The 138,322-nt window shown below is 53.2% G+C and overlaps 5 protein-coding genes across 16 annotated transcripts in view; 3 read left to right on the top strand and 2 right to left on the bottom strand.

Annotated features, from left to right (window-relative positions):
- The first annotated feature begins 18,859 nt into the window (after positions 1-18,859).
- Positions 18,860-89,633, top strand: Myh14 (myosin heavy chain 14). 4 transcript variants are annotated; one of them, XM_047527987.1, is made up of 42 exons: positions 18,860-18,890; positions 23,742-24,149; positions 28,307-28,463; positions 30,319-30,346; positions 30,470-30,572; positions 31,141-31,164; positions 32,313-32,405; positions 32,977-33,040; positions 34,882-34,980; positions 35,757-35,897; positions 45,071-45,166; positions 47,520-47,638; positions 48,111-48,263; positions 48,371-48,544; positions 48,829-49,002; positions 49,888-50,002; positions 53,545-53,732; positions 53,972-54,093; positions 54,742-54,811; positions 54,970-55,130; positions 55,993-56,101; positions 56,835-56,966; positions 57,962-58,168; positions 59,458-59,595; positions 61,163-61,286; positions 61,738-61,909; positions 63,449-63,661; positions 64,064-64,208; positions 64,631-64,837; positions 66,121-66,225; positions 66,318-66,470; positions 67,444-67,692; positions 71,342-71,554; positions 73,833-74,045; positions 75,458-75,619; positions 77,033-77,161; positions 77,795-77,883; positions 77,968-78,091; positions 83,147-83,355; positions 86,519-86,627; positions 88,191-88,363; positions 88,837-89,633. In XM_047527987.1, the coding sequence occupies exons 2-42, from the start codon at positions 23,745-23,747 to the stop codon at positions 88,991-88,993; spliced, it is 6,018 nt and encodes a 2,005-aa protein (XP_047383943.1). In that variant the 5' UTR covers positions 18,860-18,890; positions 23,742-23,744; the 3' UTR covers positions 88,994-89,633. The 4 variants fall into 4 exon arrangements, with proteins under 4 accessions (XP_047383943.1, XP_047383942.1, XP_047383944.1 ...); XM_047527986.1 differs by lacking the exon at positions 18,860-18,890 and adding an exon at positions 20,205-20,346; XM_047527988.1 differs by lacking the exons at positions 18,860-18,890; positions 31,141-31,164 and adding an exon at positions 20,205-20,346.
- Positions 89,634-90,211: 578 nt separating this feature from the next.
- On the bottom strand, positions 90,212-109,079 carry Kcnc3 (potassium voltage-gated channel subfamily C member 3). 7 transcript variants are annotated; one of them, XR_007105374.1, is made up of 6 exons: positions 104,069-109,079; positions 99,039-100,146; positions 97,529-97,720; positions 97,155-97,282; positions 94,240-94,299; positions 93,019-94,145 (listed from the first exon to the last, which is right to left on the bottom strand). XR_007105374.1 is itself a non-coding variant. In XM_047528033.1 (5 exons), the coding sequence occupies exons 2-5, from the start codon at positions 104,954-104,956 to the stop codon at positions 93,020-93,022; spliced, it is 2,325 nt and encodes a 774-aa protein (XP_047383989.1). In that variant the 5' UTR covers positions 104,957-106,501; positions 108,600-109,079; the 3' UTR covers positions 90,212-93,019. The 7 variants fall into 7 exon arrangements, 5 of the variants coding, with proteins under 5 accessions (XP_047383989.1, XP_047383991.1, XP_047383993.1 ...); XR_007105375.1 differs by having other exon boundaries at positions 93,019-94,164; XM_047528033.1 differs by lacking the exons at positions 94,240-94,299; positions 97,155-97,282 and having other exon boundaries at positions 90,212-93,156; positions 104,069-106,501; positions 108,600-109,079.
- A 140-nt stretch (positions 109,080-109,219) lies between these two features.
- On the bottom strand, positions 109,220-116,998 carry Napsa (napsin A aspartic peptidase). 2 transcript variants are annotated; one of them, XM_047528040.1, is made up of 9 exons: positions 116,874-116,998; positions 112,755-112,896; positions 112,546-112,669; positions 112,103-112,221; positions 111,631-111,830; positions 110,479-110,601; positions 110,238-110,382; positions 109,741-109,799; positions 109,220-109,524 (listed from the first exon to the last, which is right to left on the bottom strand). In XM_047528040.1, the coding sequence occupies exons 1-9, from the start codon at positions 116,945-116,947 to the stop codon at positions 109,389-109,391; spliced, it is 1,122 nt and encodes a 373-aa protein (XP_047383996.1). In that variant the 5' UTR covers positions 116,948-116,998; the 3' UTR covers positions 109,220-109,388. The 2 variants fall into 2 exon arrangements, with proteins under 2 accessions (XP_047383996.1, XP_047383995.1); XM_047528039.1 differs by having other exon boundaries at positions 109,741-109,839.
- Positions 116,999-128,186: 11,188 nt separating this feature from the next.
- Nr1h2 (nuclear receptor subfamily 1 group H member 2) lies at positions 128,187-133,299 on the top strand (the record flags this gene model as incomplete). Its single annotated transcript, XM_047529962.1, has 8 exons — positions 128,187-128,220; positions 128,306-128,437; positions 128,761-129,051; positions 129,130-129,407; positions 129,575-129,754; positions 130,349-130,448; positions 132,253-132,461; positions 132,789-133,299. Coding segments are annotated over 8 exons (1,371 nt in total), but the record flags the coding sequence as incomplete, so codon positions are not given.
- A 1,328-nt stretch (positions 133,300-134,627) lies between these two features.
- The window catches only part of Pold1 (DNA polymerase delta 1, catalytic subunit), an 18,485-nt gene continuing 14,790 nt past the window's right edge, over positions 134,628-138,322 (top strand). For both annotated transcript variants that reach the window (XM_047529603.1, XM_047529604.1), the window contains exon 1: positions 134,628-134,784. The gene's annotated coding sequence lies outside the window, so the exon portion shown is untranslated. The remainder of the gene's footprint in view (positions 134,785-138,322) is intronic.

The following is a 138,322-nucleotide window of genomic DNA, read 5'->3' on the forward strand; positions in this document are numbered from 1 at the left end:
TTGAACTTTTAAAATTATGTGTAAAGATGAAGTTACATTCTCCACAAATCTCATTTCAGCAGAGTTAAGGGGAATGACTAAACATTTGGTTATAAAAAGAGGACGTTGGGGGCTGGGGTTGTAGCTCAATGGAAGAACACTTGCCTAGCATGTGTGAGGCACTGGGTTCGATTCTCAGCACCACATATAAATAAGTTAATAAAATAAAGGTTCATCAACAACTAATAAAAACATTAAAAAAAAAAAAAAAAACAAAACAGGACACTGGCATACCCAGGAAAAGAATGTGTGTGTGTGTGTGCGTGTGTGTGTTCACCAAAACTCATGCACTAATGCAGAGACTGGCAAACTGCAGCTTGAGGGCCAAAACCATCTTGCAGCCTGTTCTTATATTGCCCAGAGACAAGAACAGCTTTCATGCTTTTGAAGGGTTGTTAAAAAAGGAAAAGAAAAAGAAAGAAAAGAACATGTAAGAGAGATTGTATGTGACTCCAGAATTTTTAAAAAATGTACTACCTGGTTCTTTACAGAAAAAAAATGAGACGACCATATATATACTAGAACATTCTCAGGGGTTGTATGATAACCATGCCAAACTGGAAACTAGGAAAACACCCACCCTCCATTAAATGGATAGACTGTGTTTTTATTTGCACAATGGAACGCCACACAGCAGGCATGAGCAAACTTCTTCTGGCCAGATAGTAACTATTTTCAGCTTTCTGGCACACGGCTTCTTGGCTTCTTCTGCGGCCACTGTAGTGCTTAGCGTGCTGAAGGCAGCCGCGAAGGGAGGGCGTGGCTCGTCCTAGTAAAGCTTCACTTGCACAAGTAGGGAAGGGGCCAGGTCTGGCTCCCAGGCTGCAGTCTGCTGACCCCCGCGTGACAAAGAGAGTGCACGACAGGGTGGAAACTAGTCAAGTGAAGACAGGCAGACTCAAGAGCGCAGACCGCACGGTCCTCCCGCAGAGATTCCAGAGCGGGAAGACTGCGGTGCTGGAGGCGGGAGGTGGTGACCGTGGGGGAGGGGCGGCACCAGCAGGCCTGGGGGCTGGAGCGGCTCTGCTTTCCGGGTATGGGTGCTGGTCTCCCCGGAGTGTTTGTGCGTGGCAACCCCCCGATCTGGGCATTTAGGACGTGTCCTCTCTTTGGTGTGCGTGTTGTTCTAAATGAAGGCGGCAGGGGCGGTGGCCGTGACAGCGTGAGACCTGGTGGAGCAGCTGGTGCGCAGCAGGGGCCTCAAACTCTCCCTGGAATCGGGATCTGATGGCGTCTCGCCTCGCAGCTGTCAGGGCTGCTCAGAGCGGCTGATTTAGTGAATCTGACACGGCGGAAACATTCCCCGGTTCTTAGAGGACCCCGCCTCAGTGACTCTCCTCCTGATGAATCTCACCAGGAAATGAGCGGGGACAAAAAACACAAAAACAATTTAAATACCTCTGAGACGCCAAGGGAAATGTCCTAAATGCCTGGCAATGAAATCCACACTCTTCACTCCCTAGGAAAGCATCTTTACCATCCGTGTCTCCCTTGGGCCTGTGACTCATGTGTCCCTCGCACCCAGAGGTCTCTCCAAGCCACCCAATCTAGGGGAGCAGCCCTTCACCCCACCACTTCCTGGCCTTCTTTTCCGCTTCTTATTTTACATTCATGTGTGTTAGTGGTTGAATTGTGTGTCTTCCAAAACAAAACAATACAACGCAAACATCCTAACCTGCAGGACCTCTCAGAATGTGACCTGTTAACTGGAAAGAAATGAGATTACCACACAGGTAAAAGGAAATAGCCTTTATTTTGGAAACAAAGAATTGCAATGAAGGCCCCCCAGGATCAGGGCAGACCTGAAGAGAGTCCAGAAGGCAAGCTCAGGACAGGGTTTCTACAGGGGATTTCCACAGAAAAGTTATCTTTGAAAAATCTGTTTTGATTTAGTAGGGTACTCCCAGCTGAGAGATGAGGAAGGCCATGGACACTGATTTCTGTTGTTTATCCATCTATTGGAATATTCTGGGATTGCCTTTAGCAGCAGGAGTGAAATCCCTCTCATCTCGAGGCTCTTTAGAAAGCACAGGCTTTGTCACTTCTTTTTCTTATACACCTTATTCAGAAATAGTCACTGAAGATGTCATGAGTTAAGATGAGGCCATGCCAGAGGAGGGTGGGCCCCAAATTCAATACAATTGGAGCCCATTAAAAAAAAAAAAAAAAAAAAAAAAAAAAACTACATAAAGACAGATGCATAGGAAGGAGACCATGCAACGAGAAAAGTGGAGATAGGGGTGACATGGTCACAAGACAAAGAGGGACAATGGTTCCCAGCAATCACAGAAGCTGAAAGAGGCCACAACGTTTTCAGAGGGAGTATGACCATAATGACACCTGGATTTTCAGACTTCAGTCTCTAGAATTATGAGACAATAAATTTCTGTTCTAAATCAGATGGTTCATGGTATTTTTTTTTTTTTTTTTTGATGTGTAGCCCTAGGAAATCAATATAGTGTGTGTCACCATCTGACTTACTTATCTTGCTTATTCTCTTTTGCTCCTGGCTGGGGTATAAAATCTGTCTTGATCACTGCTGTGCCCCTGAGAAGTAGCACAGGGCTTGGTCTTAGTAGGTGTTCAATAAATACCGAATCAATTCACTGTTCATTCCGAAACTGTAGACTGAGCACTTTCTACCAATGCACTGTGGGGACAGAGGTTGTCTAAGACATCAGGAGCTGTCTTCAGCAAGCTCATATTCTACGAAAACAATTGCAAATCACAGATGAAAATATCTAGACAAGTCTGCATTTAATCCAGACTGGAAAAGGAAGCTTTGGAGATTCTCCAAGCAGATAAGTGAATGCTGGGTGATTAGAGAATATTTTAAGGAGGAATCAGGAGCTGAGCCTTTACAGCTGGTATTATAGGCCAAATGATGTTCCCCTCTCAAAAAAAAAAAAAAGGAAAGAAAAAAAAGATGTTGAAGATGTTGAAGTCCTAATCCTTAGTACCTGTCAATGTAATCTTATTCGGAAATAGAGACTTTTCAGATGATCAAGTTAAGATGAAGTAGTTAGAGGGGCCCAAATCCAACACGACCAGTGTCCTTATAACAAAGGGAAACTTGGACACAGACACATCCAGAAGGAAGATGATAAAATGCAGGGAGAAATCATATCCGATTCAAGAAATGCCTGAGATCATAAGGAGATAAGAGAGAGGCCTGGAACTGGCCCATCTCATAGCCCTAGATGGGCACCAGCCCAAATGACATTTTTATTTCAAATATCTAGCCTCCAGACTGTGAGACGAGTGATTTCTCTTGTTTAAGGCACCCAGATTGTGGTATTTGGTTATGTCAATCCTAGAAAACTAAAACCAATGGGTAAAATTCAGATGTGTTGGGAGGTGGGCATGGGTGTTCAAAGTGAAGGTACAACCTGTACAGTGGCACATAGTTGGGAAACCCTGGGGGCTTCTACAAAGAATGCACAGTTTAGTTTCACGGGGTTTCAAGCAGTGCCATGGGGGGCTGCATCCTGAGGGCTCACCCTGTGCCCACTCACACCTTCTCAGTTCCGATTCATCTCCATTTGGATTTGGCTAAGTGACCTGAAACCATGCTAAGGCCTCATAGTAGGAGGTTATTGAATGTAGGGGATTGATCACCTCGGGGAGCCAAGCTCTGCACAGGGAGGCTTCCAAGAGAGGTGGAGAGTGCAACACAGCACTCTATAGTTTTGTCAAGTTCTCCTAGGTGATTTCCAGGTCTGCTCAGGTTCAAGCCCTGGTCTTGCTGTTCAAAATATGGTCTGTGGAGAGGCAGCAACCCTACCCCAGACCTGCCGAATTGGAATCTGCTGATTGGTGAGGGACCGAAGGTTTCACCACATGTGACTCATTTTCTTTTTAAACTATGAAAAAGTTGCAAAAATAGTGCAAAGAATTCCCATGTATCCTTCATCCAAGATTCCTTGAATGTCCACACCTTAAAAACGAGCAAAACTTTGAAACTAACATTGTAACATCTGTATGAACTAATCTGTAGACCTTTGTAAAATTCCACAGAGATTCCCTCTCATGTCCTTTCTCTCGTCTGTGGTCTCACCATGCCTTTCGGAGTCAGGTCTTCTTAATCTGCTCCAATGTGTGGCATCTCAGCCTTGGTCTTTCTTTGACAGTCATGATCTTGACACTTTTGAAGCACACTGGCCATCTCGTTTGTAGACTGTCCCTCTGCTCGGGTTTGCCTGGTGTTTTCTTTATGATTGGATTCAGGCCATGTGCTTTGGGCAGTAATGCCATGGAAGTGATGCTGTGTCCTTCTCCGTGCATGACATCAGAGCCCCAACACTGGAAGGTCACATCACTGGTGATACCAATGATCACTTGTTTATGATGCTGTCTTCCTCATTTTCCCCCTGGAGAGTTATCCTTCTGTACACAGGTTTCACTTGATGTCAACAGTCATCGACTTCCCCCATCCCAAACATACTGAGTACCTGTTACATGCTAGGCCCCATCTAAGATGTGGTGGCCAAGAAGAGTAAGAGTTTCCCGATCTGGGAGGTCAACTCTCCAAATGAAGGTGTATGAGAGGTAGTCAGAGACTTGTAACAGACCAGGTCTGACAGTGCAGAGGCTCAGAGAGGTGTTAACTGTCCTGTCCGAAGGAATCAGGAAAGGCTTCTGGGAAGAGGGGATGTTGAAGGTTGAGTCAGAGTTCAACAGAGATGGAGAAAAGAGAGTTCCCGGTAAAGGGAAATGTGCTTTTGCAGAGATGGAACAGAACATTTCCAATGCCAAACTCAAAGACTGGGATATTGTCCTGCAAATACTGGGGAGCAAATACTGGGGAATGGACTCTGGGGATAGAAAGACTCTCCAGAATGTGTGAGTGTCCTGGGATGAGGTGGGCGGGGGGGGAGCCTGGAGGCCTGGGAGGAGGCTGGGACAAGGGACCAGGAGGGAGAGACTTGACCTGAGGCTGTGGCCAGTGAGGATAAAGACAGGGAGCAGGATGGCCACCTGCAGGGGGTGGGCAAGGGATGCGGCAGTGAGGAAGTGCCTGTATCTAACACCGTCTCAGCTCACCGGGAGAGACCATTGGTTATGAGGCGAAGGAAGCCTTGAGCAGGTTTGGCAGGGGAGATGAGGAGCCTGTTCCAGCATTCCAGAGAGATCCCCTTCCCAGGTGGCTGGCGGCGTGCTGGGTGGAGCTTAGACAGTCCAGCCCTCTGCTATTAGGAAAAGAAGGGGCCTGGGTGGGTGTCCTCTCTCTTGCTGGTTCTAATTCCCTGGGCATAAACACATGCCAGATAACACCATCAAGAAAGTACCTGGCACTCAGTAAGCACTCATTAGATGGTAGTTGTGTATTTTTAAAAATGTAATGAGTACTTACAAAGTGCCAGACAATTATTATTATTATTATGGTTGGATGATTTTTTTCTCATTTTCTCCTCTCCTTGATGTCTTCCTTTCCTTACCCCCAGTGGGAAAGGCGGTTGTTTAGCCTAATGATGCACCTGTGCTGTCTTAGAAAAGGCACTTGCTGTGAGGGACGGGTTGTTCCTCCTCCCCCAACCCCACCAACTCCAGAGACTTCGAGAACTTTTGATGAGGATGGGGATGTGGAGCATCTGTGCTGCCAACATGGTAGCTATGGCCTCGTGTGCCGGTGGATTGTGTAGAATAGGGCCAGTGAGGCTGAGGAACCAAATTATTCATCTACTTAATTTTAATCCGTTTAAATTTCAGTAGCCTCGTGGGACCAATGGTTACCATGATGGGCAGTAGGATTCTAGAGCTAAGCTTCCTTCCCAGGAAGTTGTCCTATTGATCCCATTGTCCCCAAACCTAGAAAGACTACTGAGGAAGCAGGGGAGGGAGCTGGCAGAGAAAGAGGGTGAGGAGGATGGGAGGAGGGGCGGGTGGGGGACTGTCTGTGTGGGAAGCCGGCCTGAGGGGCAGTTGTGGATGGAGAGGCCACTGGCAGTTACTGTTCAAAAAAGAAAAAAAGTTCCGTCCTGGAACTCAGAAGGCAAACATCCGAGCACCACATGAGCAAGGGATCTGAACAGACGCATCCCAGAGGAGGAAGAAGCATGTGAAAATAAAATGCCAACATCGTTAGTCACCAGGGAAATGCAAACTGAAATCATGGGGGATGCAGCCACCTTCTAGAACCACAGGATGGGTGCAAGAGGTCCTGAGGAAGATGTTAGGGTCCCCGGGAAAAACACAAGCAGAACAGCCCCAGCGTGGTTCCTCCCCGCCCCCAGCACCTCTGACCAGGCTGCCTTGTGTGGGAAAATGGACTTTGCAGGTGTGACTGAGTTAAGGCTCCTGAGACGGGATCCCGGGTTACCCAGGGGACCCAGTGGAACCACATGGTTCCTTGCAGGAGACAGGCAGGTGGGTCAGAGTCAGGGAAGGAGGCGTGATGACAGAAACAGAGGTCAGAGGGGCGAGGCCGTGAGTTGAGGGGGAAAGGCGGCTTCTTACTACAAAAAAACTGAAAAACAATTCTTCAGAGCTTCCAGAAGAAGCAGCCCCCATGATACCTTGATGTCCACTCTGTAATGGCCACACCAGACATCTGAGCTCTAGAATTACAGGATGATAAATCTGTGCTTTTCTAAGCCACCAAATTTGTGGCAATTTGTTACAGCAGCCATATGAAGCTCATATAGACACCTTGGGAAAAGTTCTGGCATTTTCTTGTAAATTAAAACTCTACTTACTCTATCACAAAGAAATCCCACTCTTAGGTATTTCCCCCAAGAGAAATGGATACGAATATCTATAGACTTGAATATTCCAGGTGTCCATCAATAAGATAGTGAATAAACACAGCAGTATATCCATGTCATGGACTACTACACACCAATGAAAAAAATGACTGAAGAAACATTCCTACAACAAGATGAATAAATAACAAAAGTGTTATGTTGAATTAAAAAGACAGACACATGCAAGCACAAGGCCCTGAGTTTGATCCCCAGTACCACAAAAAAAAAAAAAAAAAAAAAAAAAGAACAGACACAAAATCATCTACTGTGGAATCCTATTCATAAAAATGTCTAGAACAGAGTAATTTACAGTGATTAAAACCAAAACAGTTACTGCTGAGGCAGATTTGGGGTCAAATTTGGGGGTTGGTGGGGGCTGATGGGAGAGGAACATGAGGTAACTTTCTCAGGTACAGAAATGTTCTATATTTTTGATGATTGGATGTAAGCATTTGTCAAAACTCATTGCCTGGTATATGTAGGAGTTGTGCATTTTATTGTATGTAAATTTTACCTCAAAAGAAAACTGTAAACAACTACCAAACTTGAATTAATAATGTGCCCAATGGTGTGTTTAGAACTGAAGCACACTTTTGTTTCGGGTCATTCTAAGAAGCAGGTAGACTGCAGAGTCCCTCAGCGTTGGCACTGTTGACATTTGGGGCCAGAGAATTCTTCGTTGTACAATGTTGTCCTGTGAATTATAGGAAGTCGGTGGCATTTTGGACTCTACCAACCAAATGCCAATAACTCTCTCCCTTGCACAGATTGTGACAATAATAAGTGTTTCCAGACATTGCCAAATATCCCCAGGAAGGTAAATTTATCTCTGGTTCAGAACCATCAAGATTAGAGAGACAGGTGGATATATATGTAATAAAGTAATTGCATCAGTAGGTTCACAAGTGTGGAATCTAGCCAGGGCCTACTCAGGAGATATTCATATGCTTTTTTCCTTCAAATTTTCTATATGCACCACAGTAAAATGTGTAGGGGAAAATGCATAGAGATCCAGCAGTACTACTTACTAACTTCCATCCCAGGGGAAATAACTGGCCCAGGTTTATGAAGAGGCACGGGGAACACTTCTTTCACTTCCTTGTTTATAATAGCAAAACACTGGGAGCAATTTAAGCATCCATCAACCCATCAGCTGTGGGTTGTTTAAAACAAACTATGGAACATCCATGGTAAGGACTTCTGTGCAGTAGATTTTGTTTTTAATGCAAAAGACGAGCATGTACCACCCAGAATCCCAGTGCTGCCTGGAGACCAGGGAATCCTGTGCTGGGAGCTGTGTGCGGAGGGAGCCCTCGCCCAGCATGAACACACACAGCCCTTTGACTCCAGGACACATGGCCCCTTCTCCACTCAGGATCCAGTGTTCAGTGCTGACACAGTGTGACCCAAATCCCCAAATATTCACTCAGGTGACCGTCACTGTTCAGGACCCAGGGTGACACAGCTGTATAGCTTTTGAAATATGTCTTTGAAATAAAAAGTCTGCACTCAAATGCTAAGACAGTTTTGGGGTTGTGCTGGTGTCAAGATGGATACCACTTTGGGATGAAGAGAATTTTGTACATGGCGGTCCTCAGGTCAAAGGAAAGTTAAGGTAACACACTTGTCAACTTGTCAAATTTCTTCCTCGCAGGTAACATGGGTAGAACGGTCTTTATTGCACAGCAACATATTGTTGACTGGTAGGGATGACTATCTAATTATTATTATTTTTTAATTTGGTACAGGGAATTGAACTCAGGGGCACTCAATTACTGAGCCACATCCCGAGCCCATTTTTGTATTTTATTTAGAGACAGGGTCTCATTGAGTTGCTTAGGGCCTCGCTAATTTGCTGAGGCTGACTTTGAACTCTCCATCCTCCTGCCTCAGCCTCCCAAGCCGCTGGGATTACAGGCGTGTGCCACTGTGCCAAGCCGTCTGATTGTTTTTGCTCTCTGTGTTCCCACCGGTGGTTCTGTGGGCATGCGCAGTGTTGGCTGAGCGGCAGGGGAGCGCCTTGTGCCCAGCTGTTTATCGTGTGCCTTTTCCATTTGGGCGCTTGGCACTTCTTTATTCTCCTGCTCATCCTGTCGTTGTCCATCTGTCATCAGAGTGCCTGGACGTGCAGTGATAAACTCAGCCACCCTTTTTTGCAGTAACCAAAATCTCAGACAGCAAAACCACAGATAAGGGAGACTACTGTTTAGATACACAAAAATTATTAATTCATACATAAATTAAATCTCAATAAGCCTGACTTTAAAAAGTTAGGCTTGGGAAGGGTCCATATGCTTTATCTGAGGCCAAGGGACCCAGCACACATGCACAAGAGTAAGAGTCCCTTGTTTTCCAGCGTGGCACATCCACAACACCTGTTAACACTGGTAGAAGGGGAAGGGAAGGCGTCCCTCCAGGCTCAGACGGAGGCTCAGAGCTGGCTCCTGGGCCGGGTGTGCTCACAGGGAGTCTGGAATGCAGGGGAGGAGGCAGGTAGGTTGAAACCAGATGGGGACTCAGAACACTTGGTCTCTATCCTCGCAGGCTGTTATCACACACAGCCCGCTATATATTCGTTAATTATACACCGGCCTTATCTGCCCTCCTTGCCTGCATTCCATTCAGATGGACAGATGATTCTGGAGGCCAAGGGACTCCAGCCACTGTGCCCGGCTCTGAGGAATCCAAGGTAAACCCCTCCTGATCCCGGCCCTCCAGGAGCTCTTGATCCAGTGTGGGAGGCCAACAGGTGACCAGGCAGTGTCCACGCCTGGGGGAGATGCGATGACAGAGGGGCCCCAGGGGCTCGCAGGGCTCCCTGGGGAACAATCAGGAAGTTTCTGGAAGAAGGGGGCATTGGAAAGGGGATTATGGGCCAATCCCCATAATCATAGCGATGATGATGATGATGAGAGCCACTGACACCCACTGAGCGCCTGGCATGTGGCTATGCAGAGCGCAGGACCTGCACTGACTAGCTCGCTGCCCGACCGCTCTGTGGGGGAGGGGCTTCCGTCCCGACACACAGGGAGCCCAGTGGGGAGCGGACGGATGTCCTGCCTGCAAGGCGCCCCCTCTGGTTGGAGACGCAGCCGCGGACAGCCTCCATTTAGTGAGATTGTGCCGCTGTGGTTGGCGGAAGGCTTTGGCATGATCTGAGAGGAGACGGTGGCTGATTCTGGCTGAGGAAGGGTTGGAGCCTGGGGACAGCTTGGGGACGGTTCCTGCGAAGAGTCAACCCTCCAAGATTGCCCCTCTGGCAGCCGGGTGGAGTCAGGTGCCTAGAGTTGTGTCATGTGCACATCTCTGTCTGTCCTTGGTCTGTGTCCCTATTTGCTCTCTTGTTTATTTTTATCTTTCATTATCCATTTCCTCTTGTCCTCCCGCCCCAACTCCATGGGCAAACCCCAAAACCTTCAGCAGTCATTCAGTCTTCAGATGCACAGGCACCTGAGCCAGAGAGTGTGGCTTTGGGTACTGATGTCTTCTAAGAGGACACTGGAGAGGGTAGCTTTCACATTGTGCTATGGACGCAGTTTTGTTTTAGGATCTCTCTGTGTTGCCCTGTGAACTCTTGATTTATTGCTTCTAGAACACTGGAGGGGAATCGACCCCCTTCTACTTATCAGTTCTTCAAGGAACAGAACCCAGGTGTCTCCACATCCCCATCCCCACCACAGGGCTGCCCTGGGCATCCTCAGGCACATGCTTGTGCCCTCTGCATGTGCCTCCCTGTGGGCGTCCACTTGGGACAGGGATGGCTGGGTCCCAGGGTAAATGCACAGTTAAGGTCACAAATCCTGCCCTGCCATTCACGATGGCTTTTGAGCCTTAGTGACAACTCAGCAGACAGAGAAGGGCGGAGGAAGGAACAGCCAGCACCAAGGCTGAGAGTCTGAGGTGTGTCCTGAGGTCAGGGAAACCTCCCAAGGGGTGGGACCTCTCACAGAATAGCCTGTAATAAATACTTTGACCAGACTGGTTTCTTTTTCATTAGTTTTTTCCTTAGAAGGAAAATAGTACTGTTATGGGTGGCAGCTTGGCAACACCTATTAAAAGCCTAACTGCACATACACTTTGACCCGGCGTCCTCCCTGCACACACAGAAGGAAGCAGGAAGAAGGGTGTTCACTGTAGTGCCATTAGTAAAGGTGAGAAAACAGAAAGCCACTTACAGCTCCACCAAAAGGAGAGGTGCCAACGGGACTGTGCACAGTGGCCAGGGAATATTATGCACATGTGACAAAGATCAAGGTGAATTCAAATGTAGGAAATAAAAATTTGCCAAGACATATTGCCAACTAAGAAGAACAAGTCAGAATTCCCTAGCCAAGTATCCTCCTATTTCTCTAAACATGAGAAATCAATAAGGATATTTCTCAGCTACTTGTCCACGACTCTGCCCTGGTAGCCTGGAAGTGGCCTTAGACAACACTGAAACCAAAAAGCATGGTCGTGTTCCAATAAAACTTTATTGACAAACAGGCAGAAGGACAGATGTGACTTGTGGACTGTCATTTGCTGACTCCTGGTGTAAATAAATAATGGAAGTTTCTGGAAGAATTCACACTAAAATATCATCAGGGGACTACATCTGAAAGGTGAGGTGGGAAGGAAGGAGCTGGGTCAGGGGAACTGTTACCTTCTTCTTTGAATTTTTCCACCTTGTGTGTTGTTTTAATTAAAAAAGAAGAAGTTTAAGAAGTGTCTTTGGAGGCCCTTTCCCTGCTCCTGAACTTGAGGTAACAATGGTCCCATCAGACAATGCCAATGGCACAGAAGAGTAAGAGGAATTTGAAGCTCCCTGGCACTCTACTGGCTACAGCAGAATTTCTCAAGAGTTAATGTATTCTGTTCATTTGACAGTTACTCAGCACTCACCTTGTGTGGGAGGAACTGTCCTAGGTGCTGGGGACAGAACAGTGAGTGAAACAGTCCCTGCCCTTCACTGGCTGATATTCCTCAGTTAAGAGAGACAATCAATAACAGACCAGTAAATACATCAATCATGCAACAGACCATTAAAATGCTGTGGGGAAACAGAGACAGGAGAGATGAAGGGCATTGAGGGACCTGGGGTGTGGTTAAGGTGTTCAGCAGGGTGGCCAAAGGAAAAAAACATCCTTGTGAAGGTGACATTTAAGCAGAGACTGGAATGACTCAGGGGAAGGTCATGTCTGGGAGGATGCGGGAAAGGAAAAGCTTTCCAGGCAGAGGGAAGCTCCGTGCAAAGGCCCTGAGGTGGGAGTGTTTGTTGTATTTGGAGTGCAGTAAGAAGCCAGTGTGCACGTAGTGGAGAGACAGAAGGGAAGTTAAAGGTGAAGAAAAGACAAAGGGGACCATATTCCACAGGACTTTGTGGTCCATGGTGAGATCTTTTATCTGGGTGAGCCAGTAACCAGAGGAGGCTCAGAGTCAAGGAGGGATGTGAGCTGTCTTGGGTTCTAACTCCCCTCTGACTGTTGTGTGGGGGAGAAACCACACGCAAAGAGAAGCAGATGCACCAGAGTTGTGCTGCTGCAATGGTCCAGGCAGGAGACGTGGGGTCAGAGTGCAGCACTGGGGTTGGCACGGTGGGGTCGGATTCTGGCTCTCTGCTACAGGTCAAGTTGATAATATTTGCTGTCGGACGGATGTAGGAGATGAGAGAAAAAAGGAATGCAGGAGGGCACCAAGCGCTGTGGTTCCAGTAGGCCAGGAGTCATCTGCCACCATCAGATCACCCTGCACCTTAATCCATTTTCTGCTGCTATAGCAGATCATGGACTGGGTGATTCATAAAGAAAAGTTTATTTTTCACAACTCTGGAGGCTGGAGAGTCCAATATGCGGGATCGTGGGGTCCCTCCTTGTCCCACACCGCTTCTCTGAAGACACCAGGTGGCGAGTCAGAGGGCCGGAGCCCGCTTTTGTAGCAAACCAGTTCTCGCGATAACTAAGCTGCTCCCACGTTAAGGTCATTAATTCCATTCACGAGGGTGACGTAATCATCTCTTAAAGGTCTGGTCTCATATGGTCACAATGGTTATTAAATTTCAGCGTTTTGGAGGGGACATTCGAATGCTAGCACCTGGGAATTCATGGAAATGCAGACCCGTGGGCCTGGCCCAGATCTGCTCAACTGTCACTCTGGTGGTGGGCAGGGACCTGCCACCATCGGCTCCTCTGGGGTCCTCCCTTCTAATGGGTAGAACGTTAGAGTAGGGGCAGGACTCCCCGGGTTCAAATCCCAGCCCTGCCACTCTACCTTCTTGAGCTGGGGGACATCTTGAATTCTGCCAGCCACGATTTTCTTCACCTTTAGTAGGAAGCTCTGAACTGTGCCTGCCTCCCAGGGCCGCTGAATGATCTGAATGAGTTCATGTGTATAAAATATTTAAACGGTGCCAGCACACACCCTCTCCCAGTACAGGGTGACTATAATTAGCACCTTCTTCCAAAGATGTTAAATACTTAATAATAAATCCTCACCAAAATACTAGCAAAGGTATGTCAGGTTGAAGTGCACCCCATGAATGATGTTGGTCAAAAGGCAGCCCTGGTGCTTGTTTTCCCACCTGGCCTAATTAAAATTGTTTTAGTTTAAGAAGAAATGAATAAAATAACTGTGGTGGTCCTCTGCTTCAGGGTCTCACAAGGCTGAGATCAGTGGGCCAGGGCTGTGGTTTCTCTCAGGGCTCAAGTGGGGAAGGACCAGATTTTGTGCTGACTCACCTGGTTCTGGACAGGCTTCAGTTTTTTCTGGGCTGTTGGTCAGTGGGCACCCTCAGTTTCCTGCCACATGGGTCCCTCCAATAGGGCAGCTCGCTTTATCAAACTATCAGAAAAGAAAGTCACCCAGTAACCTGTGGAGTCACAGTGTTTTCTAACCAAATCCTGGAACCAACATCCACTGCTTTTGCCTTTTTCTATTCATTACAAATTTCTCCCATTCATAAAAGAGAAATAATACCTCACCCCAAAAGCTTGTTGTGAGTGTTATTTGGCCAGCCAGGGGGAGTCAGAGATGTATTCTTGGAAGAGGAAACTTTTGATTCGGGTTTTGAAGTGTGAGTAGGAGCTCATTGGTGACGAGAGTCCTAATTCCATTTCCCGAGTCGACAGCTTCCCTGAGGTATGCTGTGCTCCACATCCTGTGCTGGGGTTCTAGGCACCTAATAAGCGTCTGGCCTTTTTGGAACTACCAGATGCAAGGAGGGGTCAGACCCCAGCCCTGTCCTCTAGGGCCTCCAAGCTGGTGGGGGAGGCAAAGAGGGATACAATTCAAGGTGAGCATGGCAGGGGGAGGCAGGAACAGAGAGGGCGAGGGACTCCGTGAAGGTCAACTTTGAACTAGGTCTTGCCAGAGACGCAAACTGCCCTCTCACACACCTCTCTACCCAGAAATTCATGAGGTCCCGGGGGGCCGGCAACACACCCCAAGCCCCATGCCCGGCCCTGCAGATTCCCACGGACAGCGATGCTGACAGACTCCTGTCCCCCAGCCCTCAGGCCGGGAGACACACTCCAGCCCCTGCTCAAGCACGGCACGTGGCTCTGAGAGCCCTTCCTGTCCGTGCGCCGTGCCTGGGCTGGGTCAGGCCGTGGGTACCCACGGGACTCTGGACTAGGCCCAGCCCTGCAAGGGCTGCTGGTGTGTGAAGGTGCTGGCAGATGTCACTGGAACCCACGTGAGCAGTGTTGGAGTGGACAGCATGCTGAGCCCAGGGAGCCCTCCACACCTGCTGAGCACAGAGGGGCCCTTGGGAAGCTGACCATGGGTAGACAGGTGGGAGAGGACACGACAGGTCGGACAGCACAGCAGACACAGAGGCAGGGAGGTGCGAAAGACCATCCGCCATCCCTGCGCCTGCCACCCCTCCATCCACCATCCACCTATCTGTCCCTCTGTCTGTCCCTCCTCCACCTGCCCATCCACCTCTCTGTCCCTCTTTCTGCCTGTCCACCTGTCTGTCTGTGCATCCCTCCATCCATGTGCTCACCTGCTCCTCCATCTTGCGCTGGCCCCGCTGGCCCCGCGTGGGCCTCCCGCTTCACTGCCTTCCCCTTCGGTGCCTCGGTGCTGCTTCCTGCCATGTTGATTCACACGTCCAGTCAGTCCTTGATTCCAGCAGCCACCCGTCTGTCCAGTCATTTATTTATCCACGTATCAACCGGCAGTACTCCTTCTCCAGGGTCCCCTGTCATATGGATCCACCCAATGTCACCTCTTCAGAGGGCCTTCCCTGTTCTCCTTCAAAAACAATGCCCCTGTGCCCTGCTCCTCTCACCACCTGTGTCTTTTCTCCTCAGCATGGACCCTGAACCACCATGCATTCACTTGGCCGGCATGTGTCCACCCCTAGAGTGCAATCATGCCATGGGTCAGGGCTTGTCAAGTATCAGCTGTGTGCCAGGCTCTGTGTGGGTACTGGGAACACAGCAGGGGACAACCTGGACAAAATCCCCACCCACACAGAGTGGCCATTCTAGTGGGGGTGTCAGAGAATAGACAATAAAGGTAATAAGCACAGGACTGGCGGGTGGGAGGCTCAGGATGCGGAGCGCGGTGGCAAAATGAAGACAGCAGGGTGAGGGGTGTTGGGGGCCTAGGGGGATAAGTGGGTGCTCAGGGAGGCCTCCCTGAAACTGCAAGGAATGGCGGGGAGAGAGGCAGGTGCCAAGGCCCTGAGGCAGGATGGTGCCTGGTGTATCTGAGGAGCAACAAAGAGGCCAGTGTGTCTGGAGTGGAGTAAGGGAGTGAGAAGACGGGAAGGAGAACAGAGAGTGGGCAAAGGGACCAGATGACACAAGCGACTCCGTGGGCCATGGTGAGGACTCTGTTTTCACTCTGCATGTGATTGGGCAAAATTCTGAGCGGGGGTGGGCCGGGTGGAGGCACAGGATCTGACTTAGGGGTGGATGCATTTGCACTGCCTGCTGTGCAGGTGGATTACCTCTGAGTGTTGTGAGAGCAGGACTGTGACTGTCTAAAACAGGGACAACAGCCTAGAGCCCAAGCGTCAAATCCTTCCTGTTTGTGTGAACAGTTCTGGTGGAATGTGGCCCCTCTCACCCCTCTACACCTTGTCTCTGGCTGCTCTGGAGCTGCAGGGCTGGAGTGGAGCAGTCACAGCCTGGGCCATCTGGCCCACAAAGCTAAGGACCTTCGCTGTCTGCCCTTTCACAGACAAGGTTTGCTGACACCTAGCCCAGAACAATGCATGGCACACAGTAGGCGCTCAATAAATATTTGTTGTTGTAGAACTGAGCCTGTCATTCATCCATGACCCACATGTGGCTGCCAGCTTGCTCTTGTCTCCCAGCCAGTACCAGCTCTGGGTCACATGCACCAAAACAACAGCCCAGCAACCAAAAATAAAATACTGGAGCCCTTCAAGACTGCCACAGAGAGTGTCCAGACAGAGCTGAGGCGAGGACCCGGGGCGAAGCGCACGGCCTCGCTCTCCCTGCTTTCTCTGTTGAGACCAGGTCCCCTTCATCCCATCAGGCAAGGAAGCTGCTCCTCTGATTTTTTTTCCTCCTCAAAAAAGCCCCCAAGCCCTCTTCCATCCCCAGACAGTCCTGTCCCTGGCCCTCCCGTCTTCTCCCCTTCCAGCTCCGATTTTCATGGGCTCTTGTGGACCTCCCCACTCGGGTTGGCCCATCACTCAGGTTCTGCACACCAAGGTCTTGCTGTGGGCGGTGCCAGCTGGCAGGAATCCATCTGCCCTGGAGACTCTGGATGCTCCCACTTTCCATGTCCTCGGCCATCCACCTCTCTGTCCCTCTTTCTGCCTGTCCACCTGTCTGTCTGTGCATCCCTCCATCCATGTGCTCACCTGCTCCTCCATCTTGCGCTGGCCCCCGCTGGCCCCGCGTGGGCCTCCCCGCTTCACTGCCTTCCCCTTAGGTGCCTCAGACCCTTGTGTCTGAGTTCCCTCTGCTGCAGCTTATACTGTCCCCTCAGAACCCACAGAGGCATCAGCGCAGTCCCTGAGAGCCAGGGGCTCATGACTTAATAAGGACTGTGTCCCAGCTGGTTGGTGGGGAGGTCTCGAGGCCAAAGGGGATGAGTTTGGGACTTTATCCTGAGGATGTTGTCTTGCAAACTTAGATGGGGGACAGAAGGTAATGCCCCCTTTGGACCCGGTTCTCAGGGGTTCCCCTCTGTTTCTCTCTGGCGATTTTGTGTAGTGCTCCAGTGACAGGTTACATGAGTTCCATCTCAGGCTTTGTCACTTTAGAAATGTGCAAATGTGGGCAACTGTGTCTGGGTGTTCTCACCTGTAAAATGGGCATGCTGTCAGTGCTCACCGCTGAGAGTAGTGGAAGGATTATGGGATTTAATACTTACAAAGGGCTTAGAAGTACTTAAGTGCTCAATAAATATTGTCAACTATTTTTTGAGGTAATTGGGATTGAACCGAGGGACGCCCTACCACTGAGCTACATCCCCAGCCCTTTTATTTTTATTTTGAGAGAGAGTCTCACTAAGTTGCTGAGGCTGGCCTTGATCTTGCAATTCTCCTGCCTCAGCCTCCTAAGTTGCTGGGATTACAGTGTACCACTGTGCCTGGCTGACAGACATTTATTGAGCACCTATTGTGTGCCAGGTCCTGGGGATTCAGCATTGAATAAAACAAAGACCTTTCCCTCCTGGGACTGAAATTCTAGTGCAGAGACATGATACACACATAAACAAACACTACCAGTGTTGTGAGGAAAAACAAAGCAGGGTCCAGTGGGGAGAGAGAGTGAAGAGGGACAGTCGTAAACAGACTCTCAGAAGAGAGACCTTGGAGAAAAATATTGGCAGCTATGCAAACCTGGAAGAAGAGCATTCCTGATGGAAAGAACAGGACATGCAAAGGCACTGAGGCAGGACCAGTCTGAGGAGTGTTTAAGGAACTGAAGAACAACCAGGAGTCCCGTGTGGCTGGAGCAAAATGAAAGAAGTAGAAGTGGAGGGAGGGGGTGAGATCAGAGGGACAGGTGCCTGCGTGGTGCAGGGCCTTGTGGGCCATGGCGAGGGTTTTGACTTTAAGTGAAATGGGAGCCACGAACGTTCTGAACAGAAGAGGGGCGAGTCCTGAACAGAGATTCCACTGGGCACCCTTGACCTTAGACTGTTGTGGGGGTGGGGGAGAGGATAGGGGTAGAGAGATTATCAGCCCAGTTTTACAGATGCTGAACAGAGCTTCTGAGCGGCACTAAGCCACCTGCGGTTCCGAGCAGCCCTTGCTTTGTGACCTTGGGATGTCTCTTAACTCTTCTGGAAGAGCTTCGAATTACCTGTCTGTGAGTTGGGAATCATTTCCCACGTTTGTACAGAGCGCGGTGACTGAAAGCACACGTTCTGGAGTCAGATTCGGAGTTCTCTGCTCTGCCATTTGTCAGCTCTGACTTTGAGCATTTAACACTCTTTCTCAGCTTGGGTTTACCTCATCTGGAAGATGGCGATCTTAATAGCACCAATTTCACGGGTTCGTTGTAAGATCAAATGAAATCAGGCAGGTAACACGCTTTGCAGAGCTCCTGGCATACATCGGGCGCTCAATAAATGATTATTCTTTCTGAGGGTATCACCGCCCACACCTCCCCTGAGGGTGAGGGCCTGGGATAATGCCGGATACGCGGCCGGCGTTCGACAAAAGCGAATTCTTTCTCCTGTCTGTCCTGCCCGCCGGTTCCCTGGGGACCCAGGCATTCCGGCCTCCAGTCGCACCCCCCACGCCGTCTCTCACAAAGGCCCCCATTCAAACCGTGCGCACAAAGCGGCCCATTCACTCTGTCGGCTTGTGCCTCCTGCCCCCGGCCGCCCCCCGCTCCTCTCCATTGGTCACGCCCGCTGCCCGTCAGGCCTGGGGTCCCACCCACGACCGCGCTGCCTGCCTCCGCTCTCCGGCCAAGATCTTTTCCCACGGCTGGCACCCTTCGGCAACTTCTGATTGGCCCTAGCAGCCAGCCGCTCTTCTTGATTGGCGGTCGCTGCCCCCCATGGGCGGGGCCGTAGCTTGCCGCAGCAGGCGCCGATTGGTCCCTGCTGTGCTCGTGGGGGCGGGGCTGCCTTGGCAGACCCTCCTCTCTTTCTCCCCAGGCCGAAGCCTCTGGACGGCCCTGCAAGCCGGTGAGTGTCCTGGGCCGGCAACGCGCTGGGGGCCGCAGAGCGGGGCTGGGCCCGGGGAGGCTGTAGGCTGGGGGCTGCGCTCGGGCCCCGGAGGCCGGTGCGGGCAACCGGAGAGGGGCGGTGACGCGGACACTCACCTTGGGCGCGCAGCGGGACGGCGGCGGCGGGGGAGGGGGGACAGGAGAGCTACACTCCCCCGACCTGAGTTCCTACTGTGTTCGAGGTCGGGTCGGGAGTCCTCGCCGGCGTCACCCGGCCTATTCCACAAAAGGGAAAACTGTGACTTTCTTTGGGACCATGGACGGTTTAATACCTGAGTCATTGCCTTCAATCCCCCGCCCCCAGATGACAGTGTCTTTCTTTTCACGTGTAAAAACTGCGGGTCAGAGAGGAGTGGGGAAAAACCTTTTGAACCCCTACGATGTACTTCACCACTTTTATTTTTATAACTAAAACTATTTCCTTTCATTATTATATTAACTTGTAGTGGTCATATTGTACCCATTTCACAGAAAGGAAAAATCAGATGGAAGCAGGGACTGCAGAGAAACCAGGTGGAGAATAACACTTTGAAGATAAAGTGTGTGCTGAGCCTTTTAACCTTTTTAATCCCACGGTAGCCCCCTAGGGACGGCGGTGGCCCCTTTGAGGATCTACCGCATGTTTGCCCCAACCCCCCTCCTTTAGAATGGCAGCTGACAGTCCGGACTTGAATCCCAGATGTCCCTCTTACTGTGTGACCTAAGCACGTTTCTTCCTCTCTCCGTGCCTCAGTTTCACCATCAGAGAAACGGAGATGCTGATCGTTCCTATCTCATTGGTTAAGATCATTCTAGGAATCAAAACTCCAAGGGCTGTTCTAGGTGAGCAGAAAGACACCCGGCACTCTTACCGGCCTTTCCCCCTCCATTCGCTGGTGAGGGGCCCGAAGCTCCGCAGGCCATGATTGCCTTTTGTCCTCTTTTTAGCTTCCTTCACTCTGTGGACTGTGTTCTCCACTTCCAGGGCGGGGGAAACTGGGATTCAGAGAGAATAAATGGTGAAACGCTGGCCTGGGCCCTTTCTCCACGTGGTTTTATTAATTTCATGGATCGCAATCCCCAGTCAGGAATGCTGGGAGCGGGATTCGAATACCCGCAGTCCTAAGCCCTCTCCGCCGCGGACCTTGACCTTTGCCCACAGAGGAGGAGGAGCCCCTGGCGCCGCCGCCCACCTGGCAATAGGATCACTCTGCCCTCCCCGCCCGTCTCCCTGTCAAAGGCCTGCAGCTCCAGGACCCGCCCCCTTCCCCAGCCAGGCAGGTGCTGGGTGACATCAGACCCGGGCTCCCACCCCGTGACGCGACGTGGCCCCGCCCCGCGCTGGACCGCGGAGGTAGACGCACCTGAGTGCTTTGAAGAGGTCCCGGGATTCCTGTGCCCCCTCCCCGTCTCCCTGCTCCAGCTGGCGCCCCCAGGTAGTCCAAGGATCCGCGGGTTGGGGGCGGGGGGCGACACAGGCACTTGGGACGGGTCGGTGTGGAGGAGATGAGGTTTTGGCGCCCCGACTCCTGGATCCAGAGACGGGGCTTTGGGGTTGGAGAACGGGCTGGAGGCGGATACCCCAGGTCTGAGTGAAGTCAGCAACGCTGCAAGCCGGGATTTCTGGGTCTTGAGGGAGGAAAGGATTGGGGCCAGGATTCAGAGTCTGAGGGCCTGGATTTCTCATCTGAGGAAGGAAGTTAGGGCCCCAACTCCTGGGTCTGAGGGAGGAGGGCTGGGGACTGGATCCCCAGGTCTGAGGGAGAAGGGCTGGGGTCTGAATCCCCAGACTGAGGGAGAGGCTGGGCCTGGATCCCTGGGTCTGAGGGAGGAGGGCTGGGCTGGAGCCCTGGTTCCGAGGGAGGAGGCTGGGCTTGGACCCCTGGGTCTGAGGGAGGAGGCTGGGCCTGGACCCCTGGGTCTGAGGGAGGAGGCTGGGTCTGGGCCCCTGGGTCTGAGGGAGGAGGCTGGGCTGGAGCCCTGGGTCTGAGGGAGGAGGCTGGGCTGGAGCCCTGGGTCTGAGGGAGGAGGCTGGGCTGGAGCCCTGGGTCTGAGGGAGGAGGCTGGGCCTGGACCCCTGGCCCTGAGGGAGGAGGCTGGGCCTGGACCCCTGGCCCTGAGGGAGGAGGGAGGGGGTCTGGACCCCTGGGTCTGAGGGAGGAGGGGTGGTCTGGTGTTCTGGGTCTGAGTGAGGAGAGACTTGCGTCTGGACTCTTGGGTCCTAACAAGACGCTCAGGTTGGAGGTTGGATGCAGTGCCCCAACCCCTGCCCCAGGGCGGCTCCCTGGCTCCTTTCATTCAAGCCCAGTAATGTCTGCCCCTCCCAGGGCAGGTGCTCTCACCTGCCTAGGTGACACTAATGAGCCCTGGCAAAGCATTCCTGCTGGCTGAGGGAGGGCGGGGGAGCAGGAGGGGCGCAGCTGTTTGGGCCAGGTCTGCTGGCTGGATCCTCTGGGGCCATTGTCAGTCCTTAGAACCCAGCATCCTCCCCTCCAAGGGGTCACAGTGAGGTGAGAGAGGGCTGATGATTCAGACTCCTGAGTCCTGAGGGGTTCAGGGGGCTGGGCCCTGGACCCCTGGCTCCAGGGAGGGAGGCTTAGGGCTGAGTGATTGCAAAAACTCCCAAACCCTTCCTGGTCAAAGGCCATAGGGCTGGAGAGGAAGTGGGTGGGGTGGGGTGGGGTGGGGGGTAAAGTCCCAGGGATGGAGCTTGGCTCTGGGTGTATCAAGGCCACACAAGAGGCTGGAGTGAGCCTTGGCTATTTGGGGCTCCAGGGTGGAGAAACACCTCTCTGTTTTCAGAGTGCAGGGGTTCAGGGATAGAAGCCCAAGAGTCACTGGTGCCAGGACTTTGGTGCTGGGAGGTGAGGGATGGCAGGGGCCTCGGCCTGGTGGGTAGAGGTGGAAGCTCTGAGTGGAGGAGGCAGAAATGACCAGAAGTCCTGTGGGGGTGGGGATGCCGTGATGGAGTGTCTGGGGCAGGGGAAAGACAGGCAGCCTTCTACAGGAAGACCCGACGCAGGGCACTTCCTGGCCATCTTGGACTGCCTTGGAATTGCTGTCTACCTCGCAGGCTCCCTGAGGGCAGGAGGGGCCTAGCACGCTGTCTGTGCAGTGCCCTGGGTGCTCCAGAATCACTCACAGGCCTCCATAGGATGTCTGAGGCTGGAGCTGGGCCCATCCCTAGGAGCTCCAAGAGACAGGGGCCCCCATCTGATGCTTCTCCCCTCCTCCCCACCCCCAGACCCATATGGGCACAGCCTGGTACTTGACAGAGTGAAGGAATGGGGCCCGTCTCTGTTTTACAGAGAAGGAAGTGTTGTTGAGGGAGTGAGAGTTTAGCCCACAGGGTGGTGTGAACACAGGTGATCAGGGAACTAGATGACAAAAGCCAGATCCAGACCCTCTGGGGCTCACGTGTCAGAGTAAAAAACCAGGTTGTATCCTTTGTCCCCTCCCTTACCTCACTTCCTATCCTCTTTCTCTCCATCTCCTGGCTCCAGTCACCCTGCTCACTTCACAGTACCAGAGACATATGGGCATATTCTTGCCTCAGGGCCTTTGCACTGACTGTCTGGAAAGCTTTTCCTCCCAACATCCCTGTGACCTGCTCCCTTCATCTCACTCAGGTCTTTATTTTAAAGTGCCACATCAGAGAGGCCTTTCCTAGCCACTCCAATTAAAACTTCAATACCCCCAACCTTAACACCCTGTCCCCAGCTCTCTCACTGGCATTCATTACCATTTAACATACTATATAATTTACTTATTTATCTTTTTATCTGTCTCCTGGGATTAGAACAGCACTGCCAATAAAAATAGACTGCAAGTCCAAAGTGGAATTTAAAATTTAAAAATTTCTAGTAGCCACACTAAAGAAAACTAAAACAGAACAGGTGACATGAGTGAGTAATGCATTTTACTTAACCTAAGACATCCAAAATAGTATCATTTCACATGTCACCAAATATAAAAAATACTAATGGACTAGCTTTCTGTCACACTAAATCTCTGAAATCTGGTGTATATCTTACACTGGGAGCCCCACTGGGTTTGGATACTTCATTGCAAGTGCCAGATAGTTACACGGTGCTATCTATATTTAAGTTGAATTAAATAGAAGAAAATAAAAATTCCCATTCTTCAGTTCTACTTGTCATATTTCAAGTGTCCAGTAGCCCCAGATGGCCGTGGCTCCAGTGCTGGACAGCCTGGGACTAGAATGCACACTGCGTCTGAAAGCAGGGACCTGTTGGCTTGGCAGTTGCTATCTTTTTTATTTTTTTTAAATTAACTCATTTTTAGTTGTTGATGAGTCTTTATTTTATTCATTTATTTATATGTGGTGCTGAGAATGGAACCCAGTGCCTCACACATGCTACACAGGTGCTCAAACACTGAGCCACAACCCCAGCCCTGCAGTTGCTATCTTGAGAATGCATAGACTATGCCTAGTTCCCCAAAGCTGGGCCAATTACATAATTACTGAATGGGTGGACGCATGGATGGATGGGTGGATGGATGGGTGGATGGATGGGTGGATGGATGGATGGGTGGATGATGGATGTGTGGGTGGATGAATGCGTGGGTGGATGGATGGATGAATGGATGGATGGATGGATGGATGAATGGGTGGGTGGATGAATGGATGGATGGGTAGAGGTGGTGAATGGAAGCCACCTCTATTGAACTATTTTGCAGAAATGCAAAAAGAGGTAAAAGTTTGAAGGAATGCGAGGGGCCTGCCCCCTGGGGATTTGGAGTGAGGATGGGGGCACCAGGGATGGAGTCCCATGGATGGGGTGTCACCCTCTCTCTCTCTTCCCTGCAGACCATGGCAGCAGTGACCCTGTCGGTGCCCGGGCGGAAGGCGCCCCCTAGGCCAGGCCCGGTGCCCGAGGCGGCCCAGCCCTTCCTCTTTGCGCCCCGCGGGCCAGGCGCGGGCAGTGGGCCCGGCACAGGCAGCGCCCCGCAGGTGGAATGGACGGCGCGGCGCCTGGTGTGGGTGCCCTCGGAGCTGCACGGATTCGAGGCGGCCGCGCTGCGGGATGAGGGCGAGGAGGAGGCCGAGGTGGAGCTGGCCGAGAGCGGGCGAAGGCTGCGGCTGCCACGGGATCAGATCCAGCGCATGAACCCGCCCAAGTTCAGCAAGGCTGAGGACATGGCCGAGCTGACCTGCCTCAACGAGGCCTCGGTCCTGCACAACCTCCGCGAGCGCTACTACTCGGGCCTCATCTACGTGAGTGGCTGCGCGCCAGGGCCGTGTCCTGGCTGGGTTTCTGGGTGTCAAGGTCCCCACCCAAATTAACATCGTACCCCAGGTCCTGCAACTGTGTCTTCACCTAGGCCAAACACTAGCAGGACCCCTGAGACCCCACCAGGGTGTCTTGATGGTAGATACCCTGTGTTATTTTTGTAATAATAATGATGAGAAGCATAGAAAACAAGGAAGTCACAGTTTATCTCCCTTAGACAAAAACCAGTGTATTATTATCCTAATGTTATATAAGAGGCAACCATGAGTCAACCCAGAGAGTTAATAACACTAACATCTATTAACTAAACACTCTTCTAAACTTTCTAAAATACATTGTCTCAATAACACTTAATAATCATAAAGCATTTAGTCCGCATTTTACAGATAAAGAAACTGAGGCACAGAGAGCTCAAGTTCCTTGACCAAGGGCATCCAGTTGGACTGGAATGGTCTTTGTCCAGGCTTAAGAGTGAGATGGGATTGACCATAGTGAGGTTGATTATGGTGGTCTGTCCACTTCTGCTCATCATTTAATGTCTGTCTCAGTATTTAACCTTTACAGCAAACAGATGGGGTAGGGCAGTGGTACTTAGTCCCGCTTCATGTTGGAGTCATCTAGGGAACCCTCATCTAGAAAAATATCATCTAGAAAATACCCTCATCCTACTTCAGACTGAATCGGGTGTGTTCCATGTCATTGTTGTTTTTAAATAAGCTTCCAAGGCAGTTCTAATGGGGTGATTAGTTCATTTAACATAGGCACAAAGAGGATTAGAGAGATTGATAAGGAATGTCGACAATTATAATAAGAAATTAAAATAATGGGTGGCTAGCAAATATTTATCAAGCACTTACGATGTGCCAGGCACGGTTCTGAGTGCTCTGTGTGAGTTATCAACTCTCCTCTAGGTCAGGGACCGTTGACACCACCTGATGTTCAGGAATGTTAAGTGACCTGGGCCCGGATCACAGGGCCATGGAGGAAACACTCCTGAATTTGAACCCAGAGCCACACTCTGAACACCAGCCAAGAGTGCTGGGGTATCACAGCCTGGCCCCAACACCTTCCCTGTCGAGGGCCACTAAGCACAAGATGAGGATATTTTGAGGATGTCTGATTCCTATTTGGATATTGAGGCTCCGAGAGGAGCTGTAGCTGGCATGGGGGTGGATCTGGGCTTGGATCAAGGGCTATCTGGCCCTGGGTGGAACTGGCACCCTCTCTTGGCTGCTCTGATCCTTCTGATTCCTCACAGCCTTTACAAGCCCCCGGGGGTAGGGAGAGGACTCTGCCCAAGGCCCCGCTGGGGTCCAGGGAGATCAGAGTGGCACCCCAAACAATTGGCCACTATTTTCATTTGAATAAACACTCTGAACCCTCACAGCCACCTCGTGGGGTCTTTGCTGTCATCTGCGTTCTGCAGGTGAGACAGCGAAGCCTCAGGAGACAGGCCTTGGACACAGCCCCACAGCTAGGAACTGGTGCAGCTGGATCTGAACCCAGGTCAGTCTGACTCCAGACCCAGGTCCGAGCCTCTGTGCTAGGAAGATTATCGGAAAGTACAGTGGAAAAACCGTAGGGCTTGAGCCGAGGCTGTGGCCAGAGAGCCAGAACCTCGGGTCTGTGAAAGAGAGACACAGGGAAGGAAAGGTGGTTCCCCAAGTCCAAACCAGAAGCAGATGGGCTCTGGTGATGTTCATCGGTGCTGAGTGAGCACCGCTGCCTGGGGTGGGTGGGGTCTAAATGTCTTCCCCATACAATCTTGTTGTCTCCCTTACAAGGCCTTGAGGCCGGGATTGTCACCTCCCTGTCCTCATAGTCTGGAGGGGGAGGCCACACACCCAGGAAGGACTGGTAATGTGTTGGGCAGGCTGTGTTCCTGGGTCCACCTGGGGTCTGTGCATGCCACACAAGCTTGCATATGGCTCCCCCAGTGTGGGCAGTGCCTTCCCCGTCCCCGGTGGATGAGGACGGTGACACCCAGCAAGTGCTTGCTCTGGCCACTCAGCTCAGCAGTGTTAGCAGCGACACTCAGGCACCACCCTTCTTGTCTCAGGACCGTGCTTAAAACACGTTTGGGTCCAGCTGGTGGTGGGAGAGGGTGGCCCATTTGGCCTGAGTTGCTGAGGGACTTTTGAGGCAGGGGCGCGGGGAAACCGTTTAAGGAGCTCCCTGAGTCTCGGGAATACACCTCCTGCCGTTTCACCCTCAGAGGCCGGTGAGGTGACAGGGGTTAAAAGCCCCATTTCCCAGGGCTGCAGACTAAGGCTTAATGAAGGTGGATTTGGGCCGGGGTGTGACTCAGGGGTAGAGCGCTTGCCTAGCACGTGGAAGGCTCTGGGGTTAATCCCCAGCACTGCAAAAAAGAAAAACACAATCTGTCAAAGTCACCCACAGCTAGAAAACCCCACCTCTGGTTTCCCACCCAGGATGGTGTGGCTTCGCAGCGAGCCAGCCCCTGGCTCCCAGGAGGGACGGGTACTGGGAGTCTCAGAATCCACATTTGGAGTGCATTAAGGGCCCTGCCTTGGCCTGGCTGGTTTTTATTCATTATCTCTAATCCCTGCGGCCTTTGTAATGAGGCGATTGTCTCCTTGGTTTCTCTGGGAGGAAACTGAGACTGTGGGGAGAGTTGCTGGGCTGAGGAGGGGCAGCAGGCTGCCTCCAGGGCCTCAGGAGCCGGGGTGGCCCTTCCAGATCCTTCCAGCTGGGCTCCCCCCTCCGTGCCCTGGCAATTTGGATGTCCCCAACCCTCTTTGGGGGCGGCAGCCTCTACCCCTGGTCCCCTGGTCTTGTTGGTCAACTCAGGTTTCCATCCTGGGTGTCGCCCTGGGAACCAGGTGTGGCTGGTGGGCGGGTTGGTGTGGGGGGTGGGTTCCCCTGCCAGCCAGGAGCGGGGGCCTGGGCGCCGGCAGCCATGAGATACCCGCCCAGGGAATGTGGTCTGGCCGCCCCACCCTGGAGAGCCAGCCGGGAGCTCCTGGAGGGCCTTCCAGGCGCTCAGAGCAGACACCAAGCCAACCGGTTGTGCTGCTCCCCGCTGCTCCCCGCCCGCCCTCCCTCCGTTAGAAGGTTGGCACCTGGGAGCCGGGCAGCCTGCAGTGGCCACACCCTTCCCTGCTTGAGAAGCCCCAGTCTGGGAGCTCCAAGCAGCCCTGTTGCTGACCAGCTAAGTAACAGCCAGTCAGTTAACTAGCTAAGTACATGACTAACTGACTGAGCAGCCAACTGATTCAATAGTTAGCTAGTTAAGATGATAGGCAGCAATTCCTGCTTGCCTGACACCCATTTGTTTGACTGGTCCTTAGATCATGACAAAGTCCCAAATCCAGGCTGAGCAGTGCATAGATAGAGCTCAGGGAACCAAGCTGGATGCAGAGGGGCATGCCTGTCTTCCCAGCGACTCGGAAGGCTGAGGCAGGAGGATCGTAAGTTTGAGGCCAGCCTCAGCAACTTAGTGAGACCCTAAGCAACTCAGCAAGACTGTTAAAAAGCAAACCTGCAGTTCCATCACGGTCCTCTAAGCATCTACCTGCATCTGACGGCAGCAGGAAGCACAGATATGCTCCTGTTGTTTCCCTGGGCAGTGCCACGAGCGCCTTTCCCGAGATGCTGTGGTGTTGGGAATGATAAGACATCCTGCCTCCTGCCCCAGTGCCAGCAGCAGCTTACCCAGCAGCCCCCACCCTCTGCTTCCCTGGGAACACCTCAGGGACCGCCCCACTTGGGCACTGAGAGCTTCGTGGGAATCCATTGTTGAGTGTGCACTCAGGTCGCTTGTTGTCATCTGCTGCTGCAAAAATGCTTTGGGGGGACCTTGCACACGGTCCCTCCATGCATGTCACTTGAGGCAGTCACAGGCTGTGGCCCAAGTCTGACTGACTGCAAAACCCACTTTCCCTCCCATGATGACTCTTGATCCATGTGGCACCTTGGTGTAATTTGGGAAGATTCTTTCATGTCATTCACCTGAAAATGTTCACAACAGACGATGAGATCTACATTGTCCTGGTATAGACAGACCTTGTCCCGACGCCTGGTGCAGTGCCCAACCTGCCCAGCTGTACTCGGTGGTCCTGTGTGGCTCTCAGGGTTGCAAGCAGGCAGCTGAGGCCCTCTTCCTTCTTGCCTGCTATAGACATACTCCGGCCTTTTCTGTGTGGTCATCAACCCATACAAGCAGCTTCCCATCTACACGGAAGCCATTGTGGAGATGTATCGGGGCAAGAAGCGGCACGAGGTGCCACCCCATGTGTATGCAGTGACAGAGGGGGCCTACCGAAGCATGCTCCAAGGTGAGTGTGGGGCCGGGGCTGCAGGCCAGGGCGAGATCTCGTTGTTGGGTGCTGCGGGCACCGGGTACCGTCAGGAGCTGGGCTGGACATTTCCGATTCTCGGAAGTTTCTGGGGAACTGGAGGGAACGTGAATGGAGGCCGGGGTGGGCCAGGTGCTGGGTCCTGCCAGCCAGGCCCTCTGGTCCCTTCTTCCAGCAACGCTATTTAGAAACCAACTTGTGTCAGCTTCTGCAGAATCTAGATGATGGTTCCTAGAGTGTCCGTTCATTCAGCGCCGCCGGGCTGCTGCCGGCTGAGGTCTGGGCCCGGAGCAGGTGCTGCAGGGCCCTCGTGCGTGTGGGAGTGTCCCTCCAGCCAGGGGTCAGGCTCACGTGCCTGGTGGTGGTGGCGGCCAGCTGCATCTGGCCGCGTCACGTAACTGGTTCCTTATTTGCTATTCTCAAAATCCTGAGCCATTGTCACCTGCCAGATAGCATGGGCGTATCAGGCAGCCCTGCACGGCCCACACTGTTCCCGGATCCGCTTCTCCGGGGTTTCTGCCTTGACCCCTGGAGCTGGATCTCCGCACGGGCTGGGTCTTCCAGTTGTCTTTCTGACACTAGTTTCTAGTTCAGTTCCACTGTGGCCTGAGGGCAGGGCTTGACGTGGACTCTTGTCAGCCTGTGCAGGTGTCTTGGTGCAGAAGTGGTCCGTCCTGAGACTGGCGGGCGAGTTGCGTGAGGCAGGCTGGCTGCCCCTGCGTCCAGCCGCTCCCTGGGGCTCTCAGTTCCACTCTGCCCTCCTGCTCTTCTTCCTGCTGGTCTGTTGGTGTCCCTAACTGGAATAGTGGCTTCAGCTATTTCTCCTGGCAGTTCCATGAGGTTTTGGGCTGCGTTCCATCATTAACCTCACAGCACCCAGCACCTCTCATTTCCAGATGGGGAAACTGAGGCACAGAGTGGTGTGGCTACTCTCCATGGTCACCCCGTGGGTGGGCAGCTGGGGGGATTTGAAGGCAGTGCCCAGTTGCCGCCTCTGTGTCATTCCGTGCTGGGTGTGTTGACAGCATTCTTCCTGAGCTTGACGGCGTCCCTGAGGGACAGCGGCTATTTCGAGCCCCCTTTTTCAGATGGAAAAACAGGCACAGAGCAGCCCAGAGGCTGGCCCAAGGCCACACAGAGAAGCAACCAGGTCATACTGCCACCGTGTCCCTGTGGCACCCAGCCAGGCTGCTCGCTCTGAGGTCCCACTGAGTGCGGCTCATTCTCTGGCTTAACCCCCACCCGTTCTTCAAACCACCCAGTGCCCCCTTGCCACTTCCTCAGACCCCAGAGTCGGGCCTGACTCTATGACGGGAGGAGCCGAATGTGTCTTTGGTGTTAGTTTCCGTTTTGTCCGTGTCCCCACTGGAGTTGAAGCTCTGTGACAGCAGACCCTGTGCCAGTCTCTGACTCCTGGGCGGCTGGGGTTCAGCAGGTCGTCAGGTGCAGGGATGACCTTGCAGGCCAACGGTGGGCAGATCGGGGCTGACCCCGGGGTTCAGGACTTCATGTCTGTGTCTTTGAGTCTCTGAAGCCCAGATGAGGTGGCACACAGTAGGGACTCACACTGTGATTATAATCTGTCCAGGTGGGCTTTGTTGTCTCCATTTTCCAGGTGAGAAAACCAAGGCACAGAGAGGGACAGCTGCTTTCCCAGGATAACACAGCAAGCAAGAGGTTTAGTCAGGGAGGGATATTAGAATCCAGGAGTGTCATGCAACAAAACCCAGTCATTTCCTTACCCCTTGGAAATGATTTTGAAATGCATAAAGGACAAGAGGGTCCTGTGGGGGAGCTTCTCCTGCGTGACATACCCACCTTCTTTCCCCTACAGATCGTGAGGATCAGTCCATTCTCTGCACGTGAGTAATCGGGAAGGACTTCCTGGAGGAAGAGGAAGAGGGTCCTGGATGGGCATGGTTCTCCTGCAGCAGGCAGGGCGGGCGTGACCTGGCCTCCTTACCCAGCCTCTGCTTCCCCCACAGCGGGGAGTCTGGAGCTGGGAAGACAGAAAATACCAAGAAGGTCATCCAGTACCTGGCCCACGTGGCATCGTCCCCGAAGGGCAGGAAGGAGCCTGGCGTCCCTGTAAGCCGTCCAGCCTTGGGACACCCTGGGCCCTGCCACCAGTGACATCTCCCCCATCTTGGGCTCTGCTCCCCCGATACTACCTGCCTCCCTCACAGAGTGGCCGTCTCCTGGCCACCCGTGTCACCTGAGCACCTACTGCATGCCTGAACACCTACTGTGTGCCTGCAGTGATGCTGGGAGTGAGGCGGGGCCATGCAGAGATGCGGGGCGGACTCTCTGCCCTGCTGGTCCCGAGTGGCACCTGGCGCTCTGAGCCGACAGGCTGTCCACGGGCCAGTGGGCTGGGGTCTGTGTGACCGCCTTTCCCCATGAACTCGCCCAGCCCTGCAGTAAGGGCCTCCGAGAACCCAGGCAGGGGGTGAGTCCTGCACGCACCCTGGAGCGGATGCCGTGGGACTCAGACCCGGCCACGGGCCCTCAGGCCCCCCGCTCCACACTCCTGGTTCCTGCAGCCCCTCTGCCCCTCAGCCCTGCCACTGCCCATGGCTACCTGTTCACCTGTGTGTCTGTCCACGTTCCATGTGCTGTGTCCTGGTCCATGTCTCGTGTCCCGTGACTTCCTCAGGCCTCCGCCAGCACCGTGTCTTATGTGAGTAGCAGGGAACCGCTCCCGGTCTTGCTGCCCCTAATGCCGCCCTGGCCGCCTAGCCCGCGGTCATCTGGTAGAGAGGTCCAAGAGTGGTTGCACCAGTCAGGGACTGCGCACAGTAAGACTTCTGCTTATTTTGGTCCTACTGTGCACACATCAAGGCTGTCATTCGGTGCAACCCTACTGTGTACATGCTGTCTTCTGCTGCTGTTTACAGCAGCCCTACTGTGTGCGTGTCCAGGCCCCATGCTAACATGGAGTGGCCCAGATACCGACTTAGCACTTATTGCTGACCCACCGTATGTCTAGAGGGGGCCGGTGACACTGCCTCCATGCACCCAGAGCCGAGGGCCAGGCAGGGAGCAGACTCCCGTACCGATCGCTCACATGCCAAGCCACATGCCCTTCACTTTGCCTGTATTTTTTCACTCATCAAAACTTCCACCAGCTGAGACCATTTCATCCAACTCAAGCAAGATGTAGACCGAAAAGACACACTGGGCTTCTGTTTACCGAGCACCTACTATGTGCCAGGTTCTAACAGGAGGAAAGTCCAGAGTAAGGGTCTTACCACAGAGCAGGCTTGTTGGGAAGGAAACCACCACTTCCTCAATGCTTACTATGTGCCAATGGTTTGAAGAGCTCCACGTAGATGGTGGAGACTTTTTCTTTACTTAAAAATTCTTTCAGTGACGTGGGTGCATATGCATGGCCACAACATAATCAGGCAGGGTGGCCGGCCCTTTCCTGCTCAGGCCACTTTCCTGGAGTGGCTCACACTGTTGGCAGTCTGGTGTGTGTCCTGGTGGACTTTCTCCATATGTTTACCAACCTGTATCTGTAGAAATGCGTCTTGTTTCATGGTGTGTCCGCCCTCAGCTTATTTTTGTTTATTGGGATCACCTCGTAGGTAGTCTTCTCCGACTTGCTTTTTGTGGTTTGGTTCTGTTTCCCCTTGGAAACAGTGTCTTGGAGATGCTTCCCTGTTCCCTCTGGGTGGAAGGAGCAGCAGGACCCGGGTGGGGGCTGGGGTGTGTGACCACCAGGGCCCCTCCCACCCAGACACACCGCCCTCAACTGGCTGGACACACCACCTCAGCTGGCCGCCGGGTCCCCTCTTCCTGACACACGTCTCCCACGCCTGGCAGGGGGAGCTGGAGCGGCAGCTTCTTCAGGCCAACCCCATCCTGGAAGCCTTTGGCAACGCAAAGACGGTGAAGAACGACAACTCCTCTCGTTTTGTGAGTATTGGGGACCTGCAGCTGGCATCAGGGATATGGCACTGGGCACCTAGGGTGGGCAAGACAGGTGGGCTTGTAGAAGGAAATGGGCTGGGCCTGGACCCTGGGTCTGAGGGAGGAGGCTGGGCCTGGACCCTGGGTCTGAGGGAGGAGGCTGGGCCTGGACCCCTGGGTCTGAGGGAGGAGGCTGGGCCTGGACCCCTGGGTCTGAGGGAGGAGGCTGGGCCTGGACCCCTGGGACTGAGGGAGGAGGGCTGGGCCTGGACCCCTGGGTCTGAGGGAGGAGGGCTGGGCCTGGACCCCTGGGTCTGAGGGAGGAGGGCTGGGCCTAGACCCCTGGCTCTGAGGGAGGAGGGCTGGGCCTGGACCCCTGGGTCTGAGGGAGGAGTCTGGGCCTGGACCTTCATTCTCCAGGGAATTCTTCCCTAGGAACACACAATTGGGGTGGGATTCAGGTATCAGTAGAAAGGAAGTCCGAGGCACTCCTGTTCTGGGTGGGTGTGGGGTTGGGGTCCCTTCGGTCTGAGGGGTAAAAGACCCTCTCTGAATCTCCCCATGTTGTTCCCCCCAGGGCAAGTTCATCCGCATCAACTTTGACGTTGCTGGGTACATCGTGGGCGCCAACATCGAGACCTGTATCCTCTCACAGCCTGAGGGGTCCCATGGGGACCTGGGGTGGCTGAGGAAGGTGGCCCTTTGAACATGGACAGGCACGGGAGGCAGAGCCCAGGCAGGGCCCCGCCCACACTTGCAGCACTCAGCAGGGTGCAGGTGGCTGCTGGTTCATAGGCCAGCCCACCTTGCTCCAGGGTGCTGGGTCAGGGATCCTCACACCCACCCGTTTCCAGGGATTTACTGGGGAGATCCTGGGACTCGGCTGCAGAACCCTACCGTGGTGAACCACAGTGAAGCACAATCAGGAGGGGAGACGCCTCCCGGGGCCAAGTCCAGGGAAGCCGGCAGAGCTTCCAGAATCCTCTCAGTGGAGAAGCTTGGGGTGCATTGACTCCCCAGCCTGAGGCGTGATAACCCCATGGGGTGTTGTCCAGCCTCAGAGACTTGGGGTGCAGGGTGGTTATGGGGGCTGGTCACATGGTTCTCTGCTTAGCATGAGCCAAAATCCCAGACTCCCAGTAGTTTAGTTCAAACCCCAGTGATGCACAAGATGTTTCGTCCCCCTCATCAGTTAGGAATGCCGGGGACCCTCCCCAATCCAGGTTCCCAGACACCAGCCCAGGGCCCACTTTGCAGTGGGCCTTGCTAGGAGAGGCCTCGGGCCGCCCTGTCCCGCTGCCCTGCATGGCTGGCATGCAGCCCTCAATGGAATTTCCAGGATGAGACCCCAGCCCTCCGGCAGGGCCGCCATGAAGGGAGGGGGAGCCACAGCCTTCTGGGCTCACAGCCCTGCTCTATGGCCTTGCGGCCACACCTTGGCCACACTATTTGAACATCTTCCACCTCCATTTCTCCTTCTGAAGAAGGAAAAGGAGCACAGAGCCCACCTTCGAGGGGCGTGGAGGCCTGTGAGTCAGGGCTTAGCTTGGGAGCCCACCGCATGGCGAGCACTCGAGAAAAACCCATGGTTGCCAGCCCTGAATGACTGACGAAAGTTTGCCACGTCCTCATCGACGGTAATTGGTTGACTGATAACCATGAAGCACGACTGCTAGCAACTGTTAATAACGAACCACAGCCCCCTGGGGCGGGCTCCCACCAGCTGGGGAAAGGGTTTCTGGTCAGGCCACTCAGGGCGTCAGGAACGGGGGGTCTCAGCTCCTGGGCCTGGCTGCCGCTGAGATCAGTGACAGGCATGTGGGGGCATGCTCACAGGCCTAGCACCCACTGGAGCCAGTCAGAGGGGTGCCAGGGTGGGGGCCTGTGTCACCCTAGTGTCTGCAACTGCAGCTGAACACTGGGAGGAAACTGAGGCTAGGGGTGATGGTGACCCGGGTCCCCCTTCCTCGAGGGGCCCCTGCCCATCTAACCCAAGCAGGTCAGCTCCCATCTTCAGCCACTTTTGGAAACGAGGCCTCGCGGCTTGTAGGTGATCTTGGACCAAATCTGGGCTCCATGGGCCTATGCTTTATTCTAAGGTGGCCTGCCCTTTTTAATGCCTAAACATGCCACATGACTTAGGGAGGGGCAGAGTCTAGTGGGCAGAGGGAGCTGATGGTTCCATTGTCCAGGTGGGAATACTGAGGCCAGGAGAGAGCTCTTGGCGGCAGACCTGCTCACCTGTGGCCAGTGGTGAGCCGGGCACTGTTCCTGTGCTTCCCGCCTGGCTGCTCATTTTCTCTGACAGTGGTTCATCCAGGGGTGGTGTTTTTAATCTCCTTGAGCAGATGAGGAAACTGAGGCGTGAGTGCTTAAGTGACATGCCCAAGGCCACTCACCCAGTTAGTGGCACAGTCACCGGCTGGGCCCCAGCCTCGCCTGGGCTCCCTCCTCTGCTCTGGCTCCTTGACTCCTCTCCAAGACCTGCTGGAGAAGTCGCGGGCCATCCGCCAGGCCAAGGACGAGTGCAGCTTCCACATCTTCTACCAGCTGCTCGGGGGCGCTGGGGAGCAGCTCAAGGGTCAGTGCCACCGCTGCCCTGCCCTGCCCTGCCTTGCCCAGGGAGGGTGGGAGCCACTCTGGGCGGGAGGAAGGGACAGGAGACACCCGCGAGTCTGAGCGGCCTTGGGCGGGGCCTGCGGTGCGTTCCGCTGCCTCTGTCCAGCGCTCTCCTCCTCTCGCTCCGCTCGCTGTCCCGGCACGTGGCGCCGCTGCCCAAGGCCCTGCTCCTCCGGCTGCGTGACCCGCGGCTCCTGCTCACGCTTCCGACGCCGCGGGCCAGCTGGCTGTGGCTCCTCTGCCTCTGCTCGCCCAGCCAGGGCTACCGGTGACTCCGGCTCCGCTGCCTCTTGCCTCCTGCGGGCCCTGGTGTGTGCCCTCCCTGCTCCTGCGCCCCGCCCCGGCGGCACGTGTCTCCCGCCGCCCCTTCTGCCCCTCTGGCTGCTGCTCCTGCCTCTTCTGGCGCCTCACACCCCGTAACTTGTGCTTCTTGCTCCTGCTTCCGTGTGGCCCCTCCTCACTCAGGGCCACTTTCTGTGGCTTCTGAAACCACCTGTCCTCTGGTGCTGGTCTCCACCCTCCCGTGGCCTCTGCTAACTCTCCTCCGCAGCCCCACTACACCTGCCAGGGATAGCTCCTGCCCACAAACAGGAGGCGTCTAATGTGTGCTAACACCAGCTCCTTGCCCAGGGCTTTCCAGCAAACCAGGAGGGGCAGAGGGGCGGGGCTGGTCCCAGTTGACCACACTGGACCTGAGGTGGCTGACCCTTGACCTCGTCCCCCTCCTCCTCCCTGCAGCCGACCTCCTCCTGGAGCCCTGCTCCCACTACCGCTTCCTGACCAATGGGCCGTCGTCCTCTCCCGGCCAGGAGCGGGAGCTGTTCCAGGAGACGCTGGAGTCCCTGAGGGTCCTGGGATTTGCCCCGGAGGAGATCACCTGTGAGTGAGCCCTGAACCCTGGCAAAGGCCGGGTGGCACAGGGCAACCAGGACAGGCCATTCAAGCCTTGGCTTATCTGCTGAAGCACTTATCAAGTAGGGGCACTGGGGCCACTGGGAGACCGAGGAGCAGATAAATAGGGATTTCTGTGGTCCACTAGAAGGTGATGAGTGCATGGAAAAAAACAGACCAGGGGATGGTGAGGAGGCTCAGGGAAGGTGCATGGAGATAGTGTTTGAGCAATGGCTGAGGGAGGCGAGGGGGTGACCACAGAGGAGGCTGGGGAAGAGCAGAGGAAGCAGCCTGTGCAAAGGCCCTGAGGCAGGAAAAGTGACACATTGGAGGCACTGGAACTCTTGGAGTGGATTCAGTCTAGTGAATCACAGGCAGGTGAGGATGGAGCTGCAGATGCAGGCAGGGCTTCAAATGCTGGCCTCAGGGTTGGGGCTTGTCCTGGGGCTGCTGGGGAGCCCCCGGGGGGGTTTGGGAGCAGGAACAGGATGAGGTCAGTTCTGGGAGAAGAGAGCTGCCTCAGGGGCACGTGAGGACACAAGTGGAGAAGTGGGGGCAACCCAGGACGCTGACTGGGGGTCTGCTCCAGATGGTCTGGGCCGGGGGGTGCTGGCAAAGCCCCCAGCTTTTCCTGCGAGCAGTTTGTCCTGACCGTGGCTCTTTGTGGTCATGGATTCATTTACTCCAGCTGCCGTAACATAGAAATCGAGGACCCTGTGGGGGTCTGCAGGGCAGGTTCATTTGGCTCCCTACCTCTGCCCTGGCTTCTGGTGGTCGCCAGTGATCTCAGGTGTCCCTTGGCTTGGTCTCGTCCATCTCTGCTGTTGTGTTCATGCGGGGTTCTCCAGGTGTACGTGTGTCCGTGATCCCCTTTTAAAAGGATGAGGGTCACCCCACGACCTCCTCTTAACTTAGTACATCTACAATGACCTTATTTCCAAGAAGGTCGGTTCTGGGGACCTGGGGGTTGTGTATGGGGGAGTGGACCCCGTGGACCCTGGTGTTTCCGAGGTCATGTTTGGCTGACACTGAGTCTTTCAATGGAGCCCAGGAGGAAGACCCTGAGGAGTTTTGGGGCTGAACTTGGTCTGATTCTCCTCTGGTCCCTGGCGCTGTAGGAGGGAGCTATTGTTGGGGGGAGTGGGAGTGCTGGGAATGGAGTGCCCGCTTGGCTTGGCCATCCACCCAGGCGGAACAGCCGGCCTCTTTGGGCATATTGACACAGCCCTGCCCTGCCCCGCCAGATTTTCCAGCCGGGTTGTGTAACGTCCCAGCACGCCTGTGCCCGCAGCTGGGCAGCTGGCAGACACATCCAACCTGAGCCCCATGGCAGGGGGCCTCCCAGCCCCTTCCCGCAGCTACTCCTGCCACCCCACTGTGGTGCAATGGGCACAGACAGCAGCTCTGATTTCTGTATTTCAGAAGAAAAAATTTTGGAGTACCGTGTGCCTTCCAGAGACAGCCCGAAAGGGCCAAAGGTTATCTGGGAATTCCAAGTCTCCTCCCCACCCTGGCCCTAGTTTCCCTCTGTTCTCCTTCAGAAGCACTTCAGACACATAAAAAATGACACTACAGCTGTTCCCCGGTGTCCACAGGGTCCTGGCTCCCCACTGGACGCCTGGGACTCCCCTGTAAAGTGGCACTGTGTTTGTTTGCCATCTCCAGTGCCTGGCCATGGGCTTTGAATCATCTCTAGATGCCTAGCAAAACCTAAACCTAAGGAAGTGTGCTATGCAAATAGTTGTCACATTGTGGCACTTAGGGGTGAAGGACAGGGAGAGTCTGTATGTGTTCAGTACAGGTGCGACATTTTCTCATGTTTGATCACAGATGCACAGATGTGGAGCCCAGCGACACAAGGGCCACTGGCCTGTCTTTCTGTGGGGGAGGCGATTTCTGCCCCAGGCTAATGTTAGCAGTGCGGGTAATGAAAACAGGATGCTGCTGCTCTTCTGGTTTTAAAGTTGGTTGTTCTAGGAGGGCGCCTGGCTCCCTGGCCTCCCACCGGTCCCCAGGACTTTCAGATGCGGTGACTACAGGTTAGTCTCTGCCGTGGGCTGGCCCAGCTCGGTCGGGGCCATGGCACCCGGTGGCAGGGGCTCCTCCCTGTGTGTTTGGGGCTGGGTTCTGCTTCCGTGCATGAAGGTGGACCTCAGACCTTTTCGTAGCCTTGTGACATCTCATGGTAGATGAATGATGATTCTTTCAGCCAGTCCGTGGTAGGCAGAACCCGGGGCATTTCCCTTCCGTTGCTATTGGAGTAACAGGTGAAGTCGGAAATCGGCCGTGCAGTCTTGTGGAGTAGGTCTTTTGTCCCGTGCGAGATCTGTAAGATCAGTTCTTAGAGGTGAAGTGTGAGGTCCAAGAGGACAGGGGAGGTCTTGTTTTTATCTGGCTTAATTTTTCTTTTTGGCAGTATTGGGGATTGAACCCAGGGGTGCTTTGCCCCTGAATCCTTATCTGCTTTTTATTTTGAGACAACCTCTGGCTAAGTTGCTGAGGCTGGCCTTGAACTTGTGATCCCCCCAAGTTGCTGGGATCCTAGGTGTGCACCACTTCATCTGGCTTTATTTGAGATACAGCTTATCTCTCTAAAGGGTACAACTTAGTGGCTTTAGCAGTCACAGCCTTGTGTGTCTATCACTGATCATCCTGGAACATTTTCAGCAGCCTGAGAAGACATTTCGTCCCCTTGCCGACTCCCCAGGTTCCTGCCCTGCCCCCATCAGCCACAGACCCACTTCCTGTCTCTGGATTTGCCTGCGTTGAGCATCCGTGTAAATGAAACGGTGCCACTAGTGGCCCTTGTCTGGCTTCTTTCACGCAGTGTGGTGTGTTCGAGGCTCTGGTGCCTTCGCCTGTGTCCTGCCTCGATTCCTCCTTTTTGCTGATTAATTTAGACTTTTATCTTTTTATTATGGAAAATGTCAGGCAGGTACGCAGGCAGAGAGCAGGGAATGAACCTGTCACCTGCCCAGGGTTGTAACTCGTGGCCTCTCGTGTTCCATCCCGGCCCTGCCCCGCTCCCAGCTCAGTGAGTGTTTTGCTTTCACTGTAGGGAAGCTACTTTGTCGCCATCCATACCAAGGTGCTAGTTTTTGGTTACGCCAAGAGTGCCTCTTGCCCCACATCCGTGCCAGCAACCACGGTGGTGAGCCATTTTGCTTTTGCCCGTGTGGCTGACAGATGGAATCGTATTACAGCTTTATTTTGTGCTTCACTTGTGAGGAGTGCAGCCAGTCACCTTTTGATAGACTTTGCTTCTGATAGAGAAAAAAGACAGAGGGTCAGCGAAGTGGGCTCACCTTAATTCAAGAGGAGGCAGAGCTGTGGTGGAATCCAAAGTCAGGCCATGATCCATTTGCAGAGAAGATGGATACCTCAGTGTCATCCATGGGTGCAAAGTACTTGGGGTCAATCAAGCAGGGTCCCCTTTGCCCTGCATCACATCCTGTCTTTACCTGCCAGTCCTCAGCACCATGTACGCCAGGCCCCGAGGTTGACCTTGGGACCTAGGGAGCCATGGCAGCCTCTCACATGAGCCAGGCTCATTGTCACCAGCCCCTGGCATCCCCAGCCAGGGCTTGTGTGTGCTCAGCAGCTCTGAAGTCCTCGCCACGTCCTCAGGGCATCACCCTGGCCAAGCCGTTGACAAAAACGCAGGTTCCTGAAGGGACCTCACAGGTCATTTTCAAGGCCACGGGGAAGCAAGTCAGGACGGGAGTGAGCATCTTGTTCCTCAGGCCAGATGTTCCGGGTCTGGAGGGCACGTCCTTATTTCCCTTTCGAGATGCATTCTGAGAAGAGGTATTACTGGGGTGGAGCGATACCGGGTCTGGGGCGTGCTTTAAAATATTCCTGCAAAAATAATCACAGAGACCCAGAAAGAGGAATTGGGGGCGGGGATGGCAGAGTGAGAAAACCAGGATTCGAGTCCCGAGGCAGAATCAGAGGATCTTCCTGGATGTTCCCATGGAGAGAAGTTAAATGAACAGGCACACATGGGGCTGGTTCCTGGAGCTGCCCCCCAAGAGCATCCAGGGAGAGTGGAGTGTGGCTGTGCGTCTTCCTTCAGGTGACTTTGTCCAGTGCCTGAGCGATGTTGCCCTAATACTTATAGAATCACCCCAGATGGGTGATTCCCAAGTTAGCTCCTGGGGAAGTTGACAGGCCTGGCTCTAGGGCCACAAACAGGTTTTCTGGCTCACTTAAATTTTGGGATGTGCCAGGTTCAACAGCTTCCCCAGGAGCTTTTTGAACCTTTACTGTGCTACCCCAGGAGGTGACAGAAAGCTGGACTATTCTGCAGTTATGACTGTGGAACCCTTTCTCAAGGTTGGGGTTCCGTGGGACCACTTTGAGAAACACACCCCCGGCTCAGACCTTGGCGATGCTGGGCGGGCATGCGAGTCCCAGGCAGGCCTTGCCTCAGAGGAGCATCCAGTCTGGGAGGGGACAGAGGTGGAAAGTGGGAGCCGCCGTCCAGGGGGCCCGAGTGCTGTGATGGGGGTGGCCCAGGCTCTGGGAGGCACCCACGCGTGACAGAGGGCACATGCTGGCCCAGGGCAGTGTCTGTCTCCTTGCCAACCTGCCGATCTGCGTCATGCTCTCGTCCATTCTCGCATTGGCTGATTTGTGATTGACTCACGCTGCCGGAGCCTCCCGGGAGCTGGGGCCTGTGCTGGGCCTGCTGGGGGAGCAGGGGCATCTGACCAGCCCCGTGCCCGACCCTCTAACTCCCAGGAGCACAGAGGTGGTGTCGCGTCACTCAGGGGCTCCTGCCCGGGCCCTTCTTAGGCGTGGTGGCTGATGCTCATGGTCTTTCCTGGGGGTGCCGGTTCACCCCCATTCTGCACCCAGGAGGATCAAGGCCCAGGGGAGGGAAGAGGGGTCCAGGGCTTGGACTCTCAGCCCCAGCGCCCCGCCCCCCGTGAGCTTGAACAAGCGACGATTGTCAGTCATCTTTCCTGGCCTCAGTTTCCTCATCTGAGAAGCGGGACTGTGACTTCTTTCTCTCCTGAGTCATTTGGATTTGGGGATGCCGATTGTTCCAGACATCCCCACACACCTAATTTTGCTGGGCGAGATTGCAGGCACTGGGAGCTCACCTGCTGTCACACCTGCATCAGGTCTTCAGGTGGAACAGTGTGGAGCTGGAGGATGACTCCGTCCTTGCTGCCTGTGCCCCTGCCCCAGGGGTGTCCCCTTGGAGGACTCCATTTTCCCATCCATAAAGTGGAAATGGTGACAGACCCCAGATCACGGGGCCGGCCACTGGCCGTGTGTCGTGTGGGAACTGTGCTATAAACTGTGTTTAATTTCACATAATTTGAATTTAGTTTCGATTTAAATGTGGCCAGTGCTGCCAGCCTGGAGGGTGCAGGTCTGAAGGAGCCACCTCTGTGCCCGTTGCACACAGGAGGACACAGGCCTTGTGTCTGTCCTTCCTGCAGACCTGGGTCTCTGCCCCCAGGCTGGCTGAGACCAGAGCCCACGCTCGGCCCCTGCCTGGCCCCAGTGTCCCCCTCGGCCCCCTTGCAGGCTGGTTCCCTCAGAAGTGGCCCTGGGAGTCCCTCCAAGGAGGCAGGGCTGTCTCATCCTGTCCCTCTTCCTGTGCAGTCAGGAGCCTGCTGGCCTGTCGCTGCCGCAGGAGCCACTGGATATGCCAGCCCTGGGTTCTTAAACGCCTCCACCCAGGAGAGACCTGGGGCTGGGACTGGACGGGAGGCGGCCTGGCCCTCTAAAACCTCTTCGCATTCCTGGGCCCCATCTCCGAGTGGGCAGCTGGAGACCACTGAGCCCAGCCCCTCCCACAGCCCGGGAGGCCACCCAGCAGACTGCATGGTCATCGTCATCCCCATTTAGTGAGCTCTCTGCGGTGTCATTGATCTGTTGATTCATTAGGCTCAGGGTGGACTTGGCCAGAAATCTGCAGACAGACGGAGCCCTGCCCTGTGGGGCGTTCAGATCAGCAGGGGGGCCCAGCATGGAAGCACCCAGATGAGTTGAAACTGGGCCGGTGGGAGGGTGGAGGGTGCCGGCATCTGGCCCACCAGGGGCAGCGCTTGGCGGGGTCCTGTGCTTGGGCAGAAAAAACCAGGTGCAGAGGGTGCAGGGATGGCGTCTAGCTGGCGGCAGCTGCCTGGGCAAAGGCCCAGGGGCAGGAGTGAGTGTGTCGGGGGAGCCGGGAGGAGGCTGCCTGGCTGGTAGAGCTGGAACAGGGACAGTGGGCCCGAGGGGCCAGGAGGGCTGGGAACAGGGTGCCACAGACCCTGGCACTGGTGCAGACGGGACCCCAGAAACAATGGGGGCCGCGGAAAGAACTGTCCCCCCACTTGTGAAAACGCTTATAGAGTGCTTACTGAATACAGAGGGCAGTTGGAGCGTAGATAGTAAGCAGGGAAGGACGTTCCCACAAGGAGTCAGGGCTAAGTGGCAACGCAGAAGAAAAGCTTCGTGTGTTTCGCACCCTTGGACGTGTGCCCCGCAGACTTCACCAGGACCTCCTGCCGTTCACAAAGTGCACCAGGAGAGGTTCGGTGGTCCTCGGGGTGCTCGAGAGGTTGCGGCCGTTGCTACTCTCCAGCTGGCTCCCTCCGGAAGCCCAGCCCTTTTTTAGCAGCGACTTCTTTCTTGTGTTTGGACACGCCCTGCATTTCACAAGGTGCAGATTCACTGAAGTGCGGGCGAGGTGCCCCTCGGCCCTGTGTTAGCTTCACAAGTGCCAACACAGTGGCTGGAGCCACACACACGGCGCCAGACGGTCCAGGCGGCCAGAGGTCCACAGTCTCAGGGGCCTGAAGTCAGGGGTGGCAGGGCTGGTCCTCCGGCAGGCTCCAGGAGGGGACCCTGCACTTTCCAGCTTCCAGAAGCCCCGCTCTTCTGCTTGTGGCCCCATCCTCAGTCTTCAAAGCCTGTGTGGCTCCACCCCTGCTCACATGCCTCCCCCTTGCCAGGACCCTGCTGATGGCACTTAGGGCCACCAGGTAACTCGAGGTCACCTCCCCATCTCAAGAGCCCTTGTTTAACCCCATGTGCAAAGTCCCGTTTGACATGTGAAGCCCTGGGGATCAGGACATGGACCCCGATGGGGCTGTCATCGGGCCATCCGAGGATGTCAGTCAGGGTGCGTTCTGTCCCTCGGCCAGGCTGCAGGAGCAGCATCAGGAAATCAGTGCTGGCCAGGGCTGATATCTGTCCTCAGACCTGAGGCCGGGGTCCCAGTCCAGATCACCTTCAGGATCCTATCTCTGAGCAGAGCCTTCAGCCTGGACCTGTCCCTTATCACGCGTGACCCTGGCACTTCTGAAGAGGAGACTGGTTGCTTGATCTCACTGTGGGTCCGTTTCCACAGGGTTAGATGCCAGTTTTGCGGTTTTGGCAGGAGTGTTCCAGAAGGCACGCCAGCCCCCTCCCCTCTGCCCACGGGCTCCTCTTCCAAGCCAGCTTCGTGCTGGGCGCAACCCACGAAAAAGCACGAGGTCCCCAGCGTCCAGCCCTGGGGGCTTTCACAAGGGCGTGCCGCTGTGGAAGCCCTCCTCCAAGCCCCCCTGGAGTCCCTTCCCAGCCCAGCACCCTTAGTGCACCGCTCCTCCTGCTGCCAGCAGTGTGGGGCTGCGCCCCTGTTCTTGGACTTGGTGCAAATGAAACCAGTGCCTCTGCGCGTCTCCGTCAGAATAAACCGATGAGGTAGCTTCTCGCCTGCGTTGATCCGTAGCCTTTCCACGAACGCAACAAGTGCAGACACAGCCTGCATGGCACGTCACCGCCTCAGTACCCAGCCCTGTTGTTGAAGGATGTAAGAATGTTCTGGAAGGACGACCAGATCTTGATAAAGTTCTCAGCCAAGCACAGGCTTCCCTGGGATTGCAAAAGTGGCTGCCTCCCGGAAAGTCCACTGTTGGTTTAAAACCAAGCCCAGAACGCTTTTGTGTTTATATGCAAAACAGTTGCAAATTATAGTCTCAGGAAATCACAAACCTTTATATCGTGACCTCAGATGTCCCATGGGACATTTAGAAGTCATCCAGGGTGGGGACAGTTCTTTGTCATGCAGGATGCCTGCATCTGGACATCAATCCCGACACCAGGACACCCTCCCACTGCAGGCCCCCCCACCTACTCTAGGAGACAGCAGGGCCCCCAGCCAAAGGGCCCCTAGAACTGCAGGAGGAGCCAGTACAACCCCTCCTCCTCACTTGCCGCTTCCTCTGCAAACCCACCTGCTCACCAGATTCACTCATAACACCCAAATCCACACTCCTGCTGTTTTGTGGGCATTTGCTGTCGGGTGGCAACAGGACAGAGTTTGTGTCAAAGCACAGTCAACTCCAGAGATGTGCGGCGCCGCCGCGGTCTTGCTTGTCGGTAAACCATTGCCCTTTCAAGGTATATTTAGTAGCACGTCTTCACGTGTTTCTGCTTTTTTGTTGGTGATTTCACTGTCTAAAAATGTCCCTCGAGCACGGTGCTGAAGTGCCATCTAGCGTTCTAAGAGCCGGGAGGCTGCGATGAGCCTCGCCGTGAATGCCAAGTCTGATGAACTTCATCCGCGTGTGCATCACAGCTCTGTGCGCCAGGAGCTCAGGGTGCCCAGGTCTGCAAGGTACTATATTAAATAAGGTGTCTTTAAGAGAAACGCACGAAACGTGAGGTGATTTATTGATCGATTGAGGAAAACGTTGTGAACAGAGAGGCCCAAAAGAAAGACCCGGTATTTCACCAGAAGTTTCAGCTCATGTCCTCATATTCACGAATTCGGTGCTCGCGGTGACTACAGACCGTAACTAGTGCGAGTCTTAAAATTTGACGGTACTTTGTTTTCTCCCGTTTCTCCATCGATACCTTGTTCTGCACCTGGTATTTTTCTCCCAGTGTTTTGGAAACCTCTCCCTAGCCCTGTAGACCATGCCATTCATTTCTGTGGGACGGACCACAGGGCTAAGAGAACAGACCCTGAATGCTGATAAAACAAACCAGGGACATAAACTCAGCCGGCATGCTTGATCCCTTCGCGTTTTTAAAGTCCTGTCCAGGGTCACAGACGGGTCTTTAGTTGAGGGGTGGTGGTATGATTCGCCTTAGGGTTTCCAAATTCAGTTTTCAAGGGGCCGATTCATGCGGCACTTGGGGTTGGGTGACTTCTGGTTTCCCGCCCACAGCTATGCTGCGGATGGTCTCCGCCGTCCTCCAGTTTGGCAACATCGTTCTCAAGTCGGAGCGGAACACCGACCAGGCCACCATGCCCGACAACACAGGTACTGCCACCGCGAGCTCTGCCCACCAGGGTGCCTTCCCCAGCCTTCCCCCAGGGACCGCTGGGTTTGGGCCCCTGGGGGTCTTTGCCAAAGTTCCATCTAGCTCCTGTTCTCACTGGAAAAAGCTTGATCTCTGCTGAACCTTTCAGCAGCCCCAGCAGGACAAGGATGGATCAGCAGGGCGCCCTGCCCACCAGCCCCTCTGAGAGAACCACCCATAGCATTTGGCAGATCTCCTCCAGGCCTCTGTCCTCTGCTTATATGTCCTTTTTTCCTTTTTTTTTTTTTTTTTTTCCTTTTCAAAAGCAGAATTATAGTCAATATGTCTTTTGTTCACCAAACTGAAAATATCTGTGCTTCTTTATTATTAGATACTAATACAAGCTGAAAGGAGAAACACCTGAGGAGAGAGAGGAAGAGAGAAAATTGCCTACAATCATCTCTCTCTCTCTTTGAGCTTTGCTGTATATCTGTACCAGTGTGACTGTAGATTGTCACAGAAATACAGTCATACTTCTGCCCTGGTTATAAAGTCCTATGGGCTCATTTTCAAAAGCCGCACAGCCCAGAGCTTCTGAGGAGGCAGGGTGGCCCCCACCATGCTGTGGACACAACAGTACCAGTGTTGCTTGGGTTCTGTTCACGAGCCCAGCAGGGGTGCCATGCACATGCAGATTTTTGCTTTTTAAAATTGGAGTCAGACCTCACAAACTATCTTGAAACCTGCTTTTTCCTATTAGTGCATTGGGACAACTTTTGAGGTTGCTAACTAGGCAGAGAATTCTTAATCTGGGGTCTGCGGGTGGGGCTGTACCTCTGTCACTGGTCCCCTTTGAAATCTGTGAATTTTGCTTTCTACATTTGCAAACAAATCAGAGAAGCACTCTTAAGGCTTGGGCAGATGCAGGGCCCACAAGGCTGGGGACCCATGGCTGCGTAGTACTCCACGGCCTACTACTTTAGCTCTGAAATGCCTTGCGTGGAATGCAAAGAGACCCAGCAGAATCAAGGCTCAGCGAAGAGCTCAGGCTTAGTACGTGAGGCACTGAGTTCTATCCCCAGCATGTTAAAAAAAAAAAAAAAAAAAAAAAAAAAAAAAAAAGAATTAGAAACTGCAGTCGCATGCCCACACAGGAGAGATTTAAATCCTCCTATTCTCACCTCTCAGACGTAATTGCCATTGACATTTTGATGCCATTTCCTTCCGGGCGTTTTTCTTTAATTCTGGAGCTGAGCCTGTGTAGTGACTGTTCCCCATCATGGAAATGACAGAGGCCTGAAGACATTTCTGCATCACAGGTTTAACTCGGAAGGAGAAACTCCTCTCCCACGCTGCCTCACCCTTCTCCTGCTGGACACTGCTGTTCAGGCATTTATCCATGCTGTTTTTTACCTATAAAAACAAGACGGACATTGCATGATACTTTTAATGTATTTTAGGTAAATTTAGAATTAATTGAAAATTTCAACATATTACACATTTTGTTCTAGTTCATAAACCATCTCCCAACATAACCCCCCCATTCTTTTCTTTCTTTTTCTTTTTTTAAAATATCTTTTGTTGTAGGTGGACACGATACCTTTATTTTATTTATTTATTTTTATGTGGTGCTGAGAATCGAACCCAGTGCCTCACACGTGCTAGGCAAGCGCTCTACCACTGAGCCACAACCCCAGCCCCCATTATTTTCTTGGTAAAACACATTTGAAAATGAAAAGGACTTATTATTTTTTTGGCAGTTCTGGGGATTGAACCCAGGGGTGTACTGCCACTGAGCCACATCCTCAGCTCTTTTTACTTTGAGACAGGGTTTACTTTTTACTTTGAGACAGGGTTTCCCTAAGTTGCTGAGGCTGGCCTCAAACTTGCGGTCCTCCTGCCTCAGCCTCCTGAGACGCTGTAATCACAGGCGTGCACCCCTGCACCTGGCTTAAAAAGGAATTATTTATAAATGTAGTGTTTCTGCTGACATCAAAGGGTTCCACTCCCTGCTCCTCCTTTCCAACCCCAGTCTTTGGGTTGTTCACTGGTTCTCCGTTATGAACAAGGGCGTGATGAGCAGCGGAGTCTTTTTTTTTTTTTTTAACTTTGTTATAACTTCATTTCATTTATTAATTTATGTGTGTTGCTGAGGGCCTCACACGTGCTAGGCAAGCGCTCTGCCACTGAGCCCCAGCCCCAGCCCCAGCCTCACGTCCAGGGTCTTTTTGCCGGGTTGTTAATTTTCTGGCTCCTCCAGTGATTGGACACACTTAGCACCGAGCCCGCCCCGAAGGAGGCCCCGCCCTCCGCCCCGCCCCTCGCCTCCCCGAGGCCGGGCGGGGCCGACGGGTCTCCCTTCTCTCTCCTCAGCTGCACAGAAGCTCTGCCGCCTCCTGGGGCTGGGAGTGACGGACTTCTCCCGCGCCCTGCTCACACCCCGCATCAAAGTGGGCCGAGATTATGTGCAGAAGGCCCAGAGCAAGGAACAGGTAGGCGGGCTGGCCTGAGGGCCCCAGCGGGGCAGGACCAGGAGCTGGGAAGTGCTACCGACCCGCTCCACTGTTGGCTGGGGCCCTTCCATCAGCCCCCGCTTCAGATGAAGGAACTGAGGCACAGAGAGGTTTATTTTCATGTCTGAAGTCACACAGCCTTTAAGTGGCGGAGCTGGGATTGCAGCCTGCTGTAGGCTCCCGAGTTCGGGCTCAACCCCGCTGTAGAAACCGGCTTGAGGCGACTGGAGGCGCGGCAGGACTGGGAGCTGGGCTGCTGGGCGACTTGGCGCCGCCTCACACCAGCAGGGCTTCTTTCATGGGGGGCTTTCTGGGGGTGTCCTAACCTGGGAGCTACCAGGTGCAGCTCGCGGGTCAGGACTCAGGCCCTCCCCCGCCTCAGCCCAACCACGGTCTCCTCGCCCGGGGGTGCGGGGGCTCACGGTGCGGCGGGCTGTCGGTCTGTCCGCAGGCCGACTTCGCGCTGGAGGCCCTGGCCAAGGCCACCTACGAGCGCCTCTTCCGCTGGCTGGTGCTGCGCCTCAACCGCGCGTTGGACCGCAGCCCCCGCCAGGGCGCCTCGTTCCTGGGCATCCTGGACATCGCCGGCTTCGAGATCTTCCAGGTCTGTGGTTCGCGCTGGCTGCGCTCCGCCCCTCCTCTCCGGGCCCCTGCCCACCCCGTGCCCTCTCTCTCGGCGCGTCCGTCCCGCTCATGGGTCCCTCCCCGCAGCTCAACTCCTTCGAGCAGCTGTGCATCAACTACACCAACGAGAAGCTGCAGCAGCTGTTCAACCACACCATGTTCGTGCTGGAGCAGGAGGAGTACCAGCGCGAGGGCATCCCCTGGACCTTCCTCGACTTCGGCCTCGACCTCCAACCCTGCATCGACCTCATCGAGCGCCCGGTGAGCCGCGGCCAGCTGCGCCTTCCGCATCCGCGGGCCCTGGCCCCGCTCCTGGGCCCGCAGCGACCCCTTCTGCTCAATGGGGACGTGTCCACGTCTGCTTCTTAGTACCTGCGACCAGGAGGCTCTAGGGACCTGGAATGCCCTGCCACAGGGCCTTGGCACTGCGTTAATGAATGGCTGACCATTGTCCTCACATCTGGTTGTAGGACTAAAAATCAGCAGCAACCTAAGTGGCCAATATTTGGGGCTCTATCTTACTCTCCCCTCCTGTCCATGGTCAGGCCAACCCCCCTGGACTCCTGGCCCTGCTGGACGAGGAGTGCTGGTTCCCCAAGGCCACGGACAAGTCATTTGTGGAGAAGGTAGCCCAGGAGCAGGGTGGCCACCCCAAGTTCCAGCGTCCCAGGCACCTGCGGGATCAGGCCGACTTCAGTGTCCTGCACTATGCAGGCAAGGTAAAGGACTGGGGACAACCTTGGGACCAGTGGGCAGGAGTGGGGACCAGGCCATCTCCACTTGGCTACAGATGTGAAAAGGATGCAGAGACCACCTGATTTCTAGTCACAAACAAGATAGGGGCCAAGAAGCCTAAGAAGAAGCCAGGACTCCAGTGAAGTCAGCAAAACACTTCCTCCAGGAGGGGTGTTTGCAGGGCTTTGAGGGGTGGGTAGGAGTTCACCAGAAGAACTGTGTGCATTTTTTCAGTCATTCAGCAAACCCATGCAAAGGCCTTGTGTGTGCACAGCTCTGTACTGAGCAAAGCCGGGGACATAAGTTGAGTGTGCTTTCTGTCCTCATGAACTTCCTTATCAGGAGAGGTGAATACAGGCTACCAGGATGTAAGGGGGCAGCTGCTGCTTGGAAGCCCAGGAGAGGAAGGCCTGGAAAGCTTCTGCCAGAATGCACCCCACCTGAATTGAACTCCAGCGTCAGCGATGTTTTCTGTAAAGGGCTACATAGCAATAGTGTCAGCTTTGTGGGCTGATGACCTGTGTCGCAACAACAGTTTTGTTGTAGCATGAAAGAAGCCACCACTGATACAAAAGAACGCTGTATTCCAATAAAACTTCCATACAAAGAGGTCGCAGGCTGGACGCGGCCTGTGGGCTTGTAGGAGAGTCACAGGCAGCCAATGGAGGAACGCAGGAGGGTGGAACGGGCCCTACAGCCCCAGGGCACAGGCAGGCGGGGCAGGGAGGTGTGAGGGGTGGTGCAGGGGGTGCTGTTCCCACTGTGGACACCAGGCGGCGCCCATGCTCTGGTCCTTGTGGGCGACTTGGGGCCCAACTTCTGGGGAGCTGCTGAGCCACGAGCCACCCGCCTCTGTCTGGCTTCACCAGGTGGACTACAAGGCCAACGAGTGGCTGATGAAGAACATGGACCCGCTGAACGACAATGTCGCAGCCTTGCTTCACCAGAGCACTGACCGGCTCACGGCCGAGATCTGGAAAGACGGTGAGGACTGCCTTCCCAGGGCCTGTCCCTGGGCGCCTGCACATCCTTCTCCCAGCCCACAGGGTGGCCACCTTGATGAGGAAGCAGTGTCTGAACCAGAGCTCTCTGCTCAGACCCAGAACCCACGGCTCAGATAGGGTTTCCAGTTAGTGACAGATGGATGTGTGGATTGGGCGATATCTTCAACCAGCATCCATTCAAGGGTAAAATACTCCCCTTCATCAGAAGCTAACACAGGGATGTCTACTATTGATTGATCTGATGTCAGTCACTGATTTTAGCACACTAGCCTATGTGATCAGATCAGAAAAAGAAATAGGCACAGCCATCCCTCAGCATTCACTAGGACTTGGTTCCAGCAGCCCCCTCCAGAACCAAAGTGACTGTTCAAGTCCTTTACACACAATGGGTTATTATTTGCAAATAACCTGCACACATCTTCCCATGTACTTAAATCATCTCTAGATTACTTATAATACCTAAGACACTGTAAATGATGTACAAATGGCTACTACACTGTATTCTTTAGAGAATAATGACACCCCCCCCAAAAAAAGAACAAGTTGTAAATATTGAGTAGAGATGCGGGAGGCTTTTCTGAATATTTTCAATCCATGGATTGTTGAGTCCATGAAGGCCGAACCTGCAGATATGGAGAGCAAGCTGTTTATAGATATCCTAACCAGAGAGAGGAGCGTATTTGTAGATAAATTTGTAAGCATATGTAGGAATACTTTAGACATATGTTTCCTAAAATACTTAAAGAGATTCTACTAAAAAGGAATTAATAACAACAAGAGAACCCAGGTCTTTGCTCTTTGCTTGATTACAAAGTCCCCCGCCATCCCCCAAGGAGGAGCAGAGGAACCCCAGGCTGAGACATGGTTTGCGAGGGCTTTCCTGCACCAACAAGGAAAGCGCTTGGCCATCCGTGTGCTTGTGGTCATCATCAGCAACATCTGGTGCCTTCATGGCAGGATCCTGACCTTCACTAAGTCTTTTGTCTGCTGTCCTTATCCTGAGGACAGGTTTGAGAAATGATTTTATAAAATGGCAGAAGCAGCATTTTGATTTTTCCTGGTTTCAGGTTTCCAGCATTTGTCAGTTTGCCTTAACCTTTTATTGATCTGAAAGTGTAGCTGTAGAAATACCAGCCTGTGTGATTAGGCAAGAAAACAAAATGCACAAGATAAGTTGCTTCTGGAGCTAAAGAGTATGCGATGCCTTGACCTTGTGAGCTGATGTCACCCAGAGGAATCTGATTTTTGTGCCTCACTTTGTTCACACCAGAGATTGAAAAGCAGTGTTTGATATCAGTAACAGAACACAGTCTGCTATGGAAACCCTGCTCCTCTTTAAAATGGGTGTCCCCCTCATGGACACACAAATCCCCCCCGGGGATCCCACATTTTCCACATCCTGTGTGTGCCTGGCTCATGACAGAAAGCGGAGGCTGCAAAGCTTCCTGAACCCAGGCTGGGACCTGGCATGGTCTCACTTCCTCCAGGTTCTAAAAGACTACCTAGGAGGCCAGTCCAGACTTGAAGTGCTGCAAGGCACAGGCAAGGGAATGAACGTGAGGGAGGGAGGGACCTGGGGACACGGGCATTCATCTCTACTATAGCCGCCTTGCGCACAGAATTGGGCGCCCTGCATCCTGGCCACCCAGGGGCGAGGCAGATGAGGTAGCTGTCCTCTGAACTGATATGTGTGCTGGGAGCATCAGGTGAGTTCTGGAGTTTCCCGGAGGCCCAGGGAAAAGGGAGACTATTAAGAGCAGATAGGGACTTGGCCTCGGGAGGAAGGGGTCTTCACTTGGGCTCAATTCCCACGGAGGACATTCATCCCGTCGGCCAACACCGATGCCCTCAGTGGGTAGATACAAAGATGAACAGGACTCGACAAGCTCATGGCCAGCACCAGGTGCCCACTTGCCCGACTCTGTGCTGCTGACTAACGAGCCTCTCCTCTCTTTCTTCATGCCACCTCTCCCTCCATGCATCTCTCCACCCTCTCTGCCATCTCCCCTACCCTCGCATCTGCTCTCACTCCCCAGAACACGGGGGCCTCCAGCAGTTCTCCTTCCTTGGCTCCTTCCCCCCACCACCCCCAGGACCTGCAGGGAGGCGCAGCTCTGACACTTCTCCGCCAGGGGGTGGGTGTCCCTGCGCATCGACGGGTGAGGCTGCTGGACAAGGAGGGTGGACTGTTGGGCTGGGAACCTGGCTTTGAGCCTCCATCCGCTCTCCTGTCTACTGGAGGTGTCTCTCCGCCCTGGCCCTCTATGCCGGCCCGCTCAGCTGTGTCCAGTGCTGACAGTGGCAGAGCCTTCGAACTAACCCTTGTGGGCAAGTGTGGTAACAATAGCTGTTTCTTTTTTCCTTTAATTTTTAATTTTTTGTTCTTTTAGCTGTTTCTTGAGCACTTACTATGTGCTGTTCATGATATGAAGCCCTCTTATAATCAGCCCCTATAATCCTCCCAGTGAGGTAGATATTAGTACTATTATCCCCATTATGCAGATGAGGAAACTGAAGCACAGCGAGGTTAAGAAACTTGCCCGAAGTCACACAGCCACTTAGTGGCAGGACTGGGTCGAACACAGAACCTTGTTCTTCCCTATGCTCTAAGCATTTAATAAATGATAGTTACCATTTTGGAAATGACTGAAGGTGCGAGAGTCGGGCAAGAGAGTTGAACTCCGGGAGGAACGGGTCATATTCGAGGCCTTACTACACGCCAGGCCCAGCCACGGCTGGATTATCCAGTTGACCACTGATGGCTTTTAGGTGGGCTGAGTTTCTCAGGACATCAGATTCTGCCCAGCTGCAGGTTCTAAGAACCCCACGTGAGTCAGTACACGGAACTTGAGACGACAAGGAAGGAAGGGGGGGGGGTTGTTACTAGCTGAAGTGGCCCCACCAAGTGGCAATAGAGAGCACATAGTCATGTGAAATCGAGCCTTTCTAGAAAAACGGATTAAAGGGGAACATTGCACCCTGACGCAGGGGTCCCGCATGAGAACAAGGCCTTATCACATTTTCAAGGTGGCGCTGTTCCCGGCTCCTAAGATGCAACTGCACTGGGGTTGCTATCGCCATTTCCCTCTCTGGGCCTCAATTTCCTTTTCTGTAAAATGGGAATGACCCAGGCTTACATGCAGCTGTATGTGCACCACTCTGAGCACAGCCAGGCAGAGTAGAGGCCCTACAAGTCTAAAGTCTAGGTGAGCAGCCGCTGCCATCACCGTCAGCCGTGACTGGCCAAGGAAGCAGCCTCATCCTTGAGAAAAGGATCAGAGATCTGGCTGAGAGGGTGGACGCTGCATGATTTGGATCTTCTGAGCCGTGTGGCCTTGGGCACAGTCTCCCCTCTCTCCGAGCCTCAACTGCCCACCTGTCCAATGGGCTGTGAGCCCTGGGCTTTTCTGATGATAGAGAAAGTTCCAGGTCCCACAAAGAGTAAGACCACCTGGCCTTGGCCAGCCCAGCTCCCTGGAGCTGACCTGTGACTCCCCCTCCCTGTGTTTCCTCCACCCACAGTGGAGGGCATCGTGGGGCTGGAACAGGTGAGCAGCCTTGGGGACGGCCCACCAGGTGGCCGCCCCCGCCGCGGAATGTTCCGGACGGTGGGACAGCTGTACAAGGAGTCCCTGAGCCGCCTCATGGCGACGCTCAGCAACACCAACCCCAGCTTTGTTCGCTGCATCGTCCCCAACCACGAGAAGAGGGTGAGTGAGCCCGCCCAGGAAGGGCAGAATGGCCCAGTGGGGTAAAGGCCCGGGCACTGTACTTGGCCATACTCACATGGGGCCCGGGCCACTCCGACTGCCTGTGCGACTTTGAACTGGCGGCTTCCACTCCCTGGATCAGTGCCCTGGTTTTCCACCCGCCACCCAATGGTTCCGCCCGGGCATCGCGCCCCCTTGTGGCCGCCGCCGACCCCGCGGGTCTGGCTCCCTCTCCGCAGGCCGGGAAGCTGGAGCCAAGGCTGGTGCTGGACCAGCTGCGCTGCAACGGCGTCCTGGAGGGCATCCGCATCTGTCGCCAGGGCTTCCCCAACCGCATCCTCTTCCAGGAGTTCCGGCAGCGGTGAGCGGGGCTGGGTCCGGCAGTGGGGAGAGTGGCGCGCGGGTCTGGAAGCCACCACGGCTACAGTCCCCTCCCCTCATCGCTACTTCTGAAGCGGGGCAGTTGGGGCCGGGGACACACTTTGAGCCTCAGTGTCTTCCTCTGTGAAATAGGAGAACAGTACCCGTCTCAGTTGCTCCCGATGCAAAACACATGGAGTGCTAAGGGACCTGGGCATGTCCCGCTGATGCTTGGGACCACTGACCCTGAAGCATGACCATGAACTCACTCCATTGTGTTGCAGCCTGCGCTTTAAAAGTGAAGCGGAATAGGCTTCAGCGAACATCCTCAAAGTCTAATAAGCAAGGGTAACAAAACAGTGTGCACCCGCAAGCCACAGAGAGCAGTGTCTCTCTTTAAATCCATGTGAGCTGCGTGGAACACTGAAAACTTTCTAGTGGCCACATTTTTTAAAAGTAAACGAAACAAGCAAGATTAATTTTAACAAGCTCTCTTATTTAGCCCAGTGCATCCAAATATTTTAACACGTGATCAATATGAAAAAGAGTTAGCAATGGGCTACCTTGCACAACTGCTTTCCTATCCAGTGTTGGAAATCTGGTCCAAATGCCTAGAACTCTGCTCCTCTGCCCTCCCTGCCCACCGCAGGTATGAGATCCTGACGCCCAACGCCATCCCCAAGGGCTTCATGGATGGGAAGCAGGCCTGTGAGAAAATGGTGAGCGAGGGGCAGGCTGGGAGCTGTGCCCACCCACTTGCCCAAATGCAGCGGCCCAGGTGGCAGGAGGGGGGACTGGGACCTCCCGCTCGCCCACTGCCTGACCCTCCTCCTCCTCTCCCCCTCCCCCCTTGTTGACCCCCCCCAACCCCTCACAGATCCAGGCCCTAGAACTGGACCCCAACCTCTACCGCGTAGGACAGAGCAAGATCTTCTTCCGGGCCGGGGTCCTGGCCCAGCTGGAAGAGGAGCGGGACCTGAAGGTCACCGACATCATCGTGTCCTTCCAGGCAGCTGCCCGGGGATACCTGGCCCGCAGGTGGGCCATGCTGTTTCTCTAGGACCTGTTGCTGAGGCTGGGTCAGGGGGAGGTTGACCAGATGACCCCAAGCGTCAGGGCCCCATGATGGTGGCAGGGCTCAGGGGAGCGGCAGGGTTCCCAGGCTTCTCGGGTCTGTGGACCCAGCCCTGTGCCAGGTGCTGCTGAAGACAGAGTGGTGGCCCACCATCCTGGTCTACCAGGGCCAGTTTCCCAGGGTGCAGGACTCTCAGGACTGAGCTGGGGACGCCTGGGGCAAACCAGGCCAGTCCCTCAGGGACCCATCTGGGCAGGAGACATAGACAGGCACAGGGCCCCAGTCTGTGGCATGATGTGCCCTGACAGGGCATTGTCAGCATGCAGCAAGAGGATCTGGTGAGGCAGACTTCCCCAGGTCACACGGGATGACCAGACAGATGAAGGACAGAGGGCAAGGTGGCCCCAGCAGGAGAGAGCCTGTGCAAAGGCCCCGTGATGGGGGAGCCTGGCATGGGTCAGGATGCAGGACGTTCAGGGGAACCTCCTACCCCCTCAAAGGTGACTCAGAGAATATCAGAGGAGGACATCCCAAACACCAGGCTGGGGGTGCTGGGGAGCCAGGGAGGGCTGAGATCAGGGAGGAGAGAGTCGGGGGTGGGAGGGTGGGGAGGAGACAGGTGAGGGGCTAGGTCAGGGAGGACAGCACCCGAATTACAGGGGCTCTGGGGCGGGGCAGAGAGCAGAGGACAGGAGGACTAACAGGCTGAACACAAGAGCTACCTACAGTAGAACGGGGCCGCACACCAAAGGCGTTTAATAATGGGCGAGTGGGAGCTGGGGCCCCTTGCTAAAGGGCCTCTGCCACTCACCCGTCTCCCCACAGGGCCTTCCAGAGGCGCCAGCAGCAGCAGAGTGCCCTGAGGGTGATGCAGAGGAACTGCGCAGCCTACCTGAAGCTGAGACACTGGCAGTGGTGGCGGCTTTTTATCAAGGTGAGGGCAGCTGGAGGGGGTGGCTGAGCAACCAGATGACAGGCTCTTGGGGCTTGGTTCACCTGGACAGGTGACTTCCTCTATTCAGGCTTCAGATTTCTGTATCCCTAAAATCAATTCGACCTTTGTAACCCAGGATTTTTTAAGTAGTAAGTGACAAAAAATCTGATTCAAGCCAACAGGGATGAACAGGGAAGCTTCAGGTACAGTTGGATCCAGGGCCAAAGTTATTGCTCTCAGAAGGAGCCCACCTGAGCGTGTTGTCCAGGGTTTTCAATGAGATTTTAATCCGGGACAGTGGGAAGGAATCAAACACAGTTGTGTAAAACTGAATAGAAAACAAGAGAACCGGAATTGCGACAGTGCATCCCACTTAGCAAGGCGGAGGGGCAGTTTGGAGAGACTCTGGTGGCAGTTTCCGGGCACAGGCCCTGCACCTGTCTCCCGCCTGCATCAGGCAAAGTAAAGCGCATCTCCTACTCTGGATTTTGGGCTTCCGACCCTGTGCCGAGGAGCAGGGGCCACAGCGTTAATGCACGTAGTCGAGCCTGTTCCCGTCACTGTTTTAGGCCCTTTCCAACGGGGACCTCGAACTCGTTCAGTTTGAGCACCCTGTGAAGGAGGGGCTGTTAGACAGCCCAGGAGGAAGGTGGGGGGATTCCCGCCCCACCAGGAACGTGTAGCCCCTGGGCCAGGCGGCCTCCCACTTCCCTCCATCCTCACCGCTCCGTAGGTGAAGCCACTGCTGCAGGTGACGCGGCAGGACGAGGTGCTGCAGGCGCGGGCCCAGGAGCTGCAGAAAGTGCAGGAGCTGCAGCAACAGAGCGCTCGGGAAGTGGGGGAGCTCCAGGGCCGAGTGGCGCAGGTGAGGGGCGGGGCCGCCAGGGGCGGGGTCAAGAGGGCGACGGGGAAGTCGGCTTCTGCTCGACCCCCTACGTGCAGGGGCGGGGCTGCAAGGAGAACTGTGGGGCTCGCACAGCGAGTTGGCCTGTGCAGGGCTGGTCGGAGGCACTGAGCGGCACCCTGGGGGCCGAACCGTTGTATGCGCCGGGTTGGGGTTGCAGGGTCCTGCAAAGCGCGGTGCTCTGGGAGCCCGGCGGTGGGATGGGAGGTCAGTATACAGGTGGTGGACTTTATAACTCTTTCCAGCATGTTTACTATGGTAAAATGATTCTGGAATATTCTGTTGATTGATTGTACCAGGGATTGAACCCAGGGGCATTCAACCACTGAGTCACATCCCCAGTTCTTTTTTGTATTTTATTTCTAGAGACAGGGACTCTCCAAGTTGCTTAGCTCCTCGATAAGTAGTTGAGGCTGAGCTTTGAGTTCCTGATCTTCCTGCCTCAGCCTCCCGAGTGGCTGGGATTACAGGCGTGCGCCACCGAGCCGGGCTCTGTTGGCTTTTTCTGAATTAATTTGGGGGTTGCTGGGCAGAGTTTAGTTGTAGTAAATGAAATGCGAAGCGAGAGAAAGCCTTAGCTGGAACTTGTACCAGAAGGGAAGAGACTAGCTGGGAGTCCCAGGAGGGGGCTGAAGGGAAAAGATCCAGGAACAAGAGGATGAGATCTGAGCCTGCCGGACTGTGGGGACAGGGAGGAGGGGCCAGGGCAGGACCTAGGACAGGAGGGGACTGATGGGCAGTTGGAGGTGAAGAAGAGGGAAATGTGTGGTCTCCGACGCATTGGGAGGATGTGGAGTCTTCCTGAGATGGGGACCTGAGGAGGGGCCTCCCTCCCGCTCCTGCCCGCAAGGCCTCCAGAGGCAAAGCAAGTTAGGTGACAGGAAGGTCTCGGCACTCCATGAAGGGCCACCCCGGGAGCCCTGCCTGCTGACCACTGACCTCCTGCCGCTCCCCAGCTGGAGGAGGAGCGAACCCGCCTGGCGGAGCAGTTGCGAGCAGAGGCAGAACTGTGTGCGGAGGCGGAGGAGACGCGGGGGCGGCTGGCAGCCCGAAAGCAGGAGCTGGAGCTGGTGGTGTCGGAGCTCGAGGCTCGCGTGGGCGAGGAGGAGGAGTGCAGCCGGCAGCTACAGACGGAGAAGAAGAGGCTGCAGCAGCACATCCAGGTCTGCCCCTACTGCCCACCAGGCCTCCTTCCTGGACCGCATGCTTTCTACCCCAGTCGCCTTAGCTTCTATATATCATGTTTCTTTGGACCATGAATTAACAGAAAAGTCAGCTCTGGCTGACTTAAGCCAAAAAAATACAGGCGTGTGTATACATTCGTTTAAATAATAGGAGACCGTAAAACAGGTAAGCTTTAGGTATGGCTGGATCCAGGCAGTCAAGTGAAATCCTCAGTACTCTGCCTCTTTCCATCTCTTGGCTCCCTCTGCCTCCGTGCTGCTGCGTTCACAGGCAGCTTCACTTCTGTGGTTCCCCTTCAGAACTAGCGTGCTTTGCACTTAAGGCATATCTCAATTTGGATGCCACATTTTCATTGGCAACATTTGATCTATACTTAACTTTCCTATCATCTACGGTTTCAAAAAGTAGATTCACATACCTGGGTTGTTCCAAACACACTTAAAAGTTTTCCATCAACTGAGCATCTAGTCGTAAGTTTCAAATAAATAAAGTAGAAAATGTGGTCCCCCAGTCGCAGTGGCCACCTTTCAGGAGCTCTGTGGTGTTTGCATGGCCTCCTCTTCAGCCCCTTGTCGGGGGAGGGGTTGTACCCTAGAGTTATGGGGACCACGGAACAGATTGCAGGGACAGACGAGATTGACAGCTGCTCATCAGTCACAAATAGAGCTTGAGGGCGGCAGAGAGCAGACCGTGGAGGTGGTGCTCAAGCAGAGTTTACCAGCAGGGGCTCCGGAGACGGGCAGGTAGCAACAGGCGGAGGTGGCCCCAGCTGCCACGGGACCTGAGTCTTGCTTCTTAGAATCATTTCATGGGTTGGCAGGGGACGGACGCATCCTCTCAGGGTTAGGCGGGCACAGTGCCCTCACAGGAGGCGAGACTGGCCAGGCAGAGTGAAGAGGAGGCCACTGGGGCCCTCCCTGCTTCGCCAGTGGCCAGGCCACACAGGACGCCGATCTTTGCCCTGGTGGCCAGGACCCATCTAGATGATTTGTGTATTTATTATGTTTGCTGTTCTCGACCTGCATCTTCAAGTGCACACGTGCGAATGTGATTTCCCCAGGGACAGGGATTTTATCCCTCACAGGGCTCAGGGCAGCACGTGGGCACCCCAGGCACTGGACGTGCTTGCCAAACCAGTGAGGCCCGTCCTGCCCGGCACCGCCTGGGGTGTGGACCTGTCTGCACCACAAGCCCCAGAGGTCTGTGGGGTCCCTGCCCTGTTCTCCTCCTGCCCCTGGCTACTCCCTTCTCCCTCCTCCCCCTCCAGGAGCTAGAGACCCACCTGGAGGCTGAAGAGGGGGCACGGCAGAAGCTGCAACTGGAGAAGGTGACCACAGAAGCAAAGCTGAAGAAATTTGAGGAGGACCTTCTGCTCTTGGAGGATCAGAATGCCAAGCTGAGCAAGGTGGGGCCCTGGGAGCGGGGGTATGGGGGTGGGGGTGGGCATTGGTGGGTGTGTCTGCCAGGTGACAGGGATGAAGAATCAGGATCCAGGTGGTGGAATGAGCTTCTGGACACCCAAAAACAAAAACCAAACAGCTTCAGAGAAATGTGCTTCTCCTACACTGTAAACCATCTCTAGATGGCGTACAGGACCTAACGGGATATGAATGCTGCTGGCTGTGGTGGCGCATGCCTGTAATCCCAGTGACTATGAGGCTGAGGCAGGAGGATGGCAAGTTCAAAGCCAGCCTCAGCAGCTTAATGAGGCCCTAAGCAACTTAGCCAGACCTTATCTCAAAATCAAAAATATAAAGGGCTGGGGATGTGGCTCAGTGGTGGGCGCCCTGGGACCACCCCCAGCGCAATAACAGAAGCAATCGCTGTGTAAATCGTTGGCGTGCTGTGTGGTTTAAGGAAGAGTGGCAAGGGAAAGTCAGCAGATGTGGAATCTCTGCTTATGTTGTTGAGACCACACATTTATAAGGGAGTCACAAGCTCCTGGGGCCGCCTCCTGCTTGCTGCCCTTGTTGAGCTTTGCTGCCTTCATGCTCTGTGATTAAACAGCCCTTTGGATCTCAGCAGCTACCACAGGAGCCTTCTCCCATGAGTCCCTGGCGGGGCTTGGCTCAGTCCCAAGCTGAGGGGCACCAGGGGACCAGCAGCAGCCTGGGCTTTCTCTTCTCATGGTGTGGGGTAGGACAGAGGCCAGGTCAGGCCAGACCTCACTGCACTTTCAAATCTGCCACGTGCCTTCACCCACCAGCTCTCTGGCTAGAGCAAGTCACATGGCCAAACCCAATCTGGCCGGGGTGGGAATTAGGTTCCACTGACTTGCAGAACAGCACGGCCAGGGGCTCCAGGGGCGTAGGTGTGCAGCCCTGCCACAGGGAGTCAGCTGACTACCGCGCAGGCTCCGATGTTTTCTATTCTGGCCTAATACTCTACCCCCCCGCCCCAGTGCTGTGGATGGACCTGGCGCATGTGTGCCAAGCAATAACTCCACCCTGAGCTACATCCCATTCTTTTTAGGGATGGTGCCAGCCCATTTCATGCACTTCCAGAACCACTCAGGGCTTGGGACACCCCCACCCAGCCCTCCTTTCTCAAACTCTAAGGTGCACAGGAGTCAGGCCAGGAGCTCATTAAGGGCCCTGGTCCAGCTGCTCATGGGTGGCACAGAGCCTCTGCATTCCTGGCCAGCTGCTGCTGGTCCATGAGCCATCCTTGAGTAGCACAAGGACCCCGAACTCACACACCAGTGCAGCCCATGGACTGGGCCTCTGTGGCCGCCGTGTTCATGTTAGGGATGGCTGGACCCAGCCTCAGTGTCCCAGAGTGGAATGGACAGTCACTGCCCTGCACCTCACAGCTGTGAACTCGTGGAGTAGACAGGCCCAGCGGCCCGGCAATGGGGGAAGGAGAGCAGGGGCAGGAAGAGGATCGGGAAGGGTGAGGATTCAAGAAGCCACGGGTGAGGCACCTGTGCGGCTGGCCCAGCTTCTAACCACCCGCCTCCCAATGCCCCTCAGGAGCGCCGGCTGCTGGAAGAGCGCCTGTCCGAGTTCTCCTCCCAGGCGGCCGAGGAGGAGGAGAAGGTCAAGAGCCTCAACAAGCTCCGACTCAAATACGAGGCCACGATCGCAGACATGGAGGGTGAGCGCCACGCACAAGGTCGGGGACTGAGAGCTGCGCATGCTCTGAGGGGCCCTGCGGCCACTTTACCCAGGACAGAGGGCGTGTCCCAGTGCCCACGTTCCTCTGCATCTCAGATCCGTCTCTCGCTACCTCCTGGGGGTTGGGGGGAGGTTGGCTGCTCCCATTCTCTCCACCTGACTGTCCTCTGTCTGCTTCAGCCATGCTGTCCCTCTGCCCTTGCTGCTAGCTTTCAATAAGGAGGTCACAAGGAGGTGGCAGGGCTGCGGCCCTGGGGCAAGGCCGGGGGGAGGCCGGGCTTGTCAGAGGCCAGGCGGGAGTGAGGTCTGGCTGGGGTCTGAAGTGGTCCCTGAGACGGGGAGCCTGGGAGGAGGGGCCGTGCAGAGCGCGGCTTGGCCCATGGCCACCTGGGTCTGGCGCCCCGGTGCATGGCCCCACCTCCCCCCTGCAGACCGCCTGCGGAAGGAGGAGAAGGGCCGCCAGGAGCTGGAGAAGCTGAAGCGGAGGCTGGACGGGGAGAGCTCCGAGCTGCAGGAGCAGATGGCGGAGCAGCAGCAGCGTGCAGAGGAGCTGCGGGCCCAGCTGGGCCGCAAGGAGGAGGAACTGCAGGCTGCGCTGGCCAGGTGCGGGGCGGGGCGGGGTGGACCCCGTGCCGCTGCCCCTGCGGACAGGCCCCAGCCCTCCGAGCTGCAGTGTCCCTTCTGCCCAGTGCAGACAGCAGGGCTGCCAACCCACCAGGTCAGGGAAAGCAGGTCACCCTGCAGGCCTAGTAACTTCAAGGCTGGTTGCACAGCGTCTCCACCCTGCGCAGCCTCCCCAGGCCAAGCAGCTGGGAATCAGTGAGTGAGCCAGGTTGGCGCTGCGGGCACGCCTGTAATCCCAGCAGCGCAAGAGGCTGAGGCAGGAGGATCGCGAATTACTCAGCAACTCAGCAACTTAGCAAGACCCTGTCTCAAAAAAATAACTAAAAATAACAACAATGAAAACACAAAACAAAGACCGGTGTGATTTGACAGGTGTTAGGAATCACCGTTTCGCCTGTTTGGAGCCTGCCCCACGCCAGATGCGTCCCCGGGGTTTCCAGTGTGGTTTCTGCACTGGGCTTCACCCAGTCTAAGACACCTTTGGTTCTGGGTGTGACTCCATTTCAGAGAGGTTAAAATGCAAAAAGTGTGTTAGGATCCATAAACACTGTGTGTGTGTGTGTGTGTGTGGACATGCGTGCATCCTGGAGGTCAAATCCTGACTCCTCTGCTTTCCAGCCCTGTGGCCTCACCCAGGCGACCTCACCTGTCTAGCCTTCGTTTCTTCATCTGTAACACAGGGAGGGCTGCGGAAGCCACCCCTAGGGTTAGCATGAGAAAGTTCGCACCCTAGCCCTCCACAAACACCAGCTTTTTGTTACCTGTATCGCTCTTGCTGGTTTTGTTTTGCTGGTATTGAGGTGGGATTCACACAGCACTCACCGTTGCAGAGAGCACACTGCAGTGTGGTGTGAGCACCCCTCAGTCCCAATCCCACTTGGTCACTGTGCCCTCCGCCTCTTCCCAGCCCCACCCGCCAGCACACTGCCCTGCCCAGGTGGGGCTGGCCGCCTCTGGGCAGTTCATAAAAGTGGGAGCAAGCCTCTCTCCCTGCTGCCTCTTGTGGCATCCATTGCAGGGCCTCACTCGGGCAAGAGCCTGCCCTTCAGAGAAGTTGTGTCACCCGCCAGGGCAGGTGCCATGCAGCCAGGGACAGGGACAGCAAACCAGGCCTGGGTGGCACCTAGCGATGAGCCCCCAACAAGTGCGGTCCCCAATGCAGAGATCTGCAGGGGTGCTGCCTGCAGGCCACAAGGGACCCCCTTGCTGGTCACAGGCCTGGACAAGTGCTTTCCTGCTCTGGCTTCAGTCTCCTCATTGGGTGTGAGCTTTCCACACAGGGTGTACATGTGGCAGGGACTCTGTCAGCGTCACCTGTGACTACCATGGGTGACGTTCCCCCATACAGCCAGGATAACTGAGGCTGGAGGGCTGGAGTCATGTGCCCCATGGCAGAGTCAGGGTCTGAACCTGGGACTGGCTGCTCCCCAAGCCCAGAAATCTGACCTCGCCACCCCCAGAAGTCATTGCTCACCCTGTCCACCCCTGTGCCACCTTCATGGTCCTTGTCACCCCCAGGGCAGAGGAGGAGGGTGGAGCCCGAGCCCAGCTGCTGAAATCCCTGCGGGAGGCGCAGGCAGGCCTAGCCGAGGCCCAGGAGGACCTGGAGGCCGAGCGGGTGGCCAGGGCCAAGGCGGAGAAGCAGCGCCGCGACCTGGGTGAGGAGCTGGAGGCCCTCCGTGGGGAGCTGGAGGACACGCTGGACTCCACCAACGCGCAGCAGGAGCTCCGGTGAGGCGGCAGGCTGGGCCCTGCCCGTGGGGCTTGGCGGGTGGGAGCAGGCTGGGTCGCCGGTCTCCATCTGCACCAGCTCTGGGCAAATCAGACCCAGGCCAGAACAGCGCGTGCCTTGGCGGAGTGGCCTGGCACGAAGCCCCAAAACCACGTCTGCGGGAGGGGTCCAGGAAGACCTCCCTGAGGAGGGCCCTCCGGGACAGGGCTCTGAATGATAGGCAGGAGTTTGTCCCTAGAGCCTCCTGCCCGCACAGCACCACCACCCAGACCTCTCGGGCAGCACAGAGCAAGGTCTGCGTCCCCAGGGGAGAGAAGACAAGGAGCCCCAGCCAGCTCCCCCAGAGACCCACCACCCTCTATCCTGAGATTCTGTCCCTGTCATCCTTCCCCCAATAAAAGGTCCAAGAGGGAACAGGAGGTGACGGAGCTGAAGAAGGCTCTGGAGGAGGAGACGCGTGTCCACGAGGTGGCGGTGCAGGAGCTGAGGCAGCGCCACGGCCAGGCTCTGGGGGAGCTGGCGGAGCAGCTGGAGCAGGCGCGGAGGGTGGGTTGGGGCAGGGCCGGGACGGCATGGACCTGGGTCAGAAGAGGCTCCTCTGGCAGGGAGTGCAACAGGAAGTGCTGCCCACCCTGGCGGGCTCCAGGTCTGTGGGAGAGGCAGAGTGGGCAGTCTCCACGGGGCCGTGATCCGTCGGGGGAAGCAAGGGCCCTGGGAAGGCAAAGGCGAGCAGCGAGAGGGTTGGTGAGCAAGGTGCAGGTCTGTGGTGTTGAACAGCCGCAGAGGGCTTCTGTGAGGAGGTGGCATCTGAGTAAAACCCAGGGAGGCAAGAGGTAAGCCACCTGGGCATCTGGAGCGGTGTGTTCCTGGCAGAGGGAACTGCCAGTGCAAAGACCCTGGGGCAGGTATGTGCCTGGCCTGGTGGAGGAGACACTTAGAAACCTTTGTCCATCTCCCTACCCCTTCAGGGCAAAGGTGCATGGGAGAAGACCCGGTTGGCCCTGGAAGCAGAGGTGTCTGAGCTGCGAGCAGAGCTGAGCAGCTTGCAGACTGCCCGACAGGAGGGTGAACAGAAGAGACGCCGCTTAGAGTCCCAGCTGCAGGAAGTGCAGGGCCGGGCTGGTGATGGGGAGCGGGCACGAGTGGAGGCTGCGGAGAAGCTGCAGCGAGCCCAGGTGAGTGGGGTAGCCGGGTGGTGGTGGTGGCATCTCTGCTGTGTGACCTTGGAGAGATGCCTGCCCTCTCTGTGCTTCTGTTTGGTCTACATCAACCCTGTTGGCCCTCTGAGCCCTTCTATAAATACAATCACACATCAGTGGCTGATAATTGGTGAGCAGTAACTGCATATCAAACACGCTTTTAAGGGAGAGCTAATATTGTTCATATTTACATAGGAGGAAGCTGAGGCCCAGAGAGGTACAGCTGATTACCTAAGGTCACTCAGAGCTGAAGTGCAGACCCAGGCGTGCCTGATCCTTTGGATTGCATGCCCTGCCATAGCTCCAAGCCCCACTCCTCTCTTCTGCCTTTGAATAATTCAAGGTCTGATTAGAAAAGTTCAGGGGAAGGTCATGGTGCAGTGTAAGCACAGTATGGAGCTATGACCCTTCAAAGAAAAGTCAGTTTTTTAAAACTTCATTTTGTTGTTTCAAACTAAATGATCCCTACCTGTTCATTACGGAAAACACAAAGGAGCAAAAATGAAGCAAAGAATGGTTTGTAATCCCCAGCTCCTCCCGGGAAAACCACCATTACTGTTTTTAATTCCAGATTTACGTAGTGCAATTAGTAGCTGGATGTGGTGTCGCTCGACTGTAATCCCAGCAACTCAGGAGGCTGAGGCAGGAGGCTTGCAAGTTCGAGGCCAGCTTCTGCAACTTAGAAGGCCCTTTCTTGAAATAAAAAATAAAAAGGGCTGGAGATGTGGCCCAGTGGTTAAGCGCCCCCGGTTTCACTCTCGGCTACTACTGAAAAAAAACTAAAGTATAAAGGAGGTGCATTGGCTTCCCACAAACGCTGTCCCCATTGTGTAAAAGAGACTTGAACGTCTGGGAGGTTGATGTGCGCGGGGGCTGGAACCAGTCCCCACCCAGAGGCACTCTCCAGCCCTCAGAGCTGCTCAGCCATGGCCACCAAAGCCCTGCGCTCCTCACTGCCACTCGCTGTCCTCCGCGTCCCAGCCTCCCTGCCTCTGCAGCACTTCCCAAGCTGAACCCTGAGCCACGGGGCCTGTGCTCACCTTGCAGGCTGATGCGGGTGGCCGGGCTGCCCACTTCCTGGCCTGTTCACCCGTCCCAGGGCGTTTGCGTCTGCGCTGCCCGGAGCCCTTTTACCCCTGGGGTCCCCTCTGGGACCAGGACGCGCTCTTTAGCCCTCCGAGCGCTGTTCCGAGGGCCTAGGGCCGCCGGGACGGGACGTCTGGTGAAGAGACTGAGGCTTCACCGCCCCTCCTCCACAGGCTGAGCTGGAGACGGTGTCAGGGGCCCTGAGCGAGGCGGAGTCCAGGGCCATCCGCCTGGGCAAGGAGCTGAGCAGCACAGAAGCCCAGCTGCACGACACCCAGGTGACCCCAGCCCACCCGCCCCTCGCCTGCCCGGATCCTCCCCACGGCCCTCTGCTGGCCACGACTGACCTCCATCGCCCCTTCACCCACAGGAGCTGCTGCAGGAGGAGACCAGAGCGAAGCTGGCCCTGGGGTCCCGGGTGCGGGCCATGGAGGCCGAGGTGGCTGGGCTGCGGGAGCAGCTGGATGAGGAGGCCGCCTCCAGGGAGCGCACCTGCCGCGAGCTGCAGACAGCCCAGGCCCAGGTGGGCAGCCCCAGGACCCACCCGCTGGCTCCTCCTCACCAGGCCTCCCGCCTGCTCTGTGCCCACACAGCCGCAGCCCAGGCTCGTCCTCTCCCACCTGAGCCCTCCTGGCCTCCAGTCTGCCCTTCCAGCTGCTCCCACTGCCGAGGACCTTCCAGCACCCAGAGCTGGCCTGCCTCCCCTGCTCCCAGTGCCCCTGGACCCAGCCCCGGCCTTGCAGTTGGGCCCCCCCACCCCCCGGAGGCCGCTCTCCCTGGTCCTTCCTGTGTCCGTGACTGTGTCACCTCTATCCGTACCTTCCCCGTTCACTTGGGAAAACCCTTTCCTTTTTCCAGACTTAGCTCAGCCTCCCCTGTGGATGGGAGCTTTTCCTGACCACCCTCCTTTTTTCCTCTGTCCCAAGTCCAGTCTCCTTGGGCTGGGACTGTCCTGTCCCATGAGACTCCTCAGCAGTTCAGCCACTTCACAGTGGAACTGCAGCGTTAGATCTGGGTCCCCAGCACAGCCCGACATGCAGAAATGCCTGTTAAATAAACGAGTGATGACTTACGCTGAGGAATCTCCTTCCGCTGTCAAACTCCTACACCTACTTCCACACCCATCTCAAGTGCCCCCTCTGCCAGGAAGTCGCTTCTGAATATTCAAAACAGATCCTGAAACCCTCTGTGGGCTCCATGGAGCCTGTGCTTCTACCTTAGCCTCCATCACTCTGACTCAGTCTTCCCCTTCAGACTAGGGGCTCCCCCAAGAAAGCCCCCAGGTCTGATTCTCCCTGGGTCCTGCCAGAGGTCATTTTAGTACCCTGAAAGACCTAGGGCTCATAGTACTCACAACCTCAACCCCATTCTGAGCCCAGTGGAACGACTCCTTTCCTTCCTCAGGCTCAGTCACCTCATCCGGGAAATGGGGCCTCACAAGGTCAGGCTTTGGCTGCTCACAGCGCAACAGCCGCCCACCTTCCCTCTCTCCCCAGCTCTCAGATTGGCGGCGGCGCCAGGAGGAAGAGGCTGGGGCACTGGAGGCAGGGGAGGAGGCTCGGCGCCGGGCAGCCCGGGAGGCAGAAGCCCTGGCCCAGCGCCTGGCAGAAAAGACTGAGGCAGTGGACAGGCTGGAGCGGGGCCGCCGCCGGCTGCAGCAGGAGCTGGACGATGTCACCATGGACCTGGAGCAGCAGCGGCAGCTCGTGAGCACGCTGGAGAAGAAGCAGCGCAAGTTCGATCAGGTGAGGTGCCTCCGTTTACCTGGCTAGGTGATCTGCAAGCCCCTCTGTGCTTCCCCTGGCCACCGGGAGGAATCAGGGCTGTGTGACAGGCAGCTCAGTGATGGACAGGAAGCCAGGCCTTCTTCCCCTGAGCCTTCATAAAGTGGGACGCCCTGTCTGTCCTGGTTTCTCCTCTCGTCCCAGCATGGTTATTAGCAGTGCCTGCCATTACTCTCAGGGGTGCCCTGGTTTGGGTAATGAGATTTAGAAACACCCTTTCAGTACCCCAGAGGGTGCCAAGAGAATTCAATGGAAGCACATGTCTCACTTGTCCTGCCGATTGGTTGAGTGCCTAAGCAAGCTACTTTTCCCCTCTTGGCCTCAGTTTGCCAGTCTAGAAGATGGGCACGAAATCAACCTTTGGCAGCCTGAGGATGAGCTAAAAATTACACAGAAAACTCCAGAGTTAAGGTCATGTATTAGTTAGCTTTCTGTTACTGTAAAAAATACCTGAGGTCATGAGCTTATGAGGAGAAAAGGGTGATTTTGATTCATGGGTTTGGAGGTTCCAGTCCATGGTCAGTTGGCCTCGTTGCTTTCAGGCCTGTGGTAAGGCCACACATCATGACAAGGAGCACACGGTGCAGGAAGCTGCTCACCTCATGAGCAGGGAGAAGAAAAGGAAGGGGCCAGGGTCCCACTGTTCCTTTAGGGGAACACCCCCAACAGCCTAAGGCCTCCCACCAGGCCCACCTCTTAAAGGTTTCACCGCCTCCTCCCAGTAGCACCACAAGCTGGGCCCAGCTTTTCACCCATGGGCCTGTGAGGGATATTTTAGAGCCAAACCACAGCACCATCTAGAAAATTGGAATATTAAGAATTTGACAAACTGCCAGTGCACACCCGTAACCCTAGCAACTTGGGAAACTGAGGCAGGAGGATTGCAAGTTTGAAACCAGCTTGGGCACCTTAGTAAGACCTTGTCTCAAAATAAAAAATAAAGATGGCTGGGGATGTGGCTTAGTGGTTAAGTGCCCTTGGGATCAATCCTCATTTAAAAAAAAAAAAAAAAAAAATATATATATATATATATACACACACACACATACACATATATATATATGTCACAACCTGAGCATGAAATAAAAACCACAGAATCCCATAGAGTTAAGATCACGTGGCCAGGCATGATGGCCATGCCTGCAATCCCAGTGGCTGGGGAGGCTGAGGCAGGAGGATCATGAGTTCAAAGCCAGTCTCAGCAAAATTGAGGCACTAAGCAACTCAGTGAGACCCTGTCTCTAAATAAAATACAAAATAGGGCTGGGGATGTGGCTCAGTGGTCAAGTGCCCTGAGTTCAATCCCATGTACAAAAAAAAAAAAAGCCAGGCAGTCCTGAGATTCAAACCCAGTTTAGCCGGGCATGATGGTGCACGCCTGTAATCCCAGTGGCTTGGGAGGCTGAGGCAGGAGAATCTCAAGTTCAGAGCCAGCCTCAACAACTAAGCAGGGCCTAGGCAACTCAACAAGACTCTATCTCAAAATAAAAGATGAAAATGGCTGGGATGTCGCTTAGTGGGTTCAATTCCTGGTGCCAAAAACAAACAAACAAAAACCCAGCTTAGCCCTTCCTTGCTGTGTGGTTTGGGCAAATGACCAACCTTTCTGTTAATCTAGAAAGTGCAGGGTGGCTGCGTCGTTACTTTTCCTCATATCTGCAAGATATTCTCCCTGGGTATAGAGTCCTAGGTGAGCACTTTCATCTTCCCAGCACTTTGAAGATGGCATCCTATGACCTCTGCCCCCCACTGCTTTAGATGAGAAGTTAGCTGTCATTCAAATCACTGTTTCCCTGTAGGAATGTGATGTGTTTCCAGCTGATTTAGAAACTGTCTCTTGATCTTTGGTTCTCAGCAGCCTTGGGCTGTATTCATCCAGCTGCCATTATTTCTTCACATATTTTTCTGGTCTGCTCTTTCTCCTCCTGGGATTCCACATGCATGTTCTAGCTTCTAGAGTTTTCTGTAAATTTTCTTCATTTAGTTATTTTTGGATTGGCATCTTTGACTCAAATAGTCATTTGAGGTTTATCCATGTGTTTGCATATATCAATAATTTATTCTTTTATCACTGAGTATTACTCCTGTATAGGTAAACCTCATTTGTGTATTTATTAACCTAGTGAAGAACAATGTTTGGCTTGTTTCCAGTTTCAGGCTATTTTAGGAGAGAACCTTGGTTTTTCTAATAGATGTGTAGTGGCTTTAATTCACCTTTCTCTAATAGCTGATGATGTTAGGTATCTTTTCATGACTTTTGTGACATCCATGTATCTTCTTTGCTAAAGTGTCTATTCCAATCCTTCATCCTTTGTCTTTTAGTTGGGTTGTAGTTTTCTTATTATTTAATTTTGAGAGTTTGTATTCTGAACTTAATACAAGTTCTTTATCAGATGTATGCTTTGTAAATATTTTGGGTCAGTCTGTGACTTGTCTTTTCATTCTCCTGAAAGAGTCTCACTGAGAGCAGAAGTTTTAAATTTTGAAGAAGTCCTGGTTTTGGTATTGCATGTATGAGATCTTTGCCTAATTCCAGGTCAAGAAAGGGTTTTCTCCTTATTTCTAGAAGTTCTCCAGGCTTAGGTTTACATTTAACTCTGATTCACTTTGAGTTAATTTTTATATGGTGGTTTTGTGGCTTTAAATTAATTTTTGTGAATATAGATATCCAAGTGTTTGCTGGGCGTGGTGGCACTCACTTGTAATTCCAGCGACTTGGGACACTGAAGCAGGTTTGAGACCAACCTCAGCAACTGAGGCCTGCCTCAAAATAAAAATTAAAAAGAACTGGTGCTGAGTGAATTGCATGCCTGCAATTCCAGCAGCTTGGGAGGCTGAGGCAGGAAGGTCGTGAGTTCAAAGAAGGCAACTTAGCAAGAACCTGTCTCTAAATAAAATATTTATAATGCAGGGGGGAGTCTGGGAATGTGTCTCAGTGGTTAAGTGCCTCTGGGTTCAATACCTGGTAACACACACACACACAAAGATACCCAAGTTCTGAGTGTTCCAACATGATTTGTTCTCTACTTGGTTTGTGTACATACTGAAAATCTATCCTTTTTCTTCTTTCTTCTTTTTTGAAGTTGATCACCTTTTCCAGGCCCTTTGCATTTCCATCTGTGTTTTTGAATTAATATTTCAGTTTCCAAAACAACAACAACCAGAGCACATCCTGATTTGGGATGTTGAACCTATAGGTCAATTTGAGGAAGACACTCTTCTTAAGCCTATTGAATTTTGGGTCCAAGTAACTAAGTATCTATGATCATTCTTTTAGCTCTTCTCAATCTTGCAGATCTGTTTTAATGAACCATTTTTTTCTCTCTTAACTATGCATCCTGTTCTCTTCCTTCTTTGAATGCCTTGAAGTTTCATCATTTGCCAATTACTGTATCTTTTAAATAAAACAGTAAAAGTTATAAAAACATAAGTCTCTATTTTTCCTACCCACCCCAAAAGAAGAAGCACTGTTTCCTAAAGGACTGACCGGTTTGGTCCATTTGAGAGCTGAGCTGGTTTGGGGCATGGTTGCAGTTCCGCTACGTCCCTCCCCTCTGGACACTCCTTTCAGCTAATCTATTTCCCCGACTCCCTTCCCCTCTCCTGGAAGCTCCTGGCTGAGGAGAAGGCAGCTGTGCTTCGAGCAGTGGAGGAGCGTGAGCGGGTCGAGGCTGAGGGCCGGGAGCGCGAGGCTCGGGCCCTGTCTCTGACCCGAGCCCTGGAGGAGGAGCAGGAAGCACGCGAGGAGCTGGAGCGCCAGAACCGGGCACTGCGGGCGGAGCTGGAGGCTCTACTGAGCAGCAAGGATGACGTCGGCAAGAGTGTGAGCAGGGCGCGGGCGCCTTTTTTGAGGGGAAACACGCACGCGCACAAACGTATGCCCTTACACGCACAGGAGAACCCGTGGTGGAAGTTATGTGCTCCCATACAAACAGCAAGGGGAGTGCAGCTCACCAAGCATAGGCATCCATGCGCATGTGCACAGAGTGGGCGGGGGAGCCTTCCTCCAAACACACGTGTTCACACCTAGAACACGAGGGCCACTCACCAAGCGCGCATGCTCACATTAGCAGACATGGAATGTGCATTCTCCATGACACACACATGTTCAGGCTTGTTCTCAGAGAGTGGGGAAACTACCCACTACACAGTTGTGAACGGAGAGCACTTACCCCAGTGCAGCCTGAGAACCACCCGGACATGCATGCACACGCCACACACATGCATGCGTACCCGGCACGGTGGGGCCTTCCACTTCGCCTCCCCCAACCCCAGCATATACTGGCTCCCCCACCAGGTTTCTGCCTTCCCTCTGTAGAAGGGAGGACCCGAGGAGGCCAACAGATATGCCCCCTCCCAGCTCATTCATTCAATGCTACCCAGCACCTGAGTCTCAGGTGTGCAGAATCATCCTAGACGTGATTTATGAATAACCTGTGCATGAAAATTCTTTCGTCTGAAGCTACATCCCTCGTGGCCTGTAGGGGGTGCTGCAGGCCTATCCTAGGCCCTTGTCAAGCAGCCACTGTCCCAGTCTCCTGAAGTTCAAAATGACCTGGGGCACCCTCCACTCCATCCATCCACTGAGGACTTTTGCAGAGCAGGACAGGCCCCGGGACACAGGCCACCCTCGCTGTTGATGGGGGCACTGGCAGAATCTGTGCCTAGTTGAATCGGGGTGTGTTCTTGGGGGTGTAGGGATAGCAGCTTTGTCTTCCCCGTAGCCCCACTGCTCTGATGGGCTTTTAGCCAGGCCTGGAGAGAGCCCCTGCCCCCTAACATGCCCTGGGCTTACAGCCCCAGAATACCAGCCGAGACCCTGCTGGTTCTAGAGCCATGAAGTTCTGTCCTTTAGGAAAACTGCCCAATTATTTGTATTGATCCAAAGACTTGTAGAAAATAGAATGTTGAGGGGGGAAAGTGTGATTCTTTTCGAATAGACAAAAATTAATTGGCAAGTGCCAAATCAGAGAGGGCTCAGTGGGCCCCTTCCAGGGGCTGAAGGTAGCCATCACCACTGACCAGAATCTTAATAAGGGCCACTAGGTCAGCAGTGATCCATAGATGCAGTCCCTGCCTGTGGACTCATAAGTGAATGTTAAATGACCATGGTGGCAAGGGCTGAGTTGGAGAAGGACTCAGTGTCAGGAACATGGGTCACAGGGAAGGTCTGGAGGTCAAGGGTGGCTTCTCTAGGAGGTGACCGTGAAGGCAAAGCTCCAGGGGTGTGTGTCTCAGAATTCAATCACTACCTGGGTTTTCAACTCTGAAAGATGAGAATACCCAAGTTGAGAAAAGAATAGAGGTAGATGGTGAATCCAGGGTACCCAGGGGAGCCTGATGGCTCTGGAGCTTCATGACTACAACCTGTTTTCACACACGATTCTTAAAGATGAAGCCCCCTGTGAAGTGAGCCCACAGTCCAAAAACCACAAAACCAAAACCATAGGAAATAATCCAGCATAAGAGCGTCAGCTGACCTAACGGACATTTGAACTGGACTCTCCAGAGCTTCACATGATAGAATAGAGGTGGAATATCACCTCTCTGAAATGCTCCGGACCAGAGGGCTTCAGATTTTGGTGTTTTGGGGATTTTGAAATATTTCCATATATGCAATAAATAACTTTGGGTTTGGGACCCAGGTCCAAACACAAAATTCATTTATGCTTCATATACACCTTATACAATAGACTGAAGTGATTTTTTATAATATTTTAGTGCACCTTCGTGTTGACTGCAGCATGTCAGATGAAGTCAGATGTGGGATTTTCCATCTGCAGAGTTATGTTCGCACTTTATAAGTTTTAGATTATTTAATCCCTAGCACTTAAAAGATAATTTTTATTTCAGAGCACTATGGAGTTTGGATTTCCAGAATAGGAATGTTCAACCTGTATTAGGCACAGGCTATTCATAAAATGTGTTAAGATGATTTTAAATGAGACAGCAAAGGACAAATGGATGGAGGAAGGAACTGGAAGGGGCACAGCTACCTGCTGCTTCCTTGTCCATGTTCAACATTTCCCCTACTCTGCCAGGACCCCTGCCTCCCCCTCCCTCAGTGCCCTGGACCTGGTGCTCACTCGCCCTCCCCCCAGGTGCATGAGCTGGAACGAGCCCGCAGGGTGGCAGAACAGGCAGCCAGTGACCTACGCACACAAGTGACAGAACTGGAAGACGAGCTGACGGCAGCCGAGGATGCTAAGCTGCGCCTGGAGGTGACCGTGCAGGCTCTCAAGACACAGCACGAGCGGGACCTGCAGGGCCGGGATGAGGCTGGCGAGGAGAGGCGGAGGCAGCTGGCCAAGCAGGTACTGGGGGCACCAGTCCAGCCCAGGTGTGCCTTGCTGCATACAGGCACCAAGGGGTCACATCCGCCCACCTGCCAATCAGCCTGTCCACCAACCTCCCTCCTGCTGGCTAACCATCCTCCTGTCCCCAAACCATCTTCCTACTCCCTGACCCATTGAACCCACACGTATATCTATCAACAGACAAAATCATGCACTAAGCTAGCCTTCCCCACCCATCACCTTCATCTACGCTACCACCTCCACTACCCACATACAGCCCCCCACCAGCACACAACTACCCAGCCAACCTGGCATCCAGCTACACCTCCAGTCACCCCGCTGCCCCTTCCAGCTGTGCACCTCAATGACACCCAGGGAAAAATTGTACAAAGAACCACGATCACCATTTGGGATAACAGCATTGCAGTGGGAATACACGGGCCATAGAACTGTGAGCTTCTCCAAGGAGGCTGAGGCAAGAGGAGGTTTGCAGGAGCCGAGAAGGGAAACAGATGCACAGGCTGCTTCAATATAGGGTGCACCGATCTTGGACACTGAGGCAGGAGTTGGCATCAGGCATGGGTGGAGGTGCCCTGGCTGGGCAGCTGTCTGTCTGGAGCATGTCTGAATTGCTACCATGGTAAACAACATAAAGATAAACTTCATTACAAAAATTCCATACATACGTGCAAAGCATGGGGGTATGTGGACCAGGAAGCAATTTCCTAGGAGAGTTTTTTGAAAATCCACAAGAAAATAATTATCTCAGGTAGGTCTGAGCCCTCCCCTTCATTATTTCCTGGCTCCAGCGTTGTCTGGATCTGACCAGAATGGGTTCACCTTGGTATCAGCACCTTTTCCTAGCCCCCACTCTTCATCCCAACCCCCCACCCCTATTTTCATTTACCCAGGATGTCCCCCGCTCTGCCCTCTGTGACCAGTACTGGCGTGGGAGGGGCAGTGGCAGCCCTGAGTGTCAGAAAGACCACTCTGGGGCCATGTGGGCAGCAGACTTGGGGTGGGCATGCTAGAAGGTGGAAGGGGAGGGAACAGTAGCAGGTAACCAAAGGCGAGGGCTCTGTGGGTGTCTGCTCCCTACAAGATCCTTTGACCCATAGGAAAGTGCACCTCCAAGGCTTCAACCTAGTGACCCTGGGAAGCCACGGGAGGGCTGTGAGCACGGTTAGCTCTGTGTGTACAAAGAACCTTCTGGAACTGTGTGGGAATAGGTGGGAGGGGAGAGATGGGAAACTAGGAAAGAAGCCCTTGTGAAAAGGGAGAACTCAAGGCCAGAGCCAGGACCATGGGGAAGGAGAAGAGGAGGAGAGGAGAGGCAGGAGGATCTGGGCTTGAGGCGAATGGACCTGCCCCCCGCCACCGGGAGCCTGGGCGTCCTGTCCTCTGACCGACCCTGCCGCCCGCTCCCGCAGCTCAGGGATGCGGAGGTGGAGCGCGATGAGGAGCGAAAGCAGCGGGCATTGGCGGTGGCCGCCCGCAAGAAACTGGAGGCCGAGCTGGAGGAGCTGAAGGCGCAGACGGCGGCCGCGGGTCAGGGCAAGGAGGAGGCGGTGAAGCAGCTCCGCAAGATGCAGGTGAGCGCGCGCTGGCTGCAGCAGTTGCGCAGGTGCACCGAGCAACCCGCCACCCGGGGGCTCGCCTGCTGTTTCTGGGCTTTGTAGGTCCTTTATTTTAACTCCAGTTTCATCACTTTATTTTCCATATAGAAATAGCTTACAGGGCTTCTAAAATCCAACTATGAATTATACCTGGTTGTTGTTTAACGAACAAGTATAACTCTGCCCCCGGACCCACATGGCTATTAGGTATCTGAGTGGAGGTCTGAAAGATGAGTTTAAAGACAGTACCCAAAAAAGGTGAAATCTTTTACCTTTATGCTTTTTATGTTGACTATAAGTGGAATATAACATATTTGCTTTATTATATGTAATTATCTATTAAAATATTAGACTAAATAAAATATAGCTTTCAAATTAAAATTTCACCTGTTTCTATTTGCCTTTTAAATGTGGCCACTAGAAAATCTAAAACCACATATGTTCTTCACATTACATTTCTACAGGCCAGAGCTGGTGTAAAAACTGCCCGTCATGTGATCACAGAGGAAAACCCCTTCATTTAAAACGATATAAAAAATCATATTAAGAACAGTAATAACTCTGAGTCAAAGGATTTTCCTTTAAAGGCTTGTCTCAATTTTAGTCTGGTCTTTTGTACTTATTTCAGAAAAAATGAATTAAAAGGTACAGCTGCACAAAATGGGTATCCTAGTGGATTGTAAATAAATGATAAAAAATTTTTAAAAAGAACAGTAATAATAATTGTCACCACCTGCTGTCCTTCCTGTTGTTATTAACAGCTGTGCCAGGACTCACTGTAAAGGTATAGCGTGTCTTTTATTTTTTGTATTTATTGTAAAGGTATAGCGTGTCATTTAGGTGGTTTTAAATTTTTCTTTAAGCGCTGAGCAGAAATCCTTTATATTTGCATCTTTACACATTCCCAGAAGTGCCCGTGTAGCAACCTGGCTTATTATGAAAACCTGAGACAGCTGGGTTGGAATGCTGGCTTTGCCACTCACTACCCTGACATGTTGATTCTGTGCCTTGGTTTCTCCATCCGGACGCTAGGGAGGTAAAAGTCCCCACCGAGGGGGTTGTGAGGATTGAGCTGTCAGTATGTGTATGTGACAGAATCTGGCCCAAGGTAAATCAGTGTTGTCATCTTTATTATTACTGCAGAGTCCAGCTATCACACTCATTTTAAACTTAAATTTGAAGATGTGTTTTAAGAGGAAGTATCTGAGACCCAGAGAGTGGGCAGGGATGGTCACACAGCAAGCGACTGTGGGTGGAAGCCCAGGTTTGTAGGGCTCTGAGATCGCCCTGCTCATCTACGGGAACCAAGCCCCCTCTGCCAGTCAGGTACGAGGGTTGGTGGGTGAGGCACAGCCAGGCTGAGCCCGCCACCCCCTCTGTTTTGCCCAGGCCCAGATGAAGGAGCTATGGCGGGAGGTGGAGGAGTCACGCAGCTCCCGGGAGGAGATCTTTGTCCAGAACCGGGAGAGTGAGAAGCGCCTCAAGGGGTTGGAAGCAGAAGTGCTGCGTCTGCAGGAGGTGAGTCTGGGGAGGTGGGCGGGGCTAATAATGGAGTGCCAGAGAGGCAGGGATTTTGTCCGGGGCTCTAGGAAACCCCGGAAAATTCTGAGTAGGGGAATGTCAGGGGATGTGGAGGCAGAGAGGCTGCAGAGAGAAGATGAAGCCAGAGCCAGGTCCAGGGGACACAGAAGAGGGACAAGGTAGTCAGGGGCAGGAGGGAGGGAGCAAAGAGAGTACCGTGGGTCTGACGGGGTGCCTGCGTGGTGCCTGGAAGAGGAGCAAGCTTGAAAGGCGACAGTGAGCTTAGCAAAAGAGGTTTAGGGCATCATGAAGTGGGCCCAGGGCTGGGGTTGTGGCTCAGTGGTAGAGCACTTGCCTAGCATGTGTGAGGCCCTGGGTTTGATTCTCAGCACCACATATAAATAAATAAAGGTTCTTTGACCAAAAACATATATTAAAAAAAAAAAAAGAGGTGGGTCCAGGTCAGTGCATGTATACTGATGCTCACTCCAAAGTTACCTGGGGACAGCATCTTCCTGCCCAGTGGAAGAAAGACCAGGAGACTGGAAATGTGAGGGCCGGGAGCAGGTGAGGTCAGTGTCCAGATAACTTCCCTTCACCCCCACTGACCAGCCGCCCCTGTCATCACAGGAACTGGCCGCGTCGGACCGCGCCAGGCGGCAGGCCCAGCAAGATCGGGATGAGATGGCAGATGAAGTGGCCAATGGCAACCTTAGCAAGTGAGTGGCCCATGGTAACGTGGGACTAGACGTCCTCCTCTGGTCATCTGCCCTCTTACCCCTACCCCTTCCCGTTCTCTCTAGGGCAGCCATTCTGGAGGAGAAGCGCCAGCTGGAGGGGCGCCTGGGGCAGATGGAAGAGGAGCTGGAGGAGGAGCAGAGCAATGCGGAGCTGCTCAATGACCGGTACCGCAAGCTCCTCCTGCAGGTGCGTGGCTCCACACACCCCAGCCCCAGCGGGGGTCTACACTGGCCTGGGATCCTAACCTTCAGTCCACTTACCCAGCAGTCATAGAAAAGGGAATATTTGAGTTGGGTTTTGAAGGTTGAACAGGAGTTTGTATTATTGGGGAGCTTGACAGATTCCTTCACTTGTATTTCTGTGGTATCTTAAGGACTGTATACAAATATGAATTATATGAGGCCTCTGTCCTATGAAGTTTCTGGAGGTTAACAGACATGGGACTACATTGTCACATTATAGTGTGGCAAGCCTGATAATGGGAGTATCCTGGTCAGCCAGGAGTGGGGGAAAAGAGAAAGAGAGATGACTCTTTCTGCAGGAGTTGCAAGAAGACCTTTGGAAGAAGAGGTGTTTGGGGTTTTAAAGCATAAATAGGTGCTCAACAGAGGAAGAAAAGCATGTGTTTTTAATTTAAAAATATTTTCTGAGACTTCTGGAAGCCCAGCTCCTATTCTGGGTGGTGCTGGGGACCTGGGGATGGGTCAGCTAGGTCCCTGCCCATGAACACATCTTCGGGTGATGCAGAAGACAGGCCAGCCTGATGCAGATGCAGCGGTGCCTTAGGATGTCCTACAGCATGTGTCGGAGGTTTTAGGTGGACAGCAGAGTGAAGAGATTTCCAGAGAGAACTGTGTCTACTTACCTCATTCACATTTAAAACCACGTCTTGAGGTCTCTCATGCGCCATTTCCCAGCAGTGTGGGGGGCACAGAAAGGAGGAGACCCCAGTCCTTGCGGAGCTCCTGGGGTGGGAGTGGCAGGTGTGTTCCAGGCTGTTGCAGCTCCCATCACGCAGGATCAAATCTCAATCACCTCTGCGGCCTGTGAGCTGCCAGCTCCCTCCGATCTCATCCCAAGCCCTGCTGCCCCAGCCTACTCTGCACCAGCCACATCTGCCTCCTCCCCATTCTGGTCAGATCGAGCTTCTGCCCCCTCAGCCCTGGCACTGCTTGGTTAAAAGGGAGCGTTTTTTAAAAAGCAAAATGAAACTTAAAAAGGCACAGACAACTGGTTGTGGTGGCACACACCTATAATCCCAGCATCTCAGCAGGCTGAGGCAGGAGGATCGCAAGTTCAAGGCCAGCCTTAGTAACTTACTGAGTCCCTAAGCAACCTGGCGACACCCTGCCTCCAAATAAGAAAATAAAAAGGACTAGGAATGTGACTCAGTGCTTGAGTGCCCCTGGCTCAATCCTTGTTGCAACAGGAGAAAGAAAGTGTGGGGGGGGGGATAGCAAACATTGAAGATAGGCCAAGAAGTTCCAACATGGATAACAGGAGTCCCTAAAGAAGAAAACCAAAGCAAAGGATCAGCAGATACTCAAAACCATCATGCAACACAAAAACAAAAACTTTCCAGAATCTAAAATATCTGAAGCCATGTATTGGAGTAGCCCATGAGGTGCTTGACCCAGAATAAGTAACAGCAAGACAGATTTTAGTAAAAGTATTAGTCTTTAAAAGGAAAACGATACCTTAGCCATCCAGGAAAGAGTGAGCAAGTGGCGTAGAAGGAAAAGAAAATGAAATTATCATCAGACTTGTTGACAAGACTTTGTGCTGGAAGCAAACAGAGGAGTACACTTATAAACATAGCTTACTCATAAGAAAGAAAATGTGAGTCAAGACATTGTGAGAGGCAAGACCAATCCCCAGTGTGGAGGACAAGGACAGGCTACCTGTGTGTGAGAACTCAGGGACTGCTCTTCCTTTGAGCCCTTCTGGAGGATTCTGTGAGGTTCTCAGATGTGGACCAGAGACTAGTGGCCCTGGGTCTCACCTGAGCACTTGCTAGTGAGGGAAGACTGCTGGGGATGAGTCCCACAATCCGTTTGCATCACTCATCTTCTATTGCTGTCGTGCCTGAGAAAGAGTTTCGTTTTGGCTTGTAGTTTTGGAGGTTTTAGTCTGTGAACGGGCAGAGCTGTTGCTTACAGGTCTCTGGCAGGGTTACCAGATGGCAAGGGTGGGGAGCATGTGGAAGAGCTGGACCCCCTCACTCCACGGCCAGGAAGTGGAAAGGAGCTCCACTGTTCCCCAAGAGGGCACACCCCCAAAGACCTAAAGACCTCCCTCTAGGCTCCACCTCCCAACAGCACCAACCTGGGGACCATGCATGGGGTCCTGAGCCTTCTGCGGACATTTAAGACTCAAACTATAGCAATGTTTTAATGAACCTTCCAGGTAGCTCCAATGCCAGCCAGAGGGAGAGCCACTGTGCAAGAGAACAAGGTGCAAATTACTACTGAACAGACATCAGCACAAGAGTAATGAGCACGTAGTTCACTCCTAGTCCTAGATTAACTGAAGGCTAAAAGGGAGGGAGTGAGGAAAGAGATGGCCATATGCTCAGCAGTTATGTGGCGTATGATTTTAAAATAAGGGGAAACATGCCCCCTCAAAATTTTTTTAAAACCAATTTTCATTTATTATACTGGTGGCGATATAAGCATTGTTTTTCAGGGATCACTGTGCATGTAATGTGGAAGAGCATAAATGATCAGTGTCGGATGTGCTGATTCTGGCACCCACCATGCCCCTGACTTCAGAATACTCCACCTGGAAGAATCGAGCTGGCATAGGGAGGGGGTTAAAGTCCACAAAATAGGCCGGTGGCCCTGATTCGGATGCAGTCATATTCTCAGGGGCTGACAGTGTATCTTACGCAGGTCCATTCTCTCTGCGTCCACCCCCAAGGGTTAGAAACAACCTTCAACCCCATAGCAGTGGGCATCCCCATGTCCAGATGTGGTCTGGAAAGCCATTTCCCATGAAGAACAAACTGGGAATTCTTCAAAAATGGCTAATTCCATATCTGGAGCAAGAAAGGAGCAAGAGTTGAGCTGGGAGGGTAGCTCAGTGGTTAGCCCTTGCCTGGCATGTATGGAGCCCTGGATTCTGTACCAGCACAGCCAAGAAGGAAGAAAGGAAAGGAGGTGAACAAGAGTAGCTGGACACCTGGCCATTCCCTCAGGGATAAAGAGGGTGCAGCGATGTCCTGAGGACTTGGAGGTTGACCTGCAGCGCCTTCCCCTGGCCCAGGATGGTGCGGTGGGAGCTTTAGCAGGATAATAATTGCAGTTGATCAAATATGTTCAAATCTAACTTATGGTGCTTTTTTTTTTTTTTTTTTTATGGTACCAGGGATTGAACTCAGGGGCATACTCAACCACTGAGCCACATCCCCAGCCCTATTTTGTATTTTATTTAGGAACAGGGTTTTGCTGAGTTGCTTAGTGCCTCCCTGTTGCTGAGGCTGGTGTGGAACTCAAGATCCTCCTACCTCAGCCTCCAGAGTTGCTGGGATTACAGGTGTGAGCCACTGTGCCTGGATGCTTTTTTTTTTTTTTTTTTTTTAAACTACTGGAGATTCAGCCCAGGGGCACTTAACCACTTACCCACATCTCAGCCCTTTTTATTTTTTATTTTGAGACTGGGTCTCATCAAGTTGCTCAGGGCCTCACTAAGTTGCTGAGACTGGCCCTGAACTTGCCATCATGCTGCCTCAGTCTCCCGAGTTTCGAGATTACAGGATTCACCACCGTAACAGTCTTCACAATGACATTTTTAAAAAATACTAGTCACCATACTAGTGTCCTAGAACTGCTGTTAGCAAATTTTCACAAACATGCTGGCTTAAAACAAGAATTTATTCTTATACTTCTAGAGACCAGAAGTCCAAATGCTTCAAGGTGCCAGTCGGGTTGGTTCGTCCTGTCCCACATCTCTCCCTTGCTGCAGTGGCTGCCAGCTGCCCTTGGCATCCCTGGGCCTGCAGTGCATCACCAGCCTTGGCCTCTGTCCTCGCCTGGCTTCTCCCCTGCGTCCTCTCTGCATGGCTGGGCCTCCTCCCTTCTTACAAGGACGCCAGGCCTGTGGGATCTAGGGCCCGCCCTACTCCAATATGACCTCATCTGAATTTAACTAATTACATCTGCAAAGGCCCTATTTCCAAATGAGGCCACTCTCCAAGGTTCTGGGTAGATGTGAATTTGGCAGGGGGAGATTATTCAGCCCTGTAACGACACCCTTGGAGGATGACAGAGCCAGTTCATTACCTTGAAAACTCACAAATAGAATTGAGACCCTGAACTGACTGCCAGTTTGCAGGAAGCACAGAGGACAGAGAAACCTGCCAGATTAGACCAGAGTGTGTGAACAGAAAGGTGCAGACAGGGTGCAGCTCTGCAGTGCAGAGGGTGCGAGGAAGGATGGCCTAAACCTCAGGGAAACGTGCTATTTGGGAGGCAGGGTTGTCCTGTCTTAATATCTAACACCCTAATACCTTTACCTGGAATGGTAAAGTTTCGTTTCTTGGCTGGGAGGGTGTTGACAATATATCACCTTTTATTTTGCAATAAAAAAGTTGAGAAAATAGAGGAAACTATGCTAAATCCTGGGAGGATTGTTCAAGTGAGGGTGAAATGAAATGAGCGTGAATCAACCAGCCTGACCCGCTTCCCTGTGCCCAGCACAAGGCCTGGCTTGGAGCACCAGCTGGATAAGTCGGCAGGACTTCAGGAGTATGTTTACACAGCCACGGCGGAGTAGCTGCTCTTCATCAAGGCTGCGAATGTCCTGCCCCATGTGTCTCCTCTCAGCCCTGCTGGGTAGCTATTATAAATCCAGACCCACTGAGGCAGAATCTCCGGAAGGTGGGACCCTGGAACTTCCATTTCTCTCACAAGCCTCCCCAGTTGATCTTGGTGCAAACAGAAGTGAGAAAACCCTAGAATAGACTCAGTCACAGTCAGAGGTAGCATTTATAGCATTTCAACAAGGTCATGATGGTCTCGTGGACTTATTAAAATAACAAAAAATACCCAAAAGATTAAAACCCAGGGTTGGCAGTGCTGTTGGGTGATACAGCAATGGCTAAAAGCACAAGCTAGCATTTGTGAGTATTTAGTATGTGCAGGCTTTATAACCTAAAACTCATCAATCCTCTTAATTTGGGATTGGTCTCCTCCTGGCTTCTGAGGCTCCATCGTGATGTCCTGCCCTTCCCTACCTCTGCAGGTGGAATCCCTGACCACAGAGCTGTCTGCTGAGCGCAGTTTCTCAGCCAAGGCTGAGAGTGGGCGGCAGCAGCTGGAGCGACAGATCCAGGAACTACGGGGACGCCTTGGTGAGGAAGATGCTGGAGCCCGGGCCCGTCAGAAGATGGTGATTGCAGCCCTTGAGTCTAAGTTAGCCCAGGCAGAAGAGCAACTGGAGCAGGAAAGCAGGTAGGTGGGAGAGGATGCTTTGGGCTGCAAGTAACTGCATCCCACTTGAAGTAGATTTACACAATAATGTAGCAGTTAGCTATAGCTGCATAATAAACCACCGTAAAAACCTAGTGATTCAAAACTTAGTGCTTATGAGTTTCAGGGCTGGCTGGTTTTCTTGAGCTTGACTGTGTAAGCCTCACTCTTGCATCTTTGCTCAACCAAGGGTCAACTAGATGGATTTGCTGATCTTGACTGGGCTCAATTAATTGTAAGCACTTACCTCTCTGCTCCATATGGCCTCTAGTCATTTAGCAGGCCCACCCAGAATGATTCAAGGTCCCAAGAGTAAAGGAAAGTGTCAAAGTCTTCTCAAGGTCTAGATTTGGAGGCTGTGCTATGTCACTTCTACCATAGCCTGTTAACCAAAGCAAGTCATGGGACCAGCTCAAGTTCAAGGGCATGGGAAAACAGATCATCACTTGAAAAAAGCAGCTATGGTCATTTTGCCAAGAGTGTAGATACAGGAAGGGGTAATAATTGGGGGTCATTGTTTTTACCAGTCTATCACAAAGAAGAATTTCTTTTTCTCACATGATAAAAGTTGGAGTCCAGAAGTCCAAAGAGGGTAGACCCCTGGGTAAGCATCTGTGTAGTCTTCCCCTCATGATCACAGAATGGTTGCACTTTCACCAAGCACCACATCCACACATATCTACATTCAGAGCTAGGAAGCAGTTGTAATATAGGGCTGAAATATTTTCCATCTTCAGTTTTTGGAGTAATCAGAAAAAGTCCCATGACATCCCCACGTGAGAACCCTAAGCTAATAGAACAATAAAACATTTATTATTAAACCTAATACATACTGCTTTTCCAATCCAATAGATTTTCCTGCTGCTTAATACTATTTGGTAACAATAATACTAATGGTTTTCATTTATTAAGAACACAATATATATTAGGTGCATGACTACCTGAATGTACATGTAGGATATCATATAACCCTTTTGAGAAGACCATTATCATCCCTATTTTAATATAAGAATACTGAAACAGAAGTAGGCTATGAATCTGGGATGCCTGACTGTCAACCGAGCATCGCTACCATTGTCTAGAGGGGACAGGTACACTCACCCACAGCTCTAGGTGGATCACGAAGAGCCCTGAGCCCCACAGGGAACTGAGGGGATGTGGTCTGGTGGAGGGCCCAAGCTGGGGGCTGGGCTAGGCTGCAGCTCTGGAAACAGACTTAGCAGACAGCAGCCTGCTGTTGGGCATGGAGACCTGGGAGAGCTGAGCTTGTCTGGGGCAGCGTGTGAATGAGAAAGGGGGAAGGCATTTATGGACAGCCAGAAAAGACAGGGAAGTCCGTGCCAGACAGAGTGAGAGCAATGTAATGCGGGAGAGACTGAGTTCTGAGAGGGGGCTGGGGCTTTGAGGACAGAGAAGACGGGACAAGACAGAGTTCAGGGGACTGATGGGACAGGGTCCAGGTACTGACTGGTCTATGGATAAATGGGGCAAAATAAGGAAGAGGACAAAGATTCTGCATGATGGTGTGGTCTGGAAACTGGTTTCAACCCCTAAGGAAACTTGGTGCAGCAACCCTCCAGAGTGGAGGGGTGGGTGTGGGAGGGAGCAGCGGAGTGAGAGGAAGAGCATGCCATAGCATCCGAGGTGGTCAGGGAGCGGGGACGTCCATGTGAGCTGTTCCGAGACCAGAGGCCACAGGGTTTTTTGTGGGAGCTGGTTGTTGGCTGAGAGGGCCTTTGCCTGGCGAGTGCCCTTGTGTAAGCAGTTTTGAGAAGTCCTGGACAAGCTCTTAGACCACTCTGCTTAAGAATGTCCTGTGATGAGTCCTCTTATAGTTATCTGGGCATCTGTGCACAAGAGCTTCCTGGACTCCCTTTTGTTAGAGTTTGACACAAATGACTTCCTTTTTTATATCAGCTTTCACACTGGGTGGTCAGTGGTTGGGTCCTGAGATGGAGGGCTTGAGAGGAGAGGAGTAGAAAAGTCAGGGAATGTGATGGACCTATGGAGATTGAAAACTGTGAAAACATGGATTGGATCCTCCGGAGTAACCAGAAGGGGAAAAACTGCTTTTCTCTGTTCTCCACTTTGCACAAAACACTTCTGACATGAAATGTGCAGTGGTTTCTCCCCCAAACCAATTCTCCTGTGTTCGTTTCTTTGTTGTTGCTGCTGCTGTTTTGATACAGGGTCTCACTATATTGCTGAGGCTGGCCTTGAACTCAGGATCCTCCTGCCTCAGCCTCCAGAGTAGCTGGGATTACAGGTGTGCACCACCACACCCAGCTTCAGTTCTCCAGTCCTCTGGTTCTCTGGGTATCCTACAGTTCAACTCAATTCTCACACTAATCCAAGATAGTACAAACCCTGCTGTTGAAGGCCCAGTCCCAAAGACTGTCCTGCACTTCAGATGCCAATTCAGTAGGAAACCCCCAGCTTACCCACATTTCTGTCTGACTTGGCTGCAAATTAGAGGTTCTTACAACAGATCTCAGAGAAATGCTTTACTTATATTTATCCATTTATACAGATCAGGAACAGACAGAGAATAAGTGTATAGCGCAAGGCATGTGGGAAGGTGTATAACTTCCATGTTCTCTGTGGGCACATCACCCTCCATGTGACCAGCAACCTGGAAGCTCCTCAAACCCCACCCAAAATGGTTTTATAAGGCTTTATTACCTGTGTGTGATTGGTTAAATCATTGTCCATTGATGATTGGCTTAACTTCCATCCCCTTGCCCCTCTCTAGAGGTGGGGGGTTTGAGAGTCTTGACACATGCCATCCAGGACACCCCAGCCATCAGTCATCTCATTAGCATACAAAAGGACACATTACTTCAGAAATTCCAAGTGATTTATCAGCTAAGTGCCAGGAAGCCAGGCGAAGACCAAATATATATTTATTATAAATCACAGTATCACAGGAGACATTTTTAGGAACACCAGCTGTCAGAGTATAAGTCAAGAATGTAGATGCCCTGAGACAGGAGCCCAGTTGCCAGTGTCTGACTGAATAGGCCATGGAAGCCAGTTAGGGGGTGATAAAGAGGGAAGAGACCAGTCCAAGAACAGGGTAGTGGCCACCAGACTAGTGGAAGTCCCAGGGGCATCTCCCTGAGCCTCCTCTGCATCCTCCTTTTAGAGAACGCATCCTCTCAGGCAAGTTGGTGCGCAGAGCTGAGAAGCGGCTGAAGGAAGTGGTTATGCAGGTGGAGGAGGAGCGCAGGGTAGCTGACCAGCTCCGGGACCAGGTAAGCAATTGTCATCGGGAAGAGTGGGCAGTGGGACCACTGACTGAAAAACAGCACAGGCCATCTCAAGAGGCAGTGAGCTCCCAACACAAGGACCAGCATGCAGATGCTGGACTGTACTGAGTTGTAGTCAGACACCAAGCTGGGGTTTGGAGCATCAGCAGTGACTAGTCCTTCCATAAATCCTGGTGTCTAGCAAGGACCCTAGTAGGAAGCTGAGGCAATCAGGGTGAGGGAATAAATTAAGCCTTACCTAGAAACTAGACCAGGAATAAAGTAACAACAGATAGTGCTTATTAAGTGCTTTTAAGTGCCAGACACTGTGCTAAAGACATAACATGTATTACATTAATTCTTATCAGAATCCTATAAGGTAGGTACTGTTATTTCCCCTATTCAAGTGAAGAAACTGCCCAGAAATATAAAATGACTTGCTCAAAATTATTTAGATAGTAGGAGGTGGGGTTAGAGTTCAGACACTGACCTAGAATCTGTGCTCTTAGCTATTGAACACTTATTGTGTCATAAATAATTGCTTAAAAAAAATACAAACTTATATTTTCTCACTAGCCCCATTTCACAAGTATATAAACAAAAATGTTAAGAAGGGATATAATTTGCATCAAAATCACAGAGTTAGTAGGTGATAGAGCCTGGAGCAGATTCCAGATCTATCTGCCTAAACTGAGTCCCTGTGCCCTTAAAAGCTCAGCTGTGTTTTATTTGCAATTAATTCCACAATCATTGAGCACCTACTACATGGCAAGCACTGTGCTAGGCATTAAGAGATATGAATATGAATGAGATAGAAGGTCCTTGGATTCATGGAGTTCACATTGTCATCACAGAGAACGTTGCAATAAACATTTAAATGGACAAAGGTAATTGCAGATGTGGCAAGGACTATGAAGAAAAAAGGGGAATGAAGAGAGAGGAAGACACAGGAATGGGAAATCAATTTTGGAATGGAGGCATCAGAAAGACCTCTCTAAGGAGGTGACATTTGAATTGAGATGAAAAGGACAAGGAAGAGCTAGAAATAGGAGCAAGTGCAAAATCCTTGAGTGGAAATAAACTTCGTGACTTAAAAGCCAAAACAAACAGGCATGCTGGAGAGAAGAAAGGGGTGAGGTATTCAGGAATAAGAATGGAATATGTGTGTCCCTTCCCTGGAGAAAGAAATGACAGGTCTAGGAGGATCTTAGTGAAGTTGTTCTGGTCAGTAGGTCTACGACAAGAAGAGAAATAGACAAGAATAAGAGCCTGCCCACCTGAAATGCTGGGATTTTATACCAGCAGTACTGGGGAGCCTTGGAAAGTCATGAACAGGGAGAGGCAGGGTCAGATCTGGGTGTAGGCAGAACCCTCTGAGGCCAGGTGCAGATTGGCTTACAGGGGAGAGACTGGAGTCTCAGCAGAGTCTGGCATGACAAGACTAAACAGAGAGCAGGGGATGGGACAGAGGGGATCAGGGTGCAGGTGAAAAGGAGGTTGGAATTAGCTGGCTGTGGGGGAGGGAGGGTGAAACCCAGAGATAAATCCTGGTCCCCCTGCTCTGCCAAGCTGGAGAAAGGAAACCTTCGGGTGAAGCAGCTGAAGCGGCAACTGGAGGAGGCTGAGGAGGAGGCTTCCAGGGCTCAAGCTGGTCGCCGGAGGCTGCAGCGGGAACTGGAGGATGTCACAGAGTCAGCTGAGTCCATGAATCGAGAGGTGACAACGCTGAGGAACCGGCTCAGGTAAGGCCACCCTACACATATGCCTGATGTGTTTCAGGGATAGAGAGGTTGGGTCTTTGCCAGTGGTGACAAGAGTGGGGAACAAGGGGCTTGGGAACAAGGGGGCATGAAGTAGCCAGATCTTCAGTCATTTTCTTTTCTTCCCACCCCTATCTCTCTGACTCATTTCTGTGCTCTTTTCCCCTTTGTACCACCATTTTCTGTCCATTTTCCATCTCACCTCCCTCTGCCCCCACCTTCCTCTGTCCCTCACCTCTCTATCCCCACCTCCCCCATCCTCATCTCTCACTTGTCTCCATCTCACTTGGCCATCCCCCATTTCTCCCCCCCCCATCTCTCCATCCTTCTTTCTCCTTCTGCTCTCCTGACTCTCACATTTCCTTTTCTTTCCCTTTCTCTCTCCATATTTCCCCATCCCTCTCCCTTCTGCTCCCCTTTTCATCTTTGGGTCGGTTTTCTCTTCTTTCCCACAGACGTGGCCCGCTCACCTTCACCACCCGAACAGTGCGGCAGGTCTTCCGCCTGGAGGAGGGCGTGGCTTCTGACGAGGAGGAAGTCGAGGAGGCGGAGCCCAGTTCTGGACCACAGCCCCCTGAACCTGAGGGTCCTCCACCAGCCCAGCCCCAGTGACCCACCCTGCCCCAGAGGCACTAAGGGCAGCCCGCATCAGTCCCGTGCACCCCAACCTCTGGCTTCTTGCACTTTGGAAATGATGTTGCCCTCTGGCACTTTTTGGCATTTATCAACCACCTCCCATCAACTGGTAATTCCCCAGGCCCAAAGAAGTGAGACTGGCAGGGAGGCAGAGACTGGGGCGCTATTCTTGAGGGGAAGCTATGGCCCCCTCAGCTCCCCATCCTTTGCTCAGCTGTTAAGGATCCTGAGCCCCTTGAAAAGACAGGACAAGGAGCCCTCTATCCTCTCCTGCCCCACTCTGCTCTTCTTTCTGGTTGGTCTTCTGCAGTCACGGGCTGGTGTTCCCAGAGGCAGCTGGAGGCATCTCTCCTACTGTCCCGTCTTCCCAGCTCTGGCAGAAATAAACTCCAATCCCCGACTGGACTCTTAGCTGTGGCTGTGTGTCCCTGCTGGGGACCTCTGCAAGGGTGTGAGGGCTTCTTCAGTTCCTGTGGGGTGGAAGGAGGGGTTCTGCTGGGTTTAATCACAGCTTAAATATACTTGAGGAAGCTGAGGCTCCTCACTCCAAGCCTCCTAGCGAGTGCCAGGGGTGGGTTGCACTCAGACCAACTCTCAAGTCTTTGCAATAAATAAATAAAAATTTTAAAAATGACTGACCCTTTGAGCTGGGAGATCTGTGCTAAGCACATGATGTTTGTCTCTACCCTCAGCACCACCTCAGTACCTGGAGCAGTGCCTGACACTTAGTACACATTCAGCAAATACTTATGAATAAACCACGCCCCTCCCACCCTCTTGGCCTGATGGAAAACAAGCTCAGAAAGACTGAGTCACTTGCCCAAGGACACAGCTGGGAAGTTGAATCAGCATTCCAACCCCGGCAGTTTGGCTTCAGTATCCATAATACAGAGGGTGGGGTACTCAGCCCGCCTTAGGTGCTCCAGTCCACAGCTCCCGTGGGGACTAGCCCACCTCATGAAGGGGCTTATATTCCCCAGACTCCGCAAAGTTTTCAGTTTGGGAGTGCTGATTCCCATGTTTGTCACCAAGGAAACTGAAGAGGGCTCTTTCCCGAAAAAATTGAGAGCTGGCAATCAAGGGGATGTCTGGCCCACCAAAGTCCACACCCTTTAATATCACCCACTCTTTAAGTCCCACTTCCTCTGTGTACTCCCAGTCCCAATCAGGAGAACTCAACAAATAGGAGGCAACTTAAATGAAAAGGAAACTTTTATTTTGATGGGGAGTGAGAGGGTGGGTGGAAAGGGGGCATGACAGTTTTTCTTTGGGGATGGGGGTGACATGCGGCAGCTTCTGCATTGGGCGGTTCATGCACCCTGGGTGGGCGTGGGGGAGGCTTGGGGGAGGGGCCGTGCCGACCCCTCCCTCCCTGCCCTGCGGGTGGGCTGAGAAGACCCGCCGTTAGCACCAGAATTGGACGATTTGCAGACCTCCCCTCCCCACAGACTCCAGACCCCCGCCCCCATCCCTGAGAGCGCCCCTTTGCCACTCCCTCCCCCCCCCAGCGACAGGCCAGGCCCGCCCCGCCCACAGTTGAGTGAGAGAAACTTATTGCTGTGTGTGTGTTGGGGAGGGGGAGCCGCTGAGCTCAGGAAGTCCCCCAGCCATTCATTCCTCCCCAATCGCCCCGCCCCCTGCCCCGTGTCCGTGCGTTCCCGGAGCGCTGGAGGGGCGTGACATGCGTGTGGGGGCGCGTCATGCAGCGCATGCGTGTAGTTGCAGGCACCCTGGCGGCCGGGGGAAAGTAGGGAGCGGGCCTAGGAAGTAGTCCGTGTAGCTCGCTCTCCCTCCCCGAATCCCACACTGTTGACTTGGGGGATGGGGAGGGAGGGGAAGAAAATCACGTTTTGTAGACGTTTATAATGATTGTGGTTACTTTTTTAAAAGCTGAACTAAAAAGCTGGGTACTTGTGGCGGATTGGCGAGCTTGGGGAGACTTTGGGAAGAGGTCAGTACCCTTTGGAAAAGACCCTCACCCCTTTTCCCCACCCCGTCCGGCTTTTGCGAGGGTCAGGGGAAACTGGGGGCTGTTTAAATAAGTTAAACCCTTTGGCAATATAATCAGTCCCCACCCCATACCCTGGTGTCTGGAGCCCCTAGCCCTTTGCCTCGCCCCCACCAGAACCCTCCCCACCCCTTACCCTTGATTCACCATGGTTTAGGGTCCGAGGGAAGGACGGGGGGACTCAAAATGCCCCTTGCATAGGAATCATTGCATCAAGAATCGTGTTCAGTGACCTCCCCACACGCACCATCGGGTGGAAGCGGGGGGTTCTGAGCTTGTGGGAGCAGAGGGAAGGAGGTTGCTGATTGACATAAGCCCCCAGCTCCAAAAGTGGGGGGATCCGCTGAGGATTCTGGGACCAGTGTGGTCTCTGGGCTTGGGGGAGGTAGCGCATCCTTGAGCCAGGATGGGATATGAGAAACGATTTTCCACCCGCGAGCGTGGCGGGGAAGGGAGGGCTGGAATCCCAGCCAAGTGGGGTATGTCATTGTTTCCCAAGCTTGATATTCCAGAGCCCCTCAATTTAGGCACAGCCTCTGATCACTTATGGACGGCTTTAAATGAAAACATTTTTAACCTGCATAAATGGTGCCCTGGCCAAGTAACAATACACGGACTTAACGAGCTTAATGTGCAAAATGTGCACATTAAAGAATTTTTAAAACAGGTGTTTGTCCTTGTATTGTGTCCTTAGCACAGCAGCAGGGTCATGAGAACGACACTCTGGGAACACTGGTGGCCATGAAGAGGGTACCTTTTGGGCACCATCTTGGGGAAAGAGCCTCGAGGGGCAGGGCTAGGCTTACCTAAGAAAGGGGGCGCTGGGAAGGGTCTGGCTCTCTGGATATGCAGACAGGCTGAGCCTATCTTAGAAATTTAGCTCAGGGGGACCTAGGGTGGATGAGTCTGATGTTAGGGAGGTGGGGGTGTGTGGGGGCAGGCCTGAGGACTTGGGGGTGTCCAGGATATGTCAAAGTTGTGGGAAAGATTTGGAGCATCCCAAAGGCTGAAATTGAGCTAAAGAGCTGGGTCAAGTCTTGGAGGTTTGAAAAGTGCTGGGATGCGGTCCAGGGATTTGGGGGTGGGTGTATTGGGGGGGGAGCATCTGTGTGCAGAGGCTAAGCCCCTGGGGCGTGTGGGGATTGGAGGGTGGAGGGTGCGGGGTGCCAGGGTCCATCTCAGGAATTCTAGATGCAGGTCTCATATCCTGGGAACAGAGGAAAGGGGTCAGGGAATTTTGTGTGCTAGGGCCAAATCATCCTAAGAATTCTAGGATGGCAGTTCTGAGTCCATGCAGCAAGAATAGAGGCGAGCAGATCCCTGGGGGTGGGTGGGGGATGAGAGGGTGAATTCACCAGAGGGATCCTCCTAAAGGCTGAGGGAGCAGCTGGCAGCAGCCCACCGTTCCTGCCTCATCCTCCCATCTGAGCTCAGCTCCTTGTTGGCTTGGTTAGCAATTTCTCCTTTCTCTGCGCCCTTTCTAGGATTTTGTTTCTTCTTAATCAATGCGTGATGGGTTGGTTGCCCTCTTGGGGTGAAAGGTAGAAGCCAGGAGACCCTCCCCTGGAGCTCCCAGCCCCCTCCCGGCGGACTCGCAGCACGCAGCCCCTGGCGGCTTATTGCTGAGGAGTTGGAGCAGGGTCCCGCTCTGGGAGGCATGCAGAGTGCGTTGGGGGGGAGGTGCCCCAAGATGTAATTGGCATAATTTGGACTTATTTACAGAGTTGATGGGAGGGGGTGTCCTATGGCTCATGGAGACCTGAGAAGGCTTTTTGGGGGGGTTGGGGGAACGGCTACGCCCCTCCCCCTCCATCCTGGGGCCCAGGCTGTGGGTGAGGGGCCCGGGGGTGTCTGCTGGCGTCATCATTTCGGCTGCATATTATTAATGACTTTTTGATTTTTTTTAAAAAAACCCTTTCCCCACCCCCCACCCCCAACTCCTTTGACCTTCTTCCCAGTCACCCCCGAGTCCCCCCACAGGGGGGAGGGGAGCGCTAAAGGATGGAGGGCAGGGTTGGGGGAGCGCGGCGGGCGGCCCGGGGAGAGCCAGGAGGGGTGGCAAGGGGCGCGAGGCGTAGAGACACCCCGCTCAGGCCCGCGATGCTGCTCAGGCTGCGGGATTTCTCGTAACCTGGGTGGGGGGAAGGGCAGAAACACCGGGAGGAAGCATGGGGATGGGAGTGCAGGGAGGGTCCCACAGAGAGACCCCAGACAGGGAGAGAGAAAGAGAGAAAGGGATGGAGAAAGCAGAAGATACCCAGAGAAACAGAGACGGCCAGAGACAGACGGTGAAAAACAGAAATAAGAGACAGGACGACAGGGAGGCAAACATGGAGACACAAAAAGACGGATGGCAAGAGACAGAGATGGACCAAGGAGAGAGAGAGAGAGAGAGAGAGAGAGAGAGAGAGAGAGAGAGAGAGAGAGAGAGAGAGAGAGAGAGAGAGAGAGAAAGTGAACAAATTGGAGCGTCAGTCAGCATCCACAAGAAAGGTTCAGACACAGGGAGGGGGAGAGACTCAGGATTAGGAGGCGGTGGCGCCACCGAGCCTCCCCCCCACTCCGCCCACCCCTTACCAGCCCGTCCCTCCCTCCCCCAAAGACTCCTCATCTGAGGCCAAAAGGCGGGGGGACAGCAAGGCGGGATGGTGGCGGCAGGGGCGTGGGGAGGGCCGGGCGGAATGCATGTCGGGGAGCAGCCGGTGGAGAGGGTGTGGAGGAAAACGGGCTGGGTGGGGGCGCAGATCCGGTTCGGAGCCACCTAGTGTAGGGAAAGGGGGCCAGGCGGGCAGGGCTGTGAGGGGCTGAAGGAGCCAAAGCTGGTGGTGCCCTTGGGAGTGAGAGAACTCCGAGGGCAGTGGGCGGGGGCAAGGCTAATCCCTGGGGCGTGGTCAAGGGTCCAGGAAGGGCCAGGCAGTGTCAGTTGTGACAGGATTTGAAGCATCCCGAAGTCTGAAGGAAATGGGCTTCTGTGGGTGAGGGAGGGCGCTAGGGGTTCGGCTCACGGGACCCAAGATCCAGGAGCAGGGTGTGTGGTTTCTGAAAGCGTGGTCCATCTTCGGTTCTGCCGGGTCTGGGGGGAGTTCCACGGCTTTTCTAGGCAGAGCCCGGGGGCGCTGTCTGAAGGCGGGAGTCCTGACTGTAGGAGAGGGCCTGGGGGGTTGAAGCCCAGTATCGTGGGGACACCCCCTCCCAGCCATTCCCAATTGCTAACCTGGGGGGAAGGGGCAGGGGGGACCCGAGGGTCTCACGAGGTCTCAGGCGGTGACAAGAGCTGGGGACAGAAATACAGAGAGTCAAGGCGGGGGGCGGGGAGGATGGTTGGGGGAACCCCCCAACACAGCCTCACTGTTGGGGGGACGGAGAAACGCCGGGATCTCTTCCTCCTCTCTGGTGTTTTCCGGGGAAGGGGAGCAGTGAAATGGGGCGGCCAGAGACTTCAAATATGGAAGGAGCTTCCGGGGTGGCTGAGGGAGGGGCGAGGGAACCAAGGTTGGGAGGAGGGACGGAGAGGAGTGGCAGGTGCAGTCGGGTGGTTGGCCAGGGTGGAGGGCAGGCCAGGATGGCAGGAGGGTCTTGGGGGAGGGAGAAAAAGGGGACAACTGGGGTCAGGGGTCTTGATGGAAGGGAGAGTCGTGGGAAAAGAAGTTGCCAGGGCAGTAGGTAAGGATCTGGGGGCGGGTGGAAGACTCAGCCAACCCCATCAGCTCCAGCCATCATTTGAGTTCAATGAATGGATTTTGGCATCATAGGCAGAGAAGCAGGGACCTCTCCCGCCCCCACCCATATTTCCCAATCCTCCCGCCCCTCACCCCCTCCACTTCACCAGGGCCCCTAAGAGGTGGGGCAAGGAACAAGGGGTGGAAAGGGTGAGTGCAAGCAGGGGGGGGGGGGGAATGGGAGAAGGGAGGGGGGTGGGGGAAAGTAATGAGATGAGGATGAAGGATGGGGGGGGGGGGCATTGCAAAAAGAAGAGGCAGAGGGATGGAACCAAGGAGCAGGCAGTCCTTCCTGCACTAGGAGATGGAAGCCTGGGTCCTCCCTGTGTGCTCTGTGGCCTGGGGTTGGTCAAGCCCTTCCTGAACTTCTGTGGAACATGGGGTTTAGACAAGCCATCCCTGGAGACTCTTCAAGTGCCTCTGTGACATCTCCTTAGACTGCAGCAGTTTCTTTAGGAAGAGTCTGCATTTCTAAGGAAGAGGCCACAGAGGTTTGTTGAGTGAATAAGTGATGGACCTCCAGGTGGCTTCTCATAATTTTTTTTTTTTTTTTTTTTTTGGTACCAGGGATTGAACCCAAGAGTGCTGCTCTACCACTGAGCCACATTCCCAGCCCTTTTTATTTTTTATTTTGAGACAGGGCCTCCCTAAGTTGCTTAGGGCCTTGCTAAATTGCTATGGCTGGCCTTGAACTTGGGATCTTCCCACCTCAGCCTCCTGAGCTGCTGGGATTACAGGCGTGCACCAACACACCCGGCCCCTGTATGTTTAAGATAAACCTAGCCTCATCATGGCCATACTCCTCTCCAGACTCCCCCACCCCGCACCCTCTCCCTGGTCAGTTTAGCCGCAGCCACACTGCCTTCCTTGTTATTTCTTTGACAAGTCACCTTGGCACCTCAGGGCCTCTATACTGCTGTTCCTTCTGCCTGGCTGGCACTTTTCACCCTTCAGGTTTTATGTCACTTCCTATAAAAGGCCTCCACAGATCCCCCTTATCTGAAGTGACCTGAAAAAAAAATTGTTCTTTTCTTTCTTATTTTCTGCCAGGGTTTGGCAAACATTTTCTGTAAAGGGCCAGAGAGTGAGCCTTTTTGGTATGGGGCCTGTGTGGCCTCACCCATAAAGATTCCACTCTGCCTTTGCAGTGAAACAGGGGCTGTGTCTCTGTGGAGTTTTGTTTACAAAAACAGCTGGCTGGAAGCTTTGGCCCCTGGGCCTCCATTTGCCAACCTCGGCTCTGGACCATAAACCATAATGGCAGATTCTCCAATACCTGGCACCATGCCCTCAAGAATTCACTGCTGAATGAGCAAATGGTTGGATACGTGAAAGAAGCCAGGGCCTGGCAGGCTTTGTAGGATGACAGAACACATTCACTTCCCAGCATGCGCTAAGTGCTGGACGCGTCATCTTTAGAACCTCTGCACACCGCCCCCTCCACTCCCCAGGGCTCTCAGTCCCCGTCCTTCTTGATCCCTGACCCCTGACTGTCCCTGCCTCATCCCTTCCTCTCCATCCCCACAGCCCCCTTCAGGCCTCATCCTCCCCCCTGGATCCTTGCTCTGGTCTCCTGACTTCATCTCTTCCTCTACCTTGTCCCCATGCCATGAGGTCCCTTGAGCTGTCCCTGTCCTGCCCAGATTCACCTGCCTCCTTGGGATCCTGGACAAGGTCCCCAGCCTCCAGCCTGGCACGGCTTTTCCTGTCTCATCTAGCTGTGGCTCGCCCTTCTTGTGCAACCTGGTCTCCCGGGCTTTGCCTGTGTGGTTCCTCCAGTCATTAGCAGATGGAATTAGGTCTCTGGCTTTCAGCCAGAGCGCCAGCCCACTGCAGACCTCTGATCCTAAGTCCCATTCCTGGGAGTTTTGCTTGAACCCCTTCCTGCCATCCCTGTGCCTCCTTCATCTGAGCACAGATCACCTCTGCCAGTGGCCCTCTTTGCCGGTGCCTGTTTCTCACCTCCCTGAGCTCCTGGGACGTGGGTTTGCCCAGAGTGAACCCCTATGCCCAGCTAGTGCTAGATGCTGGTGGGGACACCCAGTGTTAAATACTGGCTCAACCCTCAGGGCTTGGGCCATCTGCATCTGGAAGTGTCCCAGGTGTGCACCCAGTTTTCCTGAGAGTAACAAATCCAGAGGAGAGAGATGTTAATGGGGTGATGGGTCAGTCATGAGGGCAGAGTGTGGAGGAGAGGCACTGGGTGTGGGAGGGAGGGTGAGGGTTAGTTCTGGGGGGTTAGTGAGGGGCAAGGCAAGTCCTGAGGTAGGTGGGTGGGGGTCTGTGTCAGGAGTTGGATGCAGCTGTTCACAGTGAGGGGCGGGGTCTCGGTCAGTGGGGACTGCATATTCTCAGAGGGGTTAGTCAGGAGGGTGGGGGAGTCAGCAGGGATCAAGGGGGGGGTACTTACCCCGGGGGGAAGGGGGTTCATCCACTAGGGGGATATCCAGGCCGCAGCGTTGGCGTTGAGGTCGGGCAAGAAGCTTGGGGGGCCTGGCTTACGCCAGTCTTGGGGGGGCAGTGGGGGAGCACCAGTGGCTGGGGGTGGGGGAAGAGGCCAGAGGGTCCAGGGTTGGGTTGGGGGAAATGGAGATGGAATAAAGACAGGCGAAGGGTCAGTGGTGAGGAAATTTAGGGCAGGGAGGGAGAGGAGATCTGGGAGGGAGGCAGTTAGGGACTAAGGGAGTGGGGGAGGGAATCCAGTGCCTCCACCCCCACCGCTCTCCCGCCCCCCTGGACAGGGGAGAGAGGAGGGTCCCAGGGGGCCCATGGAGGGCACCTCACCTTTTCGAATGGAGCCATCAGGGGAGGGGGCATAGTCAGTGAGGAGGAAGCAGGCTCGGTCCCGGCTGTAGCGGCCCCGGCTTCCTGGTGTAATGGGACTCTTGTCCTCCGGAGACATGGCAGGCTGGTCAATGGCAGGGCAGTCCTCGTGGGCCAGTGCAGCTGCAGCTGGATCCCCATTGGGGCGGGGGTCTGCATCCAAGGGTGTCAGAAGGAGACAAAGGAGGAACACCGTCAGCGATGGCAGGAGGATGCTGGGTACTGGACAGGTGTGGGGGGAGATGATGGGGTGGGGGACACGGGTGGAAGTGAGGTATTAAGGGCAACCGGAATGGGCAGGGTAGACAGGGTGTTGGCAGAAGTGGTTGGGCGGGCGTAGGGCATGGGGAGGGTAGACTAGGCTCGGGGTGCTGGGAGGTGGTGTGGGAAGCAAGCTGGGTGCTGAGAAGGGCCGAGGCAGAGCCCCGAGTTGGATGGGGTGGCTGAGGTGAACCCAGGAGGGCCGTGCCTGGGTGGGGTATTGGGGCTTGAGGGGATGGCTGTGGAGGATGTAGTGCGTCAGGAAGTGACTGTTTAGGGACAAGTGTTGGGAGCTGGAAAGGGCACCATGGGGAAGGGTTGGGGAGGTGATAGATGAGGGAGGGGGAGGTGGGGGTCCCCTAGGCTCTGACTCGAGCTATTTTTAATTGGTGTGAAACTGGGTCAGTGGCTGAGGGAGCAAGATGGGGGCTGGGTGGCCCAGCTCCCTTTCTTGACCTACTTAAGGCCTGGGGGTGGGGCCCACCTCTTCCTCCTCCCTGACACCCAAATCACTGCCTCTGAGGCATGGACTCCCCTGGGACATGGGGACACACGCACAGTCAACTTGCTTCTCCCCCACCTCATCTCCCTCTTAGCAACATCTGTCTGGGCTCTCTCCAGGCCCCTTGCATGCTGTCCTCTGCAGAGCCCACCCGGCCCTGTATCCAAGTTGCCCTTCTGTCCTGTGACCATTCTGCCCACAGGGCCTCTGACTTAGTTTTCAGGCCCATCTCCCTCTCTGGCCTCTCTGTTACCAGATTCTGGACTCCCACCCACTGCCCGCCACCTCTGCCCTTCAGCTGTCCCTCTCTGCTCACTCAAGCCTCAGCTTTAGGTGACATTCTGATCCCTACCTCAGACCCACTGTCACCTTTAGCCACCGGATCTCAGGATGGTCTCTGAACAGCTCAGACGCTGCCACTGTTCTCTGCTTGCCTCTGTCCTGCTGGGACTCCCCTGAGATCCTGTTCCACCTCGAGCTTCTCCTCTCTGAGTCCCTCTCACCAAATGCCAGTTACTCTGCTTCCTACAGCCTCTGCCTTGCTGGCCCCTTGGAATAGTCTCTCCCCAAAATTCTTTCAGGAGAGTCATGTCTCCGTTGCTGGCTTTCTCTCTGGCCTTTCCTCTCTCCCCGCTGTTGCTCACTACCCTGCTCTCTCTGAAAGTCAGCAACCACCTCCTCCCATCTCCACCCAGGTCCCAGCCTCACCTGCCCTGTTGATTTCAACCACCTCCTCCTGAGCCAGCGGGCAGGGCTCCCCAGGGGCCGGCAGAGGAGGCAGCCCCATAATCCCCAGCCCCCCTGCGCCCCCCCTGAGCAGCCCAGGGTGTGTGTGTGGCCCTGGAGGGTAGGCCCCAGCCACAGTCACCCCCACAGAAGGTGGGGTGATGGGTGGTGGGGGGCTGATGCCACCGCTTCCATGATGAGGGTGGGGTGGGGGTGGTGGGGGTGGGTCAGGCTTGCAGTAGTTGGGAGAGCCGGGCTGCGGGGGTCGGGGGATATGTTTGTTCTTCTTCTTGGGTAGCTTCTGTTTGGCCATAGCCAGTGAATAGTACATGCCAAAGTTGTTGACAATGACGGGCACGGGCATGGCAATGGTCAGCACGCCCGCCAGGGCACACAGTGCCCCAACAAGCATCCCCGACCATGTCTTAGGGTACATGTCTCCGTAGCCCAGGGTTGTCATGGTGACCACGGCCCACCAGAAGCCAATGGGGATGTTCTTAAAATAGGTGTGGTTGGAGCCCAGGATGTCATCAGGATCAGCGCCAATGCGCTCTGCGTAGTAAATCATGGTGGCAAAGATGAGCACCCCCAGAGCCAGGAAGATGATGAGCAGCAGGAACTCATTGGTGCTGGCACGGAGCGTGTGGCCCAGCACACGCAGCCCCACAAAGTGTCGGGTCAGCTTGAAGATACGCAGGATGCGGACAAAGCGGACGACACGCAGGAAGCCCAGTACATCCTTGGCGGCCTTGGAGCTCAGGCCCGAGAGGCCCACCTCCAGGTAGAAGGGCAGGATGGCAACACAGTCAATGATGTTGAGGCTGCTTTTGAGGAACTCCACTTTGTCCGGGCAGAAGGTGATGCGCATGAGGAACTCAAAGGTGAACCAGACCACGCACACCCCCTCCACATAGGTCAGGAAGGGCTCCGTCTCCACCTCCACATTGGTGATGTTCTCTGGTGGAGCCCCTGGGATTGGGGAGGCCTGTGTCACCGTCTTGTTGCTGATGTGGATGAAGCCCTCATGGGTCTCCAGGCAGAAGGTGGTGATGGAGATAAGGATGAAGAAGAGTGAGGCGAAGGCCACATACTGTAGGCAGGGTGAGAGAGAGAGAGAGAAGCGGTGACCCACCAGAAGGAGGACCCTTCCAGTGTCCCTTTCCCCAGCCTCCTGGGGCCCAAACTCCTGGGGAACCCAGGTATCCCAGCCCTGTGGCTCTGTCACTTCTAGCATCCTGTTCTCCCCTCTAAAACCAGCCAAAGGAGGAAGAAACAGGCAACAGGGCAGGAGTGGGTCCCAACATACGCAGTAGGATGCCCTCCTTGGAACCTGCATTCCTGGCCCCATTCTGTCCCCTAGCCTACCTCCCCTGCCCTCCTGTTCCCTGGACTCTATCTCAGGACCCCCTGGAAAGGTCCAAGTGTTGTGCTGAAGGATAAGGGATGAGGGGGACTAAGATCACACACCCTTAGTGTCCTAGAAGCTTTGGGACTCAGCTTGGAGCTAAGGGAAGGGGAAGAGTGAGGAGTCAGAACCATGGGTGGTAAAACCAAGCATGGGTTTGATTTCAGCTTTTAACCTAACAAACTTGGGCAAGGAGATTTTATTCATATGGGATTACTGTGTGGATTAATTTAGATGAGTGTACAAAGGGCTTGGCTCCGAAAAACATTTTTGGTCCAGTGCCAGGAACATAGTAAGAAGGTCTGAACTGTTACTGGGGTATAGGGCATCATTTGGTGGAGGGCAAGGCTGAGTCAGAGACAGGTTAAGAACCTCAGTGCCAATGTCCAGGCCCCAGAAGTGGGAGATGGCTGGTTGAGGACCTCACAAAGGCAAGACAGGCAGGGTGCAACCAAAGAGTGGAAGTAGGGGATCAGAGACCTGAAGGAAATGTTGAAGGGCTAAGCTACAAAAAGGGAAGAGGATAAAGAAGTGGAGAGAGGAGTGGCTTAAGGCCCTGGATAAGGAGTCAGGGACTTAGACATTTGGGGAGAGGACAGGGCAAGGATCAAAGAATTGCAGGGTGCACATAGCCTGTTTCAAGGTGATGGAGAGCCACAGTCCTGCTACATAATGGTCAGGGGGTTGACAAAAACCTTGAGGAGGGGACAGGGTCAAGGTCTGGGAGAAAACAGGCCAGGGATCATACCTCTAGAAATGACAGTGGGCTTTCTCAGCTATGTAGAGAGGAGGGGTAAAGTGGGGTTCATGCATTGGAAAGAAAAGAGAATGGGTGTTGGGGTGAAGAGGGGCCTTTAATCAGGGGTAGGAGAGGCACAGAGGTTGGAGGGGCGAATCGACTTTTAATCCCAAATCAGACTGGAGAGGGGGGTCAGGGTTCAGCAACAGAGAAGACCCTGGACCTTGGTGTGAGGCAGGGGTTCAGTGCGGGCCCTCTGTTTCTCCGCAGTGGTTTACGAGGCCAGAGACCTCTGCAGAGCGCATGCCCGGTGCTTCCCCACCCCCATCCGCGCCGGGTGAGCGGCACAGGCTGCGGCACCGCAGTGGGGGCGGGCCGGCAGGGCCGGGAGGCGGGGCGCACAGCGGCCAGCACCACGGACAGCTCCCCCGCCGCAGTGCGCAGCCGCAGTGACCGGGGCGCCTCTTTAACCCTTTCCCGACCGGAGCCCAGCAGGCAGCGCGCAGCCGCAGTGGCGCCGCTTCACGCCGCGAGGCCCCCTGCCAGGACTTTGATTTAACTCCTTCCATCCCAGGACACAGAGGAAGGTGGGCACCCGCCGCATTACACGGCTGCAGGGATGGACGGCGTCGGGTTGGTTTAACCCCTTACTCCGGGCTAGCTCTAAAGCGAAGGGATAGGAGGGCACGGGAGTCCCTGTAAGAAGGAAAGGAGAGATTAAGATGAAGAGAGAAGGGAGACAGGACCGGACCCTCCACTTTGCATTGACCAGAGCTCCCAACTCTAAAAGCAATCTTACTATGAGGCTGGAAAGTGCTCGGCACACCGCGGACACTAAGAAAAACATTTGTGCAGCAAATGAATGACCTCCGTAGCTAACCCAGACCCCTAACCTGACTATCACGGAAGGACTCCACCTTCATCTTCCCCCTCACTTCAGCACCCTTCAGTGGGGTCACAGGAGGGAAGGGCGCACCAGGTCATGGGGGAGGGGCCACTCGGAGGCCTGAGGGGGCATCTGGGGCCATGTCCCTTCCGCACCTCTTCCTTCTCACCTCCCCCCACTCAACCCCAAATCTTGCCAACTCAGCGCTTCCCAGGGGCCAAACTTTATGCAGTGCCTCCGGGCGGCCCCCCTCCCCCTGCACCCTCCCCCGGCGCGAATGCGGCACTGCGGTTCCGCGTCCTTTCCGGCCCAGGACACGGCACCGTGGGGGGAGGGGGCCAGACTGACTGCTCTGGGTGTTTGTGCCCCCCCCCCGAAACTCGAAGGGGACACTGGGATTGCTCCTTTCCCCCTCTTCCTAATCCCCCCATTTTGAACTGCCCCCCTCTTTCCACAAATTCCCTCTCTGGGGTCTCCGGGATAGGGAGGAAGTTAGGAGGAGGAAGAGTTTCAGAGGAGAACTAGGTGGGAGGGTAGCCATTTAGCCTGGGAAGTTCCATATGCTTAAGGAACTTTTTCCGGAGAGATGGAAAGACTGCTGGGGGAACTATGAACTTTTGAGGGAGATAAAGTTGAAGGAAAGAAAAGGCTAGGGTGTGGGGGTTTTGGGTCACTTTGGTGAATGGAAAGAAGTTGAGGGGCCCAGTCCTGGGCTTTGGGGTGAGGAAGCTTGAGAAAGGGGCAGAGAGCAGGGCTAGGGGATAGAAAGAATTGAAGCTATTTTGAGAAGTTTCTGGGCTAATGACTTGAGGGGGGCAAGGTTTCAGGTGAGATAAAGTTCTGTAGCAGGAAGGAAAGTTACTTGGCAGACTAGGAAAGGGGCTAGAGGAGGTTTTGGAAACACCGGTTCTTAGCGATAGTGAGGTGTGCAGTTGAAGGAATGGAAGGGAGAGGCGGGGGGGGGGGGGCATCTGTGGTGAGGAAGAGCAGTTCAGGAGAACAGGCAGGGTTCTGGAGAGGACAGGCATAGTATAGAGGCTTGGGGCTCTTCTGGAGACATGAGGAGGAGTGTGGGGAAAGCTCTATGAGGAAAGTCTTTAGGACAAGAGTTGGTGAGTTGGCATAGAGGAGGCAAGGACATGAACACAGAGGGGACAGAAGGGAAGTTCCAGGAGGGAAGGTGCCCCACCAAACTGTTGTGAGGGGTAGGGGAAGTGTCCTGGCTAGGAAAGTGCTTTGAAGGTTCAGAGAGATCCAGGAGGCTCTGAAGTGCAGGGTAGGGTCTTCTGCGACTTAGGGAGCAGAAGGAAGGAGGGGTTTGGGGAGTGTCAAAATAACCAGGTAACCAAACTTGGAGAGAGATTTTTCTGGGAGACAGGCTCAGGGAGAATGGGGGAGTTGGGAGAACCTGAGAGAGTGACAGTTGAAGAGAGGGCTTCAGAGGGTCTGGAGTGGGGTGGGGAATTTAGGACAGTGTTAACAGGGCCTTCATACTTTGAGGGTGGGAAGGAATGTCTTCTGAGAGGCTGGGGATGGTCTGAAAAACAGGGCTGAGGAAAGTCTTGCGGGGGGGGGGGGGGGTGTGACCAAGGGTGGTGACAAGAGGTTAGGAGGGACTGGAGAGCCTTTGAAAGTTGGAGAAGGTCTTCAGAGGGTCTTGGAGAGGCCCAAGAAAGGCAAGGCAAGGTGGTTCACAGGAAACTGGGAGATTCATAGGAGGAAGGGAATTTCTACCGATCTAAGGTGGCCTGGAGCAGCAGGGTGGGCATGGAGAGGTCTGGCAGATTCTGGAGGTTGGACAGACATAATCTGAGGACTTAGGGGATGACCAGGAGAGGGAGGTGTGTTTGGGAGGCTCTGGTTTGGGGCAAGAGGCTTCTAAGAGATTTGGAGCCTAGAGTCCAGAATAGGTTGGGATGTGGCACTACTGACGGTCTGGAGGAGGGGTCTCGGGTATTAGGGAGCTCCAAGAGCGCGCTCACCCTGGCGGCCCGCGATGAGTAGGGGTCCTCGAAGAGTGCCCACACTCTGGGCTGCCAGCGGCGCCACCATGTGCCGCCCGCGCCGCCCGCGCCCCCTGGCGGCCCCCCGGCGCCGCCGCCCGCGTCTTGGAAGCAGAGGCGCTTGAGCTCGCCGCCAGCGCCGTCCAGGCCACCGCCGCCCGCGCCCGCCTCGTCGTCCAAGCCTGCGTCGTGGGCTCCTGCGGCATTGCCGGCGTTGGCGGCACCCGAGGGGTCGGGAGCCTCGAAGGAGTCGAGCGCTTCCTCAGCGTCGCGATGCTGCCGGTAGGTCATCCAGCAGCAGGCCTCTACGTCGGTCTCGTCGATGCCCCAGAAGCCGAGCTCCTCTTCGAAGAGCGGCCCGCACACGTCGGCCGGGCAGTGCAGCTTGCCGGTGCGGTAGTAGTTGAGCACGTAGGCGAAGACGCCCGGGTGTCGGTCGAAGAAGAACTCGTCTGCACCTGGATCGTAGTCGAAGCGCGCAGCCGCCTCAGGCTCCGTCAGGCCGGCCAGCCGCGTCCCTGGCAGGGTGCGCAGCGTCGAACGGTACGTCTCATGGCGCACGCCGCCCACGTTGATCACGATCTTGCCGCTGTCGCCACCGCCGCCGCCGTGCCGCCCCATGGCCGCCGCCGGCAGCCCGGGGCATGGCTCGGCGCACCGGCCCCCGGGCCAGCGGGGTGCCGGGGGGCCCGCCGAGGACGCGGCGGGGCCGGGCTGCGCAGGCTGCTGCTGCTGCGGCAGCGGCGGCGGTGGCAGCGGCGGGGACAGCGGCGGCGGGGACTCAGGCGGCTGCGGCTCTGGTGCCTGCTGCTGCTTGCTGGCCCCCTGGCGCCGGCGGAAGGACGAGACGCAGACTGAGCTAAGCATTGGACTGGGGGCGGGGCGGGAGAGGCAGGGCCAAGAGGGGCGGGGCTCAGAGAAGACACAGACGTGATTGGGTGGGAGGAGAAGATGGATGAAGGAGGCGGGCCTGAAAGGGGCAGGGGCGGACGCGATTGGATGGGAGTAGGCGATAGAATGGAAGGACGGGGCATTAGAGTGGGGGAGGATCCGACCTGATTGGCCTGAGGGACTTGGGTGGGGCTAAGACCCGGAGCAGAGGGGCTGATACTCTACCACTGCCTAGCTGGATGTGGGGGAGCCACAAATGAGGCTCACCGATTGGACCTCTGCGAGATAGCAAAACGGAGGGGCGGAGTACCAAAGGAAGCGGGACCGGTAACAAACGTTTCTTGGCTCAGCAGCACAAGAAACGGGGCAAGATGTAAGAAAGAGACCTGATAGAACCAAAAAATGGGTAGCCAGACTGGCCTGAAGGATCACAATCCGAGAAGCCTACCTAGTTGGACTGAGAAGGGTCCGGAGAGAAAGAGATCTCTCGTCGGGACCTAAAGCCTTGGCAGAGAGGACCCGGAGTGGAGGGGCAGATAGGGCTGTGTTGGGCCAACATAGGTTGGATGGGGTAAGGCCTAAGACAGCAAAGAGCAAAGACAGTCCTGATTGGCTGGGGCAGTGAGCGGGCGGGACTGAACGAGGGGCGGGAACCGGAGATGGACCCCTTTCTCGCGGAATGGGACCGGCTGAACCGAAAGGGGACAGGGAAGAGAGATTGAGACCCGGTGAGAAGGTGTGAAACAAGCGAGGCTTGAAAACCTGAGAGCGTCTGAATAGGACTAAGGGAGCAGCCTAGGCAGAATGCTGAGGGGGCTGGGTCCGGAAGGATGGGACGGGACCCAAAAAAGTAGGTGGGGACGACGAGTGGTATAAAACAACTTGAACCGGTTGTAGGAAGGTGAGACTAAGGGAGGGGCGGAACTTTAAGGAAATTGAAAGGGTAGGAGGACGGCAGTGGTAAGAGGCTGGAGGATAGGGACGTGGGGCGACGCTGGAGGAAAAGTGAGACTTGCAGAGTAGAAAGCTACTGCGGTGGACAGAAGAGAGGGACCTGGAACGCAGAGTCTTGGAGTACTTGGAGTAAAGAGATCCTCAAGGACCAAGGATCATTGAGGCCTTAGGGGGCAGGATGAAAACTTCCAGTTGGTAGAGGAAAGGATATGAAGATTAGACTACCACAGACAGCAGATTGGAGGATGAAGGAATGGATAAGGGCTGGAGTGAGCACGAATGCAGGCAGAAAGAAGGGGAGGGAGAGAGGCCAAAGCGTCAGGATTACCGTCTAAACTGAGGCAACAGATGGGACCAAGGGGAAATTGTGCCAGGTAGATGTCAGAGAGGTGCGGAGAGGGGGAAAGGGTCGAGATGGAGAGTTAGGGGCGGGGCCAGAACAAGGCGGACCTCCTTGAAGCGTCGGGCCCCGCCCCCAGAGCGGTCCTGGGCTCTTGGAGGCAGTGCGCAGACGCAGGGGCTGGGGCGGAGCCAACGACTGCGGCTGGGTGCTGAGCGAGGAGGTGCCTGTAGGAGCGAAGGGGGCGGGTCAGGGGGCTGCGGGCATCCTCTGGCGGCGCGGTCTCTGGCCCGCCGCCTCCGCTGCAGGTGCAGCGGCTGGTTGGTATAACCTCTCCACCCCATTCCGCTCCTGTGTCTGTGTCTCTGGTCCCTCTTTCCTAATTCTCTGCCCTTCCCCTGGGTCTCTGAATTTGTCCCTCTCCTTTTGAGTACTTGTTCCTCTTCTCTAGAGTTGTCTTCCCTTCCTTGGCCAAGGCTTAGTACCCCTTCCCCAGTCTCATCCTCTTGGTCTCTACGTTTCAATCAGGGAGTGCCACTCTAGGTCTCTCTTCCTCTCTTTGGGTCTTTGGGTCCTTCTTTGAGTCTCTGTCACTTCATGATCTCTATCCCGCTCCGTATGTCAGTTCTCCTCTCCTTCCTAGGCTCTGTCCCCCACCCCACTTCGCCTGTCTTTACCCTTTCTGGATCTCTGTGCCTCCTCTTATTCTCCAACTGACTCCTTCTCCTTTCCTTTCCCTCTCCCTATTCATGAGCGGTACCAACCAGCTGCTGCACCTGCAGAGGGTGGCATCAGGCCAGGCACCGGGCAGCTAGAGGATGCTGACAGCCCCCTGGCGTGTCCCCTTCACCTGTTCGTCTCTGCCCTTTCTCTTTCCGTCTGTTCTGGCGACTCACTCTAATCCTGCTTTTTCTCTGAGTCCTCCTTGGGTCTCTCTCCCATTTCTTACTCCCTCCTGAGTCTGTCTCTTCCTGGGGCTCCCCTTTCTCATTTCCTTTCTCTCATAGCTCCCCTCCACACACTCTAACCCTCATCCTGGCCAGGGTTCATGCTGCGTCATTGCAGAGAATAACAGAAGTGGGGTTTGTCCTGCAGACAAGGAGGTAGTTCTCTTCCTCCCCAGACCCTGGGCTTTCCCATAGCCTCCAATCCAGTGTGGATACTGGACAGCCCTTGAGCCTCTGATGGCACCCACCTGGGCAGAGGAAACACATCATCACTTCCTACCTCTTTCTACCCTGAATTCTGGTGTGCTCCTAGGCAGAAGCAGTGAATCCTGTAGTGGGCATTGAATGAGGCTCCCAGGCCAGTAGGGCATGATGATGGAGGCGGGAGAAGGGGCCGGGTAGGCGCTAGAGGCTGGGAATTGGGACTGAGTTGGGCACCTAAGTCAGCCATCCTTTTATACCCCACCCCCACCGCTACTTTCTGCTTTTGACAGCAGTTAGGCCCAGAATCAAGTTACTAACTCAGCATTTTTTTTTGTTTGTGTTTTGTTTCATTTCTTGGGTTCCCCCCCCCCAGAGGTCAGAAGTGTGGAAGAAGGTCGGTGTTGTTGATGAGAAGGAGCTGGGAAAGGGGGAGAATATGGGATGAGATTTGGGATTAGAGGCTGGGGATGGGGGCAGCAGCCAGGAGTAACAGAATGGTTCAGACTCCCTCAGTCATAGGAAATTTGGATGCTGTCACTCACTCTTTGCCCTCTCTAGACCTCATCTGGGTATGGGGGGGGTTGTGAACCTGGAGTCTCACCCATCCATTAGAGAGAAAGGGCATTCTGGAGACAAGATGGGACTCGGAAACGCCCAGCTATACTCACAGACCACAGGAAAACAGATTCCTTGTTTGGCAATGGACTCAGGAGGGGAGAGGCTATCTGTCCACTTCTTCAGACCTTTTCCCACCCAGCTCCTCTCCAAAGCATTGTTTCCCTGACACTCTAATCACAAAATTTCCGAAAGCTCCAAACTCCCACCTCCTCACCCTGTACACTCCCTCCCCCATTCCCCAAGGACCCGAAAATTGAGGATGGGTCGTCTCCTCCCTGACTTCTAGGACTCTTCTTGTTCCCGCATCTCCATTCCCATCACTTCCAAATCCACGAAAGAGAGTCTCACTAACGCTGAAAATAAAGGGACTCCATGCCTAAGATCCTTGGTCCTCCCAGACCCTTCAAGTACCCTGGCCCCAAAGCTCAGAATCAAAGGGGATCCCTCCGCTGTAATCTTTGATTCCGGGTCTTCCAAGTCCCCTACCTTCCAAACTGGCACTTGGGCTGTCTTACCGCCTTCGGACCTGAGCCTCCGCCCCCTCCCCCGTACTCACCCCAAGTCGAGGCGAGGCGGGGATGGGGGAATCCGGGGCTGGCGACGGGGGAAGGGTGACCCAGCCCCAGCAGCTCTAGGCAGCAAGAAGCTGCTGAAGGGGTAGTGACATCACCACCGGAGGAGGGGCAGCATCGCTCCCTCCAACTCGGGGGCTTCAAGCTCCGCCTTTATGGCGGACTCAGGGGTCCTGAAATCCCAAGGGGAGAAAAAAGGAACAAAAGATGAGGTCCACAGGAATGATATCCCCCAACTTACAACAAGGGTTAGGAAACCCTTTACCTATTTCAGCCACCACCTCTCCCCCAACACACAACTGCCACCTGTCGCTGTCGTCTCGACCTGTCGCCTCCCACGCTTGTTGTGGCTGCGCCTGCCCCCGCTAGAATGTAAACATGGCGTGGACTACAACATCCACGATGCTTCGCGAAGACGGGAGACTTTGATTAGAGGCAGAGAAAGGGTTAGGGATTCGTGGTATTTGTAGTATAAGACTCCCCTCGCTAGTGTGAGCCCTGCAGAATAGTGGTGATACCCTTCCCCTCCTCGATTCCGGAGGTCCGAACACTAATTTTCCTCTCTAAAACGTACACACTTAGAAGAAGCGATCCAGGTAAACTGTTTCAATGGAAATAGTGGATTTTTACCGGGAAGCCAGACCCCCACTACCTGCCGGCGCGCATGCGCCTAGCAAGCGCGTCGGCCGAAGAACTGCGCCTGCGCGGGTTTGTCCACTTGCCCCCAGATTCGCGGGAACGAGCCCGCGCCAGGCCCACCCGGGCGCCGCCGTTCACATGCCCACGATCGAAAACAGACACGTAGGTCCCCAAGAAGACGTCGCCGAGGATCCAGAGGGGTCCTGCAGGCGGGGGCATGTCCAAGCCCTGGAACCCGGACATACAGAGGCGGAAGTCACCCCGAGCAATCTGCAAGGGAACAAGACAGAGCCACTGAGTGTCACAATACGCCACGGTGCCTGCCTCTTCCCGGGGAGCTCATACTTCGCCATGCCTACTACCCCAAGAGAGAACTAGAAATGTTTCTGTGGGGGCTTCTATCCCGCCCTGGTGGTCTCATTCCCAGCTCCGTGCCCTCAAGCCGGGTTATATTATGTTATGCTGACGTCAATGTGAGTCACACACCTGGATAACGTAGTCCTGGGCTGTGAGGTTAAACCAGACACCCGCAAGGAGGAAGGACACTGTGGGGAGCGATGGAATTTTCGAGCATTGAATGAGGTACTAGAGGAGAAGAACAAGTGAAGACTGGAGATTCCTGTTCAGCTACCTTCCGCAGCTCCCCAGTGCAATAGGGTAGAGTTTATATGGAACAGCGAGCTATTCAGGGCCTTGTATGGACAGGCCTTGTCACCGCACCTTCTCTCCTCCAGTCCTAAATAACCAGGCACTCTCATCCCTCTCCCGGCTACCACCTGAGCCATTCAGAGCAGATACTTGGAAGTGTCCTTTCTTCCTCCCTCTGCGTTCCAGCCCATCCTTCAGAGGTCCAGTTCTTTCTGTTTTAGGAAATTTTATAGCTACCTGTTTCCTACCTGTTGGTCCCAGCATCCTGTTCAGTGTCTGCCATCAAACTCCCATCAGCCTCCCTAGTCCACACTCACCAAAGACTGTGTCCTTACCTGCCCAGCCAGCAAGGGAAATCCCCCAATGGCTACATTCAAGGCCTGGATCTCCTCAGAGGGTCCTGTGATGAGGGATGTACCTGTGTCTAGGATGGCAGCACAGCCCTGGGCACAGAGAGTCAATCCTGTGTCCACCTTCACACTGAGGGGAAAGGGGACAGGCATTAGAGGCAGGGTCCTAGGAATTCATACCCCTCCCCCTCCCCCCAGTTTCAGACCCAGGAGGCAAGCCACTCACCGCTCCATGTGGATCTGCCAGTAGGCAGGGACTGTGACTGGCACAAAGGTGAGCGGTGGGATGTAGTGAGTGGGGTCTGAGCCCCCCAGGACCAGCTCTCCTCCATCTGCCCCTTCAGAGTCCCTGCAGAAGCAGAGTGCTTGGTGTCACTGGCATTTCCCCTTCCAGCCCCAGGAATGACCAGGGCTGGGACTTCATGCCAGTTGGGTCTTTTCTCAGTTCTAGATGGGGTAGTAGAATGTGGGTGGGGCCTAGATATTGGGACTGGAAGCAAAGCAAGAAGTGAAAGGAAATGGTGCTTTTCTGGATGGAGAAGGATTTTATTGTATTTGGGGGCATCCTGAAGTGGAGATGAGATTTCATTTGACTGTGGAAGGCAGAACTCTTGGGGGGAAATTTCCTGACCTGTTGTAGCTACCAAGCAGAGCTCTGGGGTTTCTGAACTGACTCGATGGGTGATTTGTGTAGGAGTGGGGTGGCTTCCTGAAGAGGAGGTAAGACTTTCTAAATTGTGTGTCCTGGTATTAAGAGGCTTCCTGTTGGCCGTCAGTGACCAGAAGAGGAAGTAGCAACTTCCTGGAAGGTGGAGAGTGGCCCATCTACTAAGAGGAAGATTGAACCTCCTGAGGGGGTTGCATGTTGGGGTAACTGAGTGGACCCTGGCTTTTTTGACTATGGGTGATGGGCCTCCGGGAAGCAGGGTGGAGATTTGGGGGGGAGGGTGTGGAGACTTGAATGACAGACAGGACTTTCTGAGTGTAAGGTAATTCCTGACTTCCTAGTGAATGTTCTCAAATGGAACTTGAGGGGTTTTTTTTGTTTTGTTTTGTTTTTGTGAAGAGTGTTCCTATGTGGAGTATCTGAAGGAAAGTGCAAGAAATTCCCTGTTTGTTTTTGAAACGTGGAGCATTTTGAAGTGATGGTGAGTGTCTTTAGTGTGGTTTAGGTTGTCACTTAAGCTGTGAAACTTATGAATAGGGTTCGGGCATTTCATATATAGAGCAAGTGCTTTTCTCAGTGGAGACTGAAAATCCCTTTGTTGAGTGGGTGACTTCCTGAAAGGATGGTGGGACTTCCTGAATTGGGGGTGGGGATGGCAGAACTTTCTTCTTGGGGTCAGGACTTGTAGGTGGGGAGACCCTCCCCCAATACCTGTTGAGGTAAAAGGAGAAGACAGGCCTATCCAGTAGTCCCTGCTCCACCAGTGTATCCAGCGGGGGCTGAACTCCTCCCACAGCCAGAATGGGAAAACCGAGGCCCAGTATCCCATCGAAGTGGGCAAAAGTGAAGACCAGACTGGGCTCCCACAGAGCCTCACCGAAAGTCACTGATGCACCTTTTATTCCCCCAATCTAGGAGTAGATTGAGACTGGGTCAGTTACTTCTGGAAGGACATGTCCACACATCCCTGAAACCCCCAAAGCAAGGCATGAATCCTGGATCTATGAAAATCTGGAAACAAGTCCCAAATACCCAGGAAACTTTGCCTCCCTGCCTGGAAAGCCCCACCCCCAAGCCCTGTCTCTTTGCCCAGAAATACCCGCCTCTTTAAGCCCCTCCACAAATCTGACGGTTTTAGTCACTGCAGGTTCTCCAAAGGTCAAGCCTTCTTGTGATCACTCACAGTCAGATTGTCCTTGCTCAGGATGCCATTAAGCCGCCCAGTTCCATACTGAATGGCAAACTTGGTCCCATTGGGCTGGAAGGAGCTGGAAGCCTTGGGATCAAAACGGTGGTGGAACCCTAATTCAGAAGATCAGAGAAGTGTCACAGAAATGGGAGCCTCCCAAGATGCCTGCCCCTTGACTTCTCACCGTTAAGGGCATCAGAAGACGGTGGCTAAGAACCTTAGGCAGGGCTGGGGAAATAGCTCAGTTGGTAGAGTGCTTGCCTTTCAAGCACTAAGGCCCTGGGTTCAATCCCCAGCACCGCAAAAACAAACAAACAACAACAACAACAAAAACTTTAGGGAAGATGAGGCCCCTCCCTTCACCCCCTCCCCTCCTCCCTTCACTCCCTTCACACACACCCCACTTCAGCCTTATTCTTCCCACCACGAAAGCTCACAGCAAGGCAAACTGAGGAAGTGACATCTCTTGGATGGAACCCAGAGATTGGAGGAGCCAGTGTCAAAGACGACAGAGAAGTTTTGTGGGGGCGTTCCCAGCCCAATTTTCCCAAAATACTGAACCTGATGGCAAAAGAGGAGACAGGGAACATGAAGAGAATTTGGCTTAAGAGCACAAGGGTGGGAGCTGTGTATGGCTGTGACTCACATTCATGAACTTGGAGAGAGGCACAAAGATGGGCTTGTCCCCAGTGGATGGGGTCCCCAACCTAGAGGGCTCTGCTGGCTCTCCCCATGCCCTCAGTATGTTCAGGGTTCTGTGTCCAGGGTGGACTCGGTGAAGAGGGATCCTGAAGGGAAAGAGGATGCTGGACAGTTAGGAAGCCACCCTTCCTGGAAGCCCTCTATAATACAGTTCCCAAATAGGATATGAGGGCAAATTAAACATCTCCAGGGCCTACAACAGCAGCAGTTACCAGAAACTTCAAAATAGCAATCTTCCTGGAAATGCTATGAAAGCACATGATAACGAATATCCCCAGAGATTTTATAAGAGCAAATTATCCCAAACGGAGCATCTCAAAGACCTGTCAATTTCCAAATACCTTAAAATAAGCCAATCCAGAGGAATTGCCAATCTTAAAGGGCTCCAAAGACCCTAACATAAAATGTAACCCTTACAGGCTGGGACTGTGGCTCAGTGGTAGAGCTCTTGCCTGGCATGTGTGAGGTGCTGGGTTCAATCCTGAGCAGCACATAAAAATAAATAAATAAAATAAAAGGCACCGTGTCCATCTACAACTAAAAAAATTTTTTTTTTTAATTCTAGCCCTTGCAAAACCCTGGAATGATGAACTATTGTATGCTTCATTCATTGTGTTTAGGAATTCTTTTTGCCACCATTGGCAGGGGGTCAGAGGGGAATAGAAGGAAAAAAAAAATCACTCCTTACACTAAAATACATTGCATAGAGCCTGGCACAGTGACACACACCTGGAATCCCAGCAGCTCAGGAGGCTGAGGTAGGAGGATCACAAGATCCAAAGCCAAACTCAGCAACTTAGCAAGGCCTTAAGCAACTCAGGGAGACCCTACTCCAAATAAAATATATAAAAGGGCTGGGGATGTGGCTCAGTGGTTAAGTGCCCCAGGTTCAATCCCTAGTATGTTTAAATCAATCAATCAAATACACTGCATATATGTCAAAGATTTAAGGTGAAATATAAAATTATAAGATCACCAGAAGCAAGTGAAATATTAAAATAACTCTGGGAAGAGGACTGCTTTTCTAGGCATGATACCAAGAGGAGAGCCTAAAACTTTACACCTCTTGGGTGGTAACATGGAGAGAGAGAGAGAAATAAATAAAAAAGCAAAAAAGCAATTTGGGGGAATAATTACAAGTTGTATGTCAAAGAGTTAATATTCCCAATATGCAAAGAGTTTCTACAAATGAATAAGGATAATGAAACGCAGTATTGAGAGACGATTCTCTATGGGTCTCACATTTCTACAGAGGCACTGACTGCCTTTGTCCCAACTGTCTTTTCAAGTATTTTGTTTCATGAATAATCACAGAAGATAGATAGCATCTTTCTATGGATTAAGGAGCAGGCAGGTTTATGATCCATTATAAAACATTCCAGGTTGCCTAAGCCCAGAGTCTGTCTCCTATAACCACCTCACTTCATGTGCGGGAATCACCTGACCCTCTGCATATCATCTTGTGAAATGGACTCAAAACATGAAACAAATGCTGATAGTCCTGCTACTGCTATTGCTGGGAGCAATAAACTGCCTTTGACTCTGATCTGGAAGTCTTGCGTCTTTGAGCAACCATGATACTATGGCAAGTTAATTTCAGTTCTTGACAGTAGGGAAATGGTAAAGAACACAAATGGGTAATTCTCACAAAGTTTCTAAACCCATGAAAGATGTTTGACTCCCAACAGTCATCAAATAAATTCAAGTGCCAAGAGTGAGAAACTTTGTTTCACTCTGCAAGTTGGCAGAGAACTGAAAATACTGCGGGAGGTGGCAGGGAGAGTGGAAAGTGATACACACATTTAGGAGGATGATTTTTGATTTGGCAAATATGTATCAAATGCCTTAAAATTATGCACTTTTTTTGTGCTGTGGAGAGAGCCCAGGGCCTCACTCATGCAAAGCACAGGCTTTATCACTGAGCTACAATGCCTTTTTTTTTTTTTTTTCTTCTGTTGAGAAATTTTTTTGTTAATTAGTTCTATGTATGGCTAATTGTTCCATTACTTTCCAGGTAAATCATTAAGATATTCGGTCCAGTTGGGCATGGTGGCACATGCATACAGTTCCAGTTACTTGGGAAGCTGAGGCAAGATGATCATAAGTTGGAGGCCAACCTGGGCAACTTAGCAAGAGCCTGTCTCAAAAAATGGGGGGCTGGGTGTTACTGAGGATATAACTCAGTGGTAGGTGCTTTCTTAGCATGTGCAAGACCCTGGGGTCAAGACTCGCTATCACACAGAGACAGAAAGAGAAAGAGTGATTAGGTCCTATGTTAACATTTCATTCTCATTTTATTTTTAATTAGAAAGTGATTTTGAAGGCTGAGAATACTAGAAGCTTTCAAGAAGTAAGAGAAACCTAGAAACCAGAAAAACCCATGGACACAAATCTTTTTTTTTTTTTTAAATATTTTTAGTTGTAAATGGACACAATACCTTTACTTAATTTATTTATTTTTTACGTGGTGCTGAGGATCGAACCCAATGCCTCACACATGCTAGGCAAACAGTCACTGAGCTACAGCCCCAGCCTGACACACACCTTTTACCCAACAATGTCAGCCTAGGAATTTCATTTACAAGAGTACAGAAAAATGTGTTTATGAGGATGGTGCCTAACTTTGGAAACTGGAAACACTCCGATGGCCAACAGTGGGTTTGACTTAGCTTTGTTGTGGAACATACATGTACAGAATCTCATTTGACCACTAAAAATGAGGAAGTAGCTCATTATACCAGTGCTTCTCAAAATTGTAGTACTGAAGCAGGATGACTTAGATCAGGGGTGCTGGGCAAACTTTCTGTAGAGGCTTTGCAGGTCCTTTCCTCTGTCGTAACTAAACTCTGCTTATAGAGCATGAAAGCAGCCATAGACGCTATGTAAATGAATGAACAGGGCTGAGTCTCCTTAAGCTTTATTTGCAAACTGACCCTTGAGCAGAGTGTTTGCCAACCCCTCACCCAGAGGGCTAGTTAAAATTCAGATCTTTTAGTTTCTGGTTAAGTAGGTCTGGGATGGAACATTTGCATTTCCAAATTCTGGGTCCTACTGAAGCTCTCCATCCTGAACAACGTTCTGAGACTCACTGCTGTGCATGGACTTGGAAAATGTCCATGATATATTAAGTTCAAAAACCAGGTTAACAAAAATCATGTGCATAATATTTTTGTATCTGCCTCGGAGCTCTGTCCCCTGGCTCACACCTCTGCCTTCCCCCAACTCCTGTGACTCAGTCTTGAGAGGCAGGAGAATGTGAAGTGGGGAAAATACTTCCTGGAAGAGCCCTCCTCCCACCTCAAGAGCCCTAGGGGTGAGGAGAGAAGAGGAGGGGCAAGCTGGAGGGAGGCAACAGAGGCAAGGTGGTGGGAAAGGACCTGAATAGGGTCCCCAAAATTGATATTCATAAAGCTTGAACAGTTTGGAGAATGTGAATTGGGGGAGTTGCAGTTTAAAGGCTACAGATCTTGGTCTTGACGATCTGGAAGGTGGGGGCATCATCTAGCTAAAGACCCCCAAACCAGATCTTCAGAGCTCAGGATGGGCTCTGAAGTGCCCCCCCCCCCACACAAATCTGTCCTGTTAGGAGGCGGAGGTGCAGTGGCCCACACCTGTAATCCCAGCAGCTGTGGAGGCTGAGGCAGGAGGATGGCTAGTTCAATGCCAGCCTCAGTAACTTAGTGAGGCCCTGAGAAACTCAGCGGGACCCTGTCTCTAGATAAAAACATTAAAAAAGGGTTGGGGGTGTGGCTCTGCGTATTTAAGCACCGCTGGATTCACTTCTTCGTTGAAAAAATAGTAGGAGGAGGAGGGGTCCCCAACCATGGGTGTCTACATTGGGAACCCTAGACTGAAAAATGGAAGTGGGGGGGCCTCAGAGGCTATAGTGGTAGAGCCCTCAGGGATGACACCTGGGATTAGAGATCTGGGGACCCAAGAAAGAGGAGTCAGGGATCCTGGGGTACTGAGTTTGGAAGCCACTGAACTAGGGCGCCCCAGATTTAAAGGGTAATAGGTGGAGAATCCTCCTGAGGGTTGGGGATGGCGAGTGGGATTCCCATACCGGATCAGCTTGGCCCCGGCGGGCTCTACGCTCAACAGCGTCAACAGCAACAGGCACAGCGGCAGTGGCGACATCTCTGGAGACCCGGAGTGGACCCAGGCGTCCTGGGGCCCCTTTTGTTTCCCCCGAGACTCCGCCCTGTGCACGCCCTCCCCTGGGGTTTCAGAGGTGAAGTCTCTCGGGGTGTGACATGGGGAGGAGGGATGCTTCTAAAGGTTACCGCTGAGAATTTTTGTGAGGTCGTCCAAAGTATTTTCCTGTCCCTGGCTCCTCGCTCCCACCTGTTGGGGGGCATGGGAATGGGGTCTCTTCAGCTGGACCGGGTCCCTCGTCCCCTTCCTTTAGTCCCTATCGGATTTTTACTTTTAACTTTCACTTCACTTTTCAGAGACTTCACTTTTCCTTGAACGGGCGGGAGGGACCATGAGAGTTAGCGAAGGGTCTGCGGAACCGAGAGAGGGTCACATCAGACACCGGCTTCTCGCCTGTGTCTCGGGACCTAGACTTTTGTCGGTGCTGTTGTTGTGGGTAGTCGTGTGAGCATGTTTCTCTTTGAAACGGGGTCTCGCTATTACCCAGGTTGGCCTCCAACTCCTGATTCAAGGGAACCTCCTGCCTCAACCTGCGGACAGTTAGGGCTACAGGCAGGCGCCACGCGGGGCTAGGAGCCCGGGACTCTTGCTGTTTGGCAAATCTAGAGACACACGTATGCGCACACGCACACAGCATAGTGACACCACCATTCAAAAAGTTTACACATAATTCGCATGAATTGTCTTTGTCCCTCCATGTAGCCCTCCCCCTTTCCTTGATTAAACATCTCAATTTTTAACAATCTAGTAAAATCTAGTGAAAATGCAGATTCCTGGTCATCCTTGGAAATTCTAGCTTGGGAGGACTGAGATGGGGCCCTAAAGAATCTGCCTTTTTAAAAAAGAAAAATCCACTGAGCCTGGGACCACAAACATTACTGAAAAATTCTCTCTCTCTCTCTCTCTCTCTCTCTCTCTCTCTCTCTCTCACACACACACACACACAGGATTGACCCAGGGGTGCTTTACCACTGAATTACATCCCGTGCTCCCCCCCCCCTTTTATTTTCTTATTTTGAGACAGGGTTTCACTAAGTTGCTGAGGCTGGTGTCCAACTTGTGATCCTCTTGCCTCAACCTCCAGAGTTGCTGGAATTACAGGTATTCCTGAAAAAAAAAAAATTAGAGATTTTTGGCTCATTAGATTAAATTTGCCTGTCAAAATCAGCAGGCACATTTTTTAAGTAAATAAAAACAGATTTTGCTAGTCATTTTGCATCTTATTTTTTCCCACTTAATCATGTAACTTGAACTTTTAAAAATTAGATATCATGAAGTGGTGCACACCTGTGATCCCAGTGACCCTGGAGATTGAGGCAGGAGAATTAAATGGTGTACACCAACCTTAGCACCTTAGTGAGGTCCTGTCTCAAAAAGAAAAGGAAAGAAAAGAAAGAAAATGGGGATGTGACAGATGATTCAGTGTAAAGCACCCCTGGACTCAATTATCAGTACCAGTACTAACAAGAAAAGAAAGAAAAAGATACAATTTGCCTATGATAAAATTCTTGAATCTTATTTTGGGTACTGAGGGTTGAATCCAGGGGCACTTTACCACTGAGTTACATCCCCAGTCTTCTTTATTTTTTTTTATTTTGAGACAGGGTCTCCCTAAGTTGCTGAGGTTGGACTCAAACTTGTAATCCTCCTGTCTCAGCCTCCAAAATGACTGGAATTACAGGCATGCATCATGCCGGGCTCATTTTCTTGATTCCAAAATAAATTCCAGATATCAGTACCCTTTGTTGCAAGCACTTGGGCAAACCTTTTAAATAGGTACGTTATATTCCAGAGTATCAAAATAATGGTAATTATATAACCAACCTACATATCGCTCTTCCTTTTTCAGTTATAAACAACATTAGCTATATTTTCTGTGCATCTGTTCCATAATGTCCACACATCTGTCTCTAGAACCAGAATCATTCAAGCAAAGACCACATGTGAGGTCTACATTTTGACAACTATTGCTAGATTGCTCCCCGAACTCGTCTAATGGTGGCAGGCCCCACCACAGGGCCTAGGGCCATAACAACACCACCTGCCCACATCCTCACAGTGCTACCTGCTGTTGGTTGAGCATAAAAAATTTTTTTCATAGTTTTTTTTTAGGGGGGAGGGTACCAGGGATTGAACTGAGGGGCACTCAACCACTGAGCCACACCCACAGCTCTTTTTTGTATTTTATTTAGAGACAGGGTCTCATTGAGTGGCCTAGCGCCTTGCTTTTGCTGATACTGGCTTTGAACTCAAGATCCTCCTACCTCAGTCTCCCCAGCCACTGGGGTTACAGACTTGTGCCACTAAACCCGGCTTATACTGTGTCTTGATTTGTCCATTTTAGGCATTATTCTTTGCCTTCCCACTGTGAAAAATAAGGAATCAACTCTTCCCTCCCTCTACTCGCCCTTTTAACACCTGGCTTTGTGTGCTTATGTAATGATTTGGGTTAAGTCAATATTGAACACTTATGGTCATATCATCAAGGATGTGCATACTAAAACTACAATGCAGGGCTGTAGCTCAGTAGCAGAATGAATGCTGGCCTAGCATGTGTGAGGTCCTGGGCTCAATCCCAAGCACAGGGAGAGGAGCAAGAGGAGGAGGGGGAGGAGGAGGAGAGAAAGAAAGAAAGGAAAGGAAATATGATATCAGTACACTCTCATCAGAATAGCGAATATTAAAAGACGGTCAGCTCGGGTACAGCGACTGAGTCTGCAGTGCTGCCTCAGGATGGGAGCTGTGTATTCCCTCCTTTATCCCACTTCCCATTACAACCAATAAAGGGTGTCAAATAAATTAAATAAATGAACACTCGGTATGCTTAGTCGTGTTCCTGTCTGGGTCTGCTGGATGATGCCACCCTTCACCTCTCTCTGAGGCAGAAGGTGGTGCTCCTCAGAAGTTTGTCTCCTCCTCTTCCTCCTCCTCCTTTTTCTTCTCTTCTTCCTTCTCCTTCTCTTCCTCCTCCTCCTCTTCTTCCCCCTTCTCTTCCTGGAAGTTAAATTCAAGGCTCAAGCACACTCCACTGAGCTACTTCCCCAGCCCAGGACTCAACTCTTGAACTTTGGTTCCCTTTGAGATGCTATAGCAGGAAAGTCCCAGAGGTGGACCCTGGAGGAAAGGAATCTTCAAGAGTTACATAAGGGGTGTACCTAGGCAGAGGGGGATCCAGGACCTCCAGGTCTCTGGAATCACAGCACCATTGGGAAGTGTAGCATTCAGTGACAGGGAATTCTAAAGGAACAAAATCTCATGGGTTGCACAAGTAATGACTCAGAGAAGGAAAAATGGAGGGGAGACTTTGCATAGGGAGAAAAGAAGGGCTCAGTGCTTATGTCAGGGGGTGGCTTCTCACAGACGGTCCATCATGATCATGGGAGGGGCAGCCATGTAAGCGTATTTTGCACATGAGCCAGTAGTGATCAGGGATGTTTTTTTCCTGATTGCTTCTTCTTTTTTTTTTTTTTTTTTTTTTTTCAGCAAAAGAAGAAGTGAGAATGAAAAGAAGGAGGAGAAGGAGGGGTGTTGGAGGTTGAGAGAGAAAGTGAGAATCTGGTTTCTTAGGCAATGGAGAAGGGGACTGTGCAGCCTTGTTCTGAGTGTCCACTTGCCATCTGCAGTTATGTGTCTGAATGTGCCCACTGTGCTCAGCTGGCTGTGCTCGGGTGGGGATTTCGCTAGGCAAGTGTGACTGGGGGAGTCAAGTTTAGAGTGTACAAGACGTGATGACGGTGGTTGATCATACAAGCTCTGCTGGTAAGGAAGGAGGAGAAGACATGAAAGGAGGGGAGCGAAATGGAGAAAAAAAAAAAAAAACATGTGGTGATGCTGATGCTCAGGAGGCTGAGGCAGGAAGATCTTGAGTTCAAAGCCTAACCCTAACCCTCAGCAACTTAGCAAGATCCTATCTCAAAATAAAACTAAAATGGCCTCGCGCTGGGAGATTTCTCTAACACAGTAAACAGACAGGCAGGGCCTCTATAATAACCCTTGCCATCCCACCTCTCTTTGTTTCAGCAACCAGAACTCTCCATCTAGGGCTCCTTAGTTCACCCCCTACCACCTACACCACGCGGTCTGCAGCATCCCAGTTACAACTTTGTAATTTGAGAAGCCTTGCCTGCAAATCCCCAAATGGCCACACGGTGGTAGTGTGGATCTATTTTCGCAGGTGACCCTCCCTATCCCCTCCCCAGGCCAGCCCCACTGCAATTTTTTACTTTTATTTTATTTATTTTTTTACTTTTTGCGGTGCTGGGGACTGAACCTAGGACCTTGTGCTTGCGAGGCAAGCACTCTACCAACTGAGCTATCTCCCCAGCCTACGATTTTTTTTTTTTAATCTAACTGAAATACACAGCGGGCTCTTTCCAGATCCCCTGCATTGACCCTTTGGATCCCACGGCCTGGAATGCCGCCTCGCTCACTTTCTCCACTGATGGTAAAAGCTGAATAAATGCTTCCTTCCTGACTGTCCCTGCCCTCGCTGTACGGAAGAAATTGCCCTTCTGAACACAGCGCGGCAAAAGGGATCCACATTACCTCCTGGTCCCTTAGCATCTAGTGCCCACGTGGACCTCCACCATCAGATCAGGAGGCTCTCAAGCGAGAGTACCTGACTTTCTTGGGTCTCCAAAATCACTGAACACAACAACCCTTCCAGGATGTGATTCGGGGAAGCATTAGTTTTTTTTCAATCCAATATTTTATTTATTGTCTAATTTTGTCAGAGGGATTATCGTTCACATTTCAAAGATACTCCTGGTCCAGCTAGCCCCAGTGCACTCGGTGGGGATTTGAACCGATTTTTTCTCTTTTTTTTCAGGGACTGGGGATGGAACCCAAGGCCTCTACACATGCCAGGCAAGAGCTCTACCACCCCTAGTCCTTTTTATTTTAATTCCAGACCGGGTCTCGCTAAATTGTCCAGGCTGGCCTTGAATTTACCATTCTCCTGCCTCAGACTCCCGAGTAGCGGGGATTACAAGAGAGCTCAACCGCGCCAAACTGAACCTAGGCACACTTAGGAATTAGTGCAGACTCCTCGTTTCTCTTGCGCCTGATTATTTTTGCCACAATCCCATTGGCTGACATCTACCACGCGACCATGCCTTGCTGCGTGGGCCACTGGGAAATGTAGTCCAACGGTAAGGGACTGCTTTGGTATGTGCTCAGCCGACTTAGGCCACGTCTGGTCCTGGTCCGGAAGGACATTTGACCAGAACCGCTGTTGCCTCTTTGATCTCTTTTTTGTTTGTTTGCCTTGCTGGGGATGGAGCCCAGGGCCTTGTGCATGCTGGGCAAGTGCTCCACACCTCAGCCCCTGTGAAGGGATTTAAGTCAATGTTTCAACATAAGTTCAGAAATGTGAACCGGTCTTTGGTTGATTTTGCCAGCAGCTGGTTAATATTCCTTATCTCTCTCCCACCACCACTATCCTCTGTTCTTTGTAGTTAAATTGAGGACATCTCAGAAATTTTCATATATATAATTATAATTTGTGTTGTTGATAATTTTTTTAAGATTTGGCTGCAATTTTGGAAAAAATATAATGTCACCTAGGGCAACACTGCCTGAGGCATTTGAGCTGATGACACAGCACACCTGAGGAGACTGCAATGCAGTTGTTAAATTTCCAGTGATTCTGCATCTCCAGGAAGGATCTGGCTGCCAAATTATCTTGTTACCTATACCGGAGGATTTATCTTTTCATTACAAATGAAGTTCTCACCCATTCAGCTTTTGTTTTACAGTTAGTGAAATAAAATAGTCTTTTGTTGTTTCACACGTAGGTGGATTACATTATCTCAGAGTTCCATTTCAGAATAGTAACCGTTACCAGAGTTTGAGTGGACTACAGGGTGATCCTTGATCCTTGGGTATAATGCCTAAGATTAGGCAACCAACAGAAAGCAAAAGGAGCAGCACAAGAAGGCAGAGATAGCAATTAATCAGTCAAGGAGAGGTGAGATGCGAGGAAATGCGATACAACTCAGAGGGACCAGGCAGAGGGGTTAGGGACCCAAATGTGCCAAAATGATGAGGTTTGGGGCTTTCCTTAGGTTAGGGGTTGGGAATTTGCAGTGGTGCAAAACCTCAGAGGGACAGGTAGCCTCCCTATTTGGGACCTGCACTGTGTGAAAATTGAGGGCATGTGCCTGTGCACTTGGGTCACTTTGCCCTCTCTGGCCTAACGCCACTGGCAGAAAGTCAAATAATAGTCCACTAACCCTCAGAGCTACTTGCGGATGCTTGTGTGACCTTGGGAACGTGATGTGTGCCTATAAATCTACAGAGAAGAGGGATGGCCTCCTTTGGTGGAATGCTGGGGAGAATAGTGGTGACATTCGGTGCTGAGTAGTTGGCTCACCTTCCTAAGATGGATTTCTTCCATAGCCCCAGCGGCTCAAGGGGAGGGAGGAATGTATGTCCTTACATGGTGGTATGATGGCTATTGAGTCTCCCGGGTCAACTGCAGGCCAGGGGCCTTTTGACAGATACTCCCTCTTGCCTCCCCCTTCTCCAATTCCTGCTCATCTCTGTGCCAACATGACCAGAGAATTACACATGTTAAATAAAAATTACAGAAGATCTTTCATATATATATACATATATATATATGTATATATATATTGTTGTTGTGTTTGTTGTTAGTTCTAGATGGACACAATACCTTTATTTTATTTATTTATTTTTATGTGGTGCTGAGGATCGAACCCAGTGCTAAGGTAAGTGCTCCACCACTGAGCTACAACCCTTCAGGGGGTCATTCTTTTAAATTTCCAACAGACTAGACTAAAAATCAAAATGGAGTCACTCATGCCAAAGTTGTCACCAAGATGAAACTAAACTGTCCTCAGAAAACCTCATTAAAGAGACAGTCAAATTTCCCAAACAGGCTAGTTCAATTAGCATGATAATGAAATTCTTTCTGCCTTCATCTTTACACAAAAAAGGTAGCCAGCTGGATGTGCTGGCCCAGACCAGTAATCCCAACTACTCCAGAAGCTGAGGCAAGAGGATCACAAATTTATAGATTTACAAATTTGAGGTCAGCCTGGGCCATTTAGTGATACCCTGTCTCAAAATAAAAAATAAAAAAGGGTGGGGATGTAGCTCAGTGGTTAAGCTCCCCACGGTTCAAGGTTCAATCCCCAGTATGGGGGTGGGGAGGGGATGTGGAGAAAATGGGAGCCAGGAATGCTGTTCAGCACCTGTAGTCAAAGCGAACTGGGAGGCTGAGGCAGGAGGATCACCAGAGTCTAGGAGTTTCAGGCCAGACTGGGGAACATAGCAACAAGAGCCCATTCTTAAAAAAAAAAAAAAAAAAAAAAAAAAAAAAAAAAAAAAAAAAAAGGAGGAATCTAAGCTCTCAAATGGTAAACATGTAAAATGGTGCATGCACTGCTGGCAGTTTCTCAAAAGGTTAAACATAGAGTACCAATAACCTGACAATCTCACATGAAAGTATAAACCCAAGGGAAGTGAAAACTTGCCTACACAAAAATTTGTACATGAATATTTGTAGTGGCATTATCGCCAAGAGCAGAAACAACCCAAATATTAATTCACTAACCAATGGATAAACAAACTGTGGTACATCCATACAATAGAATATCATTCAGGAATAAATAGAAATGGAACACTGATACATGCTACAACAAAGATGAACCTTGGAAACGTAAGTGAGAGACACTATCACAAAGAACTACAGAGTCTAGAGTCTGTTTACAGGAAATGCCCTGAACGTGAAAATGCCAGAGGTGGAAGGTTGGTTAATGGGAAAATTGTAGGTAACTGCTAATGCATATGGGGTTTCTTTGTGAGGGTGACAAAAGGTGTTCTAAAATCATATTTGAAGATCACTGGTGGAACTTGCCTCCCATGTATGAGGCCCTTAGTTTTACCCCCAGCACTGTAAGAATAAATAAAATAAGGAGGTCAAATTAAGATATTTTTCAAGTCCCTTCCAGCTCTGAAGTTCTAAATAAAGAGCCAAAGAGTTAGCTTGTTGAAACATTACAAAATTTCTGCAATGCTATTAGTGACTATTTCTGTCAATAGCAGATTCTGCATTGGTTGAATACTCTAAGATACTGGTATATTATGTAACAAGATTGATAGCTACTGTTGCTGGTTAAATAAAAGATAATGATAGCTAAAGAAGAACCAGCCTGATGCAGTGGTTCACAGGGAGCTCTGAGGCCTGCAGGCCTACTGTGTGTTTGCAGAATAATGGAAGAGGAAACAAAACCACCACAGGGACAGAAGACAATATAATCAGCCAACCAGTCAAAGACAAAAAATTTAAAAAAATAAATTTGTCCATGGTAATGGTTGCATACCCTGTGAATATACTAAAAAATTAATTTTACTTTAAGTGGGTGAATTATAGAGTGTGAGTTACCACACAAAAAAGCTTTACCACAAAAAGGGGGGGGGGTACTGGATTAGTTTCAAATGAGAACACTGATCCACAACTAGATTCAGGCAAAACTGCTACTGACCAGATGTTTACATATGCTAGACACAGGGCTTCTTGAGCCCTCCTACCCTTCCCAAGATACAATATCCCCCATCTTACAATTAGGTCAATGGATACTGAGCCTGATGTGACTCACCCCAAAAGTGTGGTACAGCAATTCATCTTAGGTCCCTATGAGCCTTTCCCACTTTTTTAAGAGTGGTAAGTTAGAAAGAACTTTAACACCCATGGGAATAAACAAAGCTTCAACATGTCAGGCTTATTTGAGCCTAAGTCTCTTCATCCCTTTTACCTCAAGTAATTACAAGGACAATAGAATCAGGTCGCTTCTCTCTCACATTTACAGACAAGGAAAACTGAGGTGCAGGGAGTTTAAGTAACTTGGCTTAACCAAGGCAGAGCAAGGAAGGGACAGAGACACTGGGTTCTGCCAGATCTGAATGCCCACATTAACCACTCATTTTATTTATGATATCCTTGGACAGAAATTTCCATAGCCACAAAGGCCAGTCTGAAGCGAACAAAGCAAGTTATAGAAAAGTATGCATCACTATTGGTTTTCCTAACAAAACAAAACCAAAAAAAAAGACATGCACGGTGGAGTGCAGCAGAGTGGTAGAGACCTTGCCTAGCATGAGTGAGGCCTGGTGAGTTCAATCCTCAACACCACAAAAAATTTTTAAAAATTAAAAGTATATATGTATATATATATATATATATATATACACATATATATATATATATATATATATATGCTTGATTAAAAAACTGATTATCAGTGAGGAAAAATCTTTGGAGCAATTTCATCTCCTATCTGTTCAAGTAGTCTGAATTTTCTTGAAAATCTATTATTTTTACCATTTTGGGTAGGGGGAGACTAGGTTTCTTATTTTTAAAGCTCCCAATCACCAAATTTTGTTTTTAAGATATGCTTCCAGGTGCAAGCTCAGTGGTAGAGCGCTTGAACAGCGTGAAAGAGGCCTAGATTTCATATCCAGCACTATTACATATTTTTTATATATTTGTTCCTGGTCCATGTTTGTGATTTAATTTATTTAAAACGAACATACACCACACCTACTGTAAGGGGAAAAATGCAGGCTTTATACATTACACCTACAATATCAGAAAACACGTAACAAGCAAAAAGGGGCAAACATTCTTCAAATAAATCACGTGCGAGAAGCAGTCACTGCTAGGAAGATTTAAGTCTTTTAAGTCTTTGTGCACCGGCTCGGGAAGCACATGGGTGAAACAAGGCCACAAAGCGTGGGCCCGGAAGATTTGGGGTCACCTACGCCCCTCTTGCTCAACATTAAACTGAGTTTCCGGAACACTTCTGCTGGACCCCAGTGGAGCTACCCGGTGGAGCACACTTCCGATGAGTATATGACTTCCGTGAGGGGCAGTGGATTCCGGGCTGTTCCTAAGAGGACCGGAAGTTCGTCACCTTTCGCTCACCGCCCCTTTCCGGAAATGACGCTTGGCGGGGTTGCCGGAAGAAGTGGCGAAGTTACTTTTCCTCCTTTTTTTTCTTGAGGTGTCGGGGATCGAATCCAGGGCTTCGCGCATGCTAGGCAAGTGCTCTGCCTCTGAGCTACACCCCCAAGCCCCTGAAGTTACTTTTGAGGGGACCCAGTAGCGGTTGCCTGTCAGGGGCTAAGGAGGAGAAGGAGGAAGAGAAGCAGAGCAAGGGGACGGAGGCAAGTGTTCCCGAGAGTGGGGAGGCGCGGGAGGAGCCCGGCCAGAGGCTCCCGGGTGGTCCGTGCCGCTTTACTCAACTTCGCGCTCTCCTTTGCGATCCTCTCTTCTGTAGCTTGCGCCTCTCCTAGCTTTTTCCAGGACAACCCGAGTAGGAGACCCCGCGAAAGACCGCCCACAAGACCCCTGCGCGCAGCCATGAACCCCGCCTCCCCCTGGTGCTCGGAGAGGGGCGGGACCTGGAGCGAGGTGAGGGGGCGGGATCTGAAGCCTGGGGGCGGAGTTCTAAGGCCGGGACACAGATGGGGCGGGGCAAAATGTTGAGGTGGCCCCTGATGGGAGGAGTGAGGGTCGGTTCTGGGAGGGGTGGGCGGAACCTAGGAGGAAAAGACGGGGCGGGCCATAACAGGAGATGGGTTGCGGGGGTGGGGGGCTCTCTCAGCAGGAGTGTGGTAGAGCCTCCTCAAAGTAACTGGTGTGAAACTGGGTGGAGGGAGGACCTGTAGACAGAGCACTACCAAAGGATTGTTTCTTGGAGGGAACTGGTGGGTGGGACCTGGAGAAGGGGCGGGACTTGAAGGTGAAGGCTGGCGGGGAGCAGAACTGGTCGGGTATTGTTTACATGCCTGAGGAGAGCCCAGTGTGGTGGCACAAATTAGTAATCCTAGCAACTATGGAGACTGAAACTGGAGGCTGGCAAATTCAAGGCCAGCACAGGTAACTTATGAGACTGTGTCCCAAAGTGAAAAAATAAAAAAGACTGAGAATGTAAGTTAGTGTTAGAACCCTTGCCTAACATGTGTGAGTCTCTAGGTTCCATCCCCAGCACCCGAAAAAGTAGTGAGGGTTTCTAGGGGGGCTAGGACTGAGAGTGGAGTCTCTGTGTAGTAGTAAAAAAAGAAACAGGGGAAGATGAAAGGGAGGAGCAACTCCATTAGGACCTGCAACTGGTCTGACCTGCCCATCCCTAGCCTCAAAAAGCTCTCAATTCTCTGTATTCTGTAGGCTGCTCCGTGACCCCACCATGTCCTCCCCACCACAAGTTCCCTGGACAGCCCGGTGCCTGGTGAGTGAGACTTTCCCATTCACTCTCTATCATATATTGGCAATAGAAGCTCACTGTCCCTCCTTCTGCTTCCTCCCTTTCCCAGGAAATGGCCCTCCTCAGCCCAGTACCTCCTCTTCTCCACCCACTATAAAGGAGGAGGGTCCTGAGCTGTGGCCGGAGGGCCTGGACCCTGAAGTTGTAGGCACTGATGGGGCCAACTCAGCCTTCATAGAAGGTGAGACAGGGACAGGGGTCTGGAAGTTGGTGTGGGGGCTGAGGGAGGCATCTAGAAAGGGAGAAACAAGGATGGGGAAATGGGAGGCCCTGTTTATTTTTCTTTTTCCTTCCATTTCTCCTTAATACCTCCTACTTTGATTCATTCTTGGGGGTCCACTGACTTGGACATCTTTCCCTCTGCATTGCAGTCCCCTGAGTGTGCACATCTCCTCTCACCCTTCGTCCTCTGCTTCCTCGCCTTGGGATCTCTCATGTGCCTGACCCTCTGGCAGCTGTTTCTCTTTGTGGCTCTCTCTCATGGCCTTTATCTGCCCATCTCAGTCATCCTAGAGCCAGAGGAGGAGCCAGAACGCAAGCGGAAGAAGGGCCCAGCTCCGAAGATGCTGGGCCATGAACTTTGCCGAGTGTGCGGGGACAAGGCCTCTGGCTTCCACTACAATGTGCTCAGTTGTGAAGGCTGCAAGGGCTTCTTCCGGCGCAGTGTGGTCCACGGTGGGGCTGGGCGCTATGCCTGCCGGGGTGGTGGAACCTGCCAGATGGATGCCTTCATGCGGCGCAAGTGCCAGCAGTGCCGGCTGCGCAAGTGCAAGGAGGCAGGGATGCGGGAGCAGTGTGAGTGCTGGGGAAGGATGGCGCCAACCTGCCCCTGCCCAGGCCCGGAGCCTCTGCTGAGGCCCGTATCCCCCACAGGTGTCCTTTCTGAGGAACAGATCCGGAAGAAGAAAATTCAGAAACAACAGCAGCAGCAGCAGCAGCAGCAGCAGCAGTCACCTGTAGAGCCAGGTGCCAGCAGCAGCTCAGCCTCTGGGCCCGGGGCATCTCCTGGAGGGTCTGAGGCAGGTGGCCAGAGCTCAGGGGAAGGCGAGGGTGTCCAGTTAACAGCGGCTCAGGAACTAATGATCCAGCAACTGGTGGCGGCCCAGCTGCAGTGCAACAAACGCTCCTTCTCTGACCAGCCCAAAGTCACGGTACTGCCCTTTCCACAGCCTCAAGCAGTGACGGGCCCAGTGGGGAGAGCCAGCAGGACTGGGGCCCAGGATGTGGGGGATATGAGGCTTCAGAGGGTAGGAACCTTGAGGGGAGTGTCCCCCACAGTACAGGATTCCTGGAGTGACCCTGCTGTCCTGTATCCCAGCCCTGGCCCCTGGGTGCAGACCCCCAGTCCCGAGATGCCCGCCAGCAGCGCTTTGCCCACTTCACGGAATTGGCCATCATCTCAGTGCAAGAGATTGTGGACTTTGCCAAGCAGGTGCCTGGCTTCCTACAGCTGGGCCGTGAGGACCAGATTGCCCTCCTGAAGGCATCCACCATTGAGGTAACCACAGCACCTGCCCACAGGAACCTCAGAGGTAGCTCCAGAACATGCTGGGGGCAGAGCAAAGAACAAGACTAGCCCTTTCCCTTGTGGGGATAGCGTTCTACAGAGGCATGTCTGAAACTTAAATGAGATAGCCAGAGCCTCCATGAGCCAAGGAGAGAGAGGAGAAGGAGCCAAGGTAGTCAGTGATCAAGGGCTGTGCTGGAGAGGCAGCTTTAGAGGATACACACCTGGAAGGCTTTTCAGAGGAGTTGACATTGGATTCAAATCATAGATAGTGAATAAGAAACGAGTCTGTAGTACGTGAAGCTCCATCCTAAGTACTGGCATATGGGAACAAACAAAACAGACAAAACTCCCTGCCGGTGTCCCTCATAACCCCTGGGCAGAGTGCCCTAGAGTAGAGGGTAGCACAGGCCAAAGTGAAGCCTGGAGGGAGAGAGTTCAGAGGGTCTGACCTGCTGACTGCGTGCTGGCGTGGCCAAGGAGGATGATCCTCACCAGATCAGACTCCCGTTCAGGCTGGGAGGGAGGGACAGCAGCTGAAGGGTCGTGGGGCCCCCCTTGAGGCCCTCCCCCTACTGCCCTCAGATCATGCTGTTAGAGACGGCCAGGCGCTACAACCATGAGACCGAGTGCATCACCTTCCTGAAGGACTTCACCTACAGCAAGGACGACTTCCACCGTGCAGGTTGCCAAGGGGGCCAGGGGTGGGGGGAGGTTGGCACCCACTGGCTAGGGGACATCATCCGTCTCATTCCTTTTTGAGCCTCCAAAGTGGGCTGAGGATGGAGCCAATGTGAAAGCAAGATGAGAGTGTGTTTAGTGAGCTCTGGCTCTGTGCAGGAGGAGTCTCTGCCATCACACAGGGCATCTTGGTGGGGATCAGGAAGAGGCAGGCTGCTAGATCCAGCCCTTCACAAAATGCAAAGCTTCCCCTGGTGTATAGGGCAGCCTGACATCCTGTGCTCCAAGAGCATTTACCTGGGCATGTGACCTAGGCAGAGGGCTCCCGGATGAATTGCACTGGAGTTGAGACCTGGGGAGTGAGAGGCACTGTCTGGGTAGAGGGGGGTGGGAGAGGCACTGCCAGCTGCTGTCACGTGCAGAGGCCTCACTTGTCATCCTCTGGGCCCTCTGTAAGTTCATCTTGTCTTCCTGGGGCACTGGCAGTATCCACTTCTAGCCCTGTCTTCTTCCTTCAGTCCCTAGCCCTCTCACCACCCAAGGTAGTCTCAGTAACCCTTAAATGTGAACTTAGCAGGACAGAATTTGGAAGAAGAGTGTTTGCTGTAGGGGGATCTCCCTGAGGTGGAGAGAGCTGAATGGTTTTAAGGAACTACAAGGAGTTCCAGCTGTTGTGACGCAAGGAGGTGAGGCTAGAGAGGAGGTCAGGAGTCCCACCACTTCCCGTCTCCTCTGCTACTGCTCAGTGCAGGCTTCAGTCATGGCTCCCTGGAACACTTCAAGGGCCCCTCACTGGCTCCCTGCCTCTACCCTCCCAATATGTCTACTCTTCAGCAGTTCAAAGGATTCTGTCAACACCCAAGTCAACTCCTATCTCCTCTGCTCAGAAACTTTCATTTCATGGCTTCTGTCTTCCTGGGAGAAAAGCCAAACTCCTCACTGTGGCCCACAAGGCCCTTCAAGACCTGGTTTCTTCCTCGCTGCCCTTGGTGTTGTCCTCTCCCCCTTGATTCCTGACCTTCTTATTCTTATTTGAACCTGTCCAACATGCTCCAGCCTCAGGGCCTTTCCACTTGTTGTTCTCTCACCTGGACCCAGGGTGACCCACTTGTTTAGGTTCGCCCAGGACCTGCCCAGAGCACTCACATAGTCTTATGACTTGCTCCCTCGCCTCCTTGGTCATTGCTCAAGTGTTCTGCACTGGGGCCTTCCCTGCCCACCACGTGGAAAATGTGAACAGATATTCAGCTGTCTCGATTACTCTTCTGTGCATTATTCCAGAAGCGCATCACCATCTGATAAACTGGGTATTTACTGATGTATTTGTCATCTGTTCCTTCAACCCCAGAGTCCTGCAGGAGTTGGGACTTTGTCTTATGAACTGCTCTACCCCCAGGCCTGGCACACCAAAGATGCTCAATGATGTTCGATGAATAAATGAACACGTCAGTCTCAGATGAGTTTGGAATTGACCTCAGAGCAGTGGAACCACGCAGGGACTGGCTCAGCACCACCTAGGTTAAACTCTCTCCCCTGCTCTGTGCGGGCGAGGACAGAGCCTGTGAAATCAGGGAGGAGCTGTGCAGACAGGTGGTAGCAGGATGTGGGAAATCACCAGTTGTGGTGCTCATTGCCCGTTCCATCACAGGCAGGGTTTGTGGCAGACCTACTGTGTGCCAGGCAGGTGCAGAAATGACAGGACACTGTAATCGTTGCTGTTTCCCTCACGCACTGGCTCGCCATCGGGACCAGGGTGTGGAGTCTGGTTTTAGGCCAGGAGAGCCGATCAGGTGGCTCTCTTCCCGCAGGCTTGCAGGTGGAGTTCATCAATCCCATCTTCGAGTTCTCACGGGCCATGCGGCGCCTGGGCCTGGACGATGCCGAGTATGCACTCCTCATTGCCATTAACATCTTCTCTGCTGACCGCCCCAACGTGCAGGAGCCAAGCCGCGTGGAAGCCCTGCAGCAGCCCTATGTGGAGGCTCTGCTCTCCTACACTCGCATCAAGAGGCCACAGGTACTAGGGCCGGAGCAGACTTAATGCTGGATTGGGAGGAAGTCTGGGCCCACAGAGGGTCAGTCCGGGCCTCAGGTCTCACTTCCTCATCTGAGCTCAAGCTCTACCGGCCCCACTGTGATGTTCTGAGCTCCAGCCACTGTCTGCTCATCAGAGCTGTCCTCAGGCTCCTGTCCTTTCATGAAGGACAGCCTCCCCAACCCTGGGTGGGTCCTGTGCTATGCCTGGCTGCTCCCCACCCTGGCTCTCCTGGCTAATTGGGGAAGGGAAGCCCTCCTTGCAGGCCAGAGCCCCGCTAGCAGCCACCTCCCTCCTGTTGGCCTGCAGGACCAGCTTCGCTTCCCACGCATGCTGATGAAGCTTGTGAGCCTACGCACGCTGAGCTCCGTCCACTCGGAGCAGGTCTTCGCCCTGCGACTCCAGGACAAGAAGTTGCCACCTTTGCTATCTGAAATCTGGGACGTCCATGAGTAAGGGGCCAGTTACTCTGGTCCACAGCCTTGCCTGACCACCCTCCAACAGATGGATACTGTCACTCTTCCTCCTCCTGGATTGGAAAGGGGCCCCGGGCAGCCCTATAGTTTCATCTGTGGTCTGAAGTCCAGGAGGCTCCCTCCCTTTCCATTGAGTCTTCCGGGAAGGGTGATGGTTCACAGGTCCCGACCTCTGACTGTTCCCAGCTGCCCTTCCCGCCCAGCTTACACCTCAAGCCTACTGCTCAATGCACCTTGAACAGAGGGGGGGCGGCCCATAACTGTCCTTCACAGCCCGGGAGACCACAGGTGCCCCTCTTCCTCTGTTCCTTTTATTTAATAAAAACTAAAAACAAAGCAAAAACAAGAAAATAAGAGTACAAGCCAGACTTAAGTGTAAGTGGAGAAGGGGGTGAGCTTTCAGGGTCTTCATTAACACCAGCCTCTGAATCTAATTCAGTAGACAGGACCAGCAGCCTCCTCAGGCTGCTGGTTTGGTGGAGGTGACAGATATCCCAGTCCAGGTAGATAGGGGCTGGCTGCTGAGGGGTCCAGGCCAGGTACCTGACAACCTGAGAGTCACCTCCTGAGATAGACTGGAACCTTTTTTTTTTTTTTTTTTTTTCTTTTTTCAGTTGGTACTGGGGATTGAGTGCAAGGGTGCTTTACCACTGAGTTACATCTCCAGCTTTTTTATTTTTAAGACTGGTTCTCCCTAAGTTGCTGAGGCTGGCTTCAAATTTTCAATCCTGTCTCAGCTTCCCGAGTTTCTGACTACTCCTGGCTTTGGAAGGACAAATAGGATTTAAGCTGATGAAGGACTGGGACTTTTGTCCAGTCAACAAGTATTTGCCAAGGCTTCTCATGGGCCAGTACTGTGCTGGCCCTTCTAGAGATGCACCTAGTGCTGATGGAGAGCTTAACATGCCCAATTTTAGGCACTGGAAACAGGAACAAAATAAAGTTGAGACATGGCACAAGGGGAGGGACAAGGAGCTTTGATGGCAACAGCGCAGACAGTGGGAGCTGGAGGAAGGAAGGGAAGGCATTTCCAAGGTGGATGTCTTCGAGGACATCTAAAATATGAGAACCTGGGGGTTGGGCCTGAAAGTTGAGGAACCACACACAGTAAGGGCAAGCTGTGAAGTTGCACACACGCAGTGGGCTGAGTGGAGGGCCCGGGTGTGAGGGGCAGGGCTGCCTAGAGGAACCGGCAGGATACTGGAAAGGAGCATTTGTTGGGGGCAGGGGACGACGAAAATGAGTAGTTACACACAATCGCCTTATTCCAAGTGTTTATCGGACACCCCAAAGATGTCCGCACCTTGTGCTTGTTTATCTGCAGATGGGGAAACTGAGGTTCGGAGTTTATCCTGTAACAGCCTCCTTTGCAGTGTCATGCCAGCCAACTGCAGGCAGCGCCCACTTCCGTAGCTCTCGGGATACGGCCTCGGCGGGAGGCGGGCTAGGAGAGCAGTGTGCGCGCGCAGCACCCGAAGGCCAGAGGCCCAGAGGGTTGGGGGCGCAGCTGGTCTGGCGGACTACTTCGGGCCCGGAAGGCAGCAGCCTAGAGGGTGTGGCCTTGGGTCACGTACGTCACGAGGGGTGGGCCTATCGGGAATCTGGTCGACCGGAGGGCGGGGGGCTACTCTAGCAGAGAGGAGGGGCGTGGCTTGTCTCATCGCTGGAGAAAACGGGGCGTGGAGCGCTGCCACGTTGGGCGTGGCCATGGCCGCACTGGCGGGGCAGGGGCGTGGCCCGACTCGGCGCGCAGCGCCTCTGCGCCTGCGCGCGCCGGAGTGAGGGTTCACGGCGGCGTACGCTGTGGCGGGAAATCCTGTTTGAAGCGGGTAAGGAAGAGGGGAATAGGTGAAACTGGCCAGGCGGGGAGGGGGTCTCGAGGTGCCGGGCACGGATCCCTGAGGGAGTGTACTAAGAGCTCGCGTGGGACGTGGTGGCAGGAGGGACCCCTTACCTCGGGGACGCGAGGAAGAGGGACAGGGACCGGTGGTCTGCGGGGCCGCGCTGGACCGTGCGGCGACCGGAATCCTGGCGTGCGGGGGTGCATTCGCGGGGCGGGGCCTGGCTTTGGGGCCGCGGCCCGCGAGGCACTGGGGGTATGGTTGGTGCACCTGTGAGCGGGGTGTGGTCCAGTATTCGCTAGATTGTTTATAGAACTGCCTTAGGAACAGCATCACCAAGTCTGAGAAGGTCCACGCCTCAGGAGGACAGACGACAGACAAGTAGTAAATGATAGTAAAGCCATGCTTTCAGGCAGTGGTGGCTTATAGGAGGAGAAAATAACAGGCTCACGTGACCACAATGGAGTGTCCTTAGCCAGAGTGACCGGGAATCAATCTGACAGGGAATGTTTTGTTTGAGATAAATCCGCCTTGTAAGGAAAGAACTGGGCAAAGGACTGGCAAGTGCAAAGGTCCTGAGGTAGAAAGGAGCTTTGTGTGTTTGTGACTTAAGGTGAAGGGACAGGAAATATAAATTACGGGGCTAGGTCTTGTAGGGACTTGTAAGCATTGGTTTGGGGTTTTGCTTTTGTTCTGGGTTTACTGGGGAACCATGGGCAGATTTGAGCATGGGACAGTAAGATCTGCCTGCATTTTGAAAAATTTGCCAGCTGCCAGGTGGAGATTGTATTGTAGCAGGAGTAAGGGTGGAAGGAGATCGGAGTTAGAAGGTAAGGGCACAGTGGGGGGTCTCAGGCCTACCGAGAATTGACAGGCCATATGGGTGAGAAGAGGATGAGCTCTAGGTGATTCCTGGGTTTGTGGTTTGAGCAGGGGTCCAGATGGAAAAGCTGAGGGAGAAGATTTGGGGTACACCTCAAGGGCAGTGCTTAGCTGGAGGAGTGAGGAGGCAGGGCAGGGTGATGACACTGCCCTCAGCTCCAGAAACCTGTTGCCCTGTCCTTCCTCCTCCTCCTGCACATCTTCCCAGGCCTCTTCTGCCCCTTAGAGAGGTTCGTTTCTTAAGCCTGACATTTGCCATGCCCTTCTCTTCTCCCAGCATGTACTTCAGCCCTTCAGGCACCTGCTCTTGTGGCAAGTCCTTTGCAGGGTACTGGGGAGTCAGTGATAATTCAGTTTGGTAGGGAGAGCAGGAGATCTCTGCTCAGGGTGCTGTGCGCTCTCAAGAGGCAGTGCTGAATGCTTAAGTTGGGGGGAAAAGAGAGAGAGAGGCAGGCAGTGCTGGTCTTTGGGAGCCAAGCAAAGTATCTGGAGGCTCGGGGGTTACTCATCAAAGTTGGTAACACTTGGTGGGAGTCTAAACTCACATCTGGAAGTGACCTGTAATGCTGGGGACCCTGACTTGGGCAAGACCCTGATCTCTGTTTTTGAGGAACTCATAAGCTGAAACTCCTTGAGATGCTCACGACACAGCCCCACAGAAGTCCTGGTTCCATAGGTCTGGGTGAGCCCGACAGTGAGCTTTTCCTACCAACTCTCACCTGAAGCGCTTGTCACTCTCTTGGGACCATTCTGAGAATTCTGAGAATGGATGCAGAGTACAAGACAGTAAGCGCCATCCAGAAAAAGGACAGGAAGAGAGTTGAGGAGGCCAGGAGAGCAGCTGCTCCACAAGCAGGGAGCAGAGACGTGGTGGGGGAGATGGGGGACAGACCCCTGGGGAAGAGATCGGGGTGTGAACCCCTGTGCCAGGTCCTGAGCTTGAACTGCGCCTGGTGGTTAAGGAGTGGCAAGCCTGGTCGCTGCAGCCCAGTGAGTTAGGGAGAGGGTCCAAGTTGGTGTGAAGAAGCTGGGGGCTATGACGAGGACTTGGCTGTCACTCAGAGAAGGGAATCAGGAGCAGGGTCTGAGCAGAGGGACAGGATGGTCTGGCCTGTTTGTGCAGAATCCGTCTGGCTGCCATGTGGAGCATAGCCAGGCAGGGTGAGGTGAGGGGGCCCAGAGGGAGTCCAGTCATCTATTCCCGTTTCTCCAGGGTCCTCTGTGCCAGGTGCTCTTAGGGGCTCCTGGCAGACTTCGGCCGACAGGCCCATCCAGCCTGCACTGAGCGCTCCTTCCAGCAGAGGGAGACAGACAGCAGCAGTGCCCATGCAGGGTGGGAAGCAGTCGCATTGGGTCTGGGGAAAGCCCAGGGGCATGGTTTGCGGTGGAATGTGTGTGTTGGGGGAAGAGGAAAATCTAGGTGACTCCAAGGCCTTGGCCTGATGGAAAATGGCGCTGCTGAATTGGGGGGGGATTGAGGTGCCGGGAGCAGCTTACTCACCTTTGGAGTCCAAGAGGCCTGGAGGGACGTGCTCCCAACTCCCAGTGGACATGTCCAGAGAGCCGCTGGTTCTGTCAGTTGGAGAGAGGTCCCAGACTGGAGACACACAGGGGAAGGTGTCGGTGGAGAGTCTGCAGCTGCCAGGAGGGCTGGGGGCAGGGCCCAGTTGCAGAGTACCTGCCTAGAATGAGGGAGCCCTGTGTTCCATCTCTAGCACCTCAAAAAAACAAAAACAAAACAAACCAGCTGTCAGGTTTGTGAGATGGGATGAGGTCATTGAGAGAAGGAGAGCCACAGGAAACCAGCTTCTGCCCCGTACGCCTTGGTGGCATTTGATCACTGAGGTCGGTTGCCTTTGAGCATGTGCTGCTGAAGGGCTGGTGCTTGTCCCGTGCCAGGGCTGGGGAGAGGGGTGGACACAGGGGCTTTCCTTCTAGTGATTATCAGCTGGTAGTGGAAAAACAAAGCATGGTCTACACACACAGAGGGAGAACGGGCACAGAGAGGAACTGAGCACGAGCAGGATGGACCTTGCAAACATCAAGGGGACGAGACCTTCTAAGATTCCATACAGGACATTCCCAGAGTAGGCAAATCCACAGAACCTCGATGAGGGGTTCCCCGGGGCTGGGACATTGGCTTAGTGTGGGTGATAGGTAAAGTTACTGTCTTATGGGGTGATGAAAGTGTCCTAAATCAAATTTTAATCACAGTTGCACAACTGAAAATACTCTAAAAACCACTGAACGGTACTTCACGGTGGACTGTATGTTGTGTGAATTGATAGCTGAATAAAACTGTTAGTGAAGCCATCAATCCACCCTGTCTCTGGAAACCAACGCTACCAGTTTCCTTCCAGACTGATGCATCAGGGACAAGTATGTTTTCCTCCACCCACCTGGGTATGTAGTTCCTCCCCAGCTTACTTTCTGAAAAGTTTCAAACCTGCAGAGATGTTGCCAGTTGAGTACCTCTGGCAGCCGTACCCTTCCCTTCCCCCTGCCTGGTCACTGGTGCCCAGCGAGGCCTGGTGTGCTGTGTCCAAGCAAATGGACACATATTCCTTTCTCTGTTTTTGGCTGAACTATTTGAAAATTGTGGTCATGATGATCCTTCCTCCAGGAACAGGGATGTCCACTGCCA

Source organism: Sciurus carolinensis, chromosome 16 (assembly GCF_902686445.1).
Source record: "Sciurus carolinensis chromosome 16, mSciCar1.2, whole genome shotgun sequence".
Lineage (NCBI taxonomy): Eukaryota > Metazoa > Chordata > Mammalia > Rodentia > Sciuridae > Sciurus > Sciurus carolinensis.

Bases quoted from the DNA above. Each gene is read 5' to 3' on its own strand.
- Myh14 (XM_047527987.1), top strand. From the start codon at position 23,745: ATGGCAGCAGTGACCCTGTCGGTGCCCGGGCGGAAGGCGCCCCCTAGG. The intron at 54,094-54,741 runs GTGAGCGGGGCT...TGCCCACCGCAG, and splicing joins TTCCAGGAGTTCCGGCAGCG to GTATGAGATCCTGACGCCCA. The intron at 63,662-64,063 runs GTGAGGCGGCAG...CCCCAATAAAAG, and splicing joins AACGCGCAGCAGGAGCTCCG to GTCCAAGAGGGAACAGGAGG.
- Kcnc3 (XM_047528033.1), bottom strand. From the start codon at position 104,956: ATGCTTAGCTCAGTCTGCGTCTCGTCCTTCCGCCGGCGCCAGGGGGCC. The intron at 100,147-104,068 runs GTGAGCGCGCTC...CCCTGCCTACAG, and splicing joins ACTCATCGCGGGCCGCCAGG to TATGTGGCCTTCGCCTCACT. The intron at 97,721-99,038 runs GTGAGGCTGGGA...CCTTGGATGCAG, and splicing joins GGTTGAAATCAACAGGGCAG to ACCCCCGCCCCAATGGGGAT.
- Napsa (XM_047528039.1), bottom strand. From the start codon at position 116,947: ATGTCGCCACTGCCGCTGTGCCTGTTGCTGTTGACGCTGTTGAGCGTA. The intron at 112,897-116,873 runs GTATGGGAATCC...CTTTCCCTTCAG, and splicing joins GCCGGGGCCAAGCTGATCCG to GATCCCTCTTCACCGAGTCC. The intron at 110,383-110,478 runs GTGAGTGGCTTG...CTTTCCCCTCAG, and splicing joins TGGCAGATCCACATGGAGCG to TGTGAAGGTGGACACAGGAT.